The sequence below is a fragment of the Podarcis filfolensis genome (assembly GCF_964270895.1).
Source record: "Podarcis filfolensis genome assembly, chromosome: 9".
NCBI lineage: Eukaryota > Metazoa > Chordata > Lepidosauria > Squamata > Lacertidae > Podarcis > Podarcis filfolensis.
In genome coordinates this window covers 74,323,735-74,437,647 of record NC_139610.1, presented here as the reverse complement: position 1 = coordinate 74,437,647, position 113,913 = coordinate 74,323,735, and the positions used below count along the sequence as shown (strand labels likewise).

Genomic DNA, 113,913 nt, shown 5'->3' with positions numbered 1-113,913 from the left:
TCCCCCTGGGGATTCCCATTCTCTTCTCCAGAGCTTTCGTATGGGTTTTCCCTCACTGGGTGCTTGGTCTTCTAGGGTGGCATTATGGGTGAGTCAGTATTTTTCACTAATTAAATAAGAGACTTTTACTCTCAACACTGTTCCTCCCGGCTTGGCTTTTCAAAACCTTGGTCCCCAAAGTGTAGCTTTAGGTTTTTTAGCATCTAACCCTTCAAGCTTCCTTCCACTGACCCTGAGCTAAGCCTCTGCCAGAACAGTCTTTTGATGTTTTTTTAAGAAGCGGTTTAATAACCGCCTCTTTCAGCGGGTCTGGGAAGGCTCCCTCACGGAGGGAAGCATTCACCACCCCACGAAGCCCATCGCCCAGTCCTTCCCGGCTAGCTTTTATTAGCCAGGATGGGCAAGGATCAAGGAGACAGGTGGTTGGTTTCACTCGTCCAAGCAGCCTGTCCACATCCTCGGGGGTAACGGATTGAAATTGATTCCATGCAACTTGACCAGACAGAGCTCTAGCACTCTCCCGCCCCAGCCCTGCTCCCACGGTGGTGTCTAGCTCCTTCCGAATATGAGTGATTTTATCTGCAAAAAACTTTGCAAAATCGTTGCAGGAGATCTTGGGGTCTTTACAAGGCCCTGGTGGTAAAGGTGGTTCCGTTAAATTGCGAACCACCTGAAAGAGTCTCCTGCTACTATTTTCTGCAGATGCAATAGAGGCGGTGAAGAAAGTCTTCTTCGCCGTCGCTATCGCCACTTGGTAGGCTCAACATTGAGCTCTAACCTGTGTCCAGTCAGATTCGGAGTGAGTTTTCTGCCACCGACGCTCTAGCCGTCTCAGCGATTGTTTCATCGCCCTCAACTCCGAAGAAAACCATGGGGCCATCCGGGCTCCATGCAATCAGAGAGGGCGCTTCGGAGCCAGACAGTTGATAGCCCTGGTTAACTCCGCATTCCAGCGGGCCACCAGGGAATCAGCTGAAAGGCCATCAACATGGGATAAAGCATCCCCGACCACTCTCTGGAAACCATTTGGATCCATTAAGTGGCGGGGGCGGACCATCCGAATTGGTCCCACCTCCCTGCAGAGGGGAAGGGTCGTGGAGAAGTCCAGTTGCACCAGGAAGTGATCTGACCATGGCACTTCTTTTGTTTCACTTTTACTTAGTGTCAGATCACCCATGTCACTAGAGGTGAACACCAGGTCTAAGGCATGTCCATGACTATGAGTTGGGCCAAACTTATTCAGGGACAGCCCCATGGAGGCCATGCTTTCCACGAAGTCCTGAGCAGCCCCTTGTAAGGTCGTGTCGGCATGGATGTTAAAATCCCCTAGGACAACCAAACTAGGTGTCTCCAGGAGAAAATCCGCCACGACCTGAAGCAGCTCGGACAGGGAATCCTTGGTGCAGCGGGGAGGTCGGTACACCAAAAGGAATCCTGTACTGCCCCTATTGCCCAACTTCCAGAACATGCACTCAGAAACCTGGATCTTCCCAGTAGGACGCCTGGTGCAAGCTAGTGACTTCCTAATTGGCTAACCTGATGGGCTGTAAGTGTGACAGTTATTTGAATGTTGTTTGATGATTGGTCCAGCGCTTTATGAATCAAAAGGTCAGCGCAAGGACTTATGAATGGAAGGGTTTTCGCAATCGGTCTACCCTTATATACGGGCACACTTTAGAGAAGGAGACAGGACAGCACAATGATGGGGGTAGGCTGTCGTTGTGAATGGTACCATTTTGAGAAATGGTTTATGGCACAATATCTCATTTATAGGAAAGGGTGTGTGTCCCCCCCCCCTTCCTGTAAATTCTGGTAAAAACTGTACCTTACATTTTGTTTTTCTGGAGATTAATTTAATGTATAACTGATTTTCCTTTAATTGTATATGTACATCACACCTTCACCTTTCATAAACTGAAATTAATTTTCTACTGATGAGTTTTAAAAGTTTTCTAAAACATCCCAACATTTGTTCATATATAGTCACAACACTCCCACCCTCCAGGGCATATTAAGGATTGCAGTTTTTACCTCCCAACTACTTAAATATAGTTTAAGGAGTAGTTAACAGTTCCTGTAGTTTAACTACAGGTCACAGGCTAATAAAAGGCTTTGCTGCCCACAGCCTCTCAGGAGAAAGACTGTTGTAACCACATTTGGGAAACCATGATTGAAGGCAGCCGTCCCCAACTTAGTGCCCAATATCTGCGCCAGCAGGGCCAGATATCCCCCACCTTCGAATGTATGTTACATGGTAGCTTGTTTAGTTTGCGAGTTGTTTTGTGGTTCAATTTTAATTAATTGGTTAGTCAGTTAGTTTAAACTGAAGGTTGTCAAATAATGTAATAGTTCTGCAGATAACTAGTCAGCCCATCTTATTTGTGTGTATTGAGCTGTTGATATTATAAGTGGAATAGTAAACTGGGAAAGAATAACATCAATGATCTCAAAGGAGGCAGGCATGGGGCTTGGAATTACTACTGCGGAGGGGTGAGGGAGGTATGGTGGTGGGAGCAGATTCCACAGGCGAAGGGGTCTGAGATATGGATATGCTCGCACCCCTTCCAATCTGTGCCCCATCCCGAGGGATGAAGGTAGGGTGAGGACTACTCACCTTGGTCACTGGTGTTGTGCAACGCCAGGTCTATAGGCAATAAAACCGCCACCCTGTGAGATTTCTTTACTTCACAGGGGGTTGACCGGCTTGTGTGACGGAGACCTGGGTGTGCAAAGGGGAAACAGTTGCCTTACGAGAGATGGCACCCCCGGGTTTCTCCGTCCTCCACCAGTCTTGGACCATGGGCCAGGGGGGGAAGGGTGGCATTGTTAATCCGAGAAGATTGTTATTTCAGGGTTCTGCCATCACCATCGATCTCTGGCATTGAATGTGTCGGCCTGGTGTGGTGTGCTGAGAAGAGCTTGGCTGTTTGGCTGGTGTACTGGCCACCTAGCGCACCAGCAGGTACCCTGTCAGACCTAATGGAGGTGGTGGCAGGCTGGGCCTTGGAGTTCCCCAACCTATTGGTATTGGGGGACTTCAGTGTCCATGCTGATGCTGCCCCCTCCTTACAGGCTCTGGACCTGGTGTCTTCCATGGCAACACTAGGGCTCCCCCAGTTTGTTTTGGGCCCCACACATCAAACAGGCCACACACTGGATCTGATTTTTGGTGCAGGCATAGATGTGATCATGTCCCCCTTGATGGAGCTGCCATGGTCTGATCACTATGCCCTGAAAGCCAGGATTGACTTCCCGTCCCCACCCTGCTTAGGTGGTGAGCATATTTGGGCTCGCCCGCAAAGGCTGATGGATCCTGATCGATTCCGTCAGGCCTTGCGGGATGCTGCTCCCCCTGGTGACTCATTGACTGAGCTTGTTGAGGGTAGGAATACCCGGCTCTTGGTGGCCATCAATGAGATCACACCTAGGTGCCCTTTGCAACCCCACAGAGACCAGGCTCCCTGGTTTACCAAGGAGCTCCGGAAAATGAAGCGGGACCTCAGATGGCTATAGCGAGTATGGCACAGTACCTGCAATGGAGCCACAAGAACATCTTATAGGGCATTTATGAAAACCTATGAGATGGCAGTGAAGGCTAAGAAGTCTTACTTCTAAGCCTCCATTGCATCCGCTAGCTCTCGCCCGGCACAACTTTTTAGCATAATTAGGTATCTAACGTCCCTAGAGGGACAGTCAAATTTAAATACAAATCAGACTTACAACTGTGAGGCATTTGCAAGCTGTTTTGCAGATAAGGTCCTGTCACTCTGCCGTGACCTCTCTGCCAATTTGGATACAATAATGGAACTGGAGGCACCTCGACTGTCCTCGGGTCCAGTATTAGACCACTTTGACCAGATCCTCCCAGCAGATGTGGACAAACTCCTCCATGCTGGAAAGCCCACCACTTGCCCTCTCGACCCGTGCCTGTCCTGGCTGATTAGAGCATGCAGGCTCCCCTGGGTGAGAGCATCAATTTGTCCCTTGGCACCGGGACATTCCCAGGGGAACTGAAGGAGGCAGTGGTGCGTCTGCTCTTAAAAAAAAAATCATTAGATGCTTTAGATCTATCAAATTACCGCCCAGTTTCAAATCTTCCGTTCCTGGGTAAGGTGATTGAGAGAGCGGTAGCTGACCAGCTTGGCGGATTTCTGGATGAAACATTGGCTTTGGATCCATTCCAGTCTGGTTTTTGCTCTGGGCATGGGACCGAGACAGCACTGGTCGCCTTAACAGATGACCTCCATAGGCAGCTGGATCGAGGCGGGTTGGGGCTGTTCAATCTGTCAGCAGCCTTCGAGATGGTCGACCACAAACTTTTAGACCACCACCTCACAGATGTAGGGATTCGGGGCGCAGTCCTTTAATGGCTGTGCTCGTTCCCCTCTGGTCAGGGACAGAGGGTGGAGCTGGAGGGGGGTTGTCATCGCACTACTCCTTGGTGTGTGGAGTACCGCAGGGCGCAATTCTCTCCCCAATGCTTTTTAACATCCATATGTGCCCCCACGCCCAGCTCGTCCGGAATTTTGGTTTGGGCTGTCATCAGTATGCTGATGACACCCAGCTTTATCTCTTGATGTATGGCCACCCTGACTCGGCCACAGACACACTGACCAGATGTCTGAAAGCCGTGGCTGGATGGATACGTGGGATCCGGTTGAAGTTAAATCCTTCAAAGTCCTTTGGCTCGGTTGAGATGATATGGGGTTGGGGGGTCAACTCCCATCCCTTGCAGGGGCGCAACTAGTGTCAGCATCTTCCATCAAGAGTTAGGGTGTAATCTTTGACGCCTCCCTTTCTATGGAGGCACAGGTTGCAGCTATAACAAAGGGGCATTTTTCCATCTCCGCCAAGCTAAGCAGTTGGTCCCTTACTTCTCTCGCCCTGACTTCACCACTGTGATTCATGCAACGGTCACCTAAAAGCTTGATTATTGTAACTCACTCTACATGGGGCTGCCCTTGAAACTGACCCAGAAACTCCAGCGGGTGCAGAATGCCGCAGCGAGACTACTTAGGGGTCTTCGCCGTGGGATCACAGTACTATACAGCTGCACTGGCTCCCGGTGGAGTACAGGATCAGGTTTAAGGTGCTGGTTTAAAGCCCTATACGGCCTAGGACCCTCGTACCTACGGGACCCCCTCTCCTGGTATGTCCCATGGAGGACCTTACGGTCTGCTAATAAGAACACCCTGAAGATCCCGGGCCCCAGGGAGGTCAGACTGGCCTCAATCAGAGCCAGGGCCTTTTCAGTTGTGGCCCCGGCCTGGTGGAACACTCTCTCACAAGAGACCAGGGCCCTTCAAGATTTGACATCTTTTCGCAGGGCCTGCAAGACAGAGCTGTTCCGCCAGGCCTTTGGCTAGGGTTCAGTCTGACTCACTTTCTCTTTGTATAAGAACAAGCATGAAGGAAGTTTCCCAGCACACTCACAGGTCCTTATAATATCAGTGGAAACAGTGGTCCTGGCAAGTATTAACCTCTTTCAATTTAAGCTGAGGACTGCCATTTGCTTAGTTTAATTTTAATTATAACTTATTTTAATTAATTTTGGGATGCATTTTAATCGATTGACTGCTTGTTTTTATGTATATTGTGTTATTAATATGATGTTAGCCGCTCTGAGCCCAGCTCCGGCAGGAGAGGGTGGGATACAAATAAAATTTTATTACAGTGGTACCTTGGGTTACAGACGCTTCAGGTTACAGACTCTGCTAATAGTACCTCGGGTTAAGAACTTTGCTTCAGGATGAGAACAGAAATTGCGTGGCGGCAGCAGCGGGAGGCCCCATTAGCTAAAGTGGTACCTCAAGTTAAGAACAGTTTCAGGTTAAGAATGGACCTCCAGAACGAATTAAGTTCTTAACCTGAGGTACCACTGTATTATTATTTGCCCAAGACACCTGGAGGGTATCAGGTTCAAGAAAGCTGATATAAGATCACAGTAGCCCTTAAAAGATGATGTAATATATAGCTCTGCCTTCATCAACCTGGTGCCCTCTAGATATCTTGGACAACAGCTACCAACATCCCCCAGCTGATGGGAACCATAGTCCACGACATCTTGAGGGTATTAGGTTGGTGAAGGCTGGATAGTTCATCAAGATGAAGATGAACTAGAAATCAGAAGTACATAATAAGGAAGCAATCGCGGTGGATATAATTATCCAGAATTCCTAGGGCCCCTTTTATGAGACATAGGAGCACTGGCATTAATAGGATTGGAAAGGGTACATGTCGGTGGTAGTCTGGGCACTGGCGGAGGAAGAGGGGTGCGGAGGGAGCGCACCGCCCCCGGCGGCATGATCCCAGCGGGGTGCCATCATAGCTGCCCCCCACCTGCGTTGGATGCCATGCCCCTATGGGTGCCACGCCACACCCCCAGGATGCACACCACTGGGACACACGCCAGCCCTGCCCCCACCTGCTCTCCGCCCCCTGTCCGGAGCATGAAGCTCCGCCACTGAGTCTGGGAGCATGCTGGGAGGAGGGGGAGGGCAGGAAGGCTTGGCTCTGAAGGACCCAACACTTTTCCAGTTTCAAACAGGCACTAAAGTGGAGGGAGGTGGATAGCACCAACCCAAACTGGGAGCAGGCAGAGTAAATTGGGAGGGGTTCTTTTGTTTTGTTTTGTTTTGTTTGGAACGTGATGGAGGAGTTTAAGAGCATTGCTCATCTCTGGATGGGTGATTCAACAACATTGGTTCTCCCTCACAACCTAACTTCAGGATTCTCATCTCAATTAAGTACAATAGCAAATGGAGTGTGGTTGGATTCTTCTATGCTTTATTTCATGAAGCTACTTAAGTTTTTGCAGTTGGCAAATAAGGTGTCTTGTTTAAGCCTTAAGAAAGCAGAAGCGATGTATTCTTAGGACCTGATGTCAGAGCGTTGAGCTGAATAACCACCCATTTTAGTTGCCTCTGCATTTATTTATTTTTTAAGGGGGTGGGCTTTTTCCATCGTCATTGGTTGTTGTTTTTTTACAGAGATCTTAGAATCCAGTTTCATGTAAGCCACTTCTTTTGAGGAAGCATCTTACAAATGCATTTTTTTTTAGAAGAGCAGAGGGCATCATGCCAACATTTCAGCTGGGTAGCACAATTTTTAATTAGTCCAACGCAGTTCTCAGTTCCTGGACGTGCAAAGCCCTTGTTATCTGGCTGCCCAGGACCCCAGTAACTGAAAAGAAGAGGAAGCATGAATCAATTTAGATGTCCGCTGGCTTCTATGGCATGGAGATGGTGTGGGCTGCAGAGAAAGGTTTTTCTTTGAGCTGGAGGAGTTGAGCAAAGCCACATCCTCTGGCCGGCATGGTCTGGCAACTGTGGCGATGGCTCCCCAGGCACCGCCTTTTCTTCTCCTGAAATGGCCTTTAAGCTGGATTGCACATTGTGCCCTGAGAACATATACATGTTCCAAGACAACACAGTCCTAGCCTTTTTCAAACTTCCCTTTCAAATTTGAAATGAATATCTAGGTTTTCTGGAAACCAAACCCAGTGGTGGATCTTGGCATATATCCACCACTGGGTTTGGTTTCCCAAAAAATCATACACACACATATATACATTTTACACACACACACACACACACACACACACACACACACACAATGTTGTATAACCCAGACCTTAGAAGAAATTTGTTTAGACTTACGTTTCAGTAAACCAATGGGTTGCATCAATCCATGACCAGGCGTGACCCCTTTTATACATTCCAATCCAGAAATCAGAAGTTGAGCCTTTGAGTTGTGATTCCAAATATAACTGCAGAAGAAAATAATAAAATATTTACTGAAAACAGACAAACAAAAAAGCTATATATATTTTTCTTAAATGTTTTTTGGACAACATCCCTTGCCCAATAAGACAATAGCTCCTTACAGATATTTAGTGGGGATATAATGGGGGGGGGGGACATCACAATAGCAGGATTTGCCCTTGCCCTGTGCATATTTCCTTGAAATGTCTGAAAAGAGGCTCCAATGCATACAAAATTCATGGAAGGCTTAGAGGACAGATCAGTCACAGCAGAGGACCCTATTTTGCCACCTCCCTCAAGGTCTCAGTAGGTCACATTGCTCTCCTCTGGTTCTGAAGACTCCGTCCAGGAGGTTCCAGTGGAAGCATGGTCTTTCTCCTGCTGGAGGAGAAAGTACGCTAATCAATTACTGATAGATGGGGCCATCTAGGCCAGGATCTTGTTCTCACACAGCCATATGCCTATGAGAAGCCTACAAGAGGACTGAGAGTGCAACAACATTCTCCTCACCTGAGATTCCCAGGAACTGGTACTGAGTGGAATAATACCTCCAACAGTGGAAGCATAATATATTCTTTGTGTCTATTAGCCATTGATATACCTTTCTCCCACAAATTTGTCTAAACTTCTTTTTAGACCATCCAAGTTAGTAGCCATCACTACTTCCAGTGGGAGCAAATTCATTATGTGTTGTGTGAAGTTCTTTTGTCTGGCCTGAATCTTCCAAAGTTTGCCTTCATTGGATGTCCCTAAGTTCTGGCATTATGAGACAAGGAGAAAGACTTTTCTCTACGCTCTTTCTCTACCAGTGTATGGTGTAGTGGTTAAGAGCGGTGGACTCGTAATCTGGGGAACCGGGTTCGCGTCTCCGCTCCTCCACATGCAGCTGCTGGGTGACCTTGGGCCAGTCACACTTCTCTGAAGTCTCTCAGCCCCACTCACCTCACAGAGTGTTTGTTGTGGGGGAGGAAGGGAAAGGAGAATGTTAGCCGCTTTGAGACTCCTTTGTTGTTGTTTAGTTGTTTAGTCATGTCTGACTCTTCGTGACCCCCTGGACCAAAGAACGCTAGGCACTCCTGTCTTCCACTGCCTCCCGCAGTTTGGTCAAACTCATGCTGGTAGCTTCGCGAACACTATCCATCCATCTCGTCCTCTGTCGTCCCCTTCTCCTTCGGCCCTCCATCTTTCCCAACATCAGGGTCTTTTCCAGGGAGTCTTCTCTTCTCGTGAGGTGGCCAAAGCATTGGAGCCTCTGCTTCACGATCTGTCCTTCCAGTGAGCATTCAGGGCTGATTTCCTTCAGAATGGAGAGGTTTGATCTTCTTGCAGTCCATGGGAGTCTCCTCCAGCACCATAATTCAAAAGCATCAATTCTTCGGCGATCAGCCTTCTTTATGGTCCAGCTCTCACTTCCATACATCACTACTGGGAAAATCATGACTTTAACTATACGGTCCTTTAGGGTAGTGATAAAGTGGGATATCAAATCCAAACTCTTCCTCCTCTTCTACATGAAGCAAAATTGCATGTGAAGTGATTGGCCAGTGGGAACCCAAGGGGAGGAGTTAGAGTTAGAGTTGGAGATGTGTGGAAGTCAGCTGGGAGTTGGGAGCTGGAGAAGGAAGAGGGAGGATAAGTCTGTGGGTTGGTCGAGTTGTGTGGTGAGGGAGTGAGAGGAACTGTTAGGTGAAGTCAGATAGATAGTTGGGATAATCAGTTTGAAGTTGTTAGGAACGTATAGGTCAGTAAAGAAACCACGATTAAGAAATTGACAAGAAAAATTAACTGAAACCTTAAACTTGTTCATGCTTATAAAAATAAACTTGATTATTTGTTAATGTTAACAACTGTCTGGACTCCGTGTGTACCCGAGAGAAACGGGTTGGTGGCAGCGAATAGGCAATCACAGTGGTGGCACAGGGATCAATAGACCGTCAAATGACCGGGGACCCTGTGTGATCGCCACAGTACCCCCATCTAGTTTGAACTTTAATTTGTGACTGTCCAAATAAAGTGATATAATCTTCTGTTTTAATGCTGGCAGTCAATGTGTAGCCAGTGGGTAGAGGGTAGAGTTAGCACACTATTGCTTACTGGGGAATGAGTAACTGCTTTGTGACTAGCTCTAGCTCTCCTCCTCCTTAATGGATATTACAGAAAACATCACAAACCCATGGAGTTTCCTCTGGTCAATGTGACTTCTTACTGCTCGTGGAGGAGAGGAGCAAGAAGCAGCTGTTATAGGACTTGAAGGCTATGTAGTCATCATACTGTGATGGGTTGTCCCTGCTTTGTGTGTATTCCAGCATCCAACCAACCTCCTCATCTCTACTTTCAACATTAATCATTCCGGAGAAAGGTTTTCCCACACAATAATCTGCACAGTCTTGCCAAGTTCTGGGTGGTTTAAAGATATCAAACAAGTATAACTTCTTGTTATACACCGTCCAATGTTGCTCAAGCCTTTCCAAAATGTCATCTTTCCGTCAAGCCACAAATATGTGAGGAATAAAGAGAGAGAGAGAAAGGATATTCATCAGAAGATAGCTTGAATGTCTCTGCAGAGCTTTAAGCATTATTTATAATGTGAAACAGGTGATATACCAAGACCTTGTTATACAGTGGTACCTCGGGTTACAGGTGCTTCAGGTTACATACACTTCCGGTTACAGACTCCGCTAACCAGAAATATTACCTCGGGTTAAAAACTTTGCTTCAGGATGAGAACAGAAATTGTGCTCCGGTGGTGCAGCGGCAGCAGGAGGCCCCATTAGCTAAAGTGGTGCTTCAGGTTAAGAATAGTTTCAGGTTAAGAACGGACCTCCGGAATGAATTAAGTACTTAACCCGAGGTACCACTGTACTACAAAGTCTCAGTATATTTTATTATATATTATATTAACGAGTTACATTAATGAGCTATGTTAAGAAGAAAGTTTGCAACAGGATTCGATTGTTTATTCTAACCACCAACAACATTAGCCTATTTTCACCGAGATATATAATTCATTTTCTTCTGTTTCTCTTTTTACAAGCATTGAAAATTTGTTAGCCAGTTTTCTAACAAATCTACACAGACAGACAAAAGTACCAGACACAGGTTGAGAGGTATGTGTGAGCTCTGCCAGGTCTGCTGTAAAATTAGACCTGTATGTGGCTCATTCATTTTAAAAGCTTTCAGAACTGTTTTTGAGTGTGATATATAAAGAACAGCATTTGAACAGCAGTGGTTGCAGAAGAGATTTCCACTGCTTGGCATCTTGCAGACAGGTTTTTGGAACCAGTTTAAGTTGAGTGGCAGATACAGAGGTTGGCAGCGCCCCTCTAAAGTCAATAACAGGTTTTTGTTTTTGTTTTGTAATGGGCTCTCCCTGCATTATTCAGCATCACAGTCTCAGAGTAACTTACCAATTGCAACTTGCAGTTCCTTATTTTTTTTGTTCTCTTCAGTCAGCCTCAATGATAAATTCGTAGCTACCTTAATTCTGTCAACATCTTAAAAGATTGCAAAAATTCAAGTCAGGGAAATCTCAAGCAACTAGCTGCAGTCTTATCCTTATTTTGTGTGTGTGTGTGTGTTCCAATCCCCACTCAGCTTTGAGGTAGTGGAAGTCAATTACCACCACCCCCATCACATAAACTCAAACAGCTATACACATAAAACTCAAACAGCTCTGTTGATAACAGCATTGGAACAAAATGTATCCAGGCGAAGGCCACAAAGGCACAATAGACGTTAGCAGTAAACAAAGTTAGATAGGGCTGTGTCAGCAAGACTACAGGCGAGTACAGTGGAACCTCATGTTACGTACCATCCTCCTTGCGAACGTTGCACCTTCCGCAATATCAACCATCATGGACCCTATGATCATCAAGCAAGGCCTTTGTGGTGGTGCGACCGCCAAGGGCTGCCAGGTTGATGTTATCTTATGATAGGACCTTTCCAGTGGTGGCCCCCTGTTTGTGAGACTGTCTCTGTAATTGTTTTTTGGGAGGAATTTGAAAACATTCCTGTTTACCCAAACATTTAATGGCTGAAGGACATTGTTCCGGGCACCCCTGAGATCACTGGTAGAGAGAATGTTTTTATTGCTTTAAATGTACTTTTTAAAAGATGTCCTAACTGTAACTGCTTTTAGAGCACTCACCCCACCCAAACATTAAAAAAAAGAGTTTCTGTGGGTGAATTTGCTGCCCTGGGCTCCATTTGGGATGAGGGACGAGACAGACAGACAGTGTCAGGGACTGGACTGAGGAGGAATGGTGGAGACCTCATCCTCAAACTTTCAGAGAAGAGGAAGGCAGTATAGATTTACAATAGTGGTTTGCAGAAGGTCACAGCTCAGATATAGAGGAGGGGCAAAGCTGGGAAAGAATGGGAGAAGGGGATAGGAAGCAGTGCTGGGGCAGCTGGCTGACATGTTATCACTAGAAAGCATTCCAGACTCCCCTTCTCCCAGAACCCAGAAAGCAGTGAAAGTAGGAGAGCAGAGAGCTAAGAGACAAATGGCCTTAAGCAGCCACTGTAAGGGGGGTGGGGCTGTTGACAAGCGAGAAGGGAAGAGGGGAGGAGATTACTCTGAGCAACGCCATTACTCCTAGAGGCTGCCTTTCTAAGCCTCTCTCTGTGAATATTGAATAAAAGACATTGGTAAGAGCTTTTGCTGTGGTTAAACCACAGCAAAAGCTCTTGCCGATCAGAAGGTCAGCGGTTCGAATCGCCGTGAAGGGGTGAGCGCCCGTTGCTCGGTCCCTGCTCCTGGCCACCTAGCAGTTCGAAAGCACCTCAAAGTGCAAGTAGATAAATAGGTACCGCTCCTGCGGAAAGGTAAACGGCGTTTTCGTGCGCTGCTCTGGTTCGCCAGAAGCGGCTTAGTCCTGCTGGCCACATGACCCGGAAGCTGTACGTCGGCTCCCTTGGCCAATAAAGCGAGATGAGCGCCGCAACCCCAGAGTTGGTCACAACTGGACCTAATGGTCAGGGGTCCCTTTACCTTTACCTTTAAGAGCTTTTGCTGTCTATTTTTCCCTGGCTGCCTGTTGTGTGTGTGTTTGTCGGGGGGGGGGTTCGGATTCCCAGATGCCTGGCACAAGACAGTTAAAATAAAAACTTATTCTACCCACCGATATACCACTGCAACCCACCCATCAACCTGTGGTTTCTGTCCCAACAGAGACATACCAGTGGGAATATGCTCTGCTGGGAGAAAATATGATTGGAGGGGCTGAGTGGGGAGGCTCAGCATCCCAGCTGCAACTCGTTGCTTACCTTCCAAACTCTGGAGATCTGGATACTTCCTGCCCATGTAATCTGAAATCTCATTCACTCCTTTGAGAAAGATGGTTCTTTTTTTCATTTCACGGTTATCTAATGGAAAGGTGAGAGGGGGAAATTTATACAAATGTTCTGATACTAGTCATTCCAAGTGGAAGTACAGCTTTGCTTTCACACGCAGAGCATGGGCTATTGTAGATTTCTCCAGCCACACAAGCTGAGACAGGAAGAAGCCTTCACAGCTCACTTAAGACAGAGCCGTAACTACAAGGGGGGGAGGAGGGGGCTAGCCAGGTTTTTCGCATGGGATGAGGCCTCCAGAGGAACGCCATTGAGGCTCCGAGCCTGACTGTGTGCACATGTGATAGGAATTTTATGGTCTTAGATATATGACAATGTTCATAACCGCACATACATAGATCAACACAGGAAGGCCAACCTGGAACCATTTTGATTCCTAAACTGACCAAATGTTTTCTCTGCAAGGTCAAACTGGAAAAGTCTCCCCATTGTCTCTTTCCTCACAAATCCTGTCTTAAGGACACATTTGAGATATGAATAAGGTGTGAGCCTGTGACCTGGCCCAGGAAATAAGTATTTTACCACTACAAAAGAATGGCCAGGCTCCCCAGGAAATCCAATCAAGTAACCTGCCAGACAGGAGATAAACTGGGACAGGAGAAAAACAACATTGAAATTTCTGTGATGTAGGTGGGATGTATCTGAGGGGTGGTCTTAGGTTACACCCCTTCTGTGATGTATGCATAATGTTTCTGGGGGTGGTCTTGATCTAGAGGATGGGAATTTCAAAAGTCTTTATAAGCCCTTGCACAGCATTTTTGGGGGTCCTCTTCCTCTCCTGAATGTGAGAGGAGTACCCTGTTGCAACAGATCAATAAAGATCAGGATTACTAGCTGCTTTGCTTCTCAATATTCTCTGGTTGGCCTCTGTTATTTTCTCCTACCAATAGGGAACCTATGTAAGGACTCTATATGGGCTCTTGGATACCCCATAAGGGAAAAGGGCATATTCTTTATTTACAACACACACAAATGTGCATTGGGTGTGTTTGCCTGGCGTTCACCTGGGTGAAATAAAGCCTAGTATCACCCCTGCTTAAACAACAAGCTAAAGATAACAACAAGTTTAAAAAAGGCAATGGGTTTTGTTATGTACTGAGTTGAATAGGATCCAAAATGCAGCAGCCTGATTGGTCCTAGAACAATAGGATCCATGATTAAATATTTTTTTTAAAAAAACACAATAGGATCCAGAATGCAGCAGTCTGATTGGTCTGCAGGAGCCACCCAATCCAACTCTAGGTGGAAGTGAATCCGCAACCTGATTGGCCTACAGGAGAATCCCAGAATTAGCCAATCACGTGGAGCCCATTATGTAAATAATATATATAAAGCAGACATTTCGGGGGAACTTCAATTCCTCACTACTATGAGCTGAATAAAGAGCATGAAATCCACACTCGAGTATATTTCAGTTTTGTTCACATCGGAGTAACTGTCTTGTCCACACCAAGTATTTAAGCGGTTATTGAGGGGCAGCAGTGGAGAAAAATTGATTTCAATGGGAAAGATTTAGCCAGGCCTTTACCTCACCTACTGAAACCAATGAGAGGAAGTGGGCCTCGGCAGAGTTTGGACTGCGCCTTCTCTTTTCGAAAGGTTGACAGTGAAGCAGAGAAGCCAGAGTAAACCTTAAGGTGCTCCCTGCAAGTGTTACTTACACAAGACGATTGTAATAGTTGAGACAACGATGCAGCCCACAAGAACCATCATGGCAACATATAGAGCGTACGGAGAATAGAGGATTGCTTTTGCCCCAACGAGCCTTTCTTGAAGGACAAGAGAAAAGAAAATGATGCTTTAATCATCCATAGCCAACATCCCACTGCAATCCCAACAAACAAGATTTTCACAGTAACCTGTTCAGCTCGACAAGCAAATCTCCATTTTGAAGGAAGTTGCCTTTGAGTCCAAACTCCACGGAGTGAATATGTAAATAAAGCTCTCCTGAAGGGAGAGTAAGCTGCCTAAGGCCGATGGAGGCTGGAATGAAGGCTGTGGGAGAGACAGACCTCTGCTTCTAGGTCTGTTTGGATCATTTCATATTTTCTAAGGTGCTGAGCCTGTGCTGAACAGCACAAGACATTGTATGAATATATTTGGATGTATCATTTGGATCTGTTTTATTTAGAAGAGTTCTGCTAGTAAAATTTGAACAATATTTTCATGGGCCTGTGCAATGCTTCATTTCCAAAAGGGGTCATTCTTTCAGACACCCAGTCGCTTCAGACTGCACAATATTAATATCTGCAACATGGATTTCACACAGTGTGTGTCATAGCCAGCAAGAGAGTGGACTCAAACACCAGATTTTTGCTCCTAAGAACATCAGAAGAGCCTGACTGCTGGATGAGACCCAAGGCCCCATCTAGTCAAGCATCCTGTTATCACAGAAGCCAGTCAGATGCACCACAAGCAGGTTGTGAGTACAGGAGCACTCTCCCCACCTGCAGGGAATGTCCAGGAACTGGCACTGAGAGGCTTGCTCCCTCCAACAGTGGAAGTCTAACATAGGCATTGTGGCTAGTAGGCACCAATAGCCTAATCTGGCATGAATTTGCCTAAGTCCCTCTAAAAGTTTTCTGTGATGGCCTGGGAATCGGATTCAGAGGCTGAACCTGAGGAATCCCAGCCTGCACAGGAGTCCCCACCTTCAGGACCAACTGAGCCAGGTGTGGGGCTTGAACCTGAAGGGCCCTCACCTGTGCCGGATCCTCAGGAGCAGACACCAGCTGAATCTGCTCTGGCTCCAGAGGTGATCGAGGACCCATTGCCTGCAGGTGCTCCACTCTCAGCCCCATCAGGGGAAGAGGAGGTTGCCTCTGGGTCCAGTAACCCTCCAGCCTCTCCTGAGCTGCAGAGGCTCAGGGCAGAGAGGCGGAGGGAACTAAGTTCTCTCAGGAGGACTGCTCGCCTCCAGGCCAGGAGAGGCGAGTCACCTGTGGACCAGGGCTGCCCTCTGCCTCAGAGGAGATAAAAGCCAGCCAGCCCAGTCCCAGGTTGCCGGCACCTTGTCCTGCTCTTCTGCCAGAGTTCCTGACCTCACCCGACTCCTTGCCTTGGACCCCACTTCAGCCTTGACAGACAGCCCCCATACCACACCCTCAACCTCGGACTGGACTCGGACCACACCGCACAGTAATCCCCCGGGGCCAGCACATTTTCCAAGTTGGTGGCCATCACTCCATCAAAGAATCATAGAATTGTAGAGTTGGGGTTGTCAAGTCCAACCCCTTGTAATGCAGGAATGTGCAGTTGTCCCACATGGGGATCAAACCTGCGACTTTGGCATTATCCGCACCATGCTCTAATCAACTGAGCTATGCGGCAGCAAATTCCACATGTGCTGTGTCCTTCCCCAGTGGGTTTCCCCTCTGGGCCCAAAGAGCTGGTCAGGCTTTCCCACTCATGGCACGCGTTGCCATCATGACTGGGTCCAGATCCTTCCCATCCACCAACCTCCCTTTCTTCTGCTTTCCTTCCATCCTGTGAACAACAAGCTACTACAGACCCTTAAATGTTGGCTTTTTCCCTGGGGCTGCCTTTGGTACACTTTTGTTCCGTTGGAATAACTTCTTGACTCGACCGAAGCTTCTTGGCTGCTTTGCTGTTGCTGCTGGTTTCACATTTCCAGTTGTTTTCGCAGTTGCTGTTTGGGGTGGGGGTGGGAAGCAGCAGCAGAAGTATCATACGCACATTTCCATCAATGTGCAGCAATGTTCAGTAGATGAATTTTTATTTTTATTTAATTTTAGAGATTTCTCTCGCCCTTTCTGCTAAAGGAGCCCAGAGCAGCACTGTGTTTACTTTGCACTCAAATGAGTGGGGTGGAATAATTTAAGTTATGTCAATTATGTAAGTTCCACATTTTCACCGCAACGGACAGGAAGGTGAGTACCGTATTTTTTGCTCTGTAACACGCACCCGACCATAACACGCACATAGTTTTTAGAGGAGGAAAATCCGTAGGCATGCCACCCGTAGGCATTCCCTCCATAACACGCACAGACATTTCCCCTTACTTTCTAGGAGGAAAAAAGTGAGTGTTATGGTGCAAAAAATATGGTAACTTACTTTTTAGCAGATGAGGAATAATAGCATTGGAATGGACGCAGTGCTGCACGCAAGAAGCACTGGCGGAAGAAGAGGAGTGCGGGGGGAGCGCACCGCCCCCGGCAAAGTGATCCTGGTAGGGTGCCATCACCTCTGAGCCCCCCACCCACGCTGGGCGCCACGCCTCTGCAGGTGGCATGCCCCACCCCCGGGACGCATGCCAGCCCCTTCCCCGCCTTCTCTCCACCCCCCAGTGCTGGAGCATGAAGCTCCGCCACTGGCAACAAGTACAGGGAGGAATGGGAAATGGTGCCGTGCTTACTTACTTGGAAGAGCAGTATGGAGGCCCACCACCACCACCGTGAATGAACTGTGGCCAGAGACAATGAATTCTCCTGAAGAGAAAACAAAAGTCTGCAGCTACCTACCTGCCTCCGCCATTTCATGTGTGTTGATTGTGCTGGTGCCTCATGTCATTTGATCCGCTGAAGGTCTGGTGTTTAAAGAGGAGTCGCAGAGCAGTGGGTTCTTCAGCTGCAGCGCTAACATCCCAGACCTGCCTTATTTAAATACATGGCAGGTTGATTGTAGTATTGAGAAGAACATCATCCCCTCCCACCCCAACCACATTTTGCAGGGCCACTTGTGGGGGCAGCTGGTAGGGCAACTCCCCCAAATGGGCAGGTAATTTTTTTTTTTGTATTAGTGGGGCACGGGGTATTAACTATGTATGTATGAATGGACGAGTTATAGTCTCACATTTCTTCTTGTAGATATACCCCTGCTTTAAGCCGTTTACATACTGTGTTCTCTTATATATCATTTACTACAAAGGTATGCTTTAATTATGCATTCTCAGTGTATTTTTAATTTTAATTTTTCTTATTCTACGTGTTAATTCCGTGCAATTCTGTTGCAATAGATCTTGACAGCTCGATGACTAAGAGATTTAGCGACAACACTTCCGATTGCCTGAGCACTGACCCACTGGTATATCACAAGTGGAAACAATATTTACTGTGTTTGCTAGTTTAAGATAAAACAGATTTGATAAAAACATGGCAGCTTGATTGTAGTATTGAAAAGAGCACCATCCATTCCCACCCCACCCACACTTTGCAGGGCCACTTGTGGGGGCATCTGGTAGGGCAGCTCCCCAAATGGTGGAGCCTTAAAAGTAGGAGAGCAAAGAGCTCAAAGACAGAGGGCATATAGCAGCACCTGTAGAGGTGGTGGTGATGATGATGTTGACGATGATGAATGAAGAATGAGGAAGTGGGAGAGATGGGAGAGGTTGAGATTCACTCGGGACAATGTCATTATCCAAGAGGCTGGGTTCTATAGCCTCTCTCTGTAAATTTTAAATTAAAAAAGGACAGTAAGAAACCTTCCCTTGTCTTTATACTTTCCTGGACAACCAATCGGGAGCTGCTGACAGCATCCTGACACCCGCCCACTCAAGCCTTAGACGTGAGTTTGGAGGTGTGCAGGAGGGAGAACCAAAGGTGGTTGTAGCACCTTGTCCAATGCCTTGCCCCACAGGCTCACATCCAGACCCTATTTTATTTTATTTTTTAGCCCATTTCCTTCCTGTTAGAAACAATGGTAGGGAAATAAATGGGATTGAATTATACCAACATGTGGGCAGGCATGCATGAGTTCCTGGTTTGGGAATATGTTGTGTGAATCATAATAATTTATTACTTATATTCCACCCATCTGGCTGGGTTTCCCCAGCCACTCTGGGTGGCTCCCAACAGAAAATTAAAAGCACAATAAAACGTCAAACAAAACTTCCCTAAACAAGAAGGCATTGGATCCTTTGGATCCAAGTAATCTCGTGGTCCTCCTCTGACATTAGACCAAACTTTCACCAAACAACGTTCCATTTTTTAGCATTTAGTCATTGGATCCCAGCCTCTAGCATTGCTGGGCTAGGGCTGCAGAGGTTTCCATGGCAGTAGGGGGTGCGGATCTGACATCAGATATCCCTCTCTGTGGTTGGGGCTGTGTCCTTGATTCTGGAGAGAGAGATCTGATGTAGATTATGGCCCCTGGGATGTTCACCATAAGGACCAGGAGACGATAGCCATAGTTGCCTTTTTCTGAACTTAAAATACCACAATATCATAGCCTTTCCTTGTAGAGACAGTATTGCTTCCAAGTTCCTCTCTGCCTCTGTTTCTTCATGAGTTTCTTTCATCCCCCCAATACCTAGAACCACTTTCCTTGTGATGTAGAGCCTTCTACATTCTAGGAACACCTCCCACTCAACTTATGCTCTTTCCTGATTGGCTATCTGCCATGCCTAATAGGAATGCCACAGAAAGGATAAACCCAGGGAAAATGTTCATTTCATATCTACTATATTGCTTCCCCCCAAAAAAGAATTGTTACTACAGTTTGCAAAGATGCTGCAAGGAAAGAGCTTTGGCACAAGGCAGGAAAAGAGGTGTAAGGGGATCTGTCCTCCAGCCTGATGTCAGAGTTCTTCCACTTGGCAGTCTGGAAACTGAGCAGATCTGGCTATCGAAGTTGGGAGTCTCCGAAGCAATTGATCTATGGCTATTAGTCAAATAAACATGATCATGTATTTGCCTACTCAGAGGTTAGGCTTATTGCAGGATTCAGGCGCCTTGTGAAACAGAAAACACAAAGTTATGGTTATCGTGCTTTCCCAATGCAAGTCAAAGGGAGGGTTGAAACTTACATTTTCCAAATATTGCTTCGGATTTTGGATCCAAGGGGAGCAACTTTCCCTGGATCCAAGGTTCTGAATTGGGCACTGGAGCAAGAGGGGAAGGTCTTGCTCAGGCCTACTGGTATAGAAATCCATTGATGGACACACACCCCAAAAGGGGAAGGAAAGTAATGATATCACAGTGAAGAGGGATCTATGTCTACTATTCTAATAAACATGATCATATATTTGCCTACTCAGAGGTTAGGCTTATTGCAGGATTGCAGCTTTGATATGATATACTGGGGTGTACTGTAATTCGGTGAGCAATACATTTTGACCTGATAGGCTCTTGCTTTTTAATCTCCTTTCTTTTCTCTTTCTGCTATTCCTGCATTGCTGCCTTGGCCCCAAGACAAGATTGCTGAATTGCTGAAGGACCCACAATGGAAGATGCATAACAGGGCCTTGTACTACTATTCCAACGAGAAACAATCGTGGGAAGAGTCCAGAAAGCATTGTATTAAGAAAAAAACTTCATTAATTTCTGTTAGCAATGGTGAAGAACAGGTTAGCAGAACACTGGGATGCATAAAATGCAAAGAAAAAGTCTCACAGGTTTTTTTTTTGTTTTTTGCACATGAGCATTTTATTACTTCCAACTCTCCTGTGATCAGAAGAAAGGTGGAGGAGCACCTTCACAAGGTCTGTGCTCCAATGAAGGGAGCATCCTAGAGGTGTACAGAAATAGAAGCAACAACAGACAATTTAGACAAAATATTACACAGTTACACATTAAAATGTTATATTAATGCAACATTACTAATAAGCTCTTCATACAGGATGGCAAATACGGTCTAATAGGCATTACTGAAACCTGTTGGGATGAGACTCGTGACTGGAATGTAGAAATTGAGGGTTATAACATGTTCAGAAGGAACAGACCAAACAGGAAGGGGGGAGGAGCAGCATTATATGTAAAGGATATGTACACTTGTGGCGAGATCCATGACCTGGAGCATAGAAAGCAGGATGAGCATATATGGGTACAAATTGTAGGTGAGGGAAAGAACAGTGGTCTTACTATGAGGGGAGAGACTTCATCAGGCAAGGCCTCCTTCCACCTGCCTTGCTCCACCCTCCAGTCTCTGCTTCTCATTTTGTATTGTATTATGTTGTGCACTGTGGTTTGCTGTTGTTTTATTGATTGGAGTTTAGAAATTACTTATTGTAACTCTTGAGTGGATTTCTGTTTAATTTTGAACTGCTGATATTTAATATTATTCTGTATTGTTTTAATATAGGTTGAATGTTATTTTATTTGCATATTGTATATTGTATTATGCATATTGTCTTATTTATATGATGTTAGCCGCTCTGAGCCTGGCTTTGGCTGGGGAGAGTGGGATACAAATAAAATTTATTTACTTATTTATTTACTGAGGGTGTCTGCTATAGCCCTCGAAGCCAGAGGACTTTGATAATGCCTTCGTAGAGCAGATTACCAAACATTCAAAAAGGAGAGAGATAGTAGTCATGGGAGACTTCAACTACCCTATCTGTTGGAATTCAAACTCTTTCAAGAATGGAAGGTCCAACTGAGGCAAAGCCATTTCCGAACTGGAGAGGAGAGGGGGTTGCGGGCTACCCCCTCCCACACACGCGGGGGCTGGCCTTTTTGCCCCCGCGAGAACAAGGGAATCCCTGGGCGTGCCTGCAACCCTGCCCGGCAATCGGCGGGCTAGGGAGGCATGGCCTGGCCCATTTAAGGCCAGGCACGACCGGGGACCGCCCTCTTTGTCCCGTTCCAGCTGCCCGGTTTTCCCATCCCACCCACCCTTTAGGCTTAGCTAGCTATGACCTTGCTATGGACTTCGGTTGGTCGCCGCAAGGGGCCTGGTAGGAATTTTTCCAACTTGGCGCACTTCCAGCCTTTTGGTTTTTTCGCCTACCTCGTAGCAAACGTCAAAACTTCCTCGGTATTGGCGGTTAGGCATTGGCAGGGGTTAATTGTTATGCAAATGAAGGGGGGAAGGAAGCGCCATCACCTTCCCCCAATGAAAAGGGTAGTCCGGTAGAGGACTCTGGGGGGGCGTTGCCCTGTCCGAAACCTAGGGAGGTGAGGGCCTCTGGCACGCCCCCGAGCGGTGACACCCGTGGGATCCTAGTTGGCGTACTTCAACAGGACCCCCACGGCTGGTGAATAACCCTTCCCGGTCTCCATGCCGGGTAGTCGATAGGAGCCAATGCCTAAGGCCAATACCTTCCTATTCCTGTAATCAATAAAGTTGTGGCCTTTTTATGCCCATTAACCTTAAATAATGTGTCCTGTGTCTTCATTTCACATGGGGGAGGGGACTTGCCACGCAAGGAAAGAAGGGCTACCCCTATGCTATTCATATAATCAGTTATCAGTAATCAATATATTCATATATGCTCACACATAACAGGGCTTACAGTATTTTTATAATCCATTTTGAATCAAAGGAAAGCTTTTGCCTTAGCTAACTGCAAACTGCTTGGAACAGCAATTTAGAACCGACCTTTCCCCTAGAAAACATCCTTGTGCCATGAACAAGGGGAAGACATGAATCAGAGACACTGGTACAAAATCCCCTCAAATACAGGCTAAATTAATCCACAGAACAGGAAGGGCTAAACCACAAAAACTCCAAAACTCCCTGTTCTGTCAGAACTAGGGGAAAGGTTAGACAGCGCATCATTGCAGGCAACGGAAAGCAGAAGTAGAACTCTGCGCTTGACCAGGAGCCGTAAGCATGGCACGCTAATTGGCTAATTTTCGCTGGTGTTCGTGACTGTCTCATGACTGTCTCATGATCTGTGATTTGCTGTGATTTGCTCAGGTATAAAGACCTCAGGATTTCTGTCTCTCAGGGTCCCAGTTCTTTGGAAGAGATTCCACTGGGTCCTTATTGCTCAGCAATAAAACCTCACCTTCTTTTTCTCCAAAGCTGTGTCTGCCTGATCCTTGTTCACCCTAAGTGGGTACCGACTATACTTTCACATGCTTCACAACAAATTCCTCCATTGCCTCGCTGACAATTTCATTTCTCAGAAGGTGGAATATGCAACAAGGGAATCATCTCTCAGACCTGTTCAAAAAGGGAGGAACTGATGGACAAAGTGGAAGTACTGAGGTGTGGGTCAAAGAGTGGAAAGAAGACCCACTTGCACCTCGTTGGAGAGGACCATGCACAGTTCTGCTGACATCACAAAGAACTGTTAAGGTTGCGGGAGAGGTGCCATGGATTTACCATACTCGAGTTAAGAGATCTGAAGGCCTTTTCAAGTCCATCAACCTATATACGTAATGTCTTGTTTGGTTATTTACTCCATAGGCAACTGAAGTGTCATGGGGCCTTAGAACACAAGTCCACCTTGTTCATCCAGAGATCTATAGTGTGTTATGGAAAGAGTTCTGAAAGAAAGTGTGGCTATGATTTTCATAGAATAATGCTTTCTTTCTTTCTTTCTTTCTTTCTTTCTTTCTTTCTTTCTTTCTTTCTCCCTCCCTCCCTCCCTCCCTCCCTCCCTCCCTCCCTCCCTCTCTCTGGAAATAAAAGAAAAGGAACAGGGGAATGCGAGATAGTAGTCATTTGCTTTGATTCAGTGATAAAACAGTTTTAATTTATTAGCAAACAAATGATTCCAGAATCAATCCTAGCCATACTTTAGGCTGGAAATTACTTTTGTCACAAAGCCTGTAATGGTCTTACTCAGCATTTTAAAAATAAAATCTCAATCTATATATATATTGCAGACTTTTCTGGGGGGGAAAGTGTTGTCTATTTATGCTTATATAACAGATGGCTCCCTGTGGAGCTCAGAAATCACTGCTTAAGACCTCAGGGTCTACCAGAGTCACCTGCAGCTCAGTGATCAAAGCAGCACCAGATGTCTGCATCTATGTGCCATATTAATTCCCTACAGTTCCTGAGAGTGATGCTAAATTGTGAGCATTGTGTGACACTAAGCAGGCATCTAGACTGGTGCTAATGCATCCCACAACCAAATAACCCTGACCGAGTAAGAGGCTCACCAGAGGCTACTTTGCTCCAGGTCCCTCTAAGCTGCACCTGGCCGTGTTCATCATACCTGCGCCTCCCCTGGGCTTTGCATGCTTCTTCTGACATGCACACATGGGCATTTGGTCCTTGAATTCTCAAAATAGGAGATGGCCAAGGCTGGGTTGAAAACTTTGCCAGGGGCCCCGTCAAAGTAGTAGCCCTTCACCTTAGGCTGGTCAGGAGCACAAGGTCATATCCACACCAATAGCGGTTTAGTCTTGCTGGCCACATGACCTGGAAAGCTGTCTGTGGACAAATGCTGGTTCCCTCTGCCTGAAAAGCAAGATGAGCGCCGCAACCCCACAGTCACCTTTGACTGGTCTTAACTGTCCAGAGGTCCTTTACCTTTACCTTCTACCTAAACTACAGTTCCTGGGATCCTTTGTGGGAAAGGAATGTGCTTTGAGTGTCTGGTGTTGATGTGGCCAAAATGTGGTCTCCTAGTAACTTGAGAGGCGCCCTAAACATGCCTAAGGGAGTTCCTCCATATTCCTGCTTCACTTAATCAGAAACTGAGAGAGATTTCTTCTCACCAGTGGTTCCAGACCCACCAGCTGCCTCCTTTCTAATAGTTAAAAGGTATTGCTGTTCTGAAGTGGTCAGCAAAGAGCCGCCATCAAGCTCTCATTGGGAAGCCCCGTTCTGTGACATCACTATTGCCCTTTTTGTGTAACTTGTAGTGTATAGATAGTGAATGTCAAAATAATAGAGATACAAATTAAGAACACAAGTGGTGTTGCATATGTAATACTTTACTTGATTGATTTAAAGCACCCAGATGGGTTTAGGCTCATTTTGAACAGAAATCACAGAGCACAATTTTATTCCTTTAAAGGCTTCTACCTCTCCCATTTCTGATCTGGAGCCTCCTTGCAGATAAATGACATTTTGTGCCAACAGGCAGCATCGTGCCAACAATATCTGTGTCTGCATTTCTGTGTGATATAAACACAGTTGTCATCTGGCGATGCGCTGGGCTGCTTCATCTCAGTATCCCAGAATCTGAAAAAAAGATGGCAGCACAAATCAATTCAAACTAAATGTTTGCTTTATTTTCTTCGTTGGAGCAATAAATATACGTATGCAGGAACATTGCGGAGATAGGTTTCTCACTAAGGGCTCATGAGAAAATGAAGCAATCAATGATATCAGTTTCAAATGGCTACTAAATGTCTTGCAGCTATTAAATATCCCGCCCTTGCACCTCCTTTACAATTTTTTAAACTAAAAACCCAATGTTTTAGAATGTTCCTCTTGTTAGCAGAGGAAACAAGCCAGAAAGAAACCAGTGTCTGGCTTTTTATAATGTGTGAACCCAAATGCATGTTTTGTTTCTCTCCAAACAAACAACTATCAGTTAACTTCCCTCACCCCTAAAGAAAACCCATTGGCTTCCACTTGCCATCTACTTGAAAAGAAACAAATCATAGGTGGATTTGTAAATGGATTAAGCTAGGTCCATGCATAATGAAGAGCAGATCCCTGTGCCTGAACTAACACGGGAAAGTTTCAAAATCTGAGTGCAAACAAAAGTGACAAGAGATAAGTTTCTAGACCCTACTGACAAATTAAAAGTTGACAAACGAAAATGGATTTCTGGGAGTCTGTCTGCAATAAAGGCATTAAGAATGTTTATTTACAAACTCACACTTCAAGAACTGCTGAACCATCAAGCCATTCCAATCCATTCAGTTTTTTGTTATTCTTCCTCAGTCCTATCCAGAAATGTTTCTTAAACTTAGCTCCTTCATTGTTTATAAAGTCCTGCAAAAAAGCACAACCAGAAAGAAGCAATGAGTGTCTAGATTCCCCTTTCAAAGGTTTCCAGAGAGTGGTTCATCCCCAAAATATTACAGACTTGTAAAATAATACTAATCTTGCGATAACTTAAAGACGATCCCTTTTTATTATGGCTTAAGCTTTAGGGAACTAAAGTCCACTTTGTCAGATGCATCTGATGAAGCAGGCTTGAGTTCTTTAAAGCATATCCTATAATAGGAGGAGCTAGATTGTGTATTCCTGGCATTGGGCAGTTGAGACAGATACCGGATTCTGCTAATTTACTACCTGCTTCTTTGCCCAGCGGTCAAGGTGTGAGGACTAAGTCTCAGCCAGCCGTGCCCACCTGGGAACTCAGTGCAGCATCAGGGCAGACTGGAGGGTCAGGGAGGAGGAGTTGCTGTGGTCTATAGAAATTCTCTCTCTCCAGGCTCTCTGTCCAATTGATGAGGGGAGCTAGATTGTGTGCTCCTGGCATTGGGCAGCTGGGACAGAAATGGGGTTCTGCTAATTTACCACCTGCCTCTCTGCCCAGCAGCCTCCCTGCCTGAGCTGATAGAGGACACTCAGACTGCTGGTTTTTAGGAACTTAAACATCCACGCTGAGGTGAGCGGCTCTGGGATGGCTCAGGACTTACTTCTACTCAACATTGTTCCAGAGTAGATTTCAATGTATAGTTCGCAGAGTAAAAACTTAAATACATTGCAGGATTCCCCCCAAATAGACCATTTAATCCAGCAAAGCTTTACTGCTACTGAAGGCAAATTAGCATAATGATGGTCACATATCCCATACAGTCAGGATTGGCACTGTCCATAAGAAATCCAGTTGCAGCAGACCTAACTTAAACTTACAATAATTTATAATCAGTCTAAACCTTAACACTAAGCATACTATGTGCAGAACAGCACACCAGACGGAAAAGAGACAGAAAGAGAAAGTGAAAGCCAGGCTCCTTCTGGCCCTACTTTTATAGCCAGCATGACCTTGACTGAAAGAGATAAGAGAACCAGTTTAAGCCAGCTGTACTCAGCTTCTCTGAAGGAATAACCCAAACATCATGAACTTTCTGCTTGTTTCTTTCACACAAAGAAGGTTCCAGAACCTTCTTGAATTAATTAGAATAGGAAAGATCTCTACACATCTGATCAATACTTTTTGAACTAAGAAATGCAAACTGAGAGTTACTGGCCCAATGTGTGTGGCAGGCCACACTCTGGACCTATGTCTCAAGTGGGCAGTGATCTGAAAGTGGGGGGTATTCATGTCAGCCCCTTGTCATGGTCAAAACACTTCCTGTTGAGATCTTCTCTTCTCCGCAAAGGCAGAAGACCTATTTGGATGGTCTACCCTTGGAGGCTAATGGATCCACTGACTTTTCAGACAGCTCTGATGGTTTTACTGAATGATGTGACTGGTGGTCCTGTTGAAGCCCTGGATTACCTCTGGAATAAGTGACTGGCTCAGACTATTGATATCATCCAGCCCACATTTCACCAGCTTCCTTGCAAGAATATCATGGGGGACTTTGTCAAAAGCCTTACTGAAATCAAGGTACTCTATGTCCACAGAATTCCCCCGATACTCCAAGCTTGTAATTCCATCGAAAAAAGAAATGAGATTCATCTCACAACTTGGTTTTGAGAAACCCACACTGGATCTTAGTAATGACAGCATCCTTTCCTAAGAGCTGGTAGATCAACTATAAGCTCCTTATGCAGCCATACTGGTTTCTTTAGGTGCCTCCCACTTTTCCTTCTTGTTGCAATTGTCTTCATTTGCGCCTTCTATACTTCACCTTTAAGAAAATCCAAGCCATCTTGGACCTGCCCCTCTTCTCTTTGAGTATTTCTGACCATGGGATTCACACAGCAATTCCTTAAGCTTTTTGAAATCAGCCTTCTTAAAGTCCAGAGTGCATGTCCAACCACACTCAGTTTTTCTTCGCTTCTGTCTCATGAAACCCAGGAGAACATGATCACTTCCTCCCAAGATTGCCAGTACTTCCACTTTGTCCATCAGTTCCTCCCATTTGGAGATGACCAGGTCTGAGAGAGATGATCCCCTTGTTGCATATTCTACTATCTGAGAAATGAAATTGTAAGTGAGGCAACGGAGGAATTTGTTGGACCTTCCATTCTTGGAAGAGTTTGAATTCTAACAAATATCAGGGTAGCTGAAGTCTCCCATGACTACTATCTCCAGACCTCACCTGGAGTACTGTGTCCAGTTCTGGGCACCGCAGTTCAAGAAGGACACTGACAAACTGGAACGTGTCCAGAGGAGGGCAACCAAAATGGTCAAAGGCCTGGAAACGATGCCTTATGAGGAACGGCTAAGGGAGCTGGACATGTTTAGCCTGGAGAAGAGGAGGTTAAGGGGTGATATGATAGCCATGTTCAAATAAATAAAAGGATGTCACATAGACAAGGGAGAAAGGTTGTTTCCTGCTGCTCCAGAGAAGCGGACACGGAGCAATGGTTCCAAACTACAAGAAAGAAGATTCCACCTAAACATTAGGAAGAACTTCCTGACAGTAAGAGCTGTTTGACAGTGGAATTTGCTGCCAAGGAGTGTGGTGGAGTCTCCTTCTTTGGAGGTCTTTAAGCAGAGGCTTGACAACCATATGTCAGGAGTGCTCTGATGGTGTTTCCTGCTTGGCAGGGGGTTGGACTCGATGGCCCTTGTGGTCTCTTCCAACTCTATGATTCTATGATGTCTCTCCTTTTTGAATGTTTGGTCATCTGCTCTAGGAAGTCCTTATCAAAGTCCTCTGTCTGAAGGACTTTAGCAGACACCCACAGTAAGACCACTGTTCTTTCCCTCACCTACAATTTGTACCCATATACGCTCATCCTGCTTTCTATGCTCCAGGTCATGGATCTCGCCACAAGTGTACATATCCTTTACATATAATGCTCCTCCTCCTCCCTTCCTGTTTGGTCTGTTCCTTCTGAACATGTTATAACTCTCAATTTCTACATTCCAGTCATGAGTCTCATCCCAACAGGTTTCAGTAATGCCTATTAGACTGTATTTGCCATCCTGTATGAAGAGCTTATTAGTAACATTGTATTAATGTAACATTTTAATGTGTAACTGTGTAATATTTTGTCTAAATTGTCTGTTGTTGCTTCTATTTCTGCACACCTCTAATATGCTCCCTTCACTGGAGCACAGACCTTGTGAAGGTTCTCCTCCACCTTTCTTCTGATTACAGGAGAGTTGGAGGCAATAAAATGTTCATGTGCAAAAAACAAAAAACAAAACAAAACACCTGTGAGACTTTTTCTTTGCCTTTTATGCATCCCAGTGTTCTGCTAACCTGTTCTTCACCATTGCTAACAGAAATTAATGAAGTTTTTTTCTTAATACAATGCTTTCTGGACTCTTCCCATGATTGTTTCTCATTGGAATAGTAGTATAAGGCCCTGTTATGCATCTTCCATTGTGGGTCCTTCAGCAATTCAGCAATCTTGTCTTGGGGCCAAGGCAGCAATGCAGGAATAGCAGAAAGAGAAAAGAAAGGAGGGTATTCAGTAGAAGCCAGCTTATGTGTTCATGCTGATTAGAAAGCAAGAGCCTATCAGGTCAAAATGTATTGCTCGCTGAATTACAGTACACCCCAGTACATCATATCAAAGCTGCAATCCTGCAATAAGCCTAACCTCTGAGTAGGCAAATACATGATCATGTTTATTAGAATAGTAGACATAGATCCATCTTCACCGTGATATCATTACTTTCCTTCCCCTTTTGGGGTGTGTGTCCATCAATGGATTTCTATACCAGCAGGCCTGAGCAAGACCTTCCCCTCTTGCTCCAGTGTCCAATTCAGAACCTTGGATCCAGGGAAAGTTGGTCCCCTTGGATCCAAAATCCGAAGCAATATTTGGAAAATGTAAGTTTCAACCCTCCCTTTGACTTGCATTGGGAAAGCACGATAACCATAACTTTGTGTTTTCTGTTTCACAAGGCACCTGAAAACTGCAAACTTAGTAGCCCCCAGTGCAGAGATTCAGTCCTTCCCAGTTTCAGGCAGATTCAGAGCCCCTATTGTATTCCTAAATGGGTATCTTTATACATCTTTATACAACTAGGTCAGGAGCTCCTAGTTATGAGCTCTCAGAAGCTGCAATCAGCTACACAGAACTGCTAAAGGCTGCTAACCCCTCTCCCAACTCACTTCCTCATCCAGCCTGGCTTCTCCTAGGTGCTCTTCTGCTGCATACAACCCAGGTTGCACTTTGGCTTCTACTCTTCATTTGCCTTATGACCAATGTGGCCATAACCCAAATACAGAAATGTGATTTCAGCTGATATATCTCCATTGGCAATTTTACTCTTCCAACGGAAACAGCTTCCTTTCCCATTCCCGAAGCTGGTAAGTTCAATTAACTTTCTGGAGCGGAGATTGAGGGGGGGAAATGCACTAAATATTGTGTTTTCAACCAAACATACATCTCAGAACCAGCTTCAACTACAACTAAGGTGCTGTGTGCATTGGATGGTAGGACATCTGCACCTCCAGGAGGTCTGTAAAAGAGGATTTCTTTTTAATCAGGTGCTGAGCCTCAAAGCAAGTTCCCCCCGTGCTCCAGTTTTTCACCACCACAGTCGCAAAGTAACTCACCAATATCAGATTTAATTTCATCGTTTAGGAGAGTCGAGTTGAGCAGTTCATCCACTAAGCCTTGAGCTACAGCGAGTATTTCAAGGTCTAAAAGGTTTGAAACAATTCAAATCAGGGGAATTATACTATTAAGAAACCATTTCTCAAGAGTTTGCCACACCCTGGCATGAAACAAGAAGCAGAACTTTGGACAGCAGCACCAGTCCAGTAGCAAAAGCCCTCTGGGAACACATAGTTCTAGAGATTAACGCCAGTACAGGGCATAGAGCTGCTTTGCACCATTAGTTATGTCTGTCATCTATGATGGATGGAGAAAATGCTGGCACTATTTGTAAACTTTTATTTATTTATCCAACGAAAGTAGCAACAGGCATTATTTAACACAATTTCATTGTGAAAGAAACCTGCTCCAGAGTTTCAGTGATTTTAGCCAATGAGTGAAGTCAAAGTTGTGGTAAACAGGAAAATCCTGTTGGTATCCCTACATATGAAAGGTAAAGAGAAATGTAAATGACCCCTGGACAGTTAAGTCCAGTCAAAGGCGACTATGGGGTGCAGCGCTCATACAATCATACCTCGGGTTACTGACGCTTCTGGTTGTGGGTTTTTTTTTTGGGGTTATGGGTGCACCGAAACCCAGAAGTACTGGAACGGGTTACTTCTGAGTTTTGGCGGTCGCACATGCACAGAAGCGCCAAATCGCAACCCGCGCATGTGCAGATGTGGCACTGCGGGTTGTGAACATGCCTCCCGCATGGATCACGTTTGCAACCCGAGCGTCCACTGTATTGCTTTTTAGGCTGAAGGAGCTGGTTTTTGCCCACTGACAGCTTTCCAGGTCATGTGGCAAGCATGACTAAATAGCTTCTGGTGCAACGGAACACCGTGATGGAAACCAGAGCGCATGGAAACGCCATTTACCTTCCTGCCACAGCAATACCTATTTATCTACTTGATCTGGTATGCTTTCAAACTGCCAGGTTGGCAGGAGCTGGGGCAGAGTAACGGGAGCTCACTCCATCGGGCGGAACCGCTGACCTTAATATCTGCAAGCCCTAGAGGCTCGGTGGTTTAGACCACAGCGCCACCCCTGCAAATAGCCTTTGTATGAATACTTGAATAAGCAAGGTCTGTAATCAAAAATGCCGGACAAGAGTTGGCCCAGCAACTGCAACAGCAATCCCTCTCTCTGTTCAGTGTCATCTGTGGAAATGGTAGCAGTGCACATTATGTACACGCATGCTTCTGATTTTGTGCAAATATGAGGGATCCAGCAGAGGATATTTTAAATAATTGTGGCAACTGCAGAAGATGAGATGAAACTTCGGAGGGCACAGTGGGCATAGAAAGTGGAACAGCAGAAAGTGACTATTGCTCCCCCAAACCAGAAATACAGTAACAGAACAAAGCATTCGCAACTCCAAGTAGAGCAGTTTGGAGCCTGATTCCCCCTACCTCAACCTTTTGAGTCCACGGCTCCCTTGACCAACTACATTCTTTCTGCAGCACCCCTGTGGGGCTTAGGAACCCAGTTATGTCACCCCTTGCCTGCAGAGCTGGCAGCCTCTCACCCTTTTTTGAACACCCTCCCTTGTGGAGTGTTCCCTCAGCCTCCTCTCCTCTCCTTGAGAGTCTTCCAGGCAGTCATTGCTGCCACCCCTGGTCTCTGAACTGCCCCCCACCCCCACCCCAAAGAGAGATGCTTCCTCACACTGCCTCACAGGGGCCTGGGACTTGTCTGTCCATTCCCAACAGCAAGGGCAGGTGAACTGGCTGTCTGGGCTCCCTCACCCACTTGCTTGCTTACTCCAAGCCCGCTTCAGCTCCTGGCAACCAGCACCCCCTGGCCAGCCCCAGAGGCACCATTTGCTTCGGGAGCTTGTAGCCAGGGCTGCTGCAACAAACAGCTGTGCAAGCCTTTGGGAGGCAGAGATGTGAGAGGGCATCAGAGGAGGGAGGGAAAGAGGGATAGAGGCCAGTGTTGCCCATGGCACCCCTAACCATCATTCAAGGCATCCCAGGGTGCCACGGCACAGTGGTTGAAAACCACTGCCCTAACACTGGATTATTCCTATATTGGATAAACCCAACTTTACAGGGGGGAAAGCATCACAATTGCTGTTGCTTGAGGGTAACATCATGTGGACCATGCAACTTAAATGCAAACACACAGAAAACTCCAGTGTGGACAAGTGCTAGAGCTGTCCATGTAATGCATCTGATTTTGAATCCCTTTTATGTTCCTTTCCTGCTGGGATGCCTTGGGCCAACACAGGGTATCTCCAGGAGACATGGGTTCTTGGGTTGGTGTTTTTTGGATATTGTGAATGTAGGTGTTTGTGTAGGGAAAGGGGAGCCAGGCAAACTTCCCACTCCCATTGAGTTTCGATTTTAGGTTGGCAGATTTTTCTTCTTCTGCCAGGTCTTTCAGCGATTGCCTTCTAACAAGTTTTTGTTACCAAGTAATACATGTGGGGTGTCATGTAGATCGTTCTGTGCTGTGATCTGCCCGGCAAATTATGGGTGAAGGATGAGATCTAAATGCTGAAAATAAATCAATATTGCCCTCAAAAGACCCATCGTTTGCTCATCACTTTACACTGCATTACACTTTTGCCAAAGCAGTTTTTCTTCCAGCTGAGATGCATCCCTGAAATCACTTCTTCTGGGAGAAAACACCCCAGGGTTGGGCAGAAGGAAAAAGAAGGAGATTTCCTTCACATTCCTACTGCTTTACATTGCTTACCATCCACGCCTACAGAAGATGGATCATATTCTTCAACAAAATTCCGAATCTGTTTTACTCCGGAAAAGAATGACCGCTGTTCTGCCCATAATGTACAATCTAAAAAAGAGAAGAAGTTGGGAGAAAATAAACGGTGCTCCAACAACCAACAGTCATTTGCCAGAGAATGGCATGGCTCTTGGGGGATAACCAGCCTCCTATAACCAACATAAGTCTAATAATACATGAAGGTATTATATCACTCACACTCACCCTGGGGAGGAAAAAAGAAGTCAAGCCTATTGTTCCCTCATCTACCTTGTCAACTCCTGCATTTAAAGATGTCTGAGCTAGTTGCTCCAAGTTCAGAATGCATGATTTTCTACAAGCCATCCTTGTGTTCCTATAACAATAGCTTAGGAGCTTTCATCACTTTGGAACTAATCTAAGTTTTGCTGCCTGTGTTTTCTTACTGCTGTATGGGAAAGCACATGAATTTGACCTTTGAAGAGTTTGTGAGTAAACCAATTTTAACTTACGAAACGTGTGGTCTTTTTCTATGCTGGATGAAGTGGGAAACTTTGGGAGGAACTGAAGAAGGGCATATTTTAAAGGTCCAACAGCCTATATTTCCATGCTTTACCAGGCTGCATATTTTGTGATATTAAATCTCTGCTGGGGTTCTGGAAGCAAAAAGTAGTTGCCCCAAACCTGGATCTTGGCCTCCAGGGAATTCTCTTTTTATACCTATTTTTTCCTTGCCAACCAACAGCTCCATCCTCACTCCTAAGCCACAAATGCTAGCCCTGATTCTTAGTCAAGGCTTCGCATGTCCTAGAAATAATTTCCCCATAGGCTGATTCCATGTCATGGCTCAGCCCAAGGGGAGATGGAACATCATTGTTGATGACACTTGACATTCAGATCTTCAACCCCAAAAGATAGCCAGAGCACCAGATCACAGAATATACAGAGTAATACTAAACAGTGAACATGACAACAAAACACTGAGAACATAAATCCAGGCCTGACCTTGGCAAATGATGCCTTCACAAGACTTTCATATAATAGTAATCACACTTCTTGAATAAATCAACTACTCGAGGAATGATCTTCCCACTTTGTAAAGCTCTATGTTTATATCTATAGGTACTGTATTCAGCTACTGAACAGTATAATGGCACCCTCCATGGAGAGACACTCTGAATTTCACAAAATTGAAAAAGCACCTCAGAGCAGGGCTCAGAAGAACAAAAAGTTGGCTGTTACGAAACTGAACAGCTGGTTTTAAGGTGGGTGAAACGCTTGAGAAATAGTCCTTTTCAACTCAGCCCAGCCCTAATTCACTCCATGAAGTTCTATTAGCCTGCAAAGCACAGAAAGTGTCTTGACAAATTATTTGAGAACAGAAAAATGTGCCATTGATATCAGCAGTAGAGATTTTGATCACATGCTTAGCTCACACACTGAAATCAATGGATAAACAACCTTAGCAGAGACTGGATTATTCCTTCTCTTCACACTGAAGTAAAGGCCACCACAGTCATTCCGAAGTGTTTTATGTATTTGAAAAAGTTGAACTTACACAGACCGGCCATCATAACAGAGGCAAGAAACAGGAGGAGGAGAAAAAATACGACTACAGCTTCACCACGGGGCGTTTTAAAGAAACTCTTGTCTTCAGCTGGTGTTGCTTAAGAGGCAAGAGGACAGAAAATTCTGATTTAACAACCAGTGATTCATCCCACTCTCATCACAGTAAACAAGCTTTTCATACTCTGTGGCATCACATCTAGATCAACAAGCGACAGCCAGCTTCCTAAGTCAATGGGGCAGCCAACTGCTCAGGGGCTGTATCCTTGCAAGGTCCAGCACCGAGGGCCTTCTGGCAGTTCCCTCGCTGCAAGAAGCCAAGTTACCGGGAACCAGGCAGAGGGCCTTCTCAGTAGTGGCACCCGCCCTGTGGAACACCCTCCCATCAGATGTCAAAGAGAAAAATAACTACCAAACTTTTAGAAGATATCTGAAGGCAGCCCTGTTTAGGGAAGCTTTTAATGTTTAATAGGTTATTGTATTTTAGTGTTTTGTTGGAAGCTGCCCAGAGTGGCTGGGGAAACCCAGCCAGATGGGTGGAGTATAAATAATAAATTATTATTATTATTATTTTTTGCAAGGCTAAGTGGATGGAGGAAGCTAATGTGAAAACATGGTTTCTTCAGGACATGTATCTCTCTGTCTTCCCTGGTTGGACTCAATAGACCAGAGAGATGCTATCTTACAGAGCAGCAGGGGAGCCAACATGGTGCTCCTTGTGACTCAGCTCATTTTGGAGGCAAATCTGTGGCCATGGTGGAATCTACACACGTATAAAAGAACGCTGCGAAGGGACTTCAGCGAGAGGGAAAGGAAGCAAGGCTCACTATTGCAGAGAACTGGCTGCTGCTTTTTGGAGTTTTGGGGCAGCTTGTAGGCAACGAGTGCTCCAATGAAGGTCTTGGGGATGACCAGGACGCCAAGAGTTCCCACTGAGGTCAAAAGCAAACTCCCAATGCGTCTGTACGGTTCCAGTTGGTGCCGTTGAGCTCAGATCTCTGGGCTTCAACACATTCCAGCAGCAGGCTGACACAGTGATTACAGGATGCTGGACTCAATGGGCCTCTGGTCTTCTTATATTTTTACCCATCTTTAACTCTAAAGTCCCAGGTTGGGCAACAACAATTAAAAATGCAACAATAAAGACGGTTTATATGTTTGCGGTATAAACATGTTCCTTACCTGCATCTTTCTTGGGAGCTGGATCTGGAAAATTACAATATATGTTCACTAGAACCTGGAGCTGGGCCAACATTTCCATAAATATTTTTTCCCCACAGAATTATGCCGACTTTCAGATAGATTGGACTTATGTCATAGTAGGCTTTATAACTCACAACTAGTGCTTTGAATGGTGCACAGAAACAGACCAGTAGCTTCTGCGGGGGGGGGGGGCAGTTCACTAGAGATTTTTTATGCTTTCCAATACTTTTTGAGGATCTAGGGGAGGCCAGCCCACCCCACCCCCTTGGCTATGCCCATGCAGCTGAACTGTTCTAACAAGGGAGTTATGTTCTCCCTATAACCAGCCCCAGACAGCAGCCTGGCTGCGGCTCTTTGACTCAGTTAAAGTTTCCGAGCACTTTTCAAAGGCACGTTACAGCAATCCAATCGTGATGTAACTAAAGCACGTGTCATTGTGGTCCAATAATAATAACTCTCCACCTCCCCATTTAATTCCCACAAGAACCCTGGGAATCTCTTGGTGCAAGGCTTTTCATGTAGTCTGCATAGTTTTATTGTCCATTTCTGAAAAATGCAACTAATTTTTTTTTTAAAAAAAGGAAGAAAGAAAGAAAGAAAGAAAGAAAGAAAGAAAGAAAGAAAGAAAGAAAGAAAGAAATGAAGGGGAAAGTGATGCTGATGAGCTTGTGGAAGTAGCAGCATGGAGGCAACCCTTTTCCATGAATGCTTCAGCTGAGATTCCTGCATTGCAGGGCACTGGACTAGTCGACTCTGCAATTCTATGAGTCTATGATTCTATGATTCCCGTGTCAGTGTCTCTGCAGTTCACCTGCATGGGACTGGGGGTGGGGCAGGGGGGGCAGCCATATCAGGTCCCCACGGGGAGCACTGGGTTGTTTCATTGGCAGGCCTGCACAGCACCCTTTCACAGCTGTGCCCACCTGAGCTTCACTGAAGCCTGTGGCTTAGATCACTTGCGTTCCTATGAAGAGGAAATAGTAAAGGAAGAAACTTACTCCTCAATGCCTTCTTTGCCTCAGTCTTCTCCGATAAAGAAAACAATGCCCGACCTGAAGAATTTGGAGCAAATGATTCAGCAGAGGAAACACAGCCCAGAATAACTAAGGAGATAGTACAAGAATACTTGGCTAGTCTAGATGTATTCAAGTCTCCAGGGCCAGATGAACTGCATCCAAGAGTATTAAAAGAACTGGCAGATGTGATCTCAGAACCACTGGCAGTCATCTTTGAGAATTCCTGGAGAACAGGCGAAGTCCCGGCAGACTGGAGGAGGGCAAATGTTCTGGGCACCACAGTTCAAGAAGGACACTGACAAACTGGAACGTGTCCAGAGGAGGGCAACCAAAATGGTCAAAGGCCTGGAAACAATGCCTTATGAGGAACGGCTAAGGGAGCTGGGCATGTTTAGCCTGGAGAAGAGGAGGTTAAGGGGTGATATGATAGCCATGTTCAAATATATAAAAGGATGTCACATAGAGGAGGGAGAAAGGTTGTTTTCTGCTGCTCCAGAGAAGCGGACACGGAGCAATGGATCCAAACTACAAGAAAGAAGATTCCACCTAAACATTAGGAAGAACTTCCTGACAGTAAGAGCTGTTCGACAGTGGAATTTGCTGCCAAGGAGTGTGGTGGAGTCTCCTTCTTTGGAGGTCTTTAAGCAGAGGCTTGACAACCATATGTCAGGAGTGCTCTGATGCTGTTTCCTGCTTGGCAGGGGGTTGGACTCGATGGCCCTTGTGGTCTCTTCCAACTCTATGATTCTATGATTCTACCTGGTGGATTTTTAGGGGCTATTTGAATTGGTGTCTCATTTTCTTCTCTATATGTGGGACCATAAAGTTGATTGCTAAGTCAATGTTTAAATTAAAAGGGGAGTCACAATGGGTTATTGCATAGACAGTGCTGGCATTGGGGACTCCCCCCCCCAGAAAAAATAATATTATTGTAACCTGTAAATCACACTGTTAAGAAATTTGTGGGCACTTTTCATTTTCCTCTGACCCTACTTTTTAAAACTCCTCACCGAAATCATTTCTATAAACAACTCATGCTAACACAGCATTCGTCTGTTAAAGTGGCATGTAGCCCACAATAGCACAATGCTACATTTGTTTGTAGTTAAGGTGCCAAATTAATATTTCTTGTTTTTGTCACACAAGACTAACATGGCTACTCTGAAAACGTGGTTATCATAATGCCAATTCCTTCGCATTTAACTGATTATTTAGAGCCGTTCCGTTTCTTTGGGGGTTCACTGTTCTTTCTGCTATCAAAAAAAGAAATACACACCTGATAAAAATTATATTGAAGACCTAGTGTTCAAATTCCATCTCCTGACGCAAAACATAAATGTGACATTTATTTGTTTAAAACATGTATGTAACACTAATGTACAGTATAAAACACCTTTGAAAGGCTTGAGGATACAATTTAGAATCTATGTAGTAATATTTCCCTACCTTACATTGCTCCTTTTTGGATGTTGTAGCACCCTGTTGCACTTGTCTTCTCTCCACCTGGGGTCCTTCTGTCAACAGCCTCATCCATCTTCCTCTGTGACGCAGAACGTTCCAGAACTTCCCTGATTCACTTTCTTCCAGTCCCTGATTGGCCAAGTGCTCTGCCAGTTCAACAATGGAGCCATTCTGCTTGGCCCCTCATGCACCCTTGGAAAAGAGGAAGAAAGACTAAGCAGGGAAGTGAGGAGGTGCCCCAGGAGACAGCCAGGTGAGTGAGCAACACCTGGTGGAAAGAGGCAAGAGAGCTAGGATTGAGATATGCTTAGGTTCTGTCACACCGATTTTTAAAGAACTGGCACCCATGTTAAGTTTTTCAGTAACATCTTTGTGCTGCATCTTTGAATGAAGAATTCTATTGTTTTGCCTTCATTAAATTTCCCTAAATGATTCTTAATGCAACCAGGCATTAGATTATATTGTATTTCTTACCTTCTTCTTTGTACTTCTTCATCGTCTACATCAGGGTCTCTCAAACTTGGGCCTCCAGCTGTTGTTAGACTACAACTCCCATCATCCCTAGCTAGCAGGACCAGTGGTCAGGAGTCATTTCAGAGTGCTGCCCACTGTCCAGCTCTCCTTTATCTTATTTTATTACGAGTTTGCTCATTTCCTTCTCCTTCCCATCTTTGCTCCATTCTTGAGGATTCAGTTGAATGCAGCCCATAGAATTGAAGGAGGAGGATCCTGAAAGTTCTTTAGGCCAACTCCCTAGCTAATTTACAGCAGTTAAAAGAGTGCAAGGTGCAGGTTTTCCCTTCAAATATATCTTTCAGACTCTACCAGCTGCTTGAAGTATGCACAAAGGGGAGGGGAGACATAATAGCACATCTTGGAGGCTGCATTTTAAATTGCATTTTAACCTGTATTTTAAATTGGTCCCTCCCCCATTATGTTTTTACTGTAATTTTACTGTAATTTTATTGTTGTTAGCTGCCCTGAGCCCGGCTCTGGCTGGGGAGGGCGGGGCATAAATAAATTTTATTATTATTATTATTATTGCCAACTTTGCGACATATGGAGAACTCATGTGACCGGTTTTCAAATGCTGCATTTGTCCTAAGATATTCTTTCTCCACTCCATACCCTGCCCACATTATGTGATTGTAGGGAAAGAATAGAGAACAACAATCCACACTCAGAGACAGCAATCAAAATGACAACCTAAAATGGCAAAGGCGGGTAAGTTGTTTCTGGTCTTTTCCCTCTTCCTTCTCACAGGCAAGCAGGTCATTTTGTCTCTGGCTGCAGGTCCTCCCTGAGGAGGTGGTGGTGACTCCCTTCTGCCCCATTGCCTCTCAAGGGAGGGGTGTGCTAGTAGAATGCTAAGTTGGAGCTTCTCTGCTCCCATTTGGGCCCCCAGGAAGCTGATTTTTTAAGGCAAACGGGCCACTTCCCCACCAACACCGGGCTGCCTTCAACCAGCCCCACCTACCTGCCTCCCTTCCTGTTACTCTTGCTAGAAAAATGCAACCTGTGCCATTAATAAAGATAGTGCAACTCGTACAGCACGTTGGCGACAAATATTCACACAGTTGTTCAAAAATAATTTTACACTCATTTTTTTGTTTTTTTTCTTGTTTTAAAAAATAAGTCCAAGGAGATTCAAGAAAAGGATAAGTTCAACATTGTTCCCGGTATCTGTGAGGTGCTGATGAAGCAGCGTATGAAGTAATAAAGATGATAGGGTGTCAGCGTTCTATCCCCGTTTCACCCTAGCAGTCCATGCAGTTGAGGGGCTGCTGTTTTGCCCCCGGTCGGGCCGATTTGTTGGGGTTGGCGGATAGCACACTCCCTGAGCACAGTTTTATGGGCTTCTTCAGTTGTCTCGTGCCATTGATGCGTCTACTAGTGCTAAATATCTTTGAAGAGACAATTTCTTGGCTTAAACATTGTTGTTGTTTAGTCGTTTAGTCGTGTCCAACTCTTCGTGACCCCCTGGACCAGAGCACGCCAGGCACTCCTGTCTTCCACTGCCTCCCGCAGTTTGGTCAAACTCATGCTGGTAGCTTCGAGAACACTGTCCAACCATCTCGTCCTCCGTCGTCCCCTTCTCCTTGCGCCCTCCATCTTTCCCAACATCAGGGTCTTTTCCAGGGAGTCTTCTCTTATCATGATGTGGCCAAAGTCTTGGAGCCTCAGCTTCAGGATCTGTCCTTCCAGTGAGCACTCAGGGCTGATTTCTTTCAGAATGGAGAGGTTTGATCTTCTTGCAGTCTATGGGACTCTCAAGAGTCTCCTCCAGCACCAGAATTCAAAAGCATCAAATCTTTGGCGATCAGCCTTCTTTATGGTCCAGCTCTCACTTCAATACTTCACTACTGGGAAAACCATATCTTTAATTATACAGACCTTTGTCGGCAAGGTGATGTTTCTGCTTTTTAAGATGTTGTCTAGGTTTGTCATTGCTTTTCTTCCAAGAAGCAGGCGTCTTTTAATTTCGTGACTGCTGTCACCATCTGCAGTGATCATGGAGCCCAAGAAAGCAAAATCTCTCACTGCCTCCATTTCTTCCCCTTCTATTTGACAGGAGATGATGGGCCCAGTGGCCATGATCTTAGTTTTTTTGATGTTGAGCTTCAGGCCATCTTGATGCGTCTACTAGTGCTAAATATCTTTGAAGACACAATTTCTTGGCTTAAGCATACAAGACTGAATATCTGAGTCAAGAATTTGTAAGAACCTAGTAAAATCTGATATTGCAAGTTCACTTTATTTTAGGTAGTTTGTAAGTTTTCGTGGCACTTTGTAAGCAATTGTCTCTTTCTCACATATTTGATAAATGGTGTGAAATTATTTTTGAACAACTGTGTGAATATTTGTTGCCAACGTGCTGTACAAGTTGCACTCCCTTCCTTTTGCAGCCAGTCCACTGGAGTCCCAGTGTCGCCCTGGTAGAACTCCCCAGGGAGGGGGACTGTCATGGACTGACTGGATGCAGAGGGGTGGCGGGAGGTACCAACTAATGAACTGCCAAGGGAACAAGACTCAGAGCCAGGGGGTTGGTGGTGGGATGACGATGAGCAGTCAGAGGGAGAAGAGGGAGCAGACGGGGAGAAGGAGGTCTTGAAAGCTGAAGAGGCAACAAGGTTTAGTGAGCAGGAAGAGGCTGTGGCAGAGAGCAGTCCAGAATCAGGGGAAGAATCAGAGGCAACTGGAGGTGGCCTGGGAAAACCCTATGGTGCTGAAGGTGGTTGGGAAGGGAAAGGGGGGCTGGAGAGGATCAGGCAGTGGTAACCCTGCTCTTCCTGGGCAGCAGTGAGCAGCATGTTCCTCGGGGGCCCAGGGCTGCCACCTGAGCCGATGTCCTCCTCAGGGCCAATGAGCAGGCTGACCCTGGTTTAAAGGGTATTTTGTTATCTATGTAACTTTCATGGTATTGTTTAGGTATTGCTGTTTGCGGCTCCATATTGATAAGCATGTATACGTTAAGCTTCCATTGCTCTTTTTCAGATAAAAAGGGGAAAGGGAAAAAGAACCTCCCGCAACGTAAAAAGCCCGAAACTGCTGCCAAGAAAGCACCAGCACAACCAGCAGCCAAGGGTCTGTATGCTCCAAAGCACATGGAAGGAAATTCCAGTGGGGGCACCATAAGAAAAACAATTGTGGGGTAGGGAGGCATAGATGGGAGAAAGTGTATTTCTAGGCAGGTGTGTCCCACATGTTACAATCTCCGAAAGGGAAGTCATGGTATGTTTCCTGCTAAAACTGCCATCCTATATTATCCCCCCCCCCCGAAATATATGATATATTGTTTAAGAGAGAGAGGGAGAAAATTGACCAAATTCATATTACAGTATGGGAATATGAGGTAGGGTATCTACACAATCATTTCTTTGACATTTAACATTTTTCATAAAATCATAGAGTTGGAAGGAACCCCAAGGGTCATCTAGTCCAGCCCCCTGCAATGCTGGAATCTCAGCTAAGGCATCCATGAGAGAAGGCCATTGAGCTTCTGCTTAAAAAGCTGCCTGTGCCTACAGCTTGTTGTAATCATTAACAGGAAGAAGAGGAATGAGGTTCACTGTCTTGAGGTCCTTGGAAAAAGGTCACACAGAATCACAGAGTCATAGAGTCGGAAGGGACCCCAAGGATCTTCTAGTCCAACCCCCACCCCACCCCTGGCACTCTGCAATGCAGGAATTTGCAGGGGGCCCATATAGGAATCAAACCCACAATCGTGTGTGCATGTGCATGCGCATAATGGATTTGGCGCTGTAGGTCACAGACTTCCAAGCCATTCACCTCCTTTCCATCTGGTCCTTCCTCCCAGGACTTCAAGGCAATGTGCACAACTCTTCCTTTTCCTTTCTCACCATAGCAACTCTGTGAGGAAGGTTTGTCAGAGATGACGATAACTGTGGGAGCGTTGCTTTTGCTAAGAGGAGGCAGGTATCGAGACTCCAAGTAAGTGCATGTTGTGCAGTGCAAAGGATTTGGTGCAGGCTTCCTGGCCCACTGTGGAGTTGCCTGCAACTGAGGACTGTGATCCTGCTTACCTATTGGGCGCCTAGTCAGCTCTCCAAGGAGAAAGCTGTTGAGAGCCCAGGTGTCCCCCTAAACTAGTGGTGCAGAACCTCTGGCCTGCAGGCCAATCCTGGCCCACCAAGGAGTCCAGTTTTGCTCAAGATGGCTCCCCCCCCCAAAGCCACATCCACCTGTCATCACTATGGTGGGCAGGGTGTGGAGTTCTGCTTTGCACTGACTGTGCCCATCGCTTCCCTGCGGGGTGGTAAAAGTGAGGTTTTCTGTCCTCTTGTCCTCTTAAGGTAAGACCGACGATCTTTGGAAACGGGGAGTAACATGGGTCAACTCCCCTGTGGGTAAAGCTGCCGCCGCATGCGCTGCCACGGTCCTCTTCCTCGGAACAGTTGCATTGGTCACAGTGTGTAAGTTTAACTCTTCTAGCAAAGGAACGTCCCCACCCCCATTGCCTTAGCTGGTTTAACTTCAGTGTAAAGAATCCTTTAAAAAAGAAAGAGAAAAGAATGGCATCAAGAAGAAGCCCCTTATCTTCCCTTTGATTTCAGTGAACGAGATGAGAGTCCAATTTTACACACGCACACGCACACACAGTGATTTCAATGGCATTTCAGTGTTGCCCTTGAATAGCTCAAAGACTTTTAGTGACTAACTAGGCTAGGGGTCAGCAAGGTTTAACTTGCCTGGGCCAGTTCACTCCAGCGGAGATCCCTCTGTGGGCCGGTGATTTCGGGCGTCTCTGTCTGTGCAGACGTGATTTCTGCCACTGCGGAAGTGAGTCCCCGCACCACACTGCGCCAGTTTAGCGTAGTGCGCGGGGACAGGCCGACTGGGCGGCTCGGTTCGGAGGTGGCTTGTGGGCCGGTTAAACGACCTCTGTGGGCCTCTTGTGGCCCATGGACCGTAGGTTGCGAACCCCAGAACTAGGCAGGTGTAGATTCATGTTGCAATCAGCAGTGATACCACCTGTCCCTAGAAAAATGGCATTGCCCCTGTTTTAGACAAAAGAGTCCCCTGTCCTGTTCGGACTTCAAACGGGACATGTTTTTCCCCATATTTGAGCTCAGCCAACCCCAAATGGTGGTTGCATTGCTGTTGGTGTGACTGACAAGGAGCCTGGCCCTGCGTGAACAGCAACAGGCAGAAGGGAGAAGGAACAACCTCTCCCTTACCCCCTCCAGTTTTGTGGTGTAGTGGTTAAGAGCGGTAGAATTGTAATCTGGGGAACCGGGTTCGCTTCCCCGCTCCTCCACATGCAGCTGCTGGGTGACCTTGGGCTAGTTACACTTCTCTGAAGTTTTTCTGCCTCACTCACCTCACAGAGTGTTTGTTGTGGGGGAGGAAGGGAAAGGAGAATGTTAGCCACTTTGAGACTCCTTAAGGGGAGTGATAAAGCGGGATATCAAATCCAAACTCTTCTTCTTCTTCCTCCTTCCCTCTGGCTGGTGCACCTCCTCAGCCACTGCCCATCAGTCTAGCATGATGCAATTCCACCACAACTTGGCCCCCTTTGCTGCCCTGACCTGACCTCTCCTCCTCCTTCCACCTGCTCCACATGCAAGCCCCTTCAGGTATACTTACACAGGGTAGAGCTACACTTCCAGCTGGCATAAAACTAGTGTGTTGGTATGCCCACTCTTTCATTCCTTCTTTCTTTCTAGATGTTCTCAATTATAAAAAGCATGCGCAAGTGTTAGCAGCACAGCAGAAGGTTCGGGATTTTGCTAATACCTACTACCCAAAGTGGAACAGTCTGAATGGTAAGCAGTGTGTTTTGGTCAGTTTTCAGAAAGCTTCTTTCTCTGCAAGTGTCTCCCCAACACTGCTTAGGGTCATTTCCCCCAGTATTTTCTCATTTCTGAAAATGTTTATACACCACCGTGTCATAAAAATATAGCAGTGGTTCACAATAAAAGCCTATTCCAATTGCTCAGCTGGAATAAAGGCTGCAGGGGAAAGGGGTAGATTGCCAGTGAAATGTGATGGTGTTATAGATTTTTTTAAAAAAGTTTCCTAGGCTGGATATGTCCCTCGCAGAAACCCGAAAGAAAGGGTTGGAGGCTCCAAGTGAAAAGATAAGACTTTACTGAATAAAGGAGTCCATCGGGTCAGCCTCCTAAAAATTCTGAGGGAGGCTGAAATGATCTTCACAAGCATCTACTCCTGCACACTTCTAACCTAGACACGTGATTACAAATAACCAACCAATTAATTATATCAGACTTCCCATAGCAATTGCAACCCACAGTTGTCATTCTAAACCAATCAGACATCCTTAGGCTCTTCTGATCATCAGTGGCGGCGCTTCATGCTCTGGCACCGGGGGGCGGACAGCAGGCGGGGGCAGGGCTGGCACGCTTCCTGGGGACGTAGCGCGACCCGCGGAAGCATAGCCTGCATCCTGGGGGTCAGCATGGTGTGCATCTTGAGCAGGGGTCAGCAAACTTTTTCAGCAGGGGGCCTGTCCACTGTCCCTCAGACCTTGTGGGGGGCTGGACTATATTTTGAAAAAAGAAAAGAAAAAAATAATGAATTCCTTTGCCCCACAAACAACCCAGAGATGCATTTTAAATAAAAGCACACATTCTACTCATGTAAAAACACACTGATTCCCGGATGGTCCACGGGTCAGATTTAGAAGGCAATTGGGCCGGATCCGGCCCCCGGGCCTTAGTTTGCCTACCCATGCTCTTGAGCATTGGGGTAGCCACGCCTCGGCTTTCCCCTTTTGCTCTATAATCTTATCCTGCTGCTTCTCTGCCTCAAGCTGACAGGAGTGCAGACTGTGACCCGTTAGCTAACAGCGCTGGTCTGGAAGTGAATCCCAGGCATATCTTAGGCTGGAAATGACTTTTGTCACAAATCCTGTAATGGACTGACTCAACATTAAAAAAACAAAATCTCTATCTCTATCATCTATCTATCTGTCTATCTATCTATCTATCTATCTATCTATCTATGTTGCAGCCTTTTTTGGGGGGGAGTGTTGTCTATTTATGTTTATATAGGCTCCCTGTGGAGCTCAGAAATCACTGCTTAAGACCTCAGGGTCTACCAGAGTCACCTGCAGCTCAGTGATCAAAGCAGCACCAGATGTCTGCATCTATGTGCCATATTAATTCCCTACAGTTCCTGAGAGTGATGCTATATTGTGAGCATTGTGTGACACTAAGCAGGCATCTAGACTGGTGCTAATGCGTCCCACAACCAAATAACCCTGACCGAGTAAGAGGCTCACCAGAGGCTACTTTGCTCCAGGTCCCTCTAAGCTGCACCTGGCCGTGTTCACCATACCTGCGCCTCCCCTGGGCTTTGCATGCTTCTTCTGACATGCACACATGGGCATTTGGTCCTTGAATTCTCAAAATAGGAGATGGCCAAGGCTGGGTTGAAAACTGTGCCAGGGGCCCCGTCAAAGTAGTAGCCCTTCAACTTAGGCTGGTGAGGAGCACAAGGTCATATCCACACCAATAGTGGTTTAGTCTTGCTGGCCACATGACCTGGAAAGCTGTCTGTGGACAAATGCTGGTTCCCTCGGCCTGAAAAGCAAGATGAGCGCCGCAACCCCACAGTCACCTTTGACTGGTCTTAACTGTCCAGGGTGCTTTACCTTTACCTTTACCTTTTACCTTACATACATTTAAAGCTCATTCCGCACACATTTAAAGTGCTTGACTTCCCCCAAAGAAACATGGGAACCATTGCAAGCACTTAAAGAAGAAGGCGCAATGCTCTGGCTGGGTGCGAGAGCTCTCCCACCTCCTTCCCAAAACATGAGCAGCTTTTGCCCAGCTTTGGTAAGGAGGTGGGTTAGCTCTTGCACCCTGTCAGAGCACCGCATCTTCTTCCCCAGGCATGCACCTCCAGATGGTGGAGACGTCAGGTGCCGTCCTGGCATCCGGGCATCTTCACTTGGTTGCAAATGGTGTAAAATGCACCCAGCGCCTGGCTGATTTCTAACGCTGCTGTGTCTCCACACTTGGAGGCAGCAATGATTCTGAATCTCAGTTGCTGGAAGCCACGGGAGGGGGTGGTTCTCTTCTGCTCGGATCCTGCTTGCAAGTTTCCCACTGTTGGCCACTGTGAGAACAGGATGCTGGACTAGGTGGGCAGAAGCTTCCCAGACTTTGGGACGGAGGCTCAAGGTCTGTGTCCTGATTTTTCTCAGCATATGCAAATGTGCCCATGGGCCTAATAATAATAGTAATAATAATAATAATAAATTTTATTTATACCCCGCCCTCCCCAGCCAAGACTAGGCTCAGGGCGGCTAACACCAGGTATAAAAACAGTTGATTGAAATACAACTTAAAAAACAAGATTAAAATGCAACATTAACCCTGATGCTCCCCTGCATGGCAGAATGTAGGGAGATGATTTGAAATAGATATAGATTGCGATTTAAGATCTTGACCTGGATTCTTGTAAACCTTTTAGATTATGGGAAATTTGCAATGGTTGTGAACTTATCAGACTACTTTGTCAATCTGACCATGCTCAATGAAGAACTGCAACTTGAAATTGGTAAGTAATGCTGAGACCATCGTGATGAAGAACCAGAGTGGAAAAGGAGCCTCCCCTTAGGCTCCACCTCCTGAAGGTCACTTTTCTACATGGCTCTCAAATGTATGGGGGTGGGCTGCTTGGGGTAGGCCAAGCACAGCTGGTAAAAGGCACTTCTAGTGAAAAAGCTCAATCCAGGAGCACCTCTAGTTGCATACCGGCTCCTTTAGAAGGATTGCAGCTCCACCCAGGACAGGAAGTTGTACCAATTTTGTGGCCAAGTGAACTACTCCCACACAGTGCTGTTGTATTCCCAGGATTCATGCTTGGCTTATTTCCTCTCATCCATCTCATCTCTGTGTCCACGCACCAGTCAAAGGCCTGTGTAGCTTCTGCTGATTCATGTGTTATTGAGAAATAGAGTGGAGTGTCATCAGTGTTCTGATGGCACCTTCCCCCAAAACTCCAAATGGCCACTCCCAGCAGCTTCATATAAACATTGAATAATATTGGGGTTAAAATAGTGCACTGTGGCACTCAATAGTGTAACCACATGTCTTTTGAGGTCCAAGTGGACTCAGTGGCATGGAGTGCCTTCTTTCAGCCCAGCTGAAATCCCTATCTGGACAGGGATAGCCTGACTTCTGCATTCTAAGCCCTGGTAGCCCCTAGGTTGGAATACTGCAATGTGTTATACTTGGGACTGCCTCCGAAGACTGTTTGGAAACTTCAGCTGGTGCAAAATGCAATGGCAAGATTGTTCACCAGAACAAGACAGTTTGAGCATATAACACCAATCCTGGCACAACTGCATTGGCTGCTGAGTAGTTTCCGGGCCCATTTCAAAGTGTTGGTGTTGAACTATAAAGCCTTGCATGGCTCAGGACTTCAATAGGATTGCCTCTCCCCATGCAAACTGACCCGGACCCTGAGCTTGTCTTCTGAGGCCCTTCTCTATGTCCCCCCCATCCCAGAGGTGCGCGAAGGGTGAGAACATGAAAACATGCCTTTTCTGTGGTGGCTCCCCAGAATGGCTCACCTGGTGCCATCATTACATGTCTTTAGGCGCCAGGCAAAAACATTCCTCTTTATCCAGGCCTATGGCTGTTAAATAATCTGTGGCTCGTGAAAGTGTGGGTTAGAGGACTGTTGTTATTATGATTGTTTTATTATTAGGCTTTATTATTAGAGCCAGTGTGGTGTAGTGGTTAAGAGCGATAGACTCGTAATCTGGTGAACCGGGTTCACGTCTCCACTCCTCCACATGCAGCTGCTGGGTGACCTTGGGCTAGTCACACTTCTCTGAAGTCTCTCAGCCCCACTCACCTCACAGAGTGTTTGTTGTGGGGGAGGAAGGGAAAGGAGAATGTGAGCCGCTTTGAGACTCCCTAGGATAGTGATAAAGCGGGATATCAAATCCAAACTCTTCTTCTCTTCTTCTAGACTGTCTCTCAGTATGCTTTAAATTATGTTTTTATTACTGTTGTTCTGTAATGTGTTTTTAATGTTGTACACTGCCCTGGGATCTTTTGATAATGGGTGGTATATAAATTGAATAAATAATATAAATAAATAAAAAATAACCACCATGAGGGCAAAAAAGCACTTGATCAATGCTACGCTCTGGACCACTGCAGCACAGAAAGATCAAGAAGCGGGAACTAGGTTGTGCTCCCTTTGTCCTGTTCTCTTGCAGAGGTCATCCCTCAATGTAATCAAGGGTAACTCTGTCCCATGACCAGGCCTGAATCCAGATTCGAATGGATCTAAATCTGTGTCATCCAAGAATCCCTGTAGCTGCCTCACCACTATTTTTTCCATCACCTCCCCCTAACTCCCCACCCCCAAAGGTATTTGTGATGGGTCAGAATAGATTTAGGTCTAAGGCAGGGTTTCCCAAACTTGGGTCTCCAGCTGTTTTGGGACTACAACTCCCACCATCCCTGACCACTGGTCCTGCTAGCTAGAGATGATGGGAGCTGTAGTCCAAAAACAGCTGGAGACCCAACTTTGGTAAACCCTGGTCTAAGGGGTCTATGACTAGTTTCTTTAGGAGTAGTCACCAGTGGCGTAGCGTGGGTTGTCAGCACCCGGGGCAAGGCAAGTAATTTGCGCCCCCTAACCCGTGGATTTGCGCACCCTAACCCTAACCCCCAGATGTTGCGCCCGGTGCGGCCGGCCCCCCCTGCACCCCCCACGCTATGCCACTGGTAGTCACACCACCACCTCTTTCAAGGCAGCAGGGACCATCCCCTCATGCAATGAAGCACTAACCACTTTCTGTTAGATATAAGAAGCAAAGAGGGACAGAAGTCGAGGCAAGTGGCCAGGCATATAGTCACTAGCACATGGGTAGGCAAACTAAGGCTCAGGGACCGGATCCGGCCCAATTGCCTTCTAAATCTGGCCCACAGACGGTCTGGGAATCAGCATGTTTTTTCATGAGTAGAATGTGTGCTTTTATTTAAAATGCATCTCTGGGTTATTTGTGGGACATAGGAATTCTTTCTTTCTTCTTTTTTTCCCTTCAAAATATAGTCCGGCCCCCCACAAGGTCTGAGGGACAGTGGACTGGCCCCCTGCTGAAAAGGTTTGCTGACCCCTGCACTAGAGAAAATGCAGTGCAAGCTGCCCAATGATCCTTCCTTGCTGCTTGCACCGGTCCATTGTTGGCATGGTTATGTCCTCCAAGCAGTGTTTGGATGACTTCAGTGCAAGTCTAAACGGCCCTAAATGGCCTCGGTCCTTTATACCTGAAGGAGTGTCTCCACCCCCATTGTTCTACCTGGACACTGAGGTCCAGCATCAAGGGCCTTCTGGCAGTTCCCTCACTGTGAAAAGTGAAGCTACAGGAAACTAGGCAGAGAACCTTCTCAGCAGTGCCGCCAACACTGTGGAACGCCCTCCCGTCAGTTGTTAAGGAGATGAGTAATTACAGTGGTACATCGGGTTACAGATGCTTCAGGTCACAGACGCTTCAGGTTACAGACTCCACTAACCCAGAAATAGTACTTCGGGTTAAGAACTTTGCTTCAGGATGAGAACAGAAATTGCGTGGTGGTGACACGGCGGCAGCGGGAGGCCCCATTAGCTAAAGTGGTGCTTCAGGTTAAGAACAGTTTCAGGTTAAGAACGGACCTCCGGAACGAATTAAGTTCTTAACCCAAGGTACTACTGTATATAACATTTAGGAAACATCTGAAGGCACCCCGGTATAGGGAAGCTTTTAAGGTTATGTTTTTATATATGCTGGAAGCCGCCCAGAGTGGCTGGGGCAACCCAGCCAAATGAGTGGGGTACAAATGAAGAAGAAGAAGAAGAAGAAGAAGAAGAAGAAGAAGAAGAAGAAGAAATAATATTGAGCCACCTGTGCTCTAGTCTTCATCTGGCTCGCTTCATAGCACAAAGCTCACCAGAATACCAAGGAACCAGTCAGCTCCACAACACTGGAGAGGCGGCTTGGGTGTCATAATGGCAGCTGCCCAGTTCACCATGCCATTCCATAGTGAAACCAGGGCCACATTCTTGAGGTAGGGATGCCTCTGAGGCCCGGTTGCTAAGAATCACAACTGAGGAGAGTCCTATTGTGCTTAGATCCTGCACGTGGGCTTCCCATGGAGGTATCTGGTTGGCTGCTGTGAAAGCAGGTTGCTGGACTAAAAAAGGTAAAGGACCCCTGACAGTTAAGTCCAGTCGTGAACGACTCTGGGGTTGCAGCGCTCATCTCGCTTTACAGGCCGAGGGAGCTGGTGTTTGTCTGTAGACAGTTTTTCTGGGTCATGTGGCCAGCATGACTAAGCCGCTTCTGGTGAAACAAGAGCAGAGCACGGAAACACTGTTTACCTTCCCGCCGGAGTGGTACCTATTTATCTACTTGCACTTTTTGGCATGCTTTCGAACTGCTAGGTTTGGCAGGAGCTGGGACCGAGTAATGGGAGCTCACCCTGTTGTGGGGATTCGAACCGCCGACCTTCTAATTGGCAAGCCCAAGAGGCTCAGTGGTTTAGACCACAGTGCCTACATGGGCCCATTTTGACTTGATCCCGCAGAGCTCTTCTCATGTACTTATAAGCTGCTACTTTAAATACATTATGAGAGATTGTAATGAAATAGATGCATGTAATTCATTTTGAGTTTGTAATTTATTTTTAGAAGAAAAGCACAAGAAAAATCTGCACAGACCTACTACATACTAAATCTCCTTCTGTTTTGCTCTTTTTCTGGCTTGGATCAAAGATGATATTCGGCAGAAACTTAATTCAGGATGGAGGGTCTTTAGATGGAACATCTACTTGTTTTCCAATGACAAAGTATCATGGCCAGCTGCTGTGAATAGATGTCAGGAGGTTAATACCCATCTGGCTTCCATTACAACCCAGGAAGAACAGGTGAGCTGGACACATACAAATTAGGAATAATCTTGCACAGGCTAATGGTTTCATTTTTTATTTTACCTTTAAACCATTTCTATACTGCTTAATATACAGAAATATCTCTAAACAGGGCAGAGCAGATTAAAAACACAAATATTACAAAAGTATAAAATCAAACCATTGATCATACAACACTAATAAAAATATACTGATATCAGAACTGGAATTTTGCTAATCCCTTTATCTACAGTGAAGACCTCTTAGTCTAATGACTCTCTCAGGAGTAAACCCACCATCCCAGGACTCAAGCAAACTCACAGGTGACTCCAACATCTCTCCCAACAAAGAAGGTCCCCTGAGCCTGCTGGCCTCACCCTGGCCTCTCACTCTAGGGTTTATGGGCAGGAATCAAGGTCTGATGGAGCTTCCTCAGGCTGCCCACTACTGTACTGTGTCCCATTGATCAGCTGCACCATACATATGAGTTTTATTCCTTTTCAGTGCCTATAAATGTCACCTGCAGCCAGGGATGCAAGACAATTTCACTTCTCTCCACTTTTGGTGGTGCCTGTTTCACGCTCTAGGACTCACAAATGGAACATAGATATGCAGAATGGCATATCTACAACCCATAAGAACATAAGAGGAGCCTGCTGGATCAGGCCAATGGCCCATCTAGTCCAGTATCCTGCTGTCATAGTGGCCAAAGAGATGCCTGTGGGAAACCCATGAGTGGGATCCAAGCACTAAAGCACTCTTCCCCTCCCACATTCTCCAGCAGCTGGCATTCAGAAGCATTGCTACCAAGCCACACAAAGTCTGACAACAAAACATTGCACCACTTATTGATGGGCTTGAGTAATTTAAACTATTATATAATTACGCAAATTATGTCCTCATTACATTATTCCACTCCATTTATTTCAGTTCAGATGAAATGTAATTCAATTGGGGGAAATGTAATCAAATATATTTTGTTTCCAGATTGAAATCAGCAGCAGCAGCAGCAATTACCTATCATATTTGGATTGAATCACAGATATTTTTCAGATCTTTTACAGTCATACCTCGGGTTGAATGTGCTTCAGGTTGAGCGCTTTCAGGTTGCGCTCCGCGGCAACCCGGAAGTAACGGAGCGCGTTACATCCGGGTTTCGCTGCTCGCGCATGTGCAGATGCTCAAAATGTTGCGCACATGCGCGGAAGCAGCAAAACGCGACCCGTGCAGTCACGGCTTACATTCTATTCAGGATGCGAATGGGGCTCCAGAACGGATCCCGTTCGCATCCTGAGGTACCACTGTATAAGGTTTTTTGGTTACATTTTTGAGATTTTACATTCCTGAGAGTTATGATTAATTTTTTTATTTTGTATGTTTTTATTGTTGTAAGCTGCTTTGAGACTTAGATGGTGAACAATGGATTTTTTTATTTTAGAAAATAACTACCTAATAAATTTCCAAGCTATACACAGGACAAATAAGTAAACAGTAGCAATTTCTGCCTCTGCTTCCAGCAGAATTCTCTAACATTCCTAAACATGACAATTTCGTTTATAGCCCTACATGCCCAGTAAAGACTTTGAGTCTGATTTGTTCTGTTCTGTTGAAGATCTATATAGATACAGAAGTTAGGAATAAGAAACACAATTTCTGGATTGGCGTCAAGAAGAACCCAAAGAAACCTAATGGTGTCGAATGGGTTAATGGTGCGGATGCTAAAGTAACGTGAGTTTGTGAACAAAATTTCCTTATCTCCTGCACTGCATTCCTTTTCCTTTTTTTAAAAAAAAAAAAAACAAGAGCTCCTGATATTCTTTGAATCTAGAATCCAGCACTGGTTTTGTTTTTCACAAGATACAGGCTTCCATTGAGAGCCAGTGTGGTGTAGTGGTTAAGAGTGGTAGTCTCGTAATCTGGTGAACCTGGTTCGCTTCCCCGCTCCTCCACATGCAGCTGCTGGGTGACCTTGGGCCAGTCACACTTCTCTGAAGTCTCTCAGCCCTGATCACTCACCTCACAGAGTGTTTGTTGTGGGGGTGGAAGGGAAAGGAGAATGTTAGCCGCTTTGAGACTCCTTAAGGTAGTGATAAAGCGGGATATCAAATCCAAACTCTTCTTCTTCTTCCATTGCAAACATTTTTAACTGTTCTGTCAATGAGGAGTGGGCTGGTAGTGTTCTTACTGCCCAGTCACATCAGAAACACTCCAAAAGGACACACACTAATACTTGGTATTTGGCAATGTTTGATCGGGGGCACAGACATTGTTAGACCTGGATACATGGGACCCAGAAGCTGAATTCTCAAGTCTCAGTGTCTCAAGTATCAATGAATCTCTGCAGGTCACTTTGAGAACACCATATGATCATAGAATCTTAGACTTGGAAGGATCCCTGAGGGTCTTCTGGTCCAAGCCCCTGCAAAGCAGGAATCTCAGCTAAAGCACCCATGACAGATGGCCACCCAACCTCTGCTTAAAAACCTCCAAGGAAGGAGAGTCCACAACCTCTTGAGTGAGGCCTTTCCACTGTCCAACAGCTCTTACTGTAAGAAAGTTCTTCTTGATGTTTAGCTGGAAACTCCTTTTTCTGTGACTGCTCTTAAGCAGATGATAGCAGAGTAAACAAAGTCTCTCAATAGAAAAATAGAAACTTTGAAGGGGGGAAAAATAGATTAAAAATGGAAAAGATTAAAAGGAGCAGTCAGTGAAATGAGGAATGAAAGTAAACCAGAGATTATTGAAATGGAAAAGTGGAATAAGAAATGACATAGAGGATCTAGATGAAACTATGTCAAGACTAGAAGGAACATCTGATGAAATAGAAGAACCCACTATACAAATGTACGGAGAAATGAAGCAACTAAATGATAAAGCTGAGATTCTGAGAAACAAAAATGAAGTTATAAATGGAAAGTGACAATTAAATGCAGACCTTTCTATCTTCCCCGGGAATTTACAACAGTGGTGTTAACAGCGGTGTACATAGCACCAACTGCAAATGCATGCAGGGCCATGAGTAGTATGCATGAAAACATCAATGCTAAATTGAGCAGATACCCGGAGGCTGTGCACACTATTGCGGGGGACTTCAATCACACAGATGTGAGGGCAGTACTCCCAAAATTCCATCAGCACATTGAGTGTGCAACAAGGGGAGAAAATACTCTTGACAAGGTGTATACGAACATTAGATGGGCATATGAGGTCAAGACCTTGGCACACCTCGGTGGTTCAGATCATGTGTCCCTGCTTCTGACACCAGTATACACACCCCTCAGGAAACAAGGTCAGATACAAACACGGATGGTTACGGTGTGGCCTGAGGGAGCCTCTCAGCAACTGCAGGACTGTTTCCAAATAGCATGTTTGGCTTCACTTCCTACATGAGGGCAGACTGGCAGCCTCTTTTTGTGTTTGTCTATTTAACTCACCAGGGCTCTTTTCAGGGGGAACTTACAGGAAATCATTTCTGGCACTCTCAGGTGGTCGCCATTGCCATTCTAAAAGAACATGGTAAGAGCCAGCAAACTCTTTTTCTAGAAAAATAGCTCTAGTTAGGGTTTATATCACATATTTTCACAATAACCTTTAAATAAAATACATTGTTTTTTAGCTGACTTCCCACCCTCACCACAACAGCATTTTTGTTCAGACCTTTTCTACTGCATTATATTTTCATCTATTATGAAAAATTCTCTTTTACAACTTTTTGGTCATTTTTCTTCCGCTGCTTTTATCTTGAAACCTATCTGCAATTTGATTTGATTATAATATATATATTATAAGCTTCTGGTCTTTGGGGAATAGCCCATTTAAACATTTTCTTCATTTCATTAAAATCATTTTCCAAAAATCTTTATATTTTTTACATGACCACCACAAATGAAAGAAAGACTCATCTACCTGCTTAAATCTCCAGCATTTACTTGACACATTTTTATACATCTTGGCAAGTTTATTTAGCATTAAATGCCACCTGTACATTATTTTAAGATAGTTTTCTCTTAATGTATAACAAGCCGCAAATTCCATAACTTATCCCAAGTAGCCATAGCAATATTATGACCTAGGTTTTTGGCCCACTGTGTCATTGTTGCCTTAACCAATTCATCTTTAGTGTCCCATTCTAATAATATTTTAGAAATCAGTTTTTCATTACTGTCAAGCAACCCCATTCAGTACCATAAAACACATCCTTCTTAAATAGTTAATTTACTTGATACTGAAACCAACCCACCGCCAGGTCTTGCTTTTCTTTTCTTTTTTTAAGCTTATAACTGTTTTCAGCATAACAATATATCTTTGTAAGCCCCCCAATTCTCCTTCATATTTCTTTTTGAGCACAACCCTCTATGGGGGATAACCACAGTGGTGTTTTCCTTTCAAGGAGATAATTATACCTGGTCCATAATCCAAATAAATTCATCACAGAGTGATTTAAGAAGTCTTTATGCTAGACAAAGAGGTGCTGGAACTCACCCTGACCACCTCCCTTCTTCTCTTAGAATGGAAATGGCACTGTTAGAGAAGTGCTGTGAATGCTAGCTGAGATAAGCAATCTGGGAATCCAGCCATTTTTACAGTGATTTATTGGTAGCTTCAAAGTATTTACAAGAGTTCAAAGAACGACACCATCATGATCAGTCAGTTGCCTTGAATGGCAACTTCCGCTTCTTCCCCCAGCAAATCCATTTCCTAATCCCAGACCCCCTTCTACCTCTGCTCCGAGTGTGGCTGGGCCCTGGAAATGGCCCTCCCCTCTCAGATTCATTCTCTCCCGACAGCCCTTTGTTTTCTTCCTCCTCCTCCGAAGAGCAACTGCTAATTAAAGGCACAGGATCTCTGTAAGTGCCCATTCTCTCCCCCCTCTCCTCCTTCTCTGCCTCCAATTCTCTGACAGGCACCCACCTGAGAGGTGCCAAAACTAAGTTTGCTTAAGTTCTGGCTGGGGGAAAAAGCCGTTTATGGACCTTCACTTTTTCATATCACAGATATGCGTGGCAACCATATCCTTCCAGATCCAACTATCTAGTGCGGGTTTTTTTAATACTATCCATTCCTTAATCCATGTCAAACATGCTGAGTTAGGGCTCTTCTAAGCAGTTGCTATTGTGGGGTGGGATTCCGTCACATATTGGCAAATTCAGGTTGTGTAATTAAAGACAGGAAGAACTATTGACCAGTCACAAATACCCCTTTTGAGGGAAGGTGCTGGAGAGGGTTGTGGTGGGACAGCTGCACACGTTCTTGGGAGAACACAAATCATCTAGATTATTATGTTTTCATATATGTTGGAAGCTGCTCAGAGTGGCTGGGGCAACCCAGTCAGATGGGTGGGGTACAAATATAAAAACAACAACAATAGAAATAGTAATTGTTGTTCCAATCTGGGTTCAGGCCTGGCAACAGGACTGAGTCAGCTGAGCAAGACAGGAGTGTGACCTTGTGGACAATGTATTACAGTGGTTCTGATCCTACTCTTGGGAATGATTTGAGAAAAGAAACCAACCTTTGAACAAACCATCACAAATATAAAAGAGGGTGTGTGTGTTTTTAACATTTATATAATGCTGGAAGGTAGAGATGAAATAAGTATCCTTCCTGTACTAATTAGTGTTGCCTCTTCTTTTCAGATATTGGGATAGATCCACTGGCCAGCCAGATGCCGAAACGGGTGAAGACTGTATTTTAATTAGCAAGGTGTGTCCACTGCTAAGTTGCTGGCATGACTATCCTTGCTTTTTGCAAACAAAATATGTTTGTAAGAAGTCACCTGATCCGAAGTTTATGGGTGCCATGCCTTAAGATGTAGGAATCAACCATCCCTACAGAAAAGCAGTCAGATAACACTGGATACAGTAAAATGAAGAACAGTTCCATCTGTTGAAATAAATTGAAAATGTGCACCAACAGTTATTTCCTACAGTATTTTGTACAGGGCATGAAACAATTACTGCGATATCATAGGTTAACATCCCCCAGATTCAAGCAAAATAGTCTTTCTCTAACTTCCAATGGGTTCAAGGTAGGAAAATATTTTGCACAGGCTGGACCTACCAGGCACATGAAAAATCTCTGTCATAAGAATATTCCTGCAAGGCCAAACAAACTTGTCCAAAATTCAGTCTTCACAGTGGCCGTTCAGACGCCTCAATGAGAAGCCCACCAGTAGGACTTGTCTGGTCCTCAAGAGAGATGCATCACCCTGGGAGGGAGTTAGATCCTGGGAAGAGTACCAGTGCTCCTCTCTATCCTCTCATATGTCACCTAGACATGTTGCGCCCCCTCCACCCACACCTCCTGTGCCAGTTTCGCCTCCAATCCTGACCCCCCTTCTGGTGCTGCTAGAGCTTGCCCTTAGCCCATCCGCTCAGCAGGAGTTGGGCATTCAGTCTGGTTCAAAGCTGCCACTCTCACCAAGGTCATGGAGATGCCAGACAGATCAGGTCCAGCCCTCCAGAACGAGTTCCTGTTTGCTTGCCTGTTTGCAGTGCTAAATTTGTGCCTACTCTGCTTTCATATAAGGCAGGGGGTTGCTTGTTGGATCAAGATCTTAGCTTGTTAGCCATGTGTCACATCTGCTGAGTCTTGGAACTTTCTTTCACCTTTGTACTGCACTGATCTCGGCTTGAATGATTTTGGCAGTAGCCATACCTCAAGTTCCAATTCTTCATCCAGTGAGGGCCAGAACATCATTTTCAAAACCATCTAAGCTTGACAGTCACCCCTTCTTCTTGTGGGAGGGGGATCAAGTTTAACTGCACTATGTGAAAAAGCACTCCCCACCCCTGAACTTGCTTACACTGAAATGCATTTGCTATTTTACTGCCCAGTCACCCTGTTCAGAGAGATCACAGCTGTCCATCGAGGCGCAGGTCAATTCTGTGTTCAGGGCAGCTGTCTAGCAGCTCCATCTGGTACATAGGCTGAGACCCTACCTGCCCGCAGACTGTCTCGCCAGAGTGGTGCATGCTCTGGTTATCTCCTGCGTGGACTACTGCAATGCGCTCTATGTGGGGCTACCCTTGAAGGTGACCCGGAAACTTCAACTAATCCAGAATGCGGTAGCTAGACTGGTGACTGGGGAGCGGCTGCCGAGACCACATAACAACGGTCTTGAAAGATCTCCATTGGCTCCCAGTACGTTTCCAAGCACAATTCAAAGTGTTGGTGCTGACCTTTAAAGCCTGAAACTGCCTCGGTCCAGTATACCTGAAGGCGCGTCTCCACCTCCATCGTTCTGCCGGACACTGAGGTCCAGCGCCGAGGGCCTTCTAGCGGTTCACTTGCTGCGAGAAGCCAAGTTACAGGGAACCAGGCAGAGGGCCTTCTCGGCAGTGGCACCTGCCCTGTGGAATACCCTCCCACCAGATGCCAAAGAGAAAAACAACTACCAGATTTTTAGAAGACATCTGAAGGCAACCCTGTTTAGGGAAGCTTTTAATGTTAACAGACCATTGTATTTTAATATTTTGTTGGAAGCCACCCAGAGTGGCTGGGGAAACCCAGCCAGATGGGCGGGGTATATATAATAAATTATTATTATTATTATTATTATTATTATTATTATTATTATTATCCCAGAAGGGATTAAGTTTGACCACCAAGATATGACTGTACTCACTCTGTCTCCCCCCCTCTCTCTCTCTCTCTCTCTCTCTCTCTCTCTCTCTCACACACACACACACACACACACACCAGTGATTGCTTAACTGCTTAAAAAAAATCATGGTCGAGTATGAAGGAATTAGCAGTATAAAAACATCTTCAGAGTTTCCTTATTAGTCTTTGTACACTAAAAACAATACATTTTATTTTGGCAGCTTAAAGACTAAAGAATGTATTGTGTTAATGAGAACCACACTACAGTCATACCTCGGGTTACAGCTGCTTCAGGTTGTGTTTTTTTGGGTTACAGACCACCGAATCCCGGAAGTACTGGAATGGGTTACTTCCGGGTTTCGGCGGTTGCGCATGCACAAAAGCACTAAATTGCGCTTTGTGCATGCACAGAAGTGCCAAATTGCAACCCGCGTGTGTGTAGAAGCCGGTTGCAAATGCTGTGGGTTGCAAAGGTGCATCCCGCACAGATCACTTTCGCAACCCAAGCGTCCACTGTACACTTTAACGGATACCTGCAGCATTCTATAGACATGATAGACTCTCCTGCTGAGCGCCTGAGGGCCCCAGTCCTGTCACTCACCACCTGGCCTAGGGCGGGGCCCAACAGGCTCCATAAAGGACTGCTGCTGCTGCTGCTGCTGCTGCTGCTGCTGGTGGTGGTCAGAGAGGGCCCCGTTTTTGGGTTTTTTGTTGGTTTTTAAAAAATGCTGTTATTTTTTACCTATGTCATTTTAAACTGTGACATTAATGCTGTATTCTTAGTTTTAGATTTTGATTTATGTGGAAATTGTTTTCCATTTGGTTGTGTATTTTTTTGATGTGGTTTATGTATTGTTTAGGACTTCTGTAATTATGCAAATCTTGTCATGTTGTAAGCTGCCTTGGGCATTGCTTTTAAGTGTGGAAAGGTGGCATACAAATAAAATTATGATGATGATGATGATGATGATGATGATGATGATGATATTCAGGAGTGGGGTTGTAGAGAGGTAGATCAGAGGGATAAGAAATGCAGGTAAGTGCATTGTTACAGTAATTCACTCTAACAATTATATTAACTGGGAGAGGGTCCCCATGGCAACACTGCCTATGAATTTCCCATTGTGACTCTGCTTTTAAATAAGGCATTGACTTCACTGTCTACTTTATACTCTCACAGGTTGCGAATAAAAAAAGAAACCAGTTCAATGGCTCCTAAAAAGCTACCAGGTAAATCCCTTCGGTTACTATTTTCTCTTCACAGGAACACAGAGATCTGCTGACTTGATACGTTCCCTCCAGTACATTGTACTGTAGACACTTGACAGAGCTGAGATATTTCAGGCTGTTGCTCTATGTTCATTTCTATCTTGATCATATCATATATCACATCATGTTACTATGCTCATGCTGTCTTTATATAGGTATGAAGCTAGTGAAAGCTAAAAAAAGAACAGCAAAACGAGCAAGAAAAGCATCAGGTCTGTATGCTCATTAGCACATGGAGGAGGAAGGAACAGTAAAGGAAAGTTATGATGGGGTGGACCAGAGTGAGGACAAGCATTTTCTATATGTCCAGGGGATTCACCAAGTCCAACTGAGGAGCAATGAACTTGAGATTGTGTCCACCATCTGCTGCTGGCAGTGAAAGCCCCAGCTTGAAACGAAAGCTCTCCTTGATGTGCCCTCACCCTCACTACAACCCATCCACTGCTGCAGCCCCTTCCACTTACTTGATGGAGGGCAGCCAGATGGAACTCCACAACCCCAATCTTCCCATGAGTATGCTGTGTCCTTGTTCCAGGCCGGGGTAACAGACACTCTGCTAGTTGAGGATCAAAGGTCTTGACGTGAAGTCTCTTCTCAGCTCTACCTTTTGCTACAAGAACATTAAGCTTCGTGGGTAGAGTGGGACACTTAATCTCAGGGTCATGGGTTTGAGCCCCACACTGGGAAGAGATTCATGCATTGCAGGGGGTTGGACTGGATGACCCTCGTGGTCCATTATGCCTCTACAAGTCTATGATTCTGTGAGAACATAGTTGAGGATCAAAGGTTTCGACGTGAAGTCTCTCCTCAGCTCTACCTTTCACTATAAGAACATTATGATTAGTGGGCAGAGTGGGACACTTAATCTCAGGGTCATGGGTTTGAGACCAACATTCGGGAGAGATTCATGCATTGCAGGGGGTTGGACTAGATGACCCTCGTAGTCCCTTCCACCTTCGTCTATTATTCTATGAGAACATAGCAAGAGCTTGCTGGGTTAGACCAAGGTACGTCTGGTGCCGTGTGATGTCTCTTCATGCTCCTGAGGCCTCCAGACTGGGAACATGGCCAGAAAAGTGTCTTCAAGAAGCAATACTTCCATGCCAGATTCCTTCATCCACTTAACCTTCCAAGCGTCTGGGCCCTGGCATTTCACAGTGGAGCAACCCCCCACCATGGGTTTAGGAAGCTGACTGCCATATGTTGATCTAGATGGGTTGCCAGAGATTATGGGAAATTTCTTGACTGGGGTGGCACTGGGATGTTGTCTGTTCATGGCTAAAGCAGAATTTTCTCTCTCCCTGTCCATCAAGGAAAACGAGCACCTTTCAAGCAACGTATGAAAAAATTCTTCGAATCTTCATATTCTCTGTATGTTGGCACAGTGCTTCTGATGGGCTCCATTATAGCGGCAGCAATGCTGACCTATCTGTGTAAGTTCCAGTCTTCTAGGAAAATATAAAAGGGTAATGGGCAGAATTACAATTCACTCTTGCTTGCTTCATTTCAGTGGAGACCTTTAAAAGGAAAGGATAGGTTCTGGCCTCCACTAAGCCCTTTCACCCCCTGATTTCAGTTGGTGAGATAAACATGTAAGACTTTTAACTGGTTTGTAAGGCAACATAAATTCCTGGGCCCACATGCGTAGCCTTCAATCCTATTTCCCATTCCCCTGTTCCTTTCTCCTTCATTGGAAGAGAGGAAGCATTCTCATCTGAAATTCATAGCCACACTTTCTTTCAGGTCTCTGTCTATAGCACAGTAAAGAAACGGGAGATTTGCTAGCTTTATCTGTGCTGGGTTTGTCTCCTGAAAGTTCTGTCCCTCCCCCTGGGAGTTCTTCTGGAATGTGCCTTGCTCCTTTGTACTCAGGCGATTAACCCCTTCCTTGGATGAGCACACTGCAACCTCTACCATCTGTTGCGGCCTAGGGTCCTCAAATCTGAGAAGTACCCAAAGCAGCTACACTACCTCACTGATGGAGCAGGTTGGGGGCCAGACTGCTGCTTTTGGGAGCCCGTAGAAAACCTTCCTAATGTTCATGGCCCAGCGTAAATATGTGCATTCAGCTGTTCCTTTCTTGACAAATCTGGACTGTGAGAGTGGGGTAAACTCGACCCTGGTCAGCCAAGCTAAGCCCACCTGCCCCATAGCTGATCTCATATGACTTCACCTGTGGGGCAGGTAAAGTCGGGGCTGGAAGTGGCTTTGCAGGTACAGTATGATCCACCTTGGGCAGAGGGTTGAAATCCCACATATAATTGGTTTCCTTTTCTGCTCTCCTGCTAGTGAGAGAGACTCAGGCAAGGGGAAGGAGAGCTTCCCAAGGCTGGAATGCTTTCTTCAACTCCCAAGGGTATCAGGAGGCTGGAGTACCCACAGACCCTCTTCCAAGTGTCAGGTGGATGGGGGAGGGGACTCTGGGTCTGGATCTCCTTGTCAAGATGAGGAAGCCTTCGTGTCCATCCGCTGTAAGGACCAGGCACCTTTGCAATTCGGAATATTGGATTGAAAACTGAAGGAGTGCTCTGTACAAGATGAAATGGAAGGAACAAGGCTCAGTTGAAAATTCCTGCCATAGTAGAAAATGGATAAAAGAGAGAGGTATTATTTTGTTTTTACTAGTATATATGTCTCCAAGGTTTAAAATCTACCCTCTCTTCAAGACACTTCAAGTAAGGTTTGTTAAAGGAGATTTATGAGGCTGGAATTCTGTGAGCTAAAACTGGGTGTGTGAAGATTTGAACTGCTTTGTGAACTGCATTGAGACTGCGAAGGAGGGGAGTTTGCTGGGAGAAGAACTCGCCTCTAATTGACTTGATGCAGTTTACAACTTGCACTGTGGAGTGAGGAGGCTATAAAGATTTACAACTTGTAGTGCTGAAGAAGGACTGGTTGTGGAGAGCAGGAGGAGCTCTCAGGGAAAACTGTAAATGGTTTAGTAGGGGAATCTCTCCTGGTTGGTAACATTGACTGCGGTTTGGAATGAATGGAGGGGAGGAAGAGACAGGACTTTGGAAATATGATCTCCTCTTTTGCGAAACGGACTCCAATGGGCAACCTAGAGATTCTTGGCAGCAGAACGTCTGAGACAATTGCATAAGGACTGCTTATGGCAAGAATTAAAACATGGATTGCCACTGAATGGAAGGCATTTAACAAAGACAGCCTCATTCTACAACTGTGTTACGCTTCAGATTCCCCTTTCATAAAGATGTTATCCCTGCGAAGATGAGCCCGTTCAAGGAGGAAGGGGCAGACAATGCTTCAAGTCGTTTTAATTGCAAGGGTTTTCTATAGCTGCTCCCCCACCCCCGAGCATTGGAATTCTAAGGATTCCAGAAGAAAGGGTTTAAAACTCAAATTAACTATGTTGGATGCATTCGCCAAGTTGCTCAATTAAAGGGAATGAGTGGAGTTGTGTTATTGCAAAGGATTACGAGGGACTTCTCCAGACCTACCCCGACCTGTGGAAAAGAATGTGCAAAGGAGCAGATGGATTACAACTGGGTATACAGTCGAGTGTGATAAACCATCTGTGCGGAATAAGGATGCTATCTTTGTTAACTAAAGCACCCAGACGGAGAGGGAGAAGCAGTTGTGAACATTAAGCTGTGGGTATGCAAATAAAAAGGAGACTGAGTCTGGCGACACAAAGGACAGAAGGTGGTGGTAATGTTTTTGGCGGCATAATGGGGTAGGGGTGGGCTGGGCTGGTGGGGGAATGTATTATAACATGGTAAAGATTCACACATACAAGTTCAATTCTTGCCTCTGTATTCAGTATTGGATCTGGGCAGTGCCATGGGGGTCAAACAGATGCCAGCAGATTAAAGAAAATAGACCTTGTCAAAGACTGTTTTTGCTTAAAGAGAGTTGCATAACAGAACTGGTGACTCTTGTGTGGTTGGTGTGGGAGAATAATGTTTTTCAACACCTAATTGGAGAGAGAGGAAGAAGCAGTTCTGAGTTTTATGTAGTTGATATATTAAAAATTGGAGGTAGTTTGTAAACAAGAATAAATCAGGCAATATGAAGGGTAGAAGCGATTTGTATGTTTCACAGGTATAAAGTTCATTCTCCCTCCAGCATTTGGCATGGACAGGGTTAATGGGGACTAGAGAATAGATAAAACAGGGTTGCCATACATCCAGAATTTCCCCAACATAGCTGGGATTTGGCCATCGGAAACAGTGTCCAGCTGGAAATTGCTAAATTGTCCAGGAAAATCTGGATGCACGAAATGCTTGTCTGGTGTGGGTGTTGGTGTATTTCCTTAAAAATAGCTCAAAATCACAATTGTGTGTGTATGTGTATGTAGCCCAATAGCTTTGACAAAAAATAAATAAATCCAATTTTTTGAAACGTGACAACCCTAGGATAAAATCAAGGTTTGTTGGGGTTAGTGAGCTGCATACCAAGGAGTGAATGATGGGAGCAGAATGCATTAAGCCGGGGAAAGTAGAGAGTGTAGGTCTGTTTTGTGAAAAAGAAACTACATAACAAGGTCGATCAGGAGATTTCCCCCAATGTTTGTGAGGATTGTAAAACTTGAATGGAATGCTAGGGCTAAAGCAGATCACATCATTATTATTATCAATTAAAATGTCATGAAGGCATAAAGGCATGGTGAACAAGCTGCATTGATTGATAAAGGAAGAGCAATTCTATTTGATCAATTGGGAAAATAGTTCAATAAAAGTCTAAGCAGGATTTGAACATGCACAGCCAGTCGAAATAATGGATGGGAAAGTATTAGAATTATTTTTCTTTAAGCACTTTACTGTGAGCAGCGAAGGAGAAAGAAGCATCTCTAAAGCGGGGTAGAAAGTCCTGTGTGTGTGTGTGTTTAATTTGAATTAATTGGTTAAAAAATTGGAAAATTTATAAAAATTAATTGGCAAAAAAAATGAAACCACCCGGTTTTCCCTGGCACAAAAAGAGCTTTTAAACTCTCAGAATTGCTTAAGGGGCTCCAGGATGCTCTCACAAGATCTCATGGGAATTCAGAGCTGGGCTGAAAGTGGCTTTGCTGGCGCAGTGCAATCACATCTTGGGCACAATTAACTAGTGCAGTTTCACTAGTGTGGTCAAGCACTTCATGTTTGTCTGCCATGGCAATCGGCTGTGCCAATTACACCAGAGCCCTTCTGTGCTGGTAATAGAGAATAATATGGGAGTAATTATCCTCCCGACCCCCCCAACCCCGGGTCGGGGGCACTCCGCCCGCAGACTGTCCAATACCTGCTGCCCATCCAGAAGGAAGAGGGGGCAAGGGGTGCTGGGTGTACACGGCATGGTTGTGGCAACTCTCCAAAGACAGCACCAGGGGCAGAGGACACCTTTTTTTAATATAAAAATTCAGACTTAACTAACAGGCATGTCCTGAACCAGTGGAGATAAAATAATTTGCAAATTTAATCAGCCACTGAGAAGGATTTGATCTGGGGAGAGACTTTCACCGTCACCAAAACTTCAAATATGTAAGTGGACACTATCTTAATTACGAAACGGATTGTGTGATATTTTGACTATGATTCTGGCAATGATCAATAAGGGAAAGATTAAAGGAATTCCTGATGGAGCTATCATTTTAGCGTGGAGGCATTACCTCATCAACAGCTGGAAGGAGACCAAGAGGAGAGTTCTGGATATCTGCCCGGGATTAATGGCGGACAATGATGCAGTTAAAATATCTCCGTGAGCAGGAATGAAACTAAAGATCACTGAGGAGCAGAAACAACAGTACAAAGGACTGACCCACTCGTTGAATTAATTGATGGATTAATTGTATAGCCCCAGGGGGAGGTGAGCCTTTTTTATTCTATTTTGATATATATGTATTTGCAGTTTTACCTGGTAAATCTCCCCCAAAAGGCAACAGTTTGAAATACGTAAGTGGGTTTGAAAGAACACTACCGCTGTTCCCTCAGTGGAAGGAAGGAAAAAATTCTGGATTGGAGCTACTTTGTTTTTGCAGAGGTACCAGAATGTTGAAAGATGGTGCAAGACTACAGAGAGGATTTCCGGATGGCTGCCAGGAGCTAATGGTATCTTTTTTGTCTGGGATGTGGTGTATTATGGCTCCTGCTGGCAGAAATTGAAAATGGAATTGCTGGAATGTGGATAACAACAAGGGGAAATATTTCACACAGAACTATGAAGACGAAAGTTTGAACAGACCAGTGGTTGTAAACATAAATGAAAATTAAGTGAAGGATTAACATTGGAATGGTTTATTGACTAATTAAGAAATACAATGTGATATTAGATTAGCACTCCACGAAATTCACAGCATGGGAAGTCACCCAAAGATATATAATTTGGCAATATATTTGGCCTTTTTTATTGTATGGTAATTTGAAATGTTTTATTGTGATTCTCATTGGATTATTAAAACGGAAAACTTAATAAATATTATTACCAACGTTATGTGGTCAAACACCACTTGATTGAAACCCCACAAATAACTGTTCTCAAGGCAGAGAGCTTTCAAGTACCAGGTTTTCTTGGCACAGAAAGACCTTTATGTTCTCAGAGTTGCTTACTGGGATGAACTTGCAAGATCTCATGGGAACAAGGATAGCCGTACAAGATACCATGAGAGCAATAAGTAAATAATAATAATAATAATAATAATAATAATAATAATAATAATAATAATAAAAAATAATAATAATAGTTGTTGTTGTTGTTAATAATAATAATAATGTGGGGGCAGGTCAAGGGTGTGTGTGAATTGAGTATACATGTTTGTGGTCAGGTGCCTTCAAAACAATGCACAGCAATATTTTGAAAATGGGGTTCTTAAAGAGTCCCACTAAGTGGGAGATGACCCCTACAGAAGTCAAATGGCTAAGATCTGTTTGGAAAGATTTGTTTTGAACACAGCAGCAGAAAATCCAAACAGAAAATGAATCTGGGAAATGGAAATGACCTGAACTTCCCCTGGGAAGAAAGTGATCAGAGCTGTACAAAATGTGTGTGGGTAAACTAGAACAGAAAAGCTCACAAATGGCAGGTCATGGAGTAATCACCTGCATAAAACACTTTTGCAGTGTTTCAGGGGGTTAATATGATTCCAAGCCTTATCAGGAGATTCACAGAGGTCGGGGGGCCACTAGGGGGCGCATTGGAAGATGGCCGACAATAGCATCTCTCCGACCCACACGGGGTAATTAAGAGGCTGTTATGGGAGTAGGCAGCCTCCCTTGTTGCCCCAAGGAAATGGGGAACACTGCCCTTGCCTGCTGTGCCCATAAATCACCCCCTAATTCGAAAGAAGGGGGTGAGGGCCCTAGGCAGAATGCTCCCGTGTGGACCTCGGCTCTCCTGGACGCTGTCTCTGATCGCGCACTAGCTGCAGCAATTTGGAATAATTAATTACAAAAGAAGCAAATGCACATATTTCAAGTGAAGAAGGGGAGTGAAGTCTGCTAATTTAAGTGACCTCTGCGAAAGAAGACGACGGTTTGGAGAAACAGGAATATTTTACGATGAAGATACACCAAAGGCTGGGTATGTTGACAACGGGACTGAATGGGGGGGGACCTTTTTTACTTTCCTTCTATGTGATTTACAAGAACCCCTCCTCATTAGAATCGTCGGTTGAACTGACCCAAGCAGGATGATTAAGGTCTGTGTGGAGATAAACTTTAACCAAAAGTATGCTTTATGGAGATCGAGAAGCAATAAGAGCTTTTGGGAATGGCGCAGCAATTAATTCGGAGTCGTCATCTTGCCAAAGGATTTATAGCCGGGAGGAAGAACGGACTTGTTTTTAAGAAAGAACTGGATAGTACTGTGAACATCATAAGGTTAGATTTGTGGACATTAAAACAGCAGTAAGAAGCAAGAAGTTGATTGGATCCCCTTCGGAATTTGAAATATGGGTACCCCCAACAAAAATTTAAAATTTGGCCGTGTAATTTGAAATTTATGTAATTTGGTTTGATTTGATGTGATTGGTCGGTTAATAAAAAAATATTCTTAAAAGGAGATTCACAGAGGTCACTCAGCATTGCTGGCCACATGGAGTAACAAATCTTGTGCCTTCTACACACTGATGCACTCTCTTAGCTCAACTAAGGCTTTGTCAGTACTTCTGCTTCTCATACATTCCACACAGAAAAAGCATTACTGCTCTCAGAAAATACATTGGGGCCTTCAGTCATGAGCCAGGGTTTTATTCTACTCCATAACTCCTGGCATGATCACCTTCACCACACATTTGTCCCCAGTATTCAGCTCATTAACAACTTTGACAGGTGTCAACCACTCATGTCATTATAGCATCAGATGATTTACAAGTGAGTTGTCCCAACCAACCACTTTTTGAAGTTAGCCCTTAGGGTTGGGAAGAGAGATGGATCTGGCCTGCTGGGTCAAAAAGGCTCGCCCTTCCTTTCCTACATCACTTTCTTCTACATGAACCTGATGGGGAAAATGTCCCCACAAATTCTTTTCCCTCAAAAGCCCCTACCATGAGCGGCCATAGCAGTAAAGGCTTGTCTACTTGGAAATTCTTTCCCCAGGAAACTCACATAGTATTGTATCCCTACGACTTCCTGCTGCTTCTGTTTTCTAAGCAATTCCCTAAAGACCTGCATGGGAAAGGAGATATATACTGAAGATATTGGGCTAAGGACTCTAAACAAAATCTTGAGGCTGAAAAATGGGTCTTCCTGGTGGAGAAATTTTACCTTTACAAATTTTGGGAAGTACATTGTAAACTGGAACTTAAACCACAGAAGTCACATTCCAAATGCAACTTAATCCCTTCCAAAGGGGTGCTGGGGGAAGCAAAGCTATTCTCCCACATGCGTTGAACAACTTTCCCCATCATCACCTTTAGATATTAAGGAAGTGCGAAGGAGAGCCATATTTGAAGAAGGAACGACAAAGATTCTACAAATGGTAGAAGTCAACTATCCCGATCTTTTTCAGGCAGATGGTAAGTCATATGTTACTTTTTGTCTGCTCAGGAGCTCCTTCCATGGCCCACCAAATGTGATTTCTACTCATTGCTCAGTTGAGAGAAGTCAAAGAGGAAAGGGTGAGTTGCCTCAAGTTCATTCTATTCTCAACTTCTCCATAAGCATGGTGTGTGTGTGTTGTGTTGGTGGAAAAAATATATATTGATATAAGAAAGAAAATTCCTGAATTCCAAGATCCAAGTTTGGGGCAAGTACCCATTGGTGAGAGAACCCAGCAGAGATTTACAGTCACAAAATATGCAGCAAATGTCAGCATGAAAGTATAGGCTGCTAGACCTTTAAAATAGGCTCTTCCAAGTGAGTTCCAGAGTTTCCCTCTTCCCCCAGCAAACGAGAACACCCACTTGGTAAGTTCCAGTTACAGATAGGTAGCCGTGTTGGTCTGCCATAGTCAAAACAAAAAAAATATTTTTCTTTCCAGTAGCACCTTAAAGACCAACTAAGTTAGTTCTTGGTATGAGCTTTCGTGTGCATGCACACTTCGAAGTGTGCATGCACACGAAAGCTCATACCAAGAACTAACTTAGTTGGTCTTTAAGGTGCTACTGGAAAGAAAAAAAAAATTTTTTGTTCCCACTTGGTAAGTTAAAGAATGATTTGCTTACAAACGCTTCAAAGGTCAGAGCCATGTGCTTCAGAAAAGGTGCACGGCAGGAAAACGTAGCTTAGCAACAATGTGGAGGAATATCCTAGAGTATTGGTACAAGAACTCACGAGTGGCTCACGAGGAGCATGTGGCTGAGCTTGAGCAATCAGATCAAACCAGGAAAACGTAGCTTAGCAACAATGTGGAGGAATTTCTTAGAGTATTGGAACAGGAACTCAAGAGCTTGAGCTTGAGCAACCAGATCAAACCTCATCACATACTGAGCTTCTCAAGTAGCCTGGGGGAAAACAATAGGCTTGATTACCTATTTCTTCCCAGTGTAGCTGAGTCTGGCAGGACAGCATACTCTATGGCTTGAACACCTTAATGCATTATTTAGAGTTAAGCATGTGGGTTATATGAGGCTGATTAACCTACGTTTTGGAGTTGCAGAGTTAGAAGGGAGCACAAGGGTCTTCTAGCTCAACCCCATGCAGTGCAAGAATCTTTCACCCAATGGGGGGTTCAAATCCACAACCCTGAGATGAAGCGTCTCTACTGACTGAGCTATCCAGAAGCTCCAGGAAAGGACTGCAGCTCAGTGGATGTGCAAATGCCATTGTTGTTGTTGTGTTAAAAAAGGCTCCAGGTTCAATTTTCAGCATCTCCAGGCAGAGGTGGGAATGACCTCTTTCAGAAGTCCTGGAGAGCCATTGCTAGTCAGCATGGACAATTCTCATCTAGATTAATGAATGGTCTGATTCTGTATAAGGCAACTTCCTAGGTTCCTATATATGAAAGGTAAATATTATATTTTGAGAAACATGGCTGCTCAGTATCTGTACATGGCTGTTTGAGATTCTTCCCAACTTCAGTTGTTGCCACTCTCTTAGATATCACAAAATTCAAGAAAGCTGAGAATGTATCTATGGCAATAGCTGAAGAGAGAAAGAAAATCAGTGAACTACAGCAGGCTATTGGTAAGTTACTCAGAAACCACTTTTATTGGTAAGGTCAAGGTGCCAGAACCTTTGAGGCAATAGGCGATTTCAGAACCATTGGGACGGACTTCTCTTTTCCATTACAGGCTAGAATGGCACATTCTGGTGCCAATCCCGTTCTGACATATCAGTCAGATTAGCACAGCTGGAAACAGAGAATGGGTAGCTCTCTTCAGGTGTTTTAAGTGAGCACATGCGCAGAGGGCTGTAGGGATGAGCATACTAGCTCTGGCCCACTAGGGCTCTTCCCTGTGAAATTACAGGGCGATGGTCTCAAAAAGAATGTCCTCATGGAGGCTCCCAACATTTTTTAGAACCAGCAACATAGGGAATGTCACAAATTCTCTGTGTACAATGTACAAGTTCTCTATTATGTACAGGATTATAAATAATATGGACACAGTCAAAGAGGCCATGTTGTTGAGCCTTTCTGGGCAAAGCTCCATTTCGGTGGAAACCTAGCCAGATGGGCGGGGTATAAATAAATTATTATTAGTAGTAGTAGTATTAAGGATGTCTGGTTAATCCCATAGTCCTTTGAGGAACAAGTGGGTGTATTAGCATGATGAAGTCAGGAGGCTGATTTGGAGAACACAGTTGTCTGTTGAGGCACTTATTCTGCAGGCCAAATACTGTGCCTGACTCATGAATCAATGACCAGTCCCCACATGTCCTCTTTTCTATGCTAAGGGAATTCATTCTGCAGAAGGACAGAGGAGCCTGTGAAATAAGAAAAAAGTATTTTCTTTCCCATCATGTCAGTAGTACAGCTTTTGTTTCCTATCTTTTCTTTCCTACTGTTCAAATAGTGGGTCATTCTAGTTTTTTTGGTATATTACTCTGGACTCAAAAACGGTTCTGAAACTGTCTGGAAGGAATTGGCTACAGCAAGGTCGAATTTCACAGGAGACCTGGTGGAGCTCCCTTGCACCTTTCAGTCTGTGTCTGGTACTTTGGGCTGCTGACCCAAATCTGTTAGAAGGCTGGCTAGTGACTCTCTCCTGTACCTTTCCCCAAAAGGGAACATTGGCAACGGCCCATAGCTGTTCCAATCCAGAGGGTCCAGAGCTGCTTTCTTTAGGAGTGGTCACACCCCTGCTTCTTTCAATGCAGCAGGGACCACCCCCTCATGCAGCAAAGCATTAACCACAATCTGGACCCAACCAGTCAGCCCCCTCTGATAGATTTGATAAGCCAGGAGGGATTGGAGTTGAGGCGCCGTGGGGTTGGATGCATTGCTGCCAGTACCTTCTCCCCATCAGCTAATTGCATAAGGTGAAACTGATCCCACTAAGCATCCTCTATACAGCCACTGGGTTGTACAACTGGAGATGCAACATTTGGAGAAACAAATGCACTCTGAAGTTGAGCAACTTTATCCTTTAAGTGCGTAGCCAGTGGGTCCTAGTGGGTCTTTGAGGACAATGCTAGATTTTCTTCAGTGGGGGTGGTTCCCCCACCCAAGGTGCTCCCAAGGTCCCCCCTAATATCAGTGTTTTAAACTCTGCAGAGTCCTAGCTTCTACTACAACCTCACTTGTCCTTTCTCTCTTTTTATTCCTCACACATTCTGGGCATTGCTCAAAGATGACATTCACCGCAAGTTAGCTGAGGAATGGATTGTTTGGCATGGAGCCCTATATACATTTGACTTCATTGCCACCCCAAGGACGTGGAAACAGTGCATACAACTCTGCAACAGCATGAAATACAATACAAAATTGCTATGTGTTGAAAATGATGAGGAGGAGGTGAGCAGATCATGCAATAAATTCTTAAGAGACAATGGAGGAGTGCGACTTTGGGGGTAGATTTCAGCGTCTGCTGTGGTTGTAGAGACTGGTAAGGGACAGACATTTTTGCTGCACCTCTGGCATTTTATATACATTTCATATATAAGAGGTAGGATTGACCCATCACAGCAGGATGCTGCTCCATCCTGATCCTCTGGGTAACTTGCCATCATGTGTAAGTGGGAACATTATGGCTTCCTGCTCCTCTGCTCCATGAGCAAGAGTCAGAAACCTCTTTTCAAGTACTCAAGTTCACAATACAATTGTATGGAGAGACCAGGAATAATGAGACCTGGGAAACCATTTGAATCCCCCCTCTGCCATGAAGCTTACTGATCAGGACTGCCTTTCATCCCACCTTACCCCACGGGACTGTCGTAAGGACAAATGGGGAGACGAGAAGGTCATGCAGCACCTTGAGCTCTTTTGGAGGAAAAGGTTGCATATTAGTATTGGTATTTATTTATTTATTCCATTTATCAAAATACTCCTTTATCAAAAGAGTCCAGGGTGGTGTACAACATTAAAAACACATTACAGAATATCAGAGATAGAAACACAATGAAATAATAAAAAAGTATACTAACAGACAGCCTGATAATAAAATAATGATCATAATAACAGTCCTCTCCCCCAGACTTCTACAGGCCATAGATTAATTAAGAGGAATGGCTTTGCCCTTTGCCTAAAGGCATGTAATGATGGCACAAGGGAAGCCTCTCTGGGAAGAACATTCCATAATTGGGGAGCCACCACAGAAAAGGCCCCTTCTCTTTTTGCAATCCTCCTAACCTCTCAGGGGTGGGGGACATTGAGAAAGGCCTCAGATGCTTTCTGGCAGCTATTGAATGAGCCATGCAATATAAAGTATTTGTTAGCTAAAGTTAAATTAAGTTAACGAAAAACAACTTCGCACAACTGTGTAAATAATAGTTTAATTGTAAATTAGTACACTGGCTATGGTCGGAAGTTTCTTTTCTTTGCTGACTCAAACAGTGGATATCATTATGTCTTTGTCTTTATTCACACTTTCATTCTTCTTCTTTCCCTTTGTTTTTTCTTCTGTTCTTTTCCATTCTTTTCTTTTTACATTTATATTCTTTATCATCTTTATAACATAGTGAATGTTATTTTGTTGGTATTGCATGTATTTTAAGAATCTGTTTGTCTAATAAAATCTTCAATAATAATAAGAGAGAGAGAGGCCCAGGGTATGGTGGCTTCCTAAGGGGAACTTGTTCTGGTCATCAATCTGGCCATTGCATTTTTCACCAGCTGAAGTTTTCTGCTGCTCAGTGAGACCAAGACCTAGGCATTTTTGCTCCTTCGTTTCCGCCTTATCATTCTTATTGGCCTTCCCCATTCTTTTCAGACCTCCTGAAAAGGACTGAAAAGATATAAACATACTCACCCCTCTATTTTTTCTTGCTTTTCTTGAGGGATATATGTTTTCCCCAAAGGAATCTCGTAAACATTTGCATCCACAAAAGCACCCTTTACCCCTCTTAACCTGTATTCACCTGAACACCAACTGGCAGATTTTAAGGTTTTATGAGCACAGGGTCTGCCAATGTAGCAGCCATTGTGTCAGTTTCAGCTACAAAAAAAAAAATGTAAAAAACAATGACGATTTTTTTCAATTGACTTGCCTAAGATCCAGGGCATAGTGCCACATTTCAGAAATTCCCCATGGGATCTCTATTCTACCTTTGAAATCCTGGTAATGTCTGGGAAAATTCAAACTTATGGCAGCCCTATCATACAAGAGCGAGCCTCACAGCAACACTGAGAAGAAAAAGACACATCATTGTGCTTGCAGTCTCCGCCCTTGGTGGAGGGTTTTCTCCATAAACACACTCTGACTTTGCAGAGTTTCCAGTGATGTAGTGAGCTCCCCATGTTTGAGTCAAGATGGCTGCATTCAGGTATTTGAACGGCTGTGTATACTGTAGTTTATGATAAATCCTGCCACTGTGAGCTACTGCTACACACAGAACAATATATAGTCTACTTTGTCTTCCTGGGGAAGGGGCATTATGTGGAAAGTTTTAAGAGGAAAACTAGAATTTCTTTTTTTCTGCGTTGTAGGCCTTTGCTGCATCCAGAGTGAAGAACAAACCGACCGATTATTTTATTGGAGTTTCGATGGTAGGCTCAGAATGGCATTGCTATGATAGATCGTTTAGAATCAAGAAACTGTAAGTCTAGATTCTTCATCACCTGGGAACTTTCATAACCAAGTGGTATTTGAAGAGAGCAAAGATATATATGTGCTTATATTTTTATTTATTATGATGATTTAATTTATATTCCAATTAGTTTCCAGAGGGCTTCAAAGTGCTTTACAAAATACAAAATTAAAATAGAAAAGAACAAAATGCACGGGCAGGAAATGTGTCATTAAATGAGCCTCTCACACCACCTTTGTTGCCCAGCTGCAACACAACAACCCTGCAGCGCAACCAGTGGGATTTATTTTCTGCCCGTTGCTGCCACCACCCTTCCACTTCCTCCAGCACTCCAGAGGGAAGAGACCTAGGGTGCACCAAAGCAATTGCTTTTCAATCTTCTCTGATGCTTTAATCAGAGTGCAAAGGCAGCCCACACTCTGTGTGTTGGGAATCCTGGAAGCCAAGACCCAAGTGTGGGGTGAGTACTCTTTGATGAGAGAACCCCAGCAGAGATTTAAGACAGCAAAAGATGCAACAAAGAAAACTGTGCAAATGTCAGCTATAAACCCTGAAAAATGTCCCCTTCCCAGTGAACTCCAAAGTATCCCACTTTCAAAGGTTCTTCCCAACTTCCCTAGCACAAACATAGAGCACACATTTAGTAAGTCATAAAATGACTTTCTGCTTTCAAATCAGATGCTCTGCTACTGAGCTGTGGCACTTGCCAATGGTAGACACACCTCCCACAACCCCTGTTCCCTCTCTGTCTTCTCCTGCTTTGTTCTCTGAATGGACAAAAGACAAAGACTGGAAAATGCTACTATCAAATTGCTTGGTGGACCTGATTAGGACCAAAAGGAGTGTATTAAGCTGTGTGTGCTGGGCCCAGGGGTAACCCAAGCAACGCGGTCCAGGTCCAGTCCCAAATCAGTCTGGCAGGGCCAAGGCAGGACACAAGGCAGGAAACCAGGCAAGGTCAGGCTCAGGGTCTCAGGCAGGTTCTAGCAAACAGCAATGTTGCTCCCACAACCTGGGGTGGGGTCTGACAGCCTTTTTTCTTTGTCAGGGTAACAGCCGGTCCTGATCCCCCGGTGACTCACCTCCCTGTCTCGCCCAAAGGCAAGCACTCCTCCTGCGAGTACTCAGGTCTCTCCTTCTCTCAGACCTCAGTCTCTGCATCTCAGGAGATGTCGGTGGGTTAATGGGCCCATGGACTGCCTCAGCCTCTCCTGACCCAACTGGTAGTGGAGCAGCTGTAAGTGATGGCCCAGCTGAAGGCAACGAGGTCATCCCTGCATCTGGAGCCAGGGCAGGCTCAGGCCCCTGACTCGGCCCAGCTGGTGCTTGTTGCAGGAGAACCTGTGCAGACTGGGGCTCTTCAGAATCAGGCCCCAGACTAGGTTCAGATGCCCCCTGAGGCAAAGGATCCGGTGCGGATTGAGACTCCTCTGGTTCCGAGTCCGAGCCCAAGTCCCAGGCCATCACACCGTGCAACTTTGTCACAGTTGAGGCACTGCCTTGGAAAGGAGGTTTAGCCTGTATTTTTCCACTGGCCTGCAATCTTCCCTTCAACACTCCAAATAATCAAAATCCTACCATTTATTAATTTATAGGGTTTGCCTGTAAGAATATTTCCCCCCTTATTTTCCTAAGGAAAGCACAGTAAGTGCTATACGTGTTTCTGCAGGCTAGCACATGATTTGCCTTCCAAACAAATAATAATAATAATAACAATAATAATAATAATAATAATAATAATAATAATAATAATAATAATACCACACCCATCTGCTGGTTTCCCCCAACTACTCTGGGCAGTTCACAACATATATGAAAACATTAAAAAATTCAATCATTAAAAACTGCAATACAGGGAATAAAATGAGACTCATCTGGTGTTGGTGGTAGAGCAGAAAGTGTGTAAGCTCTGACTACAGGGTAGGGCAGAGAGGCAGGGGAGTGCTCTCGACCAAAAGAGAATTCTTCTCTGAATGTTACCCCTCTGGGTTACTGTAAAAATAATGAGTAAGTGTGTGGAGGATAGGCAAGCATTTCATTCTAGTAGGTACAGAATAAAGTAAGTATACAGACTGAGTAGTTTCTCCTCTCTTTTTCAGCTACTGGGGTTATAATCTTCCAGCAAATAAAGGTCCTGCAAAACCGGATACAACCAACTGTGTCGTCATCAGAAGGGGCTGTGAGCATATTTATAGTTGTTGGCGTGATGTTTATTGCCACGACCTAAAACGGTGCATCTGCAAAAGGAATCCTATTCAAAAGTGGATGAAATAACTGATTATCTGCAATCCATGCCACTTTGTCAATCCTGCTATTCCAAGGCTGGAAAAGATCCATTGTTTACACCTGCAAAGGCTTAGTTGGTCAGTGAAATAAAGTATGGAAGAATTCAGTCGGTGTACATTTCAATAGATTAACTGTGTGTATCTACCTGGCAATGTTAGAACAGATAGATCTGGTTTCTAGTTTGTCCTTTTGATTACTGATATGTTGCAAGGTCTGGAAAGGACTCCTGTGATATTAGATCAAGGTTTATCTAACACACGGGTGTCAAACACAAGGCCCGCGGGCCGAATCCGGCCCGCCAGACCTCGTCATGTGGCCCGTGTACATTTGAATATCTACTTATATTCTAGTTCCAGGCAAGCGGCTTCTCTGAAAGACAGAAACCGGCCGCAGCCCCGGGTTTTTATTCCCCTCCCTTCCTTTTGCTGCGGAGAGGAAGCGAGAACCCCGGAGCTGGGAAGAGGGCGCGTGGGTGGCTGAGTTGGAGGGTGAAGATGCGGGCCTGACTGAGTCCCCGGCGCAGCCGCCAAAGCTAGCAAATGCACGGGAGCGGCAGGGTGAGAAGAAGCCGGGCTCCGGTTAGGCTTCGCCAAAAATGCTGTAGGTGTGAGGCTGCGCGGCGCGCTTTTTATACGGCACGCTGCATCCCTCCGCCGGAGCAGCGCCTTCTTTTTCCCTCTCCCTCCAGGGACTGGGGCATGTGGCAGCAGGGTGACTGCAGCTGGCAGCCCTGCCCCCTCCCCTCCCCTCCCCACACGCACCCCAGCCCCTCCCCGCTCCCTCCCAGCCGCCAGCCCAGCTGGCAGGCAGCGAGGAGGAGGAGGAGAGGGGTCGCTGGGCGCGCGCTCCATCTCCCTCCAAGGAAACGGCGGGCAGCAGCAGCAGCAGCTGGCGCATTGGCTTCGGAGCGCCTGCCAGGGGTTGCAGCAGATGCTGCTCGCGGCTTAGGTGGCTTCCGTGTTCCTGCTTTGGTCCGAGAGGCCGAGCTGTTCCGCAGCAGGCAGGGAGAAGGGCAGGCTGTGTGTCTGCTGCTTCCCTGGGAAGCCCCGAGGTGCAGAAGCCTTGCAATAAAAACAAGAGCAAAAAGGGGCCTGGCGAGGATGCGTTTGGGGCCGAACCTACTGTTAGGCAGAGTGAGGAGGAGAGATCTTGAGGCGACTGGTTTGGGGGTGGGGGGAGGGCAAGAAGAGGAAGCAAATTCTTGCCTAGTTCACTTGTTGTTTCTGGAGTTTAGCTCCCAGGGAGAAGGAGAGGAACCTGTGGGAATTCGCAATATCCGCAATAGCCAGCCATGTACATTTGAATATCTACTTGCCATTATTCTGCCTATGTTTCTGCTTTCAGAACTAGTTATTACTTACATTATTACAAAAAACAGTAATAATTGAATGCAGTTACAATAATTTATGATAATAAAGAGTGGACACATAGTCCTACAGATACAACCGGCCCTTTGAGGGTGACCAAACTGCTGATGCGGCCCCCGATGAATTTGAGTTTGACACCCCTGATCTAACAGGACCAGAGCCTGTTAGGGTAGAAATGCTTTTCTATCACCCAAGGGACAGAAGTTGAACTGTCATGTATTTATTTATTTAACAATTTATGTGCATTTTGTTCATTCATACATTTATGAATTTGATGAAGTCATTAGCCTGAATAACTAACAACAGCTGAACCATCCAAATAGTCATCTAAATTTCAGCCACTGCAGCAGTCAGAACAAAACTAACACTCAGTGACCAACTGCCAGGAAATGCCAAGAAAGAGCTCTGCTGATCTTTGTGGGTGCCACGATCAAGCAGGCGCTTCTTTGTGTTGAGCATCAGGTGTTCGCCGCCAGCAGCAGCTGCTGTGTGTGTCTGGCTGCCTCTTCCTATCCTTGACACCTGTTGTAATATCACTGCAGTAGTGTCACCAGGAAAAAGATATATGCATGAAATTGGCTAGAATACACTGGAGGAGGTGAATACGATACAATACTTGATTATACTACACTCAGATGCTGAAATGTTTCTTTGATTATCCTTGAATCCTCTGGCCACACTTTCCACCCTCTCCTGCCACACCACTGTAGCGTGCAACCTCCTCTGCCTCTGTCTTCACACAAAAGGAAAACAGTGCCTAGTCTGGAGAAAATTGAATGAACAATGGAAGGAAGTGGGGCCCAAGAAAGGGAAATAAGTGGCAAGGGAACACCGACAGTAGCTACTTTGAATGAATTCAAATCTCCGGGGCCTGATGAGCTGCACACAATGGCAAAGCAAATATTTCCCCAATAAGTGAAGTTTTTGTTTTGTTTTTGTTTTTTGTTTTGCTCACAGAGTCCAGTTGTCCCAAATCTAATTAGCGGAGACAGGAGAGGGGAGTCCATAGTGAACTTCCTTGAGGATGCTGCCATCTTCTGTTCTTCCTTCAAGTAGATTCCCATTCTTATAAACTGAAGGCATTTGCAGATGATGCGCTATTGTTCTTGGAAAACCTGGTGGACCCTGTGGTTAAGCTATTGGAAGTAATGAAGCAGTATTGCGATACAAGAATAAAGCTAAGATGATACCAAAAAAATTTAGACTGGCAAGGGAAAGAGAAACTTCAAGAAAGTATTAAGATGAAGAAGGTCAAATATCTGGCTACTGTTTTGGGATAACAAATAACAATGCTAATCTGATCCAATTATATCATTATGTGGAGTAAGATTAAAGAAGAAATGGAGAGATGGAGTAGAATGAAATTTCCTCTAATGGGAATGATTTTGGTGGTAAAAATGAATATCTTTCCTAAGATGTCATTTCTGTTTCAGACAATCCTAGTGAAATGTAATATGAGTTGCTTCAAACAATGGCAAAAAGAGTTATCAAAATTTATCTGGCAGGGGGAAAGAGGATTAAATTTAAATTATTAATGGATGTTAAAGAAAGAGGTGGGTTCTCAGTCTGATTTGGTTAAGGGAATTGATATCCTTAAAGAACACAAGATCATTAGATTTGGAAGGATATGGAAATCAATATGGAAACCATACCTGCTTGTGGTATGATAAGGCGACAAAGGTGGCAGAGGGACCCAGCGCCGGGCGGCAAACGAGTGGACAAGGGATGCCACCACCCCCCCGGCACTGCAGGGTCCCTCCTCCACCACCACCTCTGCAGCATCAACCACCCCCTCCTCAGATTCTGGGTATCACCAGCAGCCACCCCAGCCCTAGCGCTGAGTGAAGAAAGGCCGGGCCAGGCGGCAAGTGAGCAGGCAAGGGATGTCACACACACACACCAGTGCTAGGTCCCTCTGCCGCTGCTGCTGCTGCAGCAACATCTACCCCCTCCTCTGGTTCTGGGTGTTGCCTGCGGCCCCAGCACTGAGTGAGGGAAGACTGGGCTGGGAAGTAAGCAAGTGGGCAATGGAAGTGTGGCACTCAAAACGGAAGTGCAACACTCAGAACAGGGCCCATTCGGATTACAAAAAAAGTTCGCAAACTGGAACACCTACTTCCAAGTTTGCGGTGTTCGAATTCCAAGTTCTTTGTGAACTAAGCTGTTCAAAAACTGAGGTACAACTGTAATTGCAACTTACCGGATGAGAAAACCCAGCTGAGAGACTGTTGGGGAGACTGTTGTGATAGGGGTGGTGAGGGCTGAGAAAAACACTGAGAGAGAGTCAGTGTTTTACTGATAAGGTGAGGAAGAAAAGGAACAAACAATTAACCCCTCTCCACTTTGATGGATGTAACTTCTTGTGGGACTCTGTGTAAGCTTAAGATTTCAGCTTTTGCTCCATTCTCTCCCCAAGTGGCTGACCAATGTGGTGTATAAAAGGAGGGCTTGTAAAGCTCTGGGAATTATGCCAAACTTTACAAGTAGCTCTCCTGAACCTTGGAGAAGACAAAGTAAAATCACACAGTTTTTCCTTCAGGACAGAAAAAAGAGTCGAGCAAGGGCACATGCAAGAATTTGGGAATACAAATCCTTTGATAAATTTGGCCCTAGAATTGGCCTTGGCAGAGAACATAAACAAGGCAAAACAGAGAAATAAACTGGGGCAAAATGGCAAGCTTATACAGAGGCATTTTTTTGAGCTTAGTAGAAGCTCACCCATTTCTAAATGTACACAAACAGAGGAGAGAGACACTGAACTCCAGGATCAGCTTCATATGGTCTGCCTAGAATTAACTCTCATTGAAAACTTCGTTAAAGTAAGCAATGGGCCACTTACAACATTTGTGGAAAACTTTCCAATTCAAGAGAGAGCTTCAGAGTCAAAAGATATTGAAAGGATATCTAGGCAAATCCAGCCGGCAATTACTGAAATGACAAAAGCAAATGCTAAAGAAGTCACCAAAGGACTGTATAAGAAATAATCTAAAGCACTGAAGAAAACTAAAAATATTAAAAATTTAAAGAAGCAGAAGAAAACTCACTATGCACGTAAAAATCAATTACAACTTGATACCAACGGATTCCACCCGGGATACAAATAAGCCTACATTAAAAGCTCATAGGGGAAAAGGGGAAACAAAGAAGACAGCAGCAATGTCGCCAAACCACAGCAAATGCCAGAGAAAGAAAATCTGACAGAGGAAAATAAAAGATACACCTCAGTTGTTGTTGCTCTGACTCCAGGAGGGAAAGCGCTTGGGAACAAGGGAAACAGAGAGGACACCATCCACAAAATTGAATCTGACCTAATAACTAATTACTCAGAGACCCAGCGTAACTTTCATCAGGAAAAAGGGTGATGATTCCACAAAAACTAGTTATTGCAAATTATCCAAAACCAAAAGGCCTCCTCACCCAGGCAGAACGTATAACACATCTCCTGCTTATTTGAAATAAGACCTTATTGAGAGAGTCAGAACTTACAGGGTTAAGAAGTTCTGAGTGACGCCTCACATTCTTGGAGGCGTGTTTAGAACACTGGGAGTGTTCAGTATCTCTGAGAGAGAGAGAGACACACACAGTGTGCGCTCAGCTCCGGTTTGGAACGTACCGGGAAGATGAGTGCGCTGTCACCGGGATTAACGATCTGTTGATTTGTACGAGATTAAAGCTCTTTGTAAGATAAGAAAGACACCGAGCGTCTGCCTGATTTATTGAGCACACAAGGCAATTATCGGCCTGCTTCTGTCGCTGTGCTACGCTCTGCTAACTGCAGCTGGGGGCTCTGGAAGGTCAGCTGACGCTGTGAAGCAAGCCAAGTCCGTGCCGGTGTGTGCTGTGTGATCTCCTGCCAAGGAAGGGCAGCGGAGAGAGACGCTGAAGCCAGCTGGGAGCTGTGCCTAGATCGTGAGGCAAGGAGCTCGCTGGAGGAGCTGTGCTGTACCGGGTGCCGGGAGAAGCTACTACTGTCTGTAAGTAAGCTGGGCCCCGGGGGAGAAGATGGCAGACAGCCATGAGTCGTGTGCAGTCCCTGTTGAAGAGGTGGACGGGAAGGAGCCCTGGGTCGCGTGGCAGGCACTGAAGGTTGCAGTGGGAGCCACACCAGAGGGGGCCAGATGCTGCACAGACGCTGCAAGTTCAGCAGGGGCTGGGAATCGCCCAGAGAGTCCAGGAGGGGCTGAGCAACGCCCAAAGAGCCCAAGGGGGGCTGGAGCCGTGTCTGGAAGCTGCTGCTATGCTTTGACACGCCAGGGAGATGGGCCATGTGCTGGAAAGCAGCTGAAAGCTGGGAAGAGGAAAGCAGTGGCTAGCTGTTCCTCTGGAAGCTGTGCACCCAGGAGTGTTGGGGGTGCAGGCCAGAAAGGCCAGTCCAAGGGTCTTGAGTGCCAGGCTGTTTGGCAGGAGCTGGAGAAGGTTTGCAGAGAAACCACCAAGCTGGAAGCCAAAGGCCACGTCCCCAGTTGCAGAAAAGCCTCGAGGAGAGCTGCTGGCAAGAGTGGGGGGGCACAGAAGTCCAAAGGCCACTTTGTAAAGTTTTCCACTAGTCGCTGTTTTGTTTGCGGTTCCCCTGAACACCTGCGCCGATGCTGTCCACAGAGAGAGAAAGGGCAGGAAAGTCCCAAGGACATTTCCCATGGGAACCAGCCCGGGAGAAGAGGCCAGCGTGGAAAGTCCCAGGGACGGCTGGAAGGGGAAGGAGGTGCTTATCAGCTGTTTGCGTCAATGGCTGTTTTGAAAGACACCTGTAAAGGCCCCAAGGAGGGGGGCAGAAGGAACTCTGTTGCTAAGGCAACGAAGGACAGTGTGCAACGTTGGGTCATTGACTCTGCTGCAAACAGACATCTTGTGCCTGAGTCACCTGGTGTCCAGATAAAGAACTGCAGAGCTGTTTCAGCTGGGAAATCAGTGTGTTTTGCTGATGGGTCACAAAGGCTTGTAAAAAAGTCTGGGAATGTTTATCTTTCTTTCCTGCAGGCGCAGCTGGAAGTCTACGTGGCGCCGGGACTGAATTGTTGTCTTTTGTCTGTACCGTGTCTTTTACAGGAGGGGTACATGGTTTGTTTTGAGAACAATGTCTGTACAATTTCCAGAGGGGGGAAGCAACTGGTACGTGTTGAGAAAAATCAGAACAACCTCTTTGTTCTGGAATCACCACTGGAGGAAAAGGGAGTGGGGAATGCTGGGAAAGCAAACATTCACACTCATGTTTCATGTGCATGCGTGTGGCACAAGAGGATTGCACATGGGTCTTGTGATGACTTGCAGATGTTATCAGAATGCACCAAAGGGTGCAAGGTAAGAGAATGTGGTGAAACCCTAAATTGCAGGGCTTGCAGGAAAGCCAAGAACAAGGGATACAGTTATCCCAGGGTGGAGAGAGTAACCACAAAGCCTTTTGAGCTTGTGCACGCAGACCTGTTTGGGCCTATGCCTCAGCCAAGTCTGGGCAAAGCCAGGTTCCTGCTGATTTTGCTCGATGATTTTACGCAGAACTCCTGGGCTTTTTCGCTGAGAACGCAGGAGGAAGCAACGCAACTGATCAGGGATTGGGTTGCGCAGGTGGAACAGAGGTTCTCCACCAAGGTGCAGGGATTCCAGTGTGACCGTGGTTCAGAGGTCACTGGGTCTGCTCTAAAGGGTTTCTTTCGCCAGAGGGGGATACGTCACAAGGTGACTTCGCCTCAGGAGAGTGGCGTGGCAGAGCTGAGGAGTAAGGCTCTGGTCCAAGTTTCAGAGGTCCTATTGGGTGACTCTGGGTTGCCTCACAGTTTCTGGGGGGAGGCAGTAAAAACGGCCAATTTCACGATGAACAGGTGCTACAATGCAGTGGTAGGTGACACCCCATATTTCTTGCTCAACGGACAGAAGCCACAGGTGCATTTCTTCCGTTCGTTTGGTTGCAGGGCCATGGTGCCTGTACCAAAGTGTTTGCAGCAAGAGGGTGGTCCAAGGTACCAGGAAATGATCTTCTGTGGGTATGAACCCGCGACCAAGGGGTGGAGATTTGCATACCCAGAAGGTGATCAGACCAAGCTACTGGCCAGTAAGCATGCTGAGTTCAAAGAGCAGCAGGAAAGTAGGTCAAGGCGCAAAGTCAGCCATGACGTTGTCTCAGATTGTCTGTCTGAATCTGAATCTGAGGAGGAGGGAGAGCCAGGTAATGGTGATCTGGTCGATGATCAGGATCAGCACCAGGGGGAGGCGTCTCCACAGTTTATGAAAGGAGTGTCCAAGAGTGAGCCCTCATCTCCTGTTAGAGTAACGGAGAAAGCTCACAGACGAGTCAAGTCAGAGGGGGAGTCTGATGAAGAAGACGCACTTGCTGGCCCCAGTGGGTCAGAAGAAGAACCCCAGTTTGTGCCCAGGCGGTCTTCACGGGCAACAAAGGGAATTCCACCTGAGAGGTTTCGAGTCACAAATGCGTGGGTTGGTCTCGCACAGTGCGAACCAGAGATTTGTGAGGAGACTCAACAGGCAGGTGGGTGTGGAGTTTGGAACTGACAGGGTCAGAACTCCGTGGTGTCCTGTATCTGGGAGGGGGAGAAGGAGGAGCTTGTCGCAGAGCAGTGACTCACAGCGTGTGACTGCCTTCAGACTTACTTTCACTTCTCACTGAGCAGCCGCTCGGCACAGAGGCTGCGTGTGTGCTTTTGGAGCACGGCTGAGAATGCCTCCAAGTTCCGATGGAGGAGACTGATTTATGGCTTGTAAATAAACGCTTCTAGAGACAAGAACCAAACTGTCTCTGGACTTGATTTATCCCTTATCTCACACGGACTCAGGACCGCTGCTGTTCTGCTCTCCTGCCAGGTCAGCTTCTGAACAGAGCTGCGCAGCGGAAGCGTGACTGGACGCAGGGGTTTTATTTACGCAAAGGTTATGGGAGTACGTGTTTCCTGACAAGTGCGAGAAGGGAGAAGGCTGCCAGCGTCGTGTTGCTGTAATCTCCTGCCAGGAAAGGGCAGAAGGGAGATGCCGGAGAGCGGAGCCAAGAGCCAGAAGGAACGGCTGCTTCGAGAGTCCGGCTTGCTGGCAAACTTGTGAGTACGCTGAAGCCCCGGGGGGAGGAAGATGGCTGCCGCACAGCAGGGCCATGAGAGCTTCAATATCCCCTTTGAAAGACTGAATGGGGCCAATTGGGAGGACTGGAGTAAGCGCATGTATTATTGGCTGGAGGGAAAGCAGCTGTGGGAATGCACGCAGGCCGATCCAGCCCAGGCCCCACCCAATCCATCAGCCGCAGAGGCAGAGAGGGCCGCAGCGGCGGCAAAGAAAGACAAGAAAGCAATGTCCCATGTGGTGATGGCGACCGAAGCATCACAGCTCCCTCATATTGATGGCTTGCATACCTGCCATCAGATCTGGTCCGCTCTGACTAGGATTCATCAGAGGACCACAGCTGGGGCCAAGATCCATGTGATACGTTCCCTGTTTGAGAAGAGGCTGTCCCCAGGGGAATCGATAAGGGATCACATTGCTCAGGTGCTGACTATCTTCAGTAAGCTGCGTCAGCTCAATGTGCCCTTCCCAGATGAACTTAAGGCTTATACGCTTTTAAGCTCTTTGGACAGGAGTTATGAGAACTTGGTTCTCACGATGGAGACGATGCCCCCACAGGATCTTACGATCGAATATATTAGCGGACGAAGAATCAAAGCGGCAGAGGGCTGGGACCCCAAGAAGGAGTGGGGGGGCAGCAGCCAGGAGTGGCGAGGACTGTGTAAGAGCCTTTGTTTCCAAGAGCTGCTATCGGTGTGGTAGCAATACACATCTGGTTCGCAATTGTCCGCTAGAGGCGCAGGGTGGCGCCAAGGACACTGGCCGGCGTGGAATGTCAACAAAGCAGGTTCCCAGGGCCGGTTCCCAGCAAAGACGTGGGAAAGCAGCAGGCCAGGAGAAAAACAAAGACAAGGCGTCTTATCACCTCACAGCTGCGATGGCGTCTCTGAGAAAAGGCAAAAGCCTCAGTCGGGGGGAGGCTGTGGCCATGGCAACCGATGGGAACGTGAGCAACGGCATGGCATCTTTGGAAAACAGCCAGAGACACTCTTTATCTCTCGTCGTCGATTCCGGAGCCTCGCATTGTCTAGTGACCTCTAGAGGGCTCCTGAGGAACTGCAAGACAGTTAAAACTGGACGCTATGTTACCTTAGCAGATGGGTCTCAAAGACCACTGACTGAATCTGGGTTTCTTTATTGTTCTTTTATAGGTCATTGGGTGCAAGCTTTTGTGGTCCCAGAGCTTGCTCACTCTCTGCTAAGTGTGCCAGCTCTTATGGCTGCTGGGTTTGATGTTCTGTTCTCTAACAATGTGTGTTCCTTCCACAGGGATGGGAAGAAGATCTACAGTGTCCAGAGAAGAGGCACGCTCTTTCTGGTGGAGATGCCCATTGAAAATGGGGCTGGTGGGAAAATGGGGCTGGTGGGAAATGGGGCTAGTGGAGAGTCCATTGACGACGCCCAAGGGCAGTGTGCTAATGTCCCACCACACAATGATTGTATCCACTTATGGCACAGGAGATTTGGGCACGTAGGGTGGTCATATGTGAAGAAGGCCACAGGCAACACCATTGGGTGCAAGTTCAAAGCATGTGACAAATACCTAGATTGTCAAGCCTGTAAGCAATCAAAGGTCACGACATGCTCATACCCCAGGTCTGAGAGGAGAACCAGTAAACCCTTTGAACTTGTCCATGCAGATTTGTCGGGCCCCATGCAGACACCTTCTCTAGCTGGATCTAAGTGGGTTTTGGTTCTGGTTGATGATTTTTCTAAGCATTCATGGCTTTTTGCGCTGCAACAGAAGTCAGAAGCAGCTGCACTGATCAGGGATTGGATCACAGCGGTAGAGCTACGGTTCTCTACCAAGGTGATTTCCTTTCAATCTGATCGAGGGGGGGAGTTCACAGGTTCTGCGCTGCAATCGTTCTTCAGGCAGAAGGGTATCAGTCATCGACTGACAGCCCCCCACTCTCCGCAACAGAATGGGGTTGCAGAGAGAAAATTTCGCATGCTACAGGAGTCAGCGAATGCTATGTTGGCAGACTCGGGTTTGCCACAGCGCTTTTGGGCTGAGAGTTATAAAACAGCTTGTTTCCTGCAGAACAGGGTGTTCAATTCCAGTGTAGGGGACACACCGTACTTTCTGCTGCATAGGAAACAGCCTAAAGTGGGTTTTCTGCGCACTTTTGGATCTACGGCTTGGGTTCTCATTCCAAAGGCCATGCGCAGAAAAGGTGAGCCAAGATCCAGGAAGATGATCTTTGTAGGCTATGAGCCGGGTTCAAAGGCGTGGCGTTTCGCATACCCTACTGGCAACCAGTCCAAGCTGCTTATTAGCGGCAGTGCTGAGTTTTGCGAGCAGAGTGGGTGGAAACGTCTTCACGGGAATCCGGATGTTCTGGTAGACTCAGATGAGGAAGAGGAGGAGGGCGAGGCTGAACCTGTTGCTGAGGTGCACAGTCCACAGCCACAGAGTCCAGAGCCGGGATCTCCAAGGGAGAGGCTCCGTGTCTCTCCAAAGGGAAGTCCCAGGACCCCTCCACAGGTCTCTGTCAAGTCTGAGCCAAGATGGGAATCATCCTCGCCAGCAGGACCAGCTGTTCGCCCTAAAAGGCGCAGCAGGTCAGAGGGGGATGATTCTGACATAGAGGATAGTAGGGTTGATCCAGGTGATTCAGGCGCAGTTCCAGAATTCACGCTGAGGAGGTCAGCAAGATCAACCAAAGGGAAGCCACCTGAAAGGTATGAAGCCACGAGTGTCTGGGTTGGTGTGGCTAGATGTGAACCTGAATCCTTTGAGGATGTTCAGAAGTTGCCTCGGGAAGAAGCCAGCAAATGGCATGAGGCGATGCAGAAGGAGATGAATTCAATGAAGTCTCTTGGAGTGTTCTCACTCACACAGCTGCCGGCTAACCAGCAAGCTGTGGGCTGCAGATGGGTTTACCGACTTAAACCCACAGAAGCAGGAGAACCACAGTACAAAGCGAGATTAGTGGCTCGTGGATTCACACAGAGACGGGGAGTTCACTTCACAGAGGTCTATTCGCCGACCTCAACGGCGGAGACTTTGAGAACGCTTTTGGCAATAGCAGCACAGAGAGGTTGGAAGGTGAACCATTTTGATGTAGATGTCGCCTACCTGAACTCAGATCTCCAGGAGGAGTTGTACATGCGTCCTCCTCCAGGGTTTGAAGTCAGTGAGCCAGGCGTCGTGTGGCGGTTGCACAAATCCATCTATGGATTACGCCAATCTGCCAGGAATTGGAATATGTGCCTACATGAAGCCTTAGAAGAGCTAGGTTTTAAGAGATCTCTTGCAGACAGTTGTCTTTACATTAGAGATTCAGGCTTGCAACAGCAAGTGGCCCAGGTGTTTGTTGATGACATCTTGTTGATGGCGAAGACAGGTGAACAGGTGGAGAAGTTTGCTAAGGAGCTTGGAAAGCGGTTCAAGCTGAAGCAACTTGGAGATGTCAAGTCCTATCTAGGCGTAGAGATCACAAGAGCAAGTGATGGAAGCTTTTTGCTTCGCCAGAAAGGTAAGATTGAGCAGTTGCTTGAGAAGTTCAGGATGTCTGATTGTGCAGGTGCCAGATCACCCATGGAGACTGGGTACGTGAAGGAGTGTCAGCAAGTAGAACGCGTGGTGTTCGAAAATACTGAACTCTTTCAGTCAGCTCTGGGTAGTCTGTTGTATCTGTCACAGTGGAGCAGACCAGACATAGTGTTTGCTGTCAATCTGCTCAGTAGAGAAGCTTCAAGTCCTAGTGTGCAGGCCTGGAATGGTGTTAAGCGGGTGCTACGTTACCTGCAAGATACCAAAGACTTTTGCCTCAAGATGTCAGCTGAGGGTGATGTTAAGCTGACTGCCTGGGTGGATTCGGATTGGGCTAACCTTGAGGACCGCAAATCAGTGTCAGGCCTAGTGGTGAAGTTTGGGGACTCAGTGATTGGGTGGAGGTCCCGGAAGCAAAGTCTCATAGCGCTTTCATCTACTGAAGCTGAGTTCAGTGCGCTATCAGAGGTTTGCAGAGAACTGGAGTTCTATGTGTGTTTGGTCGAGGAAATCTGTGGAGAGGATTGTCTGCCCGTTGTGGTGCATGAAGACAATCAACCATGCCTCAAGTTGGCTGAGACAGGGCAGTTCAAGGCGAGGACCAAACATTTGGACATACGGTTCCGAAATGTATGTCAGAGCGTTCATGAGGGGCTAGTTGCTCTGAAATACTGTCCCTCAACCAAGAACCTCGCTGATGGTTTCACAAAACCATTGACCTTCCAGAAGCACGAGGAGTTCTGTGAGGGTCTGTGTATGGGGAAAGCATTGTTGGCTATTGTCCCCAGATGCAGGACAAGAGGGGGTGTGGAGTTTGGAACTGACAGGGTCAGAACTCCGTGATGTCCTGTATCTGGGAGGGGGAGAAGGAGGAGCTTGTCGCAGAGCAGTGACTCACAGCGTGTGACTGCCTTCAGACTTACTTTCACTTCTCACTGAGCAGCCGCTCGGCACAGAGGCTGCGTGTGTGCTTTTGGAGCACGGCTGAGAATGCCTCCAAGTTCCGATGGAGGAGACTGATTTATGGCTTGTAAATAAACGCTTCTAGAGATAAGAACCGAACTGTCTCTGGACTTGATTTATCCCTTATCTCACACGGACTCAGGACCGCTGCTGTTCTGCTCTCCTGCCAGGTCAGCTTCTGAACAGAGCTGCGCAGCGGAAGCGTGATTGGACGCAGGGGTTTTATTTACGCAAAGTGGGAAGGTGTGGGACACACAGAGGTCTGTAAAGGTGTGTTCACAAGTCCTCTCAGAATGTGATGCGAGAGGGGGTATTGAGAGAGTCAGAACTTACAGGGTTAAGAAGTTCTGAGTGACGCCTCACATTCTTGGAGGCGTGTTTAGAACACTGGGAGTGTTCAGTATCTCTGAGAGAGAGAGAGAGAGACACACAGTGTGCGCTCAGCTCCGGTTTGGAACGTACCGGGAAGATGAGTGCGCTGTCACCGGGATTAACGATCTGTTGATTTGTACGAGATTAAAGCTCTTTGTAAGATAAGAAAGACACCGAGCGTCTGCCTGATTTATTGAGCACACAAGGCAATTATCGGCCTGCTTCTGTCGCTGTGCTACGCTCTGCTAACTGCAGCTGGGGGCTCTGAGAGTTCAGCAGACACGCGCAGGGAAGCGTGTGGACTCCGTGGGCAAGTGAAGCTGCCAGTAAAGTTCTCCAAAGACCTTACCAAGAGCAATGAGGTCCGAGGATATTGTCTAAAGAATATATATAATATGACAGCTTTAGGGCACAGGCAGTGGTTACCTTTAGGGGCCCAGATCTAGCCAACTTTATTTAGAAAATCTGGGAGTTTTTCATAAAAGACAGGCTAGAAATTATAAGATTTTTTGAAAACCAGGTGCCAGTGCCCTCTCTTCTTGGTGATATGGCAGTCGAGTGCAAAAACAAACATTCTCCGAAAAGCCAAACAGTGATGAAAACCTCATAGATCTGACTGGGACCCAAGAATCCTTGCCACTCTACTATAAACAACAGACATCAAAACCAGAAAGGAAGACACCACCTACACACGACTCACAATGTTCTGCTATCAAGGTGATAGATGACGGAGGGAAACAGCCCAGTCTTAACCAAGAAGTACACCATTCAATAAATGAGTTTGACGATTCCCTTGCCTTCGATGAAAAGAGACCTTCAAACGCTTTTTTTTTAGCCCTCCCTTACCAGTCACAGGAAGACATCATTAGCAGAATGACTTCCTTACGAGACACCCTTATTCAACTTTGGCCTCCAGAGAAAGCCAATACAGTGGTACCTCGGGTTAAGTACTTAATTCATTCCGGAGGTCCGTTCTCAACCTGAAACTGTTCTTAACCTGAAGCACCACTTTAGCTAATGGGGCCTCCTGCTGCTGCTGCGCCATGTGAGCACGATTTCTGTTCTCATCCTGAAGCAAAGTTCTTAACCCGAGGTACTATTTCTGGGTTAGCGGAGTCTGTAACCTGAAGCGTCTGTAACCTGAAGTGTATGTAACCTGAGGTACCTCTGTACAATCACGGATCAATTTATGGAAATAACGTCTAACCATCACAGCTAAACAAAGGGATGAGGTGGAGAAACTCCCCTCTATAAATAAAGATAACCAAATCGGTAAGGAACACCCTCCTATCAGAGAATAGAACTGTACTGTCCCTTCAAGTTGCGTGGCAAGTTCCCACCTCCCCCCAGTATAAATAAAGACGCATGACACCATTGTTTTAGGTTAATGGGCTAAAATTGGCCACGACTTTATTGGTTACAGGTAAAGAGCGGTATTGGCTTAGGCATTGGTCCTAAGCGACTATCTAGCTTCAGCCTGTTTGCTTGAAGACTGGGAAGGGTTAACCACCAGTAGGGGGAGTCCTGCTGATGCACATCAACTAGTGACTCCCCCGGGGTCACCGCTGGGGGGGGCACTTTAGGCCCTGACCTTCATAGGCTTCGGACGAGGCCACGCCCCCCGGAATCCTTTACCAGACTACCCTTCAATATTTGGGGGAGGTGATGGCGCTACCTCCCCCAACACATCTACATAACAACCACGGCAGCTGCGCAGACCAAAGAGGGAGATCCCGGGGCTGCGCTTGCCTTAAATGAGGCAAGCCACACACCCCGAGCCAGCCGATTGGCTGGCTCAGGGGATGACGCGGCCCGAGGATTCCCCTGATCGCACGGGGGCTGGAAGCCTGTAACACCACCTCCTCCTGATGTCGGAAGTGGCTTTATTCTATAACTTCTGTTGAATGACTCCAAAGAAAATTTCTTAATCCAGAAGAATTAGGCCTCGCTGACCTGAAATCAACAAGCCAAATTCCAACTACTAAAAAGGAGTTTTTAACCCTTTAATCGGAGGCGGGTCTGTGTTTGTGGACAAAGGTAGGGAATTAAATCCAACTGTAGAACTGGATTGATATAATGATTCTTTAATGAACAGTTCAATAGAGTTTTTAGCACCCAATGCCATGCAAACCTCTGGGGAAAACATGCAGTTCAAGTCTTGTTTGACTATGAAGTTATAACTCCAATAAGGAATTCTGCAGGCCAACAATACATTGAAGGTATTATCATGGAATGTGGCGGGATGGTCCCCCAAGTTAGTAGATTTGAATTTTAAAAGAATTCTGCATTGTTGTTGTCTAGTCGTGTCTGACTCTTCATGACCCCATGGACCAGAGCACGCAAGGCACTCCTGTCTTCCACTGCCTCCCGCTGCTTGGTCAAACTCATGCTGGTAGCTCCTAACCAACATTCTTAGCTCTAATGCATAAATGGGCTAATACCATAGCTAATTTGTCCGGCCAGGCTTACTTATGTCCACTTACTTTACCTTGGGATGAAATAGGTAATCAAGCCTACAGTCGTCCCCCCAAGCCTACTGAGAAGCTCAGTGTGTAAAGAGGTTGGAGGTGGTTGCTCCAGCTCATGCCACGTGGTTCTCACAAGCCACTCTTGAATTCCGGTATCAATAATTCAGGAACTTTTACTGCTTTGTGACTAACCCCGTGTTTTAATGCACATGCTTGTGGAAAAGCACATGAACCTGACCTTTGTAGTTGGAAGTAAACCATGTCAGGAACTCTCATAAGAACTTATGCAGCTATCTCATGCTATCTAGAGTTAAGCCAAAGTTCATGCTGTGAAGTTAGCCTAGGATTGCCATAGGGTTACCCGGACATATACGGAATACTGCAGCCGACAGCAGTGACCGGGCGTAAAATCGGACAAATGTCCAGGAAAATCTGGGTGTATGGCAGCCTGTGTTGGAAGTGCCGTTTTTGCCATTTCCACCCCCCAATAAAAAGACAAAACAGCTGTTTTTTCTTTTCTTTTCTTTTTTTGCATTTTTGCTCAAAAAGCGCAACAACTTTCGGCAAAACGGAAGAAGCTGCCATAGCATTTGAACACAACCCAGCAGTTCAAAAGCATGTCAAAGTGCAAGCAGATAAATACCGTATTTTCGCCCTATAGGACGCACTTTCTCCCCTCCAGAAATGAAGGGGAAATGTGTGTGTGTCCTATTGGGCGAATACAGGCTTTCGCTGAAGCCTGGAGAGCAAAAGGGGTCGGTGCACACCGACCCCTCTCACTCTCCAGGCTTCAGGAAGCTCTGCGCAACCCTCGGGAGCCCGGCACCAAACACTTTCCCTAAGATAGAGTGAAGGTTACTCAAACAAAACTATTTATACTATATCTGCTTCTAAATCATTTCCTCAAGCTTTTTTATAATGTACATTCCTCAAGCCTTTATAATGTACATTACAGCGGTACCTTGCTTGGCGAACAGCTTGGCTCCCAAACAAATTGGCTCCCAAACACCACAAACCCGGAAGAAAGTGTTCCAGTTTGCGAACATTTTTTGGATGCCAAACTTCCGACACGGCTTCTGTGCCTTCCAATGGCGGATAGGACGCTCCTGCAGCCAATTGAAAGCCGAACCTTGGTTTTCAAATGGTTCCTGGAGTCGAACGGACTCCCAGAATGAATTAAGTTCAACAAGCAAAGTACATATACTCTCTCTCTCTCTCTCTCTCTCTCTCTCTCTCTCTCTCACACACACACACACACACACAGTGAAACAGTGATTGCTTAACTGCTTTAAACAATCAAGGTCAAGTATGAAGGAATTAGCAGTATAAGAACATCTTCAGAGTTGCCTTATTAGTCTTTCTGCAGCAAAAACAATACATTATTATTTTGGCAACTTAAAGACTAACAAATGTGTTGTTGTGAACCACACAGCACTTTAAAAGATGCCTGCAGCCATCTATAGTGGGATTGTAGAGAGGTAGATCAGAGGGATAAGAAATGCAGGTAAGTGCATTGTTACAGTAACTCCAGCAATTATATTAACTGGGAGAGGGTCCCCATGGCAACACTGCCTATGAATTACCCATTGTGACTCTGCTTTTAAATAAGGCATTGACTTCACTGTCTACTTTATACTCCCACAGGTTGCGAATAAAATAAGAAACCAGTTCAATGGCTCCTAAAAAGCCACCAGGTAAGTCCCTTCGGTTACTATTTTCTCTTCACAGGAACACAGAAATCTGCTGACTTGATATGTTCCCTCCAGTACATTGTACTGTAGACACTTGACTTAGCTGAGATATTTCGGGCATTTGCTCGATGTTTATTTTTATGTTGATCATATCTCATCTCATCTCATCATATAACATTACTATACTCATGTTGTCTTTATATAGACAAGCCGCCAGAGAAAGCTGAACCACCCGCAGGAGACAAGGCCGCAAAAGCGCCAGGTCTGTATGCTCATTAGCACATGGAGGAGGAAGGAACAGTAAAGGAAAGTTATGATGGGGAGGACCAGAGTGAGGACAAGCATTTTCTATAGGTCCAGGGCATCCACCAAGTCCATCTGAGGAGCAATGAACTTGAGTTTGTGTCCACCATCTGCTGCTGGCAGTGAAAGCCCCAGCTTGAAACGAAAGCTCTCCTTGATGTGCCCTCACCCTCACTACAACCCATCCACTGCTGCAGCCCCTTCCACTTACTTGATGGAGGGCAGCCAGATGGAACTCCACACCCCCAATCTTCCCATGAGTATGCTGTGTCCTTGTTCCAGGCCGGGGTAACAGACACATTGAGGGTGTCCAATCCACTCTGCTAGTTGAGGATCAACTTCTCGATGTGAGGTCTCTCCTCAGCTCTACCTTTCACTATAAGAACATTATGCTTAGTGGGCAGAGTGGGACACTTAATCTCAGGGTCATGGGTTTGAGACCCACATTGGGGAAAGATTCATGCATTGCAGGGGTTGGACTAGATGACCCTCGTAGTCCCTTCCGCCTTCGTCTATTATTCTATGAGAACATAGCAAGAGCTTGCTGGGTCAGACCAAGGTACGTCTGGTCCCGTGTGATGTCTCTTCATGCTCCTGAGGCCTCCAGACTGGGAACATGGCCAGAAAAGTGTCTTCAAGAAGCAATACTTCCATGACAGATTCCTTCATCCACTTAATCTTCCAAGGGTCTGGGCCCATGGGTTTAGGAAGCTGACTGCCATATGTTGATCTAGATGGGTTGCCAGAGATTATGGGAAATTTCTTGACTGGGGTGGCACTGGGATGTTGCCTGTTGATGGCTAAAGCAGAATTTTCTCTCTTCCTGTCCATCAAGGAGAACTAACACCTTTGCAGGAAAAAGTGAAAAAGTTCTTCGAATCTTCATATTCCCTATATGTTGGCGCAGTGCTTGTGATGGGCTCCATTGTAGGGGCAATAATGCTGACCTATCTGTGTAAGTTTCAGTCTTCTAGGAAAATATAAAAGGGTAATGGGCAGAATTACAATTCACTCTTGCTTGCTTCATTTCAGTGGAGACCTTTAAAAGGAAAGGATAGGTTCTGGTCTCCACTAAGCCCTTTCACCTCCTGATTTCAGTTGGTGAGATAAACTTTTAATGTACTCTCTCCCATTGAAACCAGTGGCACCGTAGGGTTGTCCCTGAAGAAATGCTCAGAGACTTTTAACTGGTTTGTTAAAAAAAGGCAAAGGACTCCAGACAGTTAAGTCCAGTCACATACGACTCTGGGGTTGCGGCGCTCATCCCACTTTACTGGCCGAGGCAGCCGACATTTGTCCACAGACAGTTTTTCTGGGTCATGTGGCCAGCATGATTAAGCCGCTTCTGGCAAAAGCAGAGCAGCGCACGGAAACGCCGTTTACCTTCCCGCTGCAGTGGTACCTATTTATCAACTTGCACTGCATGCTTTCAAACTGCTAGGTTGGCAGGAGCTTGGACTGAGCAATCGGAGCTCACCCTGTCATGGGGATTCGAACCGGCAACCTTCCAATCAGCAGGCCCTAGGCTCAGTGGCTTAGACCACAGCACCACCCGTTTCCCAACTAGTTCTTCTGGGAGTTCTTCTGGAATGTGCCTTGCTCCTTTGTACTCAGGCAATTAACCCCTTCCTTGGATGAGCACACTGCAATCTCTACCATCCGTTGCGGCCTAGGGTCCTCAAATCTGAGAAGTACCCAAAGCAGCTACACTACCTCTAGGATGAAGCAGGTTGGGGGCCAGACTGTTGCTTTTGGGAGCCTGTAGAAAACCTTCCTAATGTTCATGGGCCAGCGTAAATATGTGCATTCAGCTGTTCCTTTCTTGACAAATCTGGACTGTGAGAGTGGGGTGGACCCAATCCTGTTCAGCCAAGCCAAGCCCACCTGGCGGCAGCTATCCTGCTACTGAAAGAGACTCTGTCAGGGGGAGGCAGGGGCATTCCGTGGGGGGGGGGGGTCTGCACTGAGTGTCATTCCAAAGGGGAGAGGACAAAATGCCGACCCCCAATCAGCAGTGTCTCCCGGGGCGTGCCCTACTCACTGTGCACCGACCCCAGTGGTATGCACCCCCCAGGAAGCATGCCATCCCTACGGGCGGCACTCCATGCCCCCGGAACGCGTGCCATGACCTCCAGGACACACACCACGTCCCCCGTGGGTGGCACACCACACCCCCTGGGACGAGTGCCGCTCCAGGTACCGGAGCAGGTTGCTTCACCTCTGGGGGAAGGAGAGCTTCCCAAGGCTGAAATGCTTTCTTCAACTCCCAAGGCTATCGAGAGGCTGGAGTACCCACAGGCGTCATGGAGAACACCTCCGTCAGGTGGAGGGAGGAGGGGATTCTAGGTCTCAATCTCCTTGTCAAGATGAGGTAGCCATCATGTCCATCTCCTGTAAGGGCCCAGCACCTTTGCAATTCAGAATACACACGCACACACACTCATTCCTCTATCTATCTATCTATCTATCTATCTATCTATCTATCTATGAAGATATTGGGCTAAGGACTCTAAATTAGATCTTGAGGCTTGAAAATGGACCTTCCTAGAGGAGAAATTCCTCCTTTACGAATTTTGGGAAGTACATTGCATATTGGAACTTATACAACAGAAGTCTCATTCCAAATGCAACTTAATCCCTTCCAAAGGGGTGCTGGGGGAAGCAAAGCTATTCTCCCACATGTGTTGAACAACTTTCCCCATCATCACCTTCAGATGTTAAGGAAGTGCAAAGGAGAGCCATATTTGAAGAAGGAACGACAAAGATTCTGCAAATGGTAGAAGACACCTTTCCGGATCTTTTTGAGGCAGATGGTAAGACATATGTTACTTTTTGTCTGCGCAGGAGCTCCTTCCACAGCCCACCACTTCTTCTCATTACTCAGTTCAGGGAAGTCGAAGAGGAATGGGTGGGTTGCCTCAAGCTCATTCTATTCTCAACTCCTCCATAAAGATGGTGTGTGTGTGTGTGTGTGTGTGTGTGCGCGCGCGCGCCGTGTTGGTGGAAAAATATATTGATATAAGAAAGAAAATTCCTGAATTCCAAGATCCAAGTTTGGGGCAAGTACCCATTGGTGAGAGAACCCAGCAGAGATTTACAGTCACAAAATAGGCAGCAAATGTCAGCATGAAAGTATAGGCTACTAGACCTTTAAAATAGGCTCTTCCAAGTGAGTTCCAAAGTTTCCTTCTTCCCCCAGCAAACGAGAACACACACTTGGTAAGTTAAAGAATCCTTTGCTTACAAGCTCTTCAAAGGTCAGAGCCATGTGCTTCAGAAAAGGTGCCCGGCAGGGAAACTTAGCTTAGCAACAATGTGGAGGAATTTCCTAGAGTATTGGTACAGGAACTCAAGAGCTTGAGCTTGAGTAACCAGATCAAACCTCATCACATACTGAGCTTCTCAAGTAGCCTGGGGAAAAACAATAGGCTTGATTACCTATTTCTTCCCAGTGTAGCTGAGTCTGGCAGGACAGCATACTCTATGGCTTGAACACCTTAATGCATTATTTAGAGTTAAGCATGTGGGTTATATGAGGCTGATTAACCTACGTTTTGGAGTTGCAGAGTTAGAAGGGAGCACAAGGGTCTTCTAGCTCAACCCCATGCAGTGCAAGAATCTTTCACCCAATGGGGGGTTCAAATCCACAACCCTGAGATGAAGCGTCTCTACTGACTGAGCTATCCAGAAGCTCCAGGAAAGGACTCCAGCTCAGTGGATGTGCAAATGCCATTGTGGTTGTTGTTTTAAAAAAGGCCCAAGTTCAATTTTCAGCATCTCCAGGCAGAGGTGGGAATGACCTCTTTCAGAAGTCCTGGAGAGCCATTGCTAGTCAGCATAGACAATTCTCATCTAGATTAATGAATGGTCTGATTCTGTATAAGGCAACTTCCTAGGTTCCTATATATGAAAGGTAAATTTTAGATTTTGAGAAACATGGCTGTTCAGTATCTGTGCATGGCTGTTTGAGATTCTTCCCAAATTCAGTTGTTGCAACTCTCTTAGATATCACAAAATTCAAGAAAGCTGAGAATATATCTGCGGCAATATCCGAAGAGAAAAAGAAAATCAGTGAACTACAGCAGGCTATTAGTAAGTTACTCAGAAACCACTTTTATCGGTCAAGGTCAAGGTGCCAGAACCTTTGAGGCAATAGGCGATTTCAGAACCATTGAGATGGACTTCTCTTTTCCATTACAGGCTAGAATGGCACATTCTGGTGCCAATCCCGTTTTGAAATATCAGTCAGATTAGCACAGCTGGAAACAGAGAATGGGTAGCTCTCTTCAGGTGTTTTAAGTGAGCACATGTGCAGAGGGCTGTAGGGATGAGCATACTAGCTCTGGCCCACTAGGGCTCTTCCCTGTGAAATTGCAGGGTGACGGTCTCAAGCTGCGAACCAGCAACATAGGGAAGGTCACAAGTTCTCTGTGTACTATGTACAAGTTCTCTATCAGGTAGAGGATTTTAAATAGAATGGACACAGTCAAAAGGCCATGTTGTTGAGCCTATGAGGGCAAAAGGGAACCTTGGCAATTGCCCATAGCTGTTCTAATCCAAAGGGGCCAGAGCTGCTTTCTTTAGCGGTGGTCACACCACTGCTTCTTTCAATGCAGCAGGGACCACCCCCTCATGCAGCAAAGCATTAACCACAATCTGGACCCAACCAGTCAGCCCCCTCTGATAGATTTGATAAGCCAGGAGGGATTGGAGTTGAGGGGCCATGGGGTTGGATGCATTGCTGCCAGTACCTTCTCCACATCAGCTAATTGCATAAGGTGAAACTGATCCCACTAAACATCCTCTATACAGCCACTGGGTTCTTCAACTGGAGATGCAACATTTGGAGAAACAAATGCACTCTGAAGTTGAGCAACTTTATCCTTTAAGTGCGTAGCCAGTGGGTCTTTGAGGACAATGCTAGATTTTCTTCAGTGGGGGTGGTTTCCCCACCCAAGGTGCTCCCAAGGTTCCCCCTAATATCAGTGTTTTAAATTCTGCAGAGTCCTGGCTTCTACTACAACCTCACTTGTCCTGTCTCTCATTTTATTCTTCTCACATTCTGGGCATTGCTCAAAGGTGACATTCACCACAGGTTACGTGAGGAATGGATTGTTTGGCATGGAGCCCTATATATATTTGACTTCATTGCCACCCCAAGGACGTGGAAACAGTGCATACAATACTGCGAAAGGATGAAATACGATACAAAATTGTTATGTGTTGAAAGTGATGAGGAGCAGGTGAGCAGATCATGCAGTAAATTCTTCAGAGACAATGGAGGAGTGTGACTTTGGGGGTAGATTTCAGCCTCTGCCGTGGTTGTAGAGACTGATAAGGGACAGACATGAGACCTGGGAAACCGGGATTTGAATCCCCCCTCTGCCATGAATCTTACTGGTCAGGACTGCCTTTCATCCCACCTTACCCCACGGGACTGTCGTGAGGACAAATGGGGAGAGGAGAAGGGCATGCAGCACCTTGAGCTCCTTTGGAGGAAAAGGTGGCATATTAGTATTTATTTATTTATTCCATTTATTCCTTTATCATAAAAACCCAGGGTGGTGTACAACATTTTAAAAAATTACATATTTTTTAGTGATAGAAACACAATAGTTCAGGATACAATTGTATGGGGAGACCAGGAATAATAAGACCTGGGAACCCGGGATTTGAATCCCCACTCTGCCATGAAGTAATAAAAAAGCATACTAACAAGACAGGTTATTAATAATAAAACAATCATCATAATAACAGTCCTCTCCCCCACACTTTTACAGGCTATAGATTACTTTATAGCCTGGGGAAAGAAGAATGGTTTTGCCTGATGCCTAAAGGCATGTAATGATGGCACAAAGGAAGCCTCTCTGGGAAGAACATTCCATAATTGGGGAGCCACCACAGAAAAGGCCCCTTCTCTTTTTGCAATCCTTCTAACCTCTCTGGGACATTGAGAAGGGCCTCAGATGACAATCCTTAAGGTATTGGCTTCTGAGCCATGTAAAGCTTTATAGGTCAACACCAGCACTTCGATTTGGACTACTAATCACCAGCCAGTGCAGTTGTGCCCTGATTGGTGTTACATGCGCAAACCAGCTTGTTCTGGTGATCAATCTGCCCATTGCATTTCTGCCAGCTAAAGTTTCCTGCTCCTCAATGAGACCAAGACCTAGGCATTTTTGCTCCTTCGTTTCCCCCTTATCTAGACTTTCTTCTTTTCTGTGATGTAGGCCTTTGCTGTATCCATAGTGAAGCCCAGACCGACCGATTATTTTATTGGAATTAACATGGTAGGCTCAGATTGGCGCTGCTATCAAAAGGGCTTTCGCTTGGATAAACTGTAAGTCCAAACTCCTCCTCATCTGGGAACTTTCATAACCAATAAGTATTTGAAGAGAGCCAAGATGTTTCTGTGTTTATATTGTTCTTTATGATGGTTTAATTTATAGACCAATTCGTTTCCAGAGAGCTTCAAAGTGGTTTACAAAATACAAAAACAATTGCACATGGTTAAAATAGAAAAGAACAAAATGCACGGGCAGGAAAGGTGTCATTAAATGAGCCTCTCACACCACCTTTGTTGCCCAGCTGCAACACAACAACCCTGCAGCGCAACCAGTGGGATTTATTCTCTGGCCGTTGCTGCCACCAACCCTTCCACTTCCTCCAGCACTCCAGAGGGAAGGGACCTGGGGTGCACCAAAGCAATTGCTTTTCAAGCTTCTCTGATGCTTTACCAGGCATGTCCAAAGTCAGGCCCAGGTGCCTAATCCGGCCTGCCGGTTAGTTTAATATGGCCCATGCAGCAGTTTATATTCTAGGGTAAAATCCTAAAAAAAGTAAACAACTTCAATCCAAAAAAAAAAAAAAAGACAACAACTTTGGTCGGTCCTCACGCACGTTCACTTCATCAAATCTGGCCCTCTTTGAAAAATGTTTGGACACCCCTGCTTCAATCAGAGTGCAAAGGCAGCCCACCCTCTGAGTGTTGGGAATCCTGGAAGCCAAGACCCAAGTGTGGGGTGAGTACTCTTTGATGAGAGAACCCCAGCAGAGATTTAAGATAGCAAAAGATGCAACAAAGAAAACTGTGGAAATGACGGCTGTAAACCCTTAAAAATGTCCTCTTTCCAGTGAACTCCAAAGTATCCCACTTTCAAAGGTTCTTCCCAACTTCCCTAGCACAAACATAGAGCACACATTTAGTAAGTCATAAAATGACTTTCTGCTTTCAAATCAGATGCTCTGCTACTGAGCTGTGGCACTTGCCAATGGTAGACACACCTCCCACAACCCCTGTTCCCTCTCTGTCTTCTCCTGCTTTGTTCTCTGAATGGACAAAAGACAAAGACTGGAAAATGCTACTATCAAATTGCTTGGTGGACCTGATTAGGACCAAAAGGAGTGTATTAAGCTGTGTGTGCTAGGCCCAGGGGTAACCCAAGCAACGCGGTCCAGGTCCAGTCCCAAATCAGTCTGGCAGGGCCAAGGCAGGACACAAGGCAGGAAACCAGGCAAGGTCAGGCTCAGGGTCTCAGGCAGGTTCTAGCAAACAGCAATGTTGCTCCGAGAACCTGGGGTGGGGTCTGAGAGCCTTTTCTCTTTGTCAGGGTAACAGCCGGTCCTGATCCCCCGGTGACTCACCTCCCTGTCTCGCCCAAAGGCAAGCACTCCTCCTGCGAGTACTCAGGTTTCTCCTTCTCTCAGACCTCAGTCTCTGCATCTCAGGAGATGTCGGTGGGTTAATGGGCCCATGGACTGCCTCAGCCTCTCCTGACCCAACTGGTAGTGGAGCAGCTGTAAGTGATGGCCCAGCTGAAGGCAACGAGGTCATCCCTGCATCTGGAGCCAGGGCAGGCTCAGGCCCTTTCATAGAATCATAGAATCATAGAGTTGGAAGAGACCACAAGGGCCATCGAGTCCAACCCCCTGCCAAGCAGGAAACACCATCAGAGCACTCTTGACATATGGTTGTCAAGCCTCTCCTTAAAGACCTCCAAAGAAGGAGACTCCACCACACTCCTTGGCAGCAAATTCCACTGTCGAACAGCTCTTACTGTCAGGAAGTTCTTCCTAATGTTTAGGTGGAATCTTCTTTCTTGTAGTTTGGATCCATTGCTCCGTGTCCGCTTCTCTGGAGCAGCAGAAAACAACCTTTCTCCCTCCTCTATGTGACATCCTTTTATATATTTGAACATGGCCATCATATCACCCCTTAACCTCCTCTTCTCCAGGCTAAACATGCCCAGCTCCCTTAGCCGTTCCTCATAAGGCATCGTTTCCAGGCCTTTGACCATTTTGGTTGCCCTCCTCTGGACACATTCCAGTTTGTCAGTGTCCTTCTTGAACTGTGGTGCCCAGAACTGGACACAGTACTCCAGGTGAGGTCTGACCAGAGCAGAATACAGTGGCACTATTACTTCCCTTGATCTAGATGCTATACTCCTATTGATGCAGCCCAGAATTGCATTGGCTCTTTTAGCTGCCGCGTCACACTGTTGGCTCATGTCAAGTTTGTGGTCAACCAAGACTCCTAGATCCTTTTCACATGTACTGCTCTCAAGCCAGGTGTCACCCATCTTGTATTTGTGCCTCTCATTTTTTTTTGCCCAAGTGCAATACTTTACATTTCTCCCTGTTAAAATTCATCTTGTTTGTTTTGGCCCAGTTCTCTAATCTGTCAAGGTCATTTTGAAGTGTGATCCTGTCCTCTGGGGTGTTAGCCACCCCTCCCAGTTTGGTGTCATCTGCAAATTTGATCAGGATGCCCTTGAGTCCATCATCCAAGTCGTTGATAAAGATGTTGAATAAGACCGGGCCCAAGACAGAACCCTGTGGCATCCCACTAGTCACTCTTCTCCAGGATAAAGAGGAACCATTGATGAGCACCCTTTGGGTTCGGTCAGTCAGCCACTCAGTGGACACGGAGCAATGGATCCACTGATTGGTAGCATAGTCAAGACCACATTTTACCAGCTTCTTTACAAGAATATCATGGGGCACCTTGTCAAATGCCTTGCTGAGATCAAGGTAGGCTACATCCACTGCATTCCCTTCATCTACCAGGCTTGTAATTCTGTCAAAAAACGAGATCAGGTTAGTCTGACATGACTTATTTTTCAGAAATCCATGCTGACTATTGGTGATCACAGCATTCCTTTCTAGGTGCTCACAGACTGTTTGCTTAATGATCTGCTCCAGAATCTTCCCTGGTATTGATGTCAGACTGCCTGGGCGGTAATTATTTGGGTCCTCTCTTTTCCCCTTTTTGAAAATAGGGACAACATTTGCCCTCCTCCAGTCTGCCGGGACTTCGCCTGTTCTCCAGGAATTCTCAAAGATGACTGCCAGTGGTTCTGAAATCACATCTGCCAGTTCTTTTAATACTCTTGGATGCAGTTCATCTGGCCCTGGAGACTTGAATACATCTAAACTAGCCAAGTATTCTTGTACTATCTCCTTAGTTATTCTGGGCTGTGTTTCCTCTGCTGAATCATTTGCTCCAAATTCTTCAGGTCGGGCATTGTTTTCTTTATCGGAGAAGACTGAGGCAAAGAAGGCATTGAGGAGTTCAGCTCTTTCTGTGTCCCCTGTTTGCATTTCACCATCTTCTCCTCTGAGTGACCCCACTGTTTCTTTGTTCTTCCTTTTGCTACGAACATACCCATAAAAGCCTTTTTTGTTGCTTTTAACCTCTCTAGCAAACCTGAGTTCATTCTGTGCTTTAGCTTTTCTGACTTTGTGTCTACACGTGCTGGCTATTTGTTTGAATTCCTCTTTGGTGGTTTCCCCCCTTTCCCATTTTTTGTACACATCCTTTTTTAATCCTAACTCTGTTAAAAGTTCTTTAGATAGCGACCCAGACTTCTTTAGGCACCTTCCATGTTTCCGTCTCATTGGTATTGCCTGAAGTTGTGCTTTTACTATCTCCCTCTTAACCAACTCCCAGCCATCATGAACTCCCTTTCCTTTTAGTATTACTGTCCATGGGATCTCACCCAGCACTTCCCTAAGTTTTATGAAGTCGGCTTTCTTAAAGTCAAGAAATTGAGTCCTAGTATGCTTGGCTGCTCCTTTCCGCTGTATAGTAAACTTCAGAAGAGCATGATCACTCGTGCCTAATGATCCTTCCACTTCTACCCCACTAACCAGGTCATCAACATTGGTTAGGACCAGATCTAAAATGGCTGTTCCTCTTGTTGCTTCTCCTACTTTCTGGACAATGAAGTTGTCTGCAAGGCCAGTGAGGAATCTGTTTGACCTTATGCTCTTGGCTGAGTTTGACATCCAACAAATATCCGGGTAATTGAAGTCCCCCATTACTACTATCTCCCTTCCCTTTGCATGCTTGGCCATCTGTTCCAGGAAGGCATCATCTAAGTCCTCCGTTTGGCTTGGGGATCTATAGTAAACTCCCACAATGAGGTCACTGTTATTCTTCTCTCCCTTAATTTTGACCCAAATGCTCTCACTTTGGCTTTGAGGTTCTAAATCTTGGATCTCTTCACAGGTATACACATCCCCGACATATAACGCCACTCCTCCTCCTTTCTTGTCTGGTCTGTTTCTCTGAAATAGATTGTATCCCTCCATTATTACATTCCAGTTGTGGGACTTATCCCACCAGGTTTCAGTGATGCCTATTATGTCATATTTAGTTTGCTGTACCAAGAGCTCAAGCTCATCTTGTTTATTTCCCATGCTTTGCGCATTAGTGTACAGACATTGAAGTCCATTAATCATTCCCCCGTGTCTCTTATTTAAGGATTTTTTTCCTCCCACCACTAGGTCTGCGTGCTGTTTGCTCCATTTGGTCTATGACATTTGGATGATCATCTTCATCAATTGATAGATTCCTACCTTCAGGAGCACTGTCTCCCTCCCCCACATTAGTCAGTTTAAAGCCCTCCTGATGAGGTTTCTGAGATTTTAGGCAAAAACATTCCTCCCAACTGTTGTGAGGTGCAGCCCATCGCTTGCCAGAAGTCCATCTTCAAGAAACTGCAGTCCGTGATCTAAGAATCCAAACCGTTCCTGTTTACACCATTTGCGAAGCCAGCTGTTCACTTCCACTATTTTTCCCTCTCTCCCTGGGCCATGTCGTTTAACTGTGAGGACAGATGAGATGACAATTTGTGCATTTAATTGCTTCAATTTCCTGCCCAGAGCAGGGTAGGGCAGAGAGGCAGGGGAGTCTGCTAGACCAAAAGAGAATTCTCCTCTGAATGTTACTCCTCTGGGTTACTGCAAAAATAATGAATAAGTGTGTGGAGGATAGGCAAGTATTTGATTCTAAGAGGTACACAATAAAATAAGTATTCAGACTGAGTAGTTTCTCCTCTCCTTTTCAGCTACTGGGATAGTTATCGTCCAAGAAATAAAGGTCCTGCAAAACCAGATTCGAACAACTGTGTCATCATCACAAGGGGCTGTGACAATATTTATGAGTGTTGGCATGATGTTTTGTGTCACGGCCTAAAACGGTGCATCTGCAAAAGGAAACCTATTAAAAAGTGGATGAAATAATTGATAATCTGCACTCTATACCACCTTGTCAATCCTGCTATTCCGAGGCTGGAAAAGAGCCATTGTTTTACACCTGCAAAGGCTTAGTTGGGCAGTGAAATAAAGTGTGGAAGAATTCAGTAATAGCCCATGTATGTTTCTTTTCTTTTTAAATTTGTATTTGCTTAACTGAAAGAAACTTGATTCTTACTGCCAACTACTACAGATTTTATTCGAATGCTACAACAGAGTTTAAAAAGGTAAAGGGACCCCTGAACATTAGGTCCAGTGCTGGACGACTCTAGGGTTGCGGTGCTCATCTCGTTTTATTGGCCGAGGGAGCCGGTGTACAGCTTCCGGGTCATGTGGCCGGCAGGACTAAGCCGCTTCTGGCGAACCAGAGCAGTGCACGGAAACACCTTTTATCTTCCCGCCAGAGCGGTACCTATTTCTCTACTTGCACTTTGACATGCTTTCGAACTGCTAGGTTGGCAGGAGCTGGGACTGAGCAACAGGAGCTCACCGCGTCACGGGAATTCGAACCGCCGACCTTCTGATCGCCAAGTCCTAGGCTCTGTGGTTTAACCTACAGCGCCACCCGCATCCCCTACAACAGAGTTTAGACTGCGACAATTATTTTTCAAATATATTTTAACTACTTCCCACTTAGAAATGAATACATTTTTTGGTTTATTTTTTATTTTTTCCAATTATTCAACTCCGAGTATTCAACCTGTTTTTGAATCCATTCTGTCCTAGAAGGAACATCGTCACTTTTCCAAACTGATGCAAAAAGCATCTTGGCGGCAACAGTGGCATAAAGGAAGATCTTGCTAACATTTTTGGGAATATCCAGATCTATGATCCCCAGTAGGAAGGCTTCCGGATTGTTGTTGTTGTTGTTGCTTTTAAAAAAGCTATAAAAAATCTTTTGGGGGTTTTTTAAACGCTATATTTAGCATTCTTTGAAGCTCTGAATAAATGTCCTCTCAGAACACCTCTATTTTCCTGCACCGCCACCACACATGAAACATTGTGCCCATTTCCTCTTTCCATCTCCACCACATCCTGGAGACATTTTTGTACATTTTAGAGAGCTTCCAGGGTGTCTGATACCACCCATGAAACATTTTCTGGAAGTTCTATCTCAGGGTATAGCAAGCTGTGAATTTCTAGTTCACCTTCCACAAGTTTTCCCATTAATGCATATATATAACTTATATACACATACACTGTATATATCATTGCTGCTTTGACCTCCTCCTCCTTGACTTCCCAGCCAAGGAGGAGTCAGTACATTTTGGACAGAGTTTTGGATTTAGAATTCACCAAATCAGATTCAAATTTAGAACTTTCTGGCGCAAAGCCTTTTCGTTTGTCACTTTTATAGGTCTCAAACAACTGATAGTATTGGAACCAGTCAGGATTCCCAAGGGAATTGTTTCATTGTGGCGTTAAAATTGTTCTCGCTGGCCACAAGGCTTAATGAGGTCAAACTGAGTGCAGTTTTTATGTATTTGCCTTTTAAATCATGTTTCAGAAAGCTTGAGCTCCTCCCATTAAAAGGAGGCAAAGGATAGGAGCACATCCATTTGCAAATGAACTCAAAGTGGTTTTTTTTTTGAAAATGCTCACAATATACTCCCCTTCATGGATCACTGCCTTGCCGTGGCAAAGGGGCTTGAATAACTCAGAGAATCTATGAGCTATGCTGTGCAGGGCAACCCAAGTTGGACAGGTCATAGTGGAGAGTTTTGACCAAACATGATCCACCTGGAGTAGGAACCAGCAAGCCACTCCAGTATCCCTGCCAAGAATACTCCATGGACAAAGACAACAGGCATATAAAAGTTATGACACTGGAAGATGAGCCCCTCAGGTCAGAAGGCGTCCAACATGGTACTGAGGAAGAGCGGAGGACAAGTACAGATAGATTCAGAGCTGATAAAGTGGCTGGGCCAAAGCCGAAAGGTCGCTCAGTTACAGATATGCCTGGTAGCGAAAGGAAAGTCCAATGCTCTAAAGAAAAATATTGCATAGGAACCTGGAATGTAAGAAGCATGAACCTTGGTAAGTTGGATGTGGTCAAAAAGGAGATGGCAAGAATAAATATTGACATCCTGGGCATCAGTGAACTAAAGTGGACGGGAATGGGTGAATTCAGTTCGGATGACCATCATATCTACTACTGTGGGCAAGAATCCCGTAAAAGAAATGGAGTGGCCCTCATAGTCAACAAAAGAGTGGCGAAAGCTGCACTGGGATGCAATCTCAAAAATGATAGAATGATCTCGATACGGATCCAAGGCAGACCTTTTAACATCGCAGTGATCCAAGTTTATGCATCAACTACTGGTGCTGAAGAAACTGAAATTGAGCAATTCTATGAAGATTTACAACACCTTATAGAAATGACACCAAAGAAGGATGTTCTTCTCATTATAGGGGATTGGAATGCTAAAGTAGGGAATCAAGAGATAAAAGGAACAACTGGCAAGTTTGGCCTTGGAGTTCAAAACGAAGCAGGGCAAAGGCTAATAGAGTTCTGCCAAGAGAACAAGCTGGTCATCACAAACACTCTTTTCCAACAACACAAGAGACAACTCTACACATGGACATCACCAGATGGGCAGCATCAAAATCAGATTGATTATATTCTCTGCAGCCAAAGATGGAGAAGCTCTATACAGTCAGCAAAAACAAGACCTGGAGCTGACTGTGGCTCAGATCATCAGCTTCTTATAGCAAAATTCAGGCTTAAACTGAAGAAAGTAGGAAAAACCAGTGGGCCGGTAAGATACAATCGAAATCAAATCCCTTATGAATACACAGTGGAAGTGAGGAACAGGTTTAAGGATTGAGATTTGGTGGACAGAGTGCCTAAAGAACTATGGGTGGAGGCTCGCAACATTATACAGGAGGCAGCAACGAAAACCATCCTAATTAAAAGGAAATGCAAGAAAGCAAAGTGGCTGTCCAACGAGGCCTTACAAATAGCGGGGGAGAGAAGGCAAGCAAAATGCAAGGGAGATAGTGACATGCAGATTTCCAAAAAATAGCAAGGACACAAGAAGGCCTTCTTAAACAAGCAATACAAAGAAATAGACAAAAACAATAGAATGGGAAAAACGGAGATCTGTTCAAGAAAATTGGAGATATGAAAGGAACATTTCGTACAAAGATTACCATAATAAAGGACAAAAATGGTAAAGACCTAACAGAAGCAGAAGACATCAAGAAGAGGTGGCAAGAATACACAGAGGAATTATACCAGAAGGATATGGATGTCTCGTACATCCCAGGTAGTGTGGTTGCTGACCTTGAGCCAGACATCCTGGAAAGTTAAGTCAAATGGGCCTTAGAAAGCACTGCTAATAACAAGGCCAGTGGAAGTGATGATATTCCAGCTGAACTATTTAAAATTTTAAAAGATGATGCTGTTAAGGTGCTACACTCAATATGCCAGCAAATTTGGAAAAGTCAGCAGTGACCATCCCAAAGAAGGGCAGTGCCAAAGAATGCTCCTACTACCGCACAATTGCACTCATTTCACACGCTAGCAAGGTTATGCTTAAAATTCTACAAGGAAGGCTCAAGCAGTATGTGGACCAAGAACTCCCTTAAGTGCAAGCTGGATTTTGAAGGGGCAGAGGAACCAAATTGTAAACATGCACTGGATTATGGAGAAAGCTAGAGAGTTCCAGAAAGACATCTACTTCTGCTTCATTGACTATGCAAAAGCCTTTGACTGTGTCGACCACAGCAAACTATGGCAAGTTCTTAAAGAAATGGGAGTGCCTGATCACCTCATCTGTCTCCTGAGAAATCTCTATGTGGGACAAGAAGCTACAGTTAGAACTGGATATGGAACAACTGATTGGTTCAAAATTGGGAAAGGAGTACGACAAGGCTGTATATTGTCTCCCTGCTTATTTAACTTATATGCAGAATTCATCATGCGAAAGGCTGGGCTTGATGAATCCCAAGCCAGAATTAAGATTGCCAGAAGAAATATCAACAACCTTAGATATGCAGATGACACAACCTTGATGGCAGAAAGTGAGGAGGAATTAAAGAACCTTTTAATGAGGGCGAAAGAGAAGAGCGCCAAATATGGTCTGAAGCTCAACATCAAAAAAACGAAGACCATGGCCACTGGGCCCATCACCTCCCGGCAAATAGAAGGGGAAGAAATGGAGGCAGTGAGAGATTTGACTTTTTTGGGCTCCATGATCACTGCAGATGGTGACAGCAGTCACGAAATTAAAAGACGCCTGCTCCTTGGGAGAAAAGCGATGACAAACCTAGACAGCATCTTAAAAAGCAGAGACATCACCTTGCCAACAAAGGTCCGTATAGTTAAAGCTATGGTTTTCCCAGTAGTGATGTATGGAAGTGAGAGCTGGACCATAAAGAAGGCTGATCGCCGAAGAATTGATGCTTTTGAATTATGGTGCTGGAGGAGACTCTTGAGAGTCCCATGGACTGAAAGAAGATCAAACCTCTCCATTCTGAAGGAAATCAGCCCCGAGTGCTCGCTGGAAGGACAGATCGTGAAGCTGAGGCTCCAATACTTCGGCCACTTCATGAGAAGAGAAGACTCCCTGGAAAAGATCCTGATGCAGGGAAAGATGAAGGGCACAAGGAGAAGGGGACGACGGAGGACGAGATGGTTGGACTGTGTTCTCAAAGGTACCAGCATGAGCTTGACCAAACTGCGGGAGACAGTGGAAGAGAGGAGTGCCTGGCGAGCTCTGCTCCAGGGGATCACGAAGAGTCGGACACGACTAAACGACAACAACACAATGTACAATGCAGTTATAGGAGTAAATAGGAGGAAGGAAGATCAAAGTGTAGTAAGTCACGGTAAGAGAGAGAGAGGAAGGGCACTGTTTATTCTTAATGAAGGGCTGCTTTGCACATGACACTTTACCCAAATGGATAAAGGGAGAAAGAATGGTTACATCTATGCACACCACCACAGGTGAAGATTCTACACCTTTTTTAAAGAGATTGATAATTTTGGCAACCCTAAAGTCTGCTGGGATCTCTTCTCTTTCCCAGATGAGCTTTTGAAGTTGTTGTGTAAGTTCAATTCTGCCCACTTTGAAGATTTTGGCAGGTATCCCATCAGGTCCACAGGCTTTGTTGTTTTTCATTTGGTTAATAGCTGGACACAACTCTCCCAGATTTGGAGATACTGCAAGTACATCTCTAACTTCTTTTTGTGGAATTTGTGAGAGGACCTCAGCAGCTACGGAGGAGTTACGGTTAAGGAGATGTTGGTAATGTTCTTTCCAGCGCAGTGCAATAGCTTCTTTATCTTTTAGAAGTGTGATACCGTCTGCTGAGCGTAGGGGGCATATGTTGTGATAGTCTTTGTGGCTTGAAAGAAACTCTGTGCATCATGAGTATTGGCTAAGTGCTGGATCTCTTGAGCTTTTTTTATCCACCAGGTGTTTTTTAGTTCTTCTTTGAACCTCACCCTTAGCGTTGGCATAGGCTTTTTCCTTAGTGGCACAGTTTCTATCTCTTTGTCAGATCTGAAAGGTCATCCTTTTCTTGTCAATCATGCACTCAATCTCACTGTCATTCTCATCAAACCAGTCTTGGTGTTTCTTGGTTTGGTATCCAATAGTTTCTTCACAGACTGCCATAATGGGTGTTTTTAGCTTGGTCCAGTGTTCCTCGATGTTATCAGGGAATTCTGAAAGCAGATGGTCCTTCAGAGTCGTTTGGAAGCAATCCCACTTAATGGGATCTTGAAGGGTTTGAGTGTTCATTTTGCGCCATGGTTTCCTTCCTTGAAGCCTGAGTTGAGGTATAATCTTGATAGCCACCGTGGAACGTATTAGTCGGTGATCTGTCCAGCAGTTGGCAGCACTCGTCATAGCTCTGGTACAGAGCACATCACAGCGATCTTTAGCATGGACAATAACATAGTCTAAGAGGTGTCAATGGTTTGACCGAGGATGCCTCCATGATGTTTTAAATTTATTTTCTGTTGAAAGTGTGTGTTGGTAATAACAAGGTTATGCGCTGCGCATATCATCAAACGTTAAGACTCTGTTCTGGTTGCTGTTGCCAATTCCTTCTTTCCCAATAGTCCCAGGCCACAGATCGAAATCTCACCCAACTCTTGCATTAAAATCACCCAGGAGGATAATTTTATCTTCCTTAGGTGTCTCTGATAGGACGGTATCCAGCTGAGAGTAAAAATGTTCTTTAATGTCTTCAATGGCATCCAGTGTTGGTGCATAAGCACTTATAATAGTAGCCTGTTGGTTTTGTGGTGAGCTTTATTTGAAGGATTGAGAGTCGTTCATTAATAGGGACTTTTGACAGGAGCTTCAAAAGATTGTTTTTTATAGTGAATCCTACCCCATGTATCAATGTTCTTGTTCAGATAGACTTTTCCAGAAGAATGTGTAGCCTCCTTTTTCTTCTTTCAGTTGTCCTTTGCCTGCTCGAGTCTCTTGAAGCGCTGCAATATCAATGTTAATACGTCACAGCTCTCTTGCAATGATGGCAGTTCTGCGTTCAGGATGCTTGTTATCTGTCTTATCCGATGAAGTCTGTATATTCCATGTTCCAAAGTTCAATTGTCTTTTACAACTGCTGGGTGGTGACCCCACTAGGTGCGGTAATCCAGTCAGGGGAAAAGGGAGGCATACTATGTTCAGGGCACCTTTTCTAGCCCCTCCACCTTTTTGAGGTGAGCAGAGTGGATCCTAAAAAGGGCTGCTCAGACATGGATATAGCTGCCGAGCTGCTCAACTGCCTTGTTCCTTGAGTCAGAACAACTGAATCGGTATCCACCGCCCATGTGCCGGTTCGTGACTAGGGGCTTCCAGATTTCACGATCCTGTCCCCGTTACCATTTGCCGATCGCCATGGGACTTTGGGGTTTGGGGTTTCAAATGGGTTTTGGGAAGATGCCTGTGAGTGAATTTGTTTTATGTTTGTAGATCAGTGCACACTGACCAACACACCGTCTTCGCAGTAAGGCCCTGTTCCAATGGCATGCGTAGTCACGACGACTGGTAGATTCCTATCTGCTGCAGCCTTCATTCGCCTTCACAGCCGTTGTAACATACCGCTTGTTATCATCCTCCTGTTCTGCCGTTGAGGACTTCTTGGATCATTCTTTGTCTAGCTCCTCCCCTTTGACATTACCGTCTTGGGTGACCCTGCTGGGAGTATGGCTTC

General features: G+C 45.7%; 5 protein-coding genes and 1 long non-coding RNA gene across 15 annotated transcripts; 4 read left to right on the top strand and 2 right to left on the bottom strand.

The window, feature by feature from the left end:
- Window positions 1-6,764: 6,764 nt before the first annotated feature.
- LOC310742389 (uncharacterized protein) lies at window positions 6,765-19,405 on the bottom strand. 2 transcript variants are annotated; one of them, XM_083571821.1, is made up of 9 exons: window positions 19,313-19,405; window positions 17,600-17,729; window positions 16,630-16,767; window positions 14,780-14,887; window positions 13,032-13,130; window positions 11,171-11,257; window positions 10,082-10,242; window positions 7,659-7,768; window positions 6,765-7,182 (listed from the first exon to the last, which is right to left on the bottom strand). In XM_083571821.1, the coding sequence occupies exons 2-9, from the start codon at window positions 17,610-17,612 to the stop codon at window positions 7,008-7,010; spliced, it is 891 nt and encodes a 296-aa protein (XP_083427947.1). In that variant the 5' UTR covers window positions 17,613-17,729; window positions 19,313-19,405; the 3' UTR covers window positions 6,765-7,007. The 2 variants fall into 2 exon arrangements, with proteins under 2 accessions (XP_083427947.1, XP_083427946.1); XM_083571820.1 differs by having other exon boundaries at window positions 17,600-17,731; window positions 19,292-19,392.
- Window positions 17,875-23,324, top strand: LOC310742551. Its single transcript, XR_014538542.1, has 3 exons — window positions 17,875-18,161; window positions 20,267-20,421; window positions 22,928-23,324. It is a non-coding gene; the product is annotated as an uncharacterized lncRNA (long non-coding RNA).
- A 1,349-nt stretch (window positions 23,325-24,673) lies between these two features.
- LOC310742440 (collectin-12-like) lies at window positions 24,674-38,477 on the bottom strand. Of its 3 annotated transcripts, XM_083571953.1 has the most exons (9): window positions 38,336-38,477; window positions 37,649-37,695; window positions 35,853-35,876; window positions 34,663-34,770; window positions 33,099-33,197; window positions 30,353-30,439; window positions 29,045-29,199; window positions 25,588-25,703; window positions 24,674-24,941 (listed from the first exon to the last, which is right to left on the bottom strand). In XM_083571953.1, exons 4-9 carry the CDS (start codon window positions 34,676-34,678, stop codon window positions 24,779-24,781), a joined length of 636 nt encoding a protein of 211 aa, XP_083428079.1. In that variant the 5' UTR covers window positions 34,679-34,770; window positions 35,853-35,876; window positions 37,649-37,695; window positions 38,336-38,477; the 3' UTR covers window positions 24,674-24,778. The 3 variants fall into 3 exon arrangements, with proteins under 3 accessions (XP_083428079.1, XP_083428081.1, XP_083428080.1); XM_083571955.1 differs by lacking the exon at window positions 35,853-35,876; XM_083571954.1 differs by lacking the exon at window positions 37,649-37,695 and having other exon boundaries at window positions 38,336-38,421.
- Window positions 38,478-38,490: 13 nt separating this feature from the next.
- On the top strand, window positions 38,491-57,665 carry LOC310742394 (C-type lectin domain family 4 member D-like). Of its 3 annotated transcripts, none has more exons than XM_083571856.1 (9): window positions 38,491-38,603; window positions 39,503-39,574; window positions 41,846-41,935; window positions 43,165-43,284; window positions 44,539-44,637; window positions 47,315-47,401; window positions 51,617-51,768; window positions 53,363-53,478; window positions 57,387-57,665. In XM_083571856.1, exons 2-9 carry the CDS (start codon window positions 39,562-39,564, stop codon window positions 57,556-57,558), a joined length of 849 nt encoding a protein of 282 aa, XP_083427982.1. In that variant the 5' UTR covers window positions 38,491-38,603; window positions 39,503-39,561; the 3' UTR covers window positions 57,559-57,665. The 3 variants fall into 3 exon arrangements, with proteins under 3 accessions (XP_083427982.1, XP_083427983.1, XP_083427984.1); XM_083571857.1 differs by having other exon boundaries at window positions 38,518-38,603; window positions 53,363-53,441; XM_083571858.1 differs by lacking the exon at window positions 53,363-53,478 and having other exon boundaries at window positions 38,518-38,603; window positions 57,387-57,542.
- Window positions 57,666-60,484: 2,819 nt separating this feature from the next.
- LOC310742399 (uncharacterized protein) lies at window positions 60,485-77,586 on the top strand. Of its 5 annotated transcripts, XM_083571875.1 has the most exons (8): window positions 60,492-60,585; window positions 60,780-60,836; window positions 61,938-62,057; window positions 69,479-69,577; window positions 71,100-71,186; window positions 72,794-72,957; window positions 75,088-75,197; window positions 77,288-77,580. In XM_083571875.1, exons 1-8 carry the CDS (start codon window positions 60,564-60,566, stop codon window positions 77,460-77,462), a joined length of 834 nt encoding a protein of 277 aa, XP_083428001.1. In that variant the 5' UTR covers window positions 60,492-60,563; the 3' UTR covers window positions 77,463-77,580. The 5 variants fall into 5 exon arrangements, with proteins under 5 accessions (XP_083428003.1, XP_083428001.1, XP_083428002.1 ...); XM_083571877.1 differs by lacking the exon at window positions 71,100-71,186 and having other exon boundaries at window positions 60,485-60,585; window positions 77,288-77,586; XM_083571876.1 differs by lacking the exon at window positions 60,780-60,836.
- A 17,504-nt stretch (window positions 77,587-95,090) lies between these two features.
- Window positions 95,091-106,844, top strand: LOC310742432 (uncharacterized protein). Its single transcript, XM_083571939.1, has 7 exons — window positions 95,091-95,158; window positions 96,035-96,154; window positions 97,914-98,012; window positions 99,205-99,291; window positions 100,279-100,442; window positions 101,430-101,539; window positions 106,551-106,844. Exons 2-7 carry the CDS (start codon window positions 96,115-96,117, stop codon window positions 106,723-106,725), a joined length of 675 nt encoding a protein of 224 aa, XP_083428065.1. The 5' UTR covers window positions 95,091-95,158; window positions 96,035-96,114; the 3' UTR covers window positions 106,726-106,844.
- The last annotated feature ends 7,069 nt before the right edge of the window (window positions 106,845-113,913 follow it).

Bases quoted from the DNA above. Each gene is read 5' to 3' on its own strand.
- LOC310742399 (XM_083571875.1), top strand. From the start codon at position 60,564: ATGGCTCCTAAAAAGCTACCAG. The intron at 60,837-61,937 runs GTCTGTATGCTC...CTGTCCATCAAG, and splicing joins ACGAGCAAGAAAAGCATCAG to GAAAACGAGCACCTTTCAAG. The intron at 72,958-75,087 runs GTGAGCAGATCA...TCTGCGTTGTAG, and splicing joins TTGAAAATGATGAGGAGGAG to GCCTTTGCTGCATCCAGAGT.
- LOC310742432 (XM_083571939.1), top strand. From the start codon at position 96,115: ATGGGCTCCATTGTAGGGGCAATAATGCTGACCTATCTGT. The intron at 99,292-100,278 runs GTAAGTTACTCA...CATTGCTCAAAG, and splicing joins TGAACTACAGCAGGCTATTA to GTGACATTCACCACAGGTTA. The intron at 100,443-101,429 runs GTGAGCAGATCA...TCTGTGATGTAG, and splicing joins TTGAAAGTGATGAGGAGCAG to GCCTTTGCTGTATCCATAGT.
- LOC310742394 (XM_083571856.1), top strand. The intron at 41,936-43,164 runs GTCTGTATGCTC...TGTCCTCTTAAG, and splicing joins AGCACAACCAGCAGCCAAGG to GTAAGACCGACGATCTTTGG. The intron at 51,769-53,362 runs GTGAGCTGGACA...GTTCTGTTGAAG, and splicing joins TTACAACCCAGGAAGAACAG to ATCTATATAGATACAGAAGT.
- LOC310742389 (XM_083571821.1), bottom strand. The intron at 13,131-14,779 runs GTAAGTAACACT...CCTTTCCATTAG, and splicing joins AACTATTACAATCGTCTTGT to ATAACCGTGAAATGAAAAAA. The intron at 10,243-11,170 runs GTAAGTTACTCT...CTTGACGGAAAG, and splicing joins GGAACTGCAAGTTGCAATTG to ATGACATTTTGGAAAGGCTT.
- LOC310742440 (XM_083571953.1), bottom strand. The intron at 29,200-30,352 runs GTGAGTTACTTT...CTTGGCCCCAAG, and splicing joins TGAAATTAAATCTGATATTG to ACAAGATTGCTGAATTGCTG. The intron at 24,942-25,587 runs GTGAGTTTGTAA...TCTTTTTTTCAG, and splicing joins GGTTCAGCAGTTCTTGAAGT to ATTCTGGGATACTGAGATGA.